At 45.0% G+C, this 144,179-nt stretch overlaps 1 protein-coding gene across 1 annotated transcript; it reads left to right on the top strand.

The window, feature by feature from the left end:
* Positions 1–27,234: 27,234 nt before the first annotated feature.
* Positions 27,235–96,293, top strand: CTSA (cathepsin A). Its single transcript, XM_086932571.1, has 15 exons — positions 27,235–27,353; positions 40,157–40,320; positions 44,769–44,880; positions 48,000–48,050; positions 48,537–48,623; positions 52,126–52,281; positions 52,541–52,632; positions 52,739–52,823; positions 52,977–53,068; positions 65,825–65,903; positions 69,081–69,232; positions 69,568–69,643; positions 69,729–69,818; positions 70,046–70,147; positions 95,019–96,293. The coding sequence occupies exons 2-15, from the start codon at positions 40,157–40,159 to the stop codon at positions 95,100–95,102; spliced, it is 1,422 nt and encodes a 473-aa protein (XP_086788697.1). The 5' UTR covers positions 27,235–27,353; the 3' UTR covers positions 95,103–96,293.
* The last annotated feature ends 47,886 nt before the right edge of the window (positions 96,294–144,179 follow it).

The following is a 144,179-nucleotide window of genomic DNA, read 5'->3' as shown; positions in this document are numbered from 1 at the left end:
TTAGCTTTGCAAATGTTATTAAGCTATGTTGTAGAGCATTATGGCTGCTGTACTGCATGTTGAAAAGTTATTATAAAGAAGTGTTATAAGCCTTTTTTTGTTACCTTATTTTGTTACTTTAAGAAGACATTTTGTACGACTGAACAACCTTATTAAAAAATTAATTAATATAAAAAATTTCTCCTAGTTTTTTTGTCCTTGCAATGCTGTTGCATGTGCAATGCAACAGGTCTCTTATTTGCACAAGTTTAATCTATTGGCATTGTAAATGACAATCAGCTAGATTCATGAAGCCAAATTGCGATCGCAATAGCTGCGAATAAGTAATTGTGATCGCAATTTGAATAAAAGGAATTCATGACAGTGTAATCTCTCAAAAAGCAAATTCGCTAAAGAAAAATTGCGATTTCGCAAATAAATTCGCAGAATCCTGGAAGAAACCCATTTGCGTTCTGAAATTGCGAGAAACCATGGAATCTGCGAATTAATTTGCGAAATCGCAAAACAATCGCAATCGCTATTCATGAAAAATCGCAAAAAGCGAAAATCCCGAAAATCGCTATTTGCGACGCGCAATTTAAAGAGAACCCAAACCAGGTGGTAACCAGTAAGGAAAAAATAAATATTTCAAAAAAACGTTTACCAACTACCAACAGGTGCAGGCCTGACCAAACACACTTAAGGATATGCAGCTGGAGCATGAGGACTCTCACAATGCCAGGACTCTACATGGTGGTCAGGTGGCGAAGGCTACAGCGAGCAGCACGGAACAGACGTAGGATCCAGGAGCGGATATTCCGCCAGCGGGTCACCCTTCTGGGCCAAACCAGGGAGCAAATTTACGCAAAGTACCGCCTGAATGAGGCAATATTCATCAAGCTGATCCGGGACCTAGACCCCCTGATGCAGCACCCAACAAGGAGGACCAATGCCGTGCCCACCCATGTCCAGGTATTGTGCAGCCTGCACCTTCTGGCCTCCGGAAGCTTCCAGGGGATAGTCGCTGTTGCAGGGGGGATATCCCAGCCCATCATGTCCCGCTGCCTAAGGAGTTTCCTGGAAGCTATGCTGACCCAGCTACACCACTACATCTCATTCCCGACCAGCCAACAGGACTTGAATGACACCAAGCTACAATTTTACAACGTAGCACAATCTCCACATGTAATAGGATGCATTGATGTACCCACATCCACATCTGCCCACCAGCACAAACGGAATACATGTATCGCAACCGCAAGTCCTACCACTCTCTCAATATTCAGATGGTGTGCAATGCTAAGACAATCATCACGGACATAGTGGCACAGTACCCGGGAAGCACACATGACTCCTTCATATTCCGGCACAGCGGCATTCACACACGACTGGCCAGGGGAGACTTTGGGGAAGGACACCTACTACGTAAGTACACATGCCCCACAATAGTACAATGTGATAATGTAGCTGCGCTGAACAGGCACTCACCCTCTGCTCCTATCATTTAGGTGACAGCGGCTACGCTCTCCGTGAGTACCTCCTCACCCCATACCTAAACCCTGCAACACCACAGCAACGGCGTTACAATGCTGCACACATACGCACGTGAAATTGCATTGAGAGGACACTTGACCTTTTGAAGAGCAGATTCCGCATACTGCACAAGACTGGTGGGGCCATCAAATACGAGCCAGAGGTCTGCTGCCGCATCGTGGCTGTGTGTGCAATCCTCCACAACATTGCTACCAAGCGCAGGATACCTGTAGATATCTCTGGCAGTGAGTCGGAAGGGGACAACCGACCACCTGCACATGTGCGTCATGCACGCGGGGAGAATCCTGCAGAAGGACACAGGCGCCGTAACCAAATCAGCATGAACTATTTCTAGTGCACCCACTCCCCACACCCATTACTTCACTCATGCATGACAATAGTAATAATGACATGAGTCAGATAAAGTTGAAAAGAATATTTGTTATTGTTATAGCTCAATAAAGTGGGGATTCCCAAAACTGTTACATGATTGCCATATTGCGTCATATGACCCATGTTCTTGAGGAGGGCATGCTTGTAGCAGCAGCATGGCCCCTCATGGTACTAGTCAAATGTTCAATGCCGCCTCCGGGCAGATGCTCCCAACCTTCTTTCCACATCCTCCTCCTGATTCGGCCGTGAGGCAGCAGAGGGCCTGCTGCTGCGGCGGGGTGCTACCACCAGTGGCACGGACCGGCTACTATGGCTGGAATTAGCCTCACTAGTGTCGCCCCCCCCCCGCCTGGCCATGGCCAGTTGCCTGCATGCCCTGTACTGCTGTTGCCACTTGCTCCAGAGCTCGTGCGACGTCCTGACAGCACTGGACCATTTATACCTGCATGGCCAAGGAGCGTTGTGAGAGCTGGGAGGTCGTGTTGCCAATAATATAATTGGACCGCGTGTATGCTGACAGGCGGGTCAGCAGCTGCCGGTGTCTGCGCGGGTTGATGTCCCGCTGGCTGTACATGGCCTGGGTGTTGGCCTCCATAGCAGCTGTCATCCTCTCCATGCGGTCTGACATTTGACCAACATTCCTGGCGGTCTTGTTCAGCTGGAGATGTATAGCCGCCAGATGACGGGCTTGTGTCTGGTGGACGTGGAGCATACAGCGCTCAATAGGGAGCCCACCTGGCCGCACGTTCAATCCCCTGCCAGCGTGGGAAGTGGTATTGCGCAGCTCCCTCACCAGTCCGCTTGACTGGCTCCTCACAGCCGCAGGGCGGCGGGTTTGTCGGCGTGCTGCTGCTGGTGTTGTCAGCCCCACTGGTGGTTGTGTCACTCGCTGTGGTGCTGCTGCACTTGTTGGCGCAGAGGTGGCACTGTCCACAGGGGCAGGTGGTGGTATGACCGCTGGTGCGGCAGCTTGCCCTGATGGTCCTGGCTGTGGGGATAGATTTAAGTCTCCCTCAGTGTCCTCTGTGATATCCTCAATTTGCAGGGCATCACTGTCCGTACTGGGGACTTCAGCTCCACCTGTGATGTAAAGTGGACGTTGATTAGTGACATGTTTCTAACACATTTAAGCTTCCTACGTGCATGCAGGCTACCATTCCCTGACTCGCTGCAGTATGGACTCTCACTAAACAGGTATGGGGCTAGATCAGGGGTCTCCAAACCGATCCTGGAGGGCCGGATCCATGCCACATTTTTTGGATATCCCCATTGAGATACATGTAGTAATTTTAAAAATCTGGCATGGATCCGGCCCTCCAGGACCGGTTTGGAGACCCCTGGGCTAGATGGTAATTGTGGTCAGACTACATGTCCCACGATGCAATAGCGCTTTTGTGGTGTGCTTTGGCTGCATGACTGGGGTTTGAAATGAGATGATCTGGAGTCATGGCCATTGTTAGGGGACAGGGGGTCGCAGTCGCATGGCACTTACCTTGTATATCTTGGGTGGGTCGGGAGGAGTCCAGCTGGATCACCCCCATGCATGCCTGCGGAATTAATGGTGTCCACTACTCGGTCCTCGAGTGGTGTGTTTGGTGGGACTGTGGGCTCCCCTCCACCTGTCGCAACCCGCTCCCCCAGCCTCTCTGCGATCTTCTCCTTTGCCCGTCCTCTGAGGTCGTACCATTGTTTTTTCAACTCATCCACAGAGCGCTGGGTCACCCCCACAGAATTCACTTTTGCGCGGATGCGCACCCAAATCCCCCTTTTATCGGCCTCAGGCACCCTTCTCGAGCCTTTCCCGAAGAGGCGGTTGTGGTCCTTGCAAACAACCTCTATCAGATATTCGAGCTCTTGCTCGGAAAATTTAATTTTCCCTTTTCTTCCTGTGGAAGTTTCACCTGCAGCTTCCTGTGACATGTTGTGCACTGGGGTGTCTCCTGGATTTCACCTGTAGGCACTCTGGAGGGGAGCTCTGGCAATGCTGCTTCCACTTCAGGCTCCCACTGCTGAATGAGGGTGGAACCTGCCTACTTCCTGGTTGTGATGTCATCACTGTGCTCAGAATGCGACTTTCCATTTTTGCGATCTCGCAATTTGCGATTTCGGTAATTGCAAGATCGCAATTTCAACACGGGTATCGGCCGAATCTGCAAATTTTTACCGATTTTAGAAAACTCGCAATCGGTGATTGCGGGCGATTGCGAATCGCTTTTTTTTCTCGCAAATTTTCATGAATGCCATTCTGCGATTTCTAAATTACGATTCGCTTTTTCTCGCAATTTAGGAATCGCAGAATTTGACATTGATGAATTTGGCTGAATGCCTTTTATTTATGTTTTAAAATAAAACACAAATAAAAGGCAGTGTCATTTACAATGCCAATAGCTCAAACTCTCGTAAATACGAGACCTATTGCATTCCAAATGTCACACACACAAGCAGTCACAGGCACACACACAGACACATAGGGGTGCAAACACTCACAGGCAGACACGCATACAGACTAATTAAAGAGTTAATAAACAAGTCCATGTTAAATGGAATGGCAAGAAACTTGGTTTCTAGTGGCACGCAGGAGAATTCGTTTGTAAACTTTGTGAGTTCCTTAAGTCTCAGTAACGAGCGGAGGTACTCCTGTCAGCCATAAAACCAAGTTATGGTGACCGTAGAGCCCACCAGCTGCGTATCGTTAAAACATGAAGCACACCTGGTACTGTGTTGAAAACCAACACAAAATAACAGCAGCACGGCCAGCCGGCATGTTAAAAGCGCGTCGGGCGCTGGGTTGGAAAATAATACATAAGGCCAGCGCGGCTGCATTGTTAAAACATGAAGCATGTCAGACACCTTGTTAGAAAACAATTGCTACAAAAGTAAATAATTTTAAAAAAGGCAGGTGGCCGTCGCATTTTTTTCTATTTGTTTACTTTTGTAGAAATCGTGTCACGCCTTGCTTTAGATGTTTAAAGCTAAAGTGCAGAGTGCCAAGATTGCTACAAAATAAATAAGTGGAAAAGAAATGTGGAGTCTGCCCGCTTTTTTTCTATTTATTTTTTATTTGTAGCAATTGCAGCACGCCACTCATTAGCTTTAAACCTCTGAAGATAAAGTGTGGCATTTTATTTATTTAAGGTTTTATATAGCGCTGGCTAGACCCAGAGGTATCAGAGCGCTTTACATGGGTATCTGACAATAAATTGCAGGTTACAGCTTTACAAAGGTTAGACAGTTATTAGAGCATGGCAATTTTAGTTACAAGTAAGGTTGAGACAAACAAAAAGGAACATATAGGTAGGGGAAAAGCTGGCAAGGGGAGATATTCGGGGGATTGGGGAGGTAAGAGCAGGGAAAGTAGACAGAGAGTGGAGGAGGGAAAGAGGAGGGGAGGGTCAGAGACACGGCATGGCAAGAGGAGAGGGAGGGTGACAGGGACACAAACCGGTAGACGAGTCAAAGCTGCGCCCAAAGTCCAGAAGCTGTGATCCCAGGGGAAGTGGTATCTTTGTTGCAAAAGGCTCCCTAAGCGCAGTGGACTCTCTTAGAGGGGTCTCTGAGACTCCAAGGCCTACTTTACTGGATCCTTCCCCAAAAAGGGGAGAGGGAGTGCTTTGGCAAGGGGTGCCATACCATACCTCATTTGTGAGTGGCTCCCTTAGCCCTGTGGACTCTCTCAGCGGGTTCGCTGAGACTCCAGCGTATATATCTTGGATCTTTCCCCAATAAAGGGGAGAAGGAGTGCTTAGTCAAAGGGCACAAAAGGACAGGGGGCTAGGAGGTGAAGCGGGCAAGGCGAAAGATTAAGGTGAGAAGGGATAGGAGCAAGGAAGTAGACAAAGAATGAAAGAATAGTGAATAGGAACAGATAGATAGGAGACAAGGAAAAATCAGAGTCACAGAAATACGATGGGGGGGGTGGGAAAGACAGGGAGATGGGGAGATGGGGAGAAAAACTGTGCCCAAAGTCCGGCTGGGTAGGTGACGGTCAGGGGATGAACCAAGACCTATCTCCTCAATAGCTGAACAGAGCAGCTCCACCCGGCGTCAGACATAGTGCTCGGACCGGGCTGTCAGGATGTGGATCAGGAGTATACTCAGAGATTGTCATTGTGTGTTGATTAGATGGTGGTCACTACCACCCCTCGCTTACCTTAGCTCCATTGCTGCTTCTTTGGTCATTTTACTCTGTCCCAAGGTCCCAACAGGTGCTCCGGCCCTAGGCACGTTCTCTACCTAGAGACGGTAGCAGGGAAGAGTTGCAAGACCATTGCTTCCCCATTTTGGTATTTCCGAGGGTGTTCTGTATATTGGGCGTGGATCAGGCGTTACAATTACCTCAATTTCTGGGGTGCGTCCCCCGCGATTCGGGCAGGCCTCCGAGGATGGTCACTGTCTGTAGAACTTCGCTGGAGGGTCCCGACTTGCAGCATGACACTATGGGGTCTGCTCCGGTGATTCCTCCAGTGACGCGTCATTCCCTCTATAGGTTATTTAGCGATTTCGTAAGGGGAAGTATTCCCCACCAGCCACGGCCGATGATGATGCAGCATCGGCTCTAAGTATTTTACTGACCATTATGAAACTCCGTCAATCGCCGACTGATGGGAGCCATTTCGAATGAGCGTCACGGCTCCCCAGCAGGGTGTCAAAGTGACCAATAGGATCAGATTTGTGGGGTGCCCCAGCATAGCTCCTCACCCTGCCATGCTGGTGTGCCTGTGATGGAGGCTCTGGGCTCAGGCTCACACTCGGGTCTTGGTGGCTTCAGCATCCAGTTACACTTCCTCGGACCAGGGCGCCCTTAGCCCTTTCAACTCCCGCGGCAAGCTGGACTAGGGTCTCACACCCATAGACTACGTTAAAGTTGTTAACCCAGGCTTCCTGGCTGATAATGGTAATTACAGCATTAGATTTTATACCATCTGTTTTCAGTGGCGGTTCTTCCATGGGGGCGTTTGGGCGCCGCCCCCCCTGCTTTCTCGCCGTGCGAGAAGAAGGCAGAAACAAATGGTAGTTATTTATAACTACCATTTGTTTCTGCCTGCCCTTCTCGCACGGCAAGAAAGCAGTCAGCAGAACTTCCTTGTTTTTTTTTCAAGTTACTCGAGCCTCAGGGCAGGGGGGAGTGGCTTGGGGGAGTGGCTTGCCCACTGTTGTTAATACCGACTGTTTGGACTGCCTGAGAGGCTGTCCAAACAGACAGTATTAGCAATAGTGGGCAAGCCGCTCCCCCCTGTCACCTCCCACTCTCCGTTCTGCAGCATGCAGACTAGGAGAAATGACGCAGTTGGGGCAGCCAGCCGAACCAATCAGCGCTGGCTGCGAAGGAGGGGAGGGAGGCTGCCTGCAGCCTTTCTAGTGACGAGGGCCCAGAGCACGTCAGACGCAGCGGCATTCAAAAATATCCAGGACGGGAGTCTGCAGTCTCGGGACTCGGGAGTCAGCGCGGGAAGCCAAGGTAAGTTTTATATTTATTTTATTATGTGAATTACTTAATAATTCAAGGAAAGTTATTTATTGTCGAGCCGGGATTATGGGCAATAACCTCCAGCCTGTGTACCGAACATCTCAGGGTCCCTCGTGCCAGAGGAGATAGACATGGCTAATTCAGGGGCAGGAACTATACCAGGGATGCAGGTAGACAATTGTCCCCTCCCTCCATCCAAGGGGTGATGCTCCTTAGTAGAGCTTGAAGGCCTCTGCCTGGTAATAGTGTCATTCACTCTTGTTACATCATGAGGCAACCTAGAATCCAATTCACTTGGTTTAGCCTCAATGCACGCCAGGCATTCATACAACCCTGATAACTTGAGTCAAGAAGGTCAACATTCTCCTTGCTAAACTTTGCAAATAATTATCCATAGCCTCTTTTTCCCTGGGGATATAGGCCTGGCTAAATTAGCTGTATGTTTGAGTGAGTAGGTCCGCTTTTCCATTTGGTGTGAGACAGCAGCGTTTGGTTAGCAGCCAGCATGTGGGGGAGGGAAGCACATTTATCAGGATGGTCTCTACCCAGACATTCCTGACCCGATAAGCTGGTAGAGACACCACAGTCAGTGGACAAAGCAGCTAATGATAACTGTTTTTCAGCAAGGAGGATTTCTTTGTCTATGGCCAGCCACGGCCCGTGGAGGGAGTATGCAGTGTTTACTTACCGTCAATTATCCATACTCCAGTTTATAGCACCCCCCACCCTGCCCCTCCCCCGCCTCTCCGCCCCACCGAAACTATCTCCACGGGCCGTGGCTGTCTATGGCCCCCACTGCCTTTTCGATGTACCCATCAAGGGTGCCTGCTTTTCTTAGCAGCTGCCCCCTCAGTGTTGGGGCCTAGCTTATGCTTGGCTATCCTGTGAGATTGTGATACCAACAACAATCAGCTGGAAGATCAAGTAAGCACAAAGGGAACAAACTGTCCTGTGCAGAAAAAATAAATGAATGCAAAGAAACACTTGAGGAGCAGTCACAATAGAAACGCTCAGTAACTTTTAAAAACCAAAGCCACGGTGGGTAGCCCAGCCTCCGACAGGCATGGACGGGCCTGCCCTTGGGGAGGGTGTTGTCAGCCTCCTTCCCCTGAATGCTGCAGTGTCTGCTGGGACCTGTAGTCCCTCAAAGCTCCATGCGGCCTCAACAAACAAACTGCTCTAGGAAAGCGTGGCTGCGTTGGCGCTTTATAGTGCTAGGTGAGGGTGTTGTCAGCCACCTCCCCCTGGATGCTGCAGTGCCTGCTGGGACCCATAGTTCCTCACACGTGCTCTTAAAGTGCCCGCGTGATATTAGTCTGGGTCTTCTCAGATCCTCTTTGGGCCTTTGTTTTTTTTAAAAACAGATTTTATTGAAAGGTTGCACATATTCCGCAGAGATATCTGCAGGACAAAATATCACTTCAATTGAGATGCAAGCAGCTTTACTTTTCTTTGATGAACAAACATAAACAACGCAATACTACGCCCCCCCCCCCCTCGAATCCCCCCTCCCGGATCCCGCCCACCCAGGTCGCACAAGGTCCGTCACGTGACTCCTACCTATAATACATCTAAATGATTACACACATGTACACTCTATCATGGCCCCTTCATATCACCTCCTGTTGATCTTCCCGGCGGCTCAAGCCACAGACCCCTAAAGTCAGCCCAGCGCTTCCAGATTCTATAGTGCTTTTGTGGTCATCCTCGGGCTATAACAATCGGCTGCTCCATTCCCATGTAAAAGTCTAACCCTCTCTTCCATACCACCACAGAAGGGGCTCACGGGTCCTACCACTCCCTAGCCACATCTCTTTTGGCCAATGTGAGACCCAGCAGCAATAAATGCCTCTTGGAGACATTAAAGCCCACCCCATCCATCACATGCAGCAAGCTTAGTAGCGGCACATGGGGGAGCTCCCACCCCAGGACCTCAGACATGCAATCCAGCACCCCCCTCCAGAACCGATCCAAAGAGCTACAACTCCACACTGTATGTATAAACGTCCCCACTTCCTGGCCACATCTGAGACAGTCCGGAGATGCAATCAGCCCTGCCCTCCATAACCGCTCCCTAGTGAAATAAACTCTATGAAGATACTTAAATTGGATGAGCCGTAGTCGCATCACTATGGCCGCACCCCTGGGGATTGCCAACGCCTGCCTCCCTCCAATCCTCCTCCTCCAATTCTCCCACATCCGCTTCCCAAGTCTTCCGGAGCTTCTGCAGTGTGGGGGATGTGTGTGTGACTAGTGACTGGTATATGCGTGATATCTTTTTCGTCTCCAGATCTCCCATAAACACCTTCGCTTCCAGAGGGCTAAACTCGTGGAGGGACTCCAGGCCCTCCAGGCCCGGAGCGAGGGCATGGCGGAACTGAAGATACCGAAAAAACTTAGAGCGAGGCATGCTAAATACCCTACACAGATCCTGAAAGGACTTAAGCGTCGTGCCAGACAGCACATCTCCCAGCGTCGAAATTCCAATGCTGTCCCATCCCCGGAAGCCCTGCAATATCGCTAGCCCAGGTAGCCGCCCATTGTGCCACAGGGGGTTTCACCAGTCAATGTATTTCACCATCCCATGCGTTCCACCATCCCATGCGACGTAGAGCCTGTCTCCATATCTGAAACACAACCTGCGTGACCGGTGGTAACGTCTTCCGCAATTGCACCGTATACAGAATAGTGTGTAGCGTGTGCGACCTCATAAGGCAGCGCTCCAGGGCATATGCGGGGTCTCCCCTGCCACCATACCACCACTCGTTCAGGACTAGAAGGTGTGAGGCCTGATAATAAGAAAGGATATCAGAAGTCGCCAAGCCCCCACAGTAAGTAGCTAAAAAACAGGTGCACAACGCTACCCGTACTGAGCCCCCCGCCCAGAGGAACTGCCCAATACGGAGTTGACTTGTCGGAACCATTGAGGCAGAATGGGGAAGGGGTGATTCTGTAATTGGTATAGCAGCCTGGGAAGGGCTACAATTTTAAAGATGGCCGACCTACCAAATATCGTCAGTGGCATGCGGGACCACATCTTGATATCCGCCCGGACCCATTCCCACACCGGCGCTATATTCCGCTCCCAGGTGACTGTGGGGACCTCAGATATAAACACCCCGGAGTACTTAATACCACCCACCTCTACCTGGAGTGTCGATACCCAGTCCCCTACTTCTACGCGCCCCCCAACGCCCATAAGGTTGACTTGCGAGGGTTCATATAGAGCTCTGATGTTTCCCCGAAGACTTACATGATTTGCAGTATACGCGTCCCTGACCTATTAAGATCTGTAAGGAAAAACAGGACATCGTCCGCATAAAGCGCAATCCTATCGGACAGTCCCCGCGCCCACTCGAATCCCCGCAGTTGCGCATCGATGCGCACCCATGCCGCCAGCGGCTCCATAGCTAGGGCAAATAGGTACCGTGAAAAGGGGCAGCCCTGCGGGTGCCACGCCCAATGGAGAACCTGGTGGATATGGCCCCCGCTACTCGAACCTAGGCTGTCAAATCCGTGTATAGAAGTCGCAGATACGAGAGGAAGCGGGGCCCCAGGTTGAGCCGAGGCAGGAGCGCAAACAGGTAGACCCAACTCAGTGAATCAAATGCCCTGTCCATGTCCGCTAATAAAAGTGCCGCCTGTTGCCCCATATTTTGAACCGCAGCCACCGCTACATGTGCTTGCCGAATATAATGTCTGGTCGCCCTCCGGGGCATAAAACCAGCCTGGTCTGGATGAACCAGCGCTGCGATATGAGGCAAAAGCCGGTTAGCTAATGCGTTGGCCAAAATTTTGGCCTCCACATTTAGCAAAGAGATGGGGCGGTAGCAAGCGTGATGCTCTGGGGGCCGGCCCGGCTTATGGAACACCACTACTTCAGCGTGTCTCCAATCTGGGGGGAGGCTACATCGTTCCCTGGCCTCCTCCTAGGCCGCCCTATAGTGTGTACCCAGTTGTAGGTGATATTTCTTGAAAAATTCACTAGGGAACCCGTTGGGTCCGGGAGCCTTTCCTGTGTTAAGCTCACCCAAGGCCGTACACAGCTCCTCCTCCGTCAGCGGAAGCTCAAGGCGCTCTCACACATCATCCGATACCGCACGAGGTGGCAAGTCAGCAATAAATGTATCCACCATATCCTCACTAAGGCATTCGTTCGGGGCATACAAGTCTGCATAATATGCTGCAAAGCTTTCTGCTAACTCTTTCGGGTCCGTAACCAAGGCACCCGCTCCGTCCAGTATCCCTGGCAGGGCCTGCACCTGAAAGTTGCCCTGACACAGCCGGTGTAACATCGTTCCCGATTTGTCCCCCCACTGGTATATCCTACTGCGTGTTGCGAGCCATATATGCTGCGCCTCGTCTAGCAGCAGAGAGACATAGGACTGTTGCGCTAGAAGTAATTGCCCCACCACTTGACCCTCGCCCTCGACACTGCCCCGACGCTCCAACGCCTCAATCTCAGCCTCGGCCTGTGCCAAATACGCCCTGCCCCGCTTCAGGGCAGCTGCACACCAAGCTATGTCCACCCCCATACCGTGGGTTTCAGGGCCTCCCACACCGTCCTGGCACTGACGACGGACCCTATGTTCTCAACTAAGTATTCAGCTATGGCCTCGCCAACATGCTTCTGATAGTCGGCGTGCTGCAGATGCCATACGGATAGGCGCCACCGAAATGGCTGCCGCCCTCTGTCTAAACAAATATCAACTGTAACGGGGGAGTGGTCCGAGAGTCCACGCGGTAATATGTCTGCCGATTCCACCCTCCCAACCACTGCTCTGGGAACAAAGATATAATCAAGTCTGGAAAAGGGCTTGTGCACAGTTGAAAGATATGTGTACTCCCGCCTAGTAACTTGCAGGTGCCGCCATGTGTCCACCCAATCCAAGCCCCCAACCATGCCTCTCAATTTGGTGGATTGGCCCACTACCTGGCCACCCCCCGGACCTATACCTATCTCGGAGTCCATCTATCACATCATTCCAATCCCCTCCTACCACCGCCAACGCATCAGGAATGTCGGCCCACACCGCTAACAACTTCTCAACCATCGACCATTGCAAAGGGGGCGGGGCATACACGCATCTCAACACCAGAGGCTCCTCCCCTATCATACCCATAACAAATAAGTATCGTCCCTGTGTATCAACCCATTGAGCAGAGTGAGCATATGGGATCCTCGGATATACTAATATGGCCACCCCCCTGGATCCTCTAGTAAAACCTGCATAATAAACCTGGTAGTAACCATACCTCTGAAGGCACAAGGTCTTAGTACCTATTAGGTGAGTTTCCTGCAGCATCAACACATCAGCTCTAGCCCGCTTTGCCTGCCGTAACACTGCCCCCCTCTTAATCTTGCCTAGAACTCCCAGTACATTCCAACTAAGGACACGAAGAGAGCCTCTGGGCCCCAAGGCACCACCTATAGGATTCGTCATCAGGGACTATTCAGAGCAGAAGCCCAGACATTGGGCCATGTAGGTGCACACATAACAACTGGTGAAACCCTAACGTGACTGTGCGACTCATACTCAACCAGAACAGATCCCCCCCTATGAACCAACAAACCCCGCCTCCCCCACCACCAACCCCCCACCCCATACCTCAAAAACATTGAAGTACCTGTCGCGGCATAAAAGAATCCCGGCCCCCAACGTAGGACCGGAGGCCGTCAACACCAATGGATGCCCACCCAACAACCCATGAACCTCAAGCCACCCCCAACAAGCCTCAAACTAAGGGGGAAGAACGTCCGCCCAAAATGTAGCTCATTCCTCAGTCCTCTTTTATAGTTGATTGCCAGTTAAAGAATGAATGTTGAAATTTGAACTGCACTTTTTGAGCTGGTGACGTTTCATGACACTCAGTAAATAACTCCTACTCTCATATGCTGGTTTTTGCAGGGGATCAATACACCCTAATAGATCAGGAGGTGGCGGATCTGATGCAAAAAGGAGCAATTGCCAGAAACTCCCTCCACTTACAGGTGGACAAGGCAGATGGGGGGAAGCGCCCAGTAATCAATTTAAAGGAGTTCAACAGGTGGGCGATCTACCAACATTTCAAGATGGATGGTATCTATCGGCTGCGCGATCTTCTTCGTCCCGATGACTAGGTGGTATATTTGGACTTAAAGGAATCTTATCTGGTGGTCTTGATTTTTCCTCCACATCGCTATTTCCTCTAGTTCAGGTGGAGAGAGCAGGTTCACTACACTCCCCTTCAGGCTATCCCCAACATCCAGGTGTTTCACCAAAGTCCTCTAGTTGGTGGTGGAATCCCTCAGGGCTCCAGGGACCACCTCATAATTTATCTCGATGACCTCCTATCTTGGATCAGTGTCCGTCATGGTTGACGGAGCAACTGCAGCTGGCAGTGGACTTGCCGCAGACTTTCCCTTTTGTTCCCACCCTGATTTAGGTAGATAATGGAGTCCTCCTTGGTAGCATGATTCCAGTAATTCATACGGCATAAGATTGGTTTATTTTTCTCTTTTATAGGAGACTATGTACTGTTTCACTGATGTATGTCGATATGGCATTGGGTTCATTATATCTGTATCAACTGTGATTTACCTTATATTTGGTTTTATATAGTTGTCGACTGCATTTTGATTAGGACGGGGAGGTTCAGATTTACCCTTCTTGTGTCTGGATTCTTTTAGGTTTGGAGTGGTCCAACGCAGATTAATGAAAAACAGTGAAATGGAGCCTGTCACACTCAAAAAAGAGGAAGTTATCCAGGGGACTCCTAGCTTTGTGGACATCCTGGACTGTTTATTTTGTTGATCCCTGTTAGTTAACCTTTTCCCTGTGCATCATGGGAAATATTTTTGGGGATTTGGTAGTTGAAGACTGCTGGAAAGGAAATAAAGAAAGTAGAGCATAATCCTCACCTCCTGTCCTGACATAAAATCAAGGTGTTTATCCATGAATTGCACGTTCTGGAGGGGATTATAATAATAATGTCAGTACAGTGCAGAGACACCTCAATGAATGTGTGCTTTATGAATAATAAATAACTGTTAGAAATGGGGGTCTCTGGTTGTCAGGTTGTTACCCTGTCCAAATAGGGACCCTTCTTCCTATTCAGGATAAGGGAGCTACCCTTCTAAAATAACCCCTAGTCACCCCCTTGGTAGCTTGGCATGAGCATGCAGGCTTATCTCAGAGGTAATGTATAAAGCATTTGCATATAACACACAGTAATAAAGTGAAAACACTACAAAAGGACACCACACCAGTTATAGAAAAAGAGCCAATATTTATCTGTGTGAAACAAGACCAAAACGATAATATTCTAATATACAGTTATCAAGTTATGAATTATGCAAAAATAGACTTTAAATACAGTTTCTTGAGGTTGATATCTCCGTCCGGGACTATCACAGCATCGTGAACAAATAAATCCAACGGTTCAGCCCGGCTGCGGCGTCATGGCTTCATGGACCAGCTACGGTGTTGGGAAGACCCACAAAACAGTACCTTTAGAAATGCAGGGCATCGGGGACCTTGCGTGAGGTCCAAAAGTCAGTGTTGGTTCAGGAGGTCAGTGAAGGAGTAATCGAGCCCTTGAAGCCACATGTGTGCAGTTCAAACTCTGTGAGGTTCAAGTCAGGAGCGCCGGTGTCGGCAGGCATAAAGGTTGTGGTGTGAAGTGGAGCAGTGCGGCGTGCGGTGCCCTCAGGTCGTGGGGCAAGCATTGGCTCGGTAACGGTCATCCAGCGGTGTCGGTGAGACCAGGATAGCGGTGTGAAGTAGGGCACTGCTCATTACGGTGCTGGCAGGTCGTGGAGAAGCAGTGACGTCGGTGCCGAAATGCTGCCATCTGTAGACCTAAGGTGGTGGTACGAGATGTAGCAATTCATTGTGCGGGCCCACATGTCGTGGTGCAAGTAGCGGCGTCGGTTCATGATCTGGAGTCGATGGTGCTGGGGGTCAGCAGGCCAAGACTGCTGTGTGGGATGGGGCGGTGCGTTGTGTAACTTAGAAGCGGTGCCCCCAAACCATGGTGCAGGCAGCGGCGTCAATGTCAACTTGCAGCGTCGTCGTCAGTGAGACTAGGGTGGTGGTTTGATGTGAGGCAGTGCCAAGGGTCGCAGTGCAAGCAGCTGCTTGGGGTCAGCGTCAGACGGCATCATTGGTGAGACCGGGGTTGCGCTCCAAAGTGCGGCATGCCCTCTGTTGTGCCTTAAGGTTACAGAGCCAGCAGCGGTATTGTTGATGGCGTTAGGTTGATTTTTCCCTTTGTGGCAGCTGAAACACACAGTTCCAGATGTAGGTACCCAGAGGAAGGTGAAGTCTTTGCTGTTCCTGAGAATTCTTGAAGACGGGGCAAGCTCTTACTCTAGCCCTTGGAGATACTCAGAAAAAAAGTTGTAGCAAGTTCTGTTGAGTCCATTCACTTCCCAAGACAGAAGCGGCCACTGCAGGCCAACAGAACAAAGCACACAACCAAGTGGTAGTTTCTCCTCACAGCTACCGCGGCTCTTCTTCTTGGCAGGTTCCTTAATCCCAAAGAGTTGTAAAGTCTGGGGTCGGGCCCCAATATTTATACCACATTTCCCTTTCAAGTTGGCACAAAGTTCCTCTTGCCTACATAAACCAGTTCTATCTTGCTCAGGCCAGGTTCACTCCAGGAGGGTGAGACTGCTTTGTGAGAGGCAGCCACAGTCCATTCAGGTGCAAGCTTCAACTCTTCGACATTCATCAAGATTTCGAAACGCGTAGACCATCTATGCATCAGCCATAAGATTGTACAACCAAACTTGATTTTGTATAGAAAGAATTTAATTTGATGACACTGTTTACTATGGCTTGCTTTTGAATTATGGACAAAAATGAAATTGTAATTTAGTAGGGGATAGTTGGAATGTGATGAATGAATGAAAGAGCGTTTGAAAAAGGCTGAATGAGTGATTGAATGGGAGAATTAGGAATGTGAATATGTAAATATGTCTTTATGTAAAACTTCTTTATGTGATATTTGTCTTCAGTTGAGTTTCAAAAAAATTGAAATGTGGTAAAAATGTACAAATTTTGTCAAGAAAAATAATTAAAAAGAAAAAGATTTATTCAAGACAGAATTAGAAGTCCATGACACATGTTGTTTTATTTTCAATAGGTTCACCTGAATGAGAGTTTAAATTAAGTGGCAGTATTGGCATTTGTTTAGGTAGATATTGGTCAGTGGCTTGGCCTTACTGTTGGGAGCCCAAACCCAGTGGTGTTATTAGTTACACTTTCTAAAAGTGGCATTTTCAAACACACAATATAAAAATCCTCTTTACTAAAAGATGTATTTTAAAATTCTGAGTTCAGGAAACTTATTGGATAGACAGCCTTTCAATAGTGAAAAACAAAATACACAGTATTTCACTATCAGGACGTGTAAACCATACCAGTACAGGTCCTACCTCTCATATACCTCACCCTTCCCATGGGGGTTCTTTTGGTGTACCTGATGGGTGCCTAATATGTAAGAAAATGGATGGTTAAGGCCTGGCAAATGGTTGCACTTGCCAAGTCGACCTGGCTGTAAAAACGGCATGCAGACACTGCAGTGGCAGGTCTGAGACACCTTTGAAGGGCTACTTGTGTGGGTGCCACAACCCGTGCTGCAAGCCCACTAGTAGTATTTGATTTACAGGCCCTGGGCAAAACAAATCATAACACAATTTACGGTACGAACACTTGCACTTTAGCACTGAATAGCAGTGAAAAAGTGCACAGAGACACTAAACCAGCAAAAATGAAGTCCAGCAAACCATCAAAAACAGGAGGTGAGAAGGCACAAAGACAGGGGAAACAAGCCAAAAGATGCCAGTTCTAACAATAACATAAGAGCTCGAGGTGCTCCAGGTTAAAAAAATATTTGCTCATGTAACTTGCCTTTCAAAGCACCATGCTCAGCTTGGAGAGAGTTTCCCCCAGTGCACCTGTAGCGTTTGACACGTTGCTTACCTGGTAACCTACCCAGGTGCTGTACTTAAGTTTGAAGAAAAAGCCTTCATTCGATGATCTGATTGTTTAATCATCAGCTTCTAAGAGCTATTCATTTTAACACCCTTCTCGCAATCTCTATTTTGAAATATAAATATTTTTCTTCTCTACAAAAACATTTTGAAAACAGACATTCAATAATCTTTCAACCAAGCACTTACCAACATTACAGCCTTACCACCTACCCTCAGAGAAACCAACCAGCCATTTGTATGTATTGTGACGTTCTGGATGGGCCATGAGATACAGACATATCAACTCACCCCCAGATTGTGAGTGTCCCCCACAGCCAGATGTCTACACCAACAAATTGTGTTTTTATCCCGAAATACAAACAACCAGACCAGAGTTAAAAGATTGGATCTCTTTGGCGGTGACAACAGCATGTGTGGAATTACATATTTGAAGCTCCAAAGGTTCATTGGAGGTAGCAAGGCTGTCAAGTCTCAGGATCTCTTGTAAAACAACAGGGCATTCAGACCTGGCCATGTTTTACTGAAAAAAGAAAAGTGGATGCTTATGTCTACCATCAAAATTTCAAGCTATCAGTTGTATTTGAGGAAGCGCAATGACTAATCACAAAGAAGAGTTCTTGTTAAACAGAGTTAATCTTTCTTTAGAACAATCTGTTCAGCTTTTGAACTAACTTAAAAGGCAGGTAAAAGACTAAACCTAGGGTGAAACTAAAGGAAACTCGCATGTAAAGTAGGCTGGCTGAGACTTTCTGTCACATCATAGCATTCATCTCCCATGTTCTAGGACATCCATTTAGACACCATTTACTGCTATGAGCTCATATGCCTGCCAACTACAGTGCACAAGTTTCATTCTTAGCACAGCCTACAAACATGTCACAGAAGCAGCAAAAGATAAGGACTCTCGCCACAATCATTCCATATGTTATCAGGAGAAACCATAACACTTGCTGCTGTGTACTTGGTGTTTACATTCTGCTTACTGAATATTATCCATGGAATAGCACATCACCTGATGCTGTGGTGCATTGGAGTCACTCTGTGCATCATTGTGTAGAAACATCACTGCTCCTGTTCCCACATTTGTTCTCTTCCCTTAAATATGCTTTCCACAACTTACACACAACATTATTTTGGGGGAAACAACCTATGAATCTCTGTTGTGATGTATTTTCATGTTATCTAGTTCTGCCCAATATCATTCGAGTATTTTACTTTAAATGCTGTATTTTCCCAGCCGCTTCACCCAAATTTCTTGGGGGTAGATACACAAGCTGCCATATAACGTATTCTTCTTGTACACGATCGACTTCTAACCACTGTGGTGGGCCCATTTTACTTCAAGTTGTGCAAATAAAGCAGAATTTTGGGGGGCAGTTCCCCAAACTTCCAGCCTCCTTAAAATAGTCTGTATATTGTATCTATATTTTACCTATGTAGCTGGCATAGTGTGCTTCAATCTGAGCCCTTTATCACAGCATTTGCTGGAAAAAATGGGTTGGAAACCACTGTCCTGTTGTAAGTGGGCTTTAAACCACAAGCTCTTGTGTCCAATGTTATGTTAATGACCCCAAGCTTTCTACAAAAAGAACAAGCATTTACAATGCAATGGTTTTGCCTTTGTTAAAGTTAGAGCTATTGGCATTGCTCTTGACATTATTTTTATTTATGTTTTTTTTAACATAAATAAATGGCATTGTCATTTACAATGCCACTAGCTTTATCTCTCGCAAATGACACCCACACAGAGCCCCCCACACACACAGCCACACAGAGCCCCCCACACACACAGCCACACAAAGCTTCCCACACACACAGAGCCCTCCACACACACCCACACAGCACAAGCAGGCAACAGGGGCACACGGAGGCACAAGCAGGCAACAGGGGCACACAGAGGCACAAGCAGGCAACAGGGGCACACAGAGGCACAAGCAGGCAACAGGGGCACACAGAGGCACAAGCAGGCAACAGGGGCACACAGAGGCACAAGCAGGCAACAGGGGCACACAGAGGCACAAGCAGGCAACAGGGGCACACAGAGGCACACGCAGGCAACAGGGGCACACAGAGGCACAAGCAGGCAACAGGGGCACACAGAGGCACAAGCAGGCAACAGGGGCACACAGAGGCACAAGCAGGCAACAGGGGCACACAGAGGCACAAGCAGGCAACAGGGGCACACAGAGGCACAAGCAGGCAACAGGGGCACACGGAGGCACAAGCAGGCAACAGGGGCACACGGAGGCACAAGCAGGCAATAGGGGCACACGGAGGTACAAACAGGCAACAGGGGCACACGGAGGTACAAACAGGCAACAGGGGCACACTGAGGCACAAGCAGGCAACAGGGGCACAAGCAGGCAACAGGGGAACGAAAACAGGCACAAGCAGGCAACAGGGGCACGCGGAGGCACAAGCAGGCAACAGGGGCACACGGAGGCACAAGCAGGCAACAGGGGCATACGGAGGCACAAGCAGGCAACAGGGGCACACGGAGGCACAAGCAGGCAACAGGGTCATGAAAACAAGCACAAGCAGGCAAAAGGGTCACAAGCATGAATTGTAATTTAGACGGGGCTGAAGTGGAGAACGGTCAGTAGGGAAGTAGTGCGGCTGGTGCAGTGGTACCAGGCCGAAAGGTGAGGGGGGCTGTCTGCAACCCAGTTTGGACAGTTTCCACTACCTAACAGGGATTGGTGGGAGGGGGGCGTAGTTCTTGCTTGCTTTAGGGCTGTTACTTCAGGGACGCACTGCACGCTGCTGCCTGGACACGACAACAGGCAGGGAGAGGACAGGCTAGGAGAGGGCAGGGAGGGGACAGGCTGGGAGAGGGCAGGTTGGGAGAGGGCAGGTTGGGAGAGGGCAGGTTGGGAGAGGGCAGGTTGGGAGAGGGCAGGCTGGAAGTGGAAAGGCTGGGAGAGGACAGGCTGGGAAAGGGCAGGCTGGGAGAGGGCAGGCTGGGAGAGGGCAGGCTGGGAGAGGGCAGGCTAGGCACCCGGGCAGAGTATACTAGCTGAAGGCCTTGGGTACCGCACACTCAAATGCAGGTATTCAAACCCGTAAATATACTGAGTATATCATCTCAACTCATATGCATGCACCCACGATATGCACCTGCTGAGAATAACATGCAATGTCTGCTAGCGTCACGCACACTGAAGCACTTCCAATCCAGGTGTACACACCCCGATGCAAAGTAATGAAATTGATACTCAGTAATGTGCTCTCACACCAAAGGGCAAAAGGCCGCGCTATATAAAAACTTTAGATAGAAGAGCACTGCTCCCGCCCCGCAGCATGATGGAAGCATTAACCCTGGCTCTACTATGCAACTCTCTGACACCTAGAGCAACGTTCGCGCCAGCTTGGTGCGATTGTGTAACAGGCACACGCCCCTCATTTCTAGAGACTGCCTGTAGTCTGTACACTTGAAAGTTTCTCCTCCTGTGTCATTACCGTTCGTGGGTTACGAGGATAGGAGTGGGCAGATCTGGGGAACAAATAACTGCAAAGGCTTGACAGCTAAGGGGGCACGGCCCTGCTAGGGAGGGATGAAAGCAAGAGGACACATGCAGCAGAGGTTTGGTGTCTGAAGAGAAGCCGCATGTGAACTGGCAGGAACACACCTGCTTCAGCAAAACTGACTGCACCTCATACGGGAGTCCAGTCCAGCCCAGGAGCAGCAGAAATATCCCATCATGTGCTAGCTTTTGCTTAAATCTGCACGCACCCCAGCATACGAAATGACGAAAGACATGTGCTGGGCAAATGATAGTCTGCTTGAGAAAAGGAACATACGAATTTGCATAAAACAGATCAGTTTGACTTTAACTCCTAAATATTCACTGCAACATGGTGGCCTGCAGGGCAAAGGGTATTCTGCAAAACTAAGGAAGTGTAATTTGACTTGCAGCAGTATGTATGGCTCACTATATAAGGATGGGGACGCTTACACCTATAGGTGCAAAGGTGCTCCTAGGCCACAACTAAAAACGAAGTGAAGTCTGAATATGTGCAACATACAGATGATGACGTTTGAAGAAAGCGTAGCCCTGGAGGTGGGGAGGTTAAACAGGACTCTGCTTAAATAATTCAGTTGTTGAGAAAAGGTACATCCATTTAAGTTTCTAAACCATCCGTCAATAATTTGCATTTATTATGGTCGGCACATGCCCTCCTGTAGCATTGAAATGTGGCAGGAGCCATCTTCATCAATTATCAGTCCAAACTACGTACTGGCTCTCCAGGCTGCCAAAGGGCCCCGTGCCAAGTATGAGCTCTTCAGACAGTCCTGGATTTTTGACCAACAGCACTTTGAATGCGGTTACATTTGCGGGATCGTAGGTATAGACTGAAACGGGAAACTACAAGTTTTGAAATTAAATGCAGGCTTCAAGTAGTCAGTCGCACACTACATGAAACTGTTTGACTGTTATATGGAGATTTTTTTTAATCATCGACAAAAAAAACTCAGAAGTAATTTGAGATGACCTTTTCCATTCTCAACTTCTTGAAGCTGTGTCACATAAATCCACATACAACTGGTACTGGGAAACTTCAGCTTGAGGTAGGTAGACACAACATTATGTAGAGGTCACACCTTGAAAATATACTAGGTTGGTCTTCAAGCAAACAGTGAATGGTGTTCGCTTCAGCGAATTATGCTACTGCAACAAATATATGGTTATTCACTAATATAATCCTACTGTAGATAGGAAAGATCTGCCACGTCCACATAGCAGGACTAAAAGACAGCACTTCACTGTAAGACAATAAAACATAGCTAAAAGGAGACAACCCAGTTTGACCCTGTAATCCCAGAAGCCATGTTAGGAACCATCTGTGGCAGCCGGGAATTTGCTGAATCCAAATTCATACAAAGATATTTGCATGTATATAACAAAGACCAGGGTATTAACAAGCCACTAGTTCATATGTCAATGCATAGATCATGCAGCCAAGAGGGCTAATGGGTAGTTATTATAGCTAAATTATGTAATTAAGAAATTGCCTCTTCTCGCTATGGTCTTCTGAAAAGAATTGACCTCTCCAGCCCAAGTGGAGCACGGACAGACATGTTGAAGAGCAGGTTTTTGTGTACACTCACTGCTTAGTCGGTCTCGTTTAATGGCCAGCCCCAATTCCGGGACTCGACCTGCCCTAATTCCGTGGCCCAACCCGGGACAGTTAGGCAATCAGGCTGCCTCGTTCTCTGCATAAGATAAGAAGCAACGAACTCACTCTACAGATCTATGCTACCAAATGTTATTATGGTTATACCTTTAGTTCTTCGAAGCACAACACACCAGATTCCCGAGTTTCCCGATAGTTGAGTGCTCCTGCGTGCACTGCACACTTAGAAAACCTCAGTGTTGCGAAACAGGTTAATGTTTGCTTTCATTGTTGACGTAATCTCACCAGCACAAAGTCCCCAGGGGTGCAAGGCAACAAGCAACGCTGCCGGCAGCTCTCGTTTCAGGAAAGTGGGTGCGGCCCCTGGCGCGGATAGCTGTAAATGGATGCGTGAGGCGGGCCACGAGGAAAAGTGTGAAGAAGCTATTGAGGGTAGTATGGGTCTTTTGAAAGGGAGGTAACGGGTTCGGTGACACGGAGAGCGGGAGAGGGGGTGGGAAAGGGCAAAAAAAAATGCACAAAAAAAAAGCAAGCAGACCGGCAACGTCCTCCACATCTCCCGGGGTTCCCTCCAGGCCACGGGAGCCCCGCGGGCGCCGCCATACTTCTTGCCGTCTTCCTTCTTCTGCGGGGGGCGGGCACTTCCGGCTGGCCGCGCTAGGATTGGCCGGCCGGCCAGTCACGGGGCGGGAAACGGGGGAGAAGAGACGCAGAAGTGCCGGCAATGCCGGACCAGACACGGGGGCGTTCCCGGCGTCGCGTGACATCGGCAAAAGCCAAAGAATGTCGGGAACGCCCCCGTGTCTGGTCCGGCATTGACGGACAGGCCCCTCGTCCAATGGCAAGGCTCCATTTACGGAGCCAGCCAATGAATGACGAGGGCCGAGCCAAAGCACACTACTGTTCTCATCAGGTTTTCGCCTGCGCGAAAAAGCTGCGCAGAAAGCGCAGCTTTCGCCAGGCAAAACCTAAAAAGGGGGGAGAAGGAGGATAAACAAAACTAGGTCAGCTTCCAGTCTATATCAAAAAGTCAGGAACCCACAGTAATGAGTCCAGAGACCTAGTTTGTATGTATGGTTACTGCGTAATTCTGTCAGTATCTGCCATAAAGAGAAAGAAAAATTTCTTTCTAGAATCCCCTCACTCACCGGGGTTTCCCCACGGTGACATGCTTCATCATTGGGGCCATCCCAGTTCTCTACGAAAAGGGGCGTGCTGCGACTAGCGGACTACGCAGGAGCACTATATTTGTGAAAGTCTATGTGTGGTGTAGAGTGTTGTGGTGGTGGAGTGGTTGTGTGATTAAAAATACCGTGTTAGTGGGCCTCAACAATATATTCTGCTCCTAGTTTGGTATATTAAAATGGGGTAACACTGTTATCTAACCTTGAATTGGGCTAGATCAGTGTTTTGTGGTCCACAAATAATTTGTAAAATTCTTTAAAATCCACTGAATTGTTTATAACAATTTAGGAATGGCTTGGATACCCCAGGATACTTTTAATGTGCTTGTCTATTATTGGTTTATTGAGAATTATATTTCAGAGGGGAAAATTACTGATTTAGACCATTTTTTCGACTTCTTTTTTAGATGTCTTGGAATTAAAATACTGGTCAGGTTGAAAATCTAAACGTTTATAAGCTTTTCATTTTTATGGTTGGATGAGATTTATTGTATAATTTATTGTGCCTGTAAAATGTATAATTTGTCCTGAATTTATGGCTGTAATGTTGATAGTTTGTCCGTAGTTTTTAAGTTCCTGTCCAGGGTCTGGTTTGGTGACTAGCACCGACTTCTGGCATACTTGTCAATGTAAAATAGCCTTGCAGTGCCAGTCCTGCAAGTTTCTGAGGACCGTGTGTGAAGAGCTGCTCCAGTCAAGGTTTTTTCTTTAAATTCTGGGACTTTTAGTCTTATTTTTTCCATTATCATCCATGACAACGTTTCAGAACAGGAAAGTGGGCGATTTTGAAGAAAAAAAAATGGGAAACTGTATTTACCCCATCAACTAATATGGAAGCAGAGTTAATTTAAGACAACTTGGTCTTGAAGGACCTTGTAGGCGTGTGTCAACATCTTGAATTGGAATCTTTTCTGGTTTACAGACTGCAGGGTAGGTTAGGAAATGGGTTGCTGTGCTCCTGTTTGTATTTTTCAAGAAACCATTAATTATGTTTGTATTTTTGTGTCACGGTGCTACCAGCCCTGTAGCACATAATGAATCTATGTCTCAGTAACTGTATTTGTATAGGCAAGGAAGACAAATAGTCATGTTTGTGTATGTGTAGTCGAAGAGTATATGAAAATATAATTTCTTTTTTCCCCTTTCTCGAAAAGGAGGCTAAAACTTCAAATGTAGATAATCGTGTAAAAGAAAATGAAGGTAAACGAAGAGGTGGTTGATGGGCTAACAGAAGGAAAATGATTGTGTTTTGTGCTTGTTTAAAAGTAACACAGTTGAAAAAAACGACAACTGTTGTAGAGATTAAAAGAGTATGTGACACTGAATATGTTTCTGGTGCCAATTTACTTGTTGCACCAATGGAAGTTGTGCCCTTAAAAATGTAGGCGCACACTGTATGGATATGTGATGAATATGTAAGTGGATGAATTACTGTAGTAGTGTGTATTTAATGGGTTTGCGTGTGGCACAGGCCCTATGCAGTGTGTGCACAGGCACTATGCAGTGTGTGCACAGAGACAAGCATTGGGCAAGTGAATATTGTTGCATTGGCCAACGGGCTGGAGAGGAATACTGAGATTAGTGTGGAGGTATTAGGCGGGCACCACAGGAGACAGGAAGGTGGTGGTGTTATAAGAGCATAGGCACCAAAGAGGATCTTTGTTATTTAACAATGGAGTGAGTTTCAAAATGCTTTGTTTTGTGCACTGCAGTAGACATTGTGTAAAATATTCTGTAGTGCATTGAAGGAATTATGCTCCTTATTGTCTTGTGTGTAGTCCAAAAGGAAGCATTATTTTTGAAATGGATCCTTAAGGCCAAGATGTGGTTGAGCGACTGCACCTGCTACACACAAATGTAAAGTAATGTGATGGAATTGCTGTAACAAAAAGTGTGCATTGGAGAGCGCTAATCCTAGTGATGGGCTATAGAATAGTACTGATGATGGTTTGTTGTTGATTCTGAAAGACACATTTCCCTATGTTTGAGTTGATAATGCAAGAAGATGAAGTATATTTTTAAGAGTGTGCAGTTGAAGTAACTAAATGTGCTGCTGGGGTCTAATGAAAATTAAAACATAAATCATTATTGCGTGTTGCTATTGGCTTTGGGCTAGGATGTTACTACACCTGCTGCACATATTGAAATCGCAATCTAGCAAGTGTATCTCGGAATGGCAGGTGAAGAGAGAGAGGTGTGTTGTTGATAGGTGCGCTCTGAAGATGAGTGTTAAGTTGTGGTGGTAGGGTCAAGCCTGATTTGCATATTGCTAGGTCTTAACTGGGGTGGAGAAGTGAGCTAAAGACCGATGATGGATTCAACCCAGATCTGTGACTGGGGCTGGAGGTGAGTGTCTGAAAAGTTTCAGTGCTCTGTCCATCATCTCCTTGTGTTTGCTTTGCGTGCCATAAGTTGCCATGGTATGCCCAGACTTCGGTCCCTTACTCACTTTGCCACGGAATTCAAGCTAGCCTGGCTGGTGAGGGCTATTACCCTGAAGCCGGTCCCATCATGCTTGTTTCTGGTCCAGGGAAGACCTGGCCTGGTAGTTCGGGCTGGACTGTTCCCATGAGGAATAGGGTCAAGACTGATTTGCATTATGGCTGGGTCTGAACTGGGGTGGCGGGGTGAGCTAAAGAATGATGATGCATTCAACCCAGATCTGTGACTGGGGGTGAGTATCTTGAAAGTTTCAACGCTCCGTCCATCATCTCCTTGTGTTTGCTCTGTATTTGTTCAGTACCACCACAGAATGTACGTGCATCTCCTCCTTGACAGCTGAGCAGCACTATAATGCATGATTAATGCATTTCAGTGCGATGATGCAGACCACCACACCGGAATGCGTTATTCTAATGCCTGGTGTATGGTACTTGGCAGGGCTGCTTTGTGTTTAGTTGCACAGCAAATGTGGCAAGATAAGAACAAGATTTAAAGCCTGTTTACAGAAAGTGCAATCTCGGAAGGATAGTGTAAACAAGCTTTGGGCAAGGGAAGGGACCGACTCAATCTAGAAAGCCTAAAACAAATAGAGCAAATAGAAATCAAGAGAATGTGAGTTACAAACCACAAAGCCAATGGTAAGCATTAGGCAGGTGGCATTCCCAGGGAAGCTTTCTGAATTTCCCCAAAATGTCTTCAGCAAACCAGACAGTTGCACTGTCTGGCAGGCTTCAACCTAACCAATACTACAAGTCCCAGAATTCAAAGAAAAAATCTGGACTCGAGCAGCTAGTCCCAAATGAACTTAATCTTGGCAGCTATGTTTCAGCCCTCTTGCAAAGGGCACATTTTTGTGTTTTTGGTTTAAGAAAGATACGAAAATACAACTAATTCAGAAAAAATAGTTTGTAAATAAAGTGAACAGAGACATGTTTTTAAAAATGCATTTTCTTTTTTCTTTTCCATTTAATACATTTTGCGTACTTGTTTATTGGCAGCTTTCTGCCAGTTACATTTCAAGCACTTATCTAATCTTTTTACACAAACTTTTCTCCCAGCAGCTCTTTCATCTTCGTTATGCGGGCTGAGCTTCATTCAGGCTTCTTTTCCTGGCTTTGCGCAAACTCGTCGGACCGGCCAGCTCGGTGGAGTGTGACCGGCACATCACATGATATTATTGAAGAGTCAGGTGAGAGGAAGCGGCTGAGCAGACCAGGAAGGAAAAGAGGGGAAAGAGGTAAGCAGTTTAAGAGCTGCGTTGGTCGGAGGAGTTTAATGGGGAATGGGAAAGAGGGTGCCATTGCTTTATCTGACTACTGTGCGGCAAAATGCGCGGGAGAAACTGTTATTGATGACGTGATTCAAGCATCGGACGTGGCTAAGTCGACAGCCGTCTGAGGCTTAAGGCTATCAGAGAAAAGGGCTGAGAAGTGGTGCATTCAAGAAGGCTGCCGAAGTGTATACTTTGTAAAAAGTACCAATACGGTGGATGGAAAATGGGGCATACAGATGCTAGGTTCGTTATTGGGACACACGACACAGATAATATATTCGTTTAATGGACACATCGATGCTGGGTTCAGTAATGGGACGCAGCGATGCTCGGGTTATTAGTATGTCTTACCGGTGTTTGATTCAATAATGATAGGCCCCGATGCTCTGTTCATTAATGGGTCGTACCAATGATCGATTCGGTAATGGGGCACGATAATGCTCGGTTCATTAATTGGTCGCACCCATGGCTTTAAGTGAGATACAAAAAAAAGTGGGGAAGTAGGGGTGTCTTTAAACGCATGTTGGCTAAATCTATTGTTTAAGAGCATGGCATATGTAATTAGGGGAGTGTCCTGAATCAAGTGACTTTAGAATCCTGTGACTCATGAATTCTAAACGTGAGGCTGCTGCCTGAGATGCATGAAGGCGCAAGGACACAGAAACTGAACATACTTCAGTTAAGGCAGAAAAAATGCCGCAGGGATGAGGATGGAAATGTGGCCTGTCCCATTTGGGAAAGAATCTGGTTCACATTTTCCTCTTTCCCTTCGAGACTCGGCCACAGTCCTCCTGCAGATTGTGGGAGGAGAAAACATTAAAACAAAAAATACTTCGAATTCGATTATCACATCTCTATTTATAAATAAATACATTAGTAGCAAGTGTGTCCTGTGCCCCAGTTCAAGGAAATAAACGGGCTCCTGGCTGCGCTTTAAATGATAAAATACAACAATATTCATGGTTCAGTGGACCCTGGTGACACTGCACCAATGGAAACTGTCCAGCTTTGCTGGTCTGACAGTTCTTTCTTTCACAAATGCATTAGTTCACTAACCATAACGGACACAGGACCACCTGTGTCCTGCAGCTGCAACCTAAAACAACAAGCATTTACAATGCAATGGTTTTGCCTTTGTTAGAGCTATTGGCATTGCTCTTGACATGATTTTTATTTGTTTTTTAATATAAATAAATGGCATTGTCATTTACAATGTCACTAGCTTTATCTCTCGCAAATAACACACACAGAGCCCCCCACACACACACACCCACACAGAGCCCCCCCACACACACACCCACATAGAGCCCCCCCACACACACAACCACACAGAGCCCCCCCACACACACACCCACACAGAGCCCCCCCCACACACACAGCCACACAGAGCCCCCCACACACACCCACACAGAGCCCCCCCCCCCACACACACCCACACAGAGCCCCCCACACACACAGCCACACAGAGCCCCCCACACACACAGCCACACAGAGCCCCCCACACACACAGCCACACAAAGCTTCCTACACACAGCCACACAAAGCTTCCCACACACACAGCCACACAGAGCCCTCCCCACACACCCACACAGCACAAGCAGGCAACAGGGGCACACGGAGGCACAAGCAGGCAACAGGGGCACAAGCAGGCAACCGGGGCACACGGAGGCACAAGCAGGCAACGGGGGCACACTTAAGGGTATGATAAAGCACCTTCAAGATATCCTTAGTGATACCAATATCATTCTGTATATTATAAATAGCCCAGAGAGGTGAACAAAATCAAAAAACATGTGACATTGTGATAAGCTCATCTAGACATCATCCCTGCATTATTATGCATATACTAATCCAATGTTTAGCAGTGTATCTAATACTAAGCCCTACAGCTCTGATGAAGCTGCAGTGCAACGGCAGCCAAAGATTTAATTAAACATGTTGGCTGACCAGCAAAGATAAAGGAGTCGCCATCCCAAAGTAACTACTACACAAAGATGATACAAGCTGTCAAAATGTTCTTTTTACAAAGGAAAGGAGTCCTTTACTAGTAAGCTTAAGGAATAGAAGCTTTGCATAAACGGATTATATATTTACCTTGTGTGAAGCTGTTAGCAGTCCCCTAATGTAAGAAAATTCACTATGGGTGCTCTAACTTCAATAGAGGAACCTTGGGACTCATTCTGGTATCCTTTGCTCCAATGTAACCCCATGGTATCACAATATGACCTCATGGCAATGGAGGCGGAACTCTGACTCATACTTCAATTTTTTAACATTTAAACCCAACAAATGAGAGAAATATCTGTGCAGCATTGCAAACACTATTGGCAGGGACAAGATGGCAGGGCTCATCAAGAATTAAAAATATATATATAAATTATGGGAAATGGTGCTAGTGCAACACCGCTTGAGATGCTGCCTAGCCTGTCAGTTCATCCGAGGTGTCATTTTGTCACGTCTCGTCCTCGTCCTTGTGCTCCGCTTCTGAGGGCGGTACTGCACAGTGCCGACAGTGAGCACGTTAGCCCCACTCACCTGGTCTGGCGGCTGCTGGAGAAGGAGAGCTCCCGCTCCTCGGGACTCTCCGGGGCCGCGGCTGGACTTGCTCTTTCCCCGGGGCTCCTCCTTCGCTCGGGACAGATGCAGGCTGCTTCCTGCTCTCCACTCCTCCTCCGGATGACGTGGCGGAGGCTCGGCCGGCTGGGCCAATCCCAGCGCGGCCCTGGCTGGAGGCACACGGCTGCTTCCTTCGGGCCGGCTTCTCGCTGCGGGCAGCATCTCCGGTCTCCCTCACAACACGAGAGACCGGCAAGGCAGGCAATGGCTTCCCCAAGGAAGGGGGAAGCGGAAACCACGTCCTCCCGGCCCCGCCCACAACCAGGCGGCGGGCCGGACATCTTCTTCCGGTGTTTCCAATGCCGGACCAGATTCGGGGGCGTTCCCGAGAACAGGCTTTCGGCTGACGTCGCCAAAAGCCAAAAATTCTCAGGAACGCCCCCGAATCTGGTCCTGCATTGACGGACAAATGTGTCTTCCAATGGCTAGCCTCCATTTATGGAGCTAGCCAATGGAAGACTGGGGCGGATTCCAAGCCCCGAGACTATACTCATTAGGTTTTTCCTAGCGCATGCGTACTTCGTACGCATTGGCTAGGCAAAACCTAAAAATAAGTATTGGCATAGCCAATAGGTCTCCCCTTTGAGACCTTATAAGTGTTTAGCAATGCAACAGTTGTTGTTACACCAAGGATATTGTGCTGCATAACTAAAAACTTATAAGGTCCGAAAAGCAAGACCTATTGGCAATGCCAATGCTTGTTTACTGTTAGTGCCCATTTTGTAACTATTAAGGTTTTCATAGAACGTTTTTGGATGGACTAGCGGGGGGGGGGGGTTGCAGGTCGTCCGCAATTTAAAAATAACATTGGCTGAAAGCAAAAGTATTGTTTCACATAGCACACATTACCATACCAGTCTCTGGCACTGATGGAAATACTTTGCATGTGAAAGTAAGAGAGCAAGCAGAAGGGTGACATGAAATAAAAGCAAACTATGTCTTCAAATAAAGAGCAAATGGGGCTCCATGAAATAGCACTTCAGACAAAAGACGCTGAGCATAGGACTGAATGAAAGCCCGCCAAAGTGATGAGGGAGATCGCTGTGGAAATAGGTGAAAGTGAAGGGAGAGGACATCTGCACCAGAGAAAATGGAGACTGAGAGAGCCGGGAAGGCATGATAAATTAGAGAAAAGGGGCCCAAGTTTGGAGGAAGAAAACACAAATTAAAAATATTTCTGAATGGACAATTTTTGTACGACGGTGGATACATAGGTCAATTATACTGCACTGTCATAAAAGGTTACTGGGGGAAGATCATCCCGAGGGGGAGATTAAAACGATGGACCAGGGGCCCTTTTGAAAGGGAGGGGGCATTTACAGCACAGTTTGTACGCTTTAAGGAAAAAAACTGGACGTTTAAAAGACCGGTAGCAGGATTTCACAGCTCAGGCAATGGGTGAAAGTAATTTCTAATCGGTAGTCGTTGTTGCCTGCTGCTCTTAGTAGACGAGTATTTGCTTTGAGGGGCAAATACACACCCGCGCTGAAAGAAAAAAAAGCACACGAGTAGTGCAGTATAGAGAGGCGGTGGGGCGGGAGGCCAGCAGAGGCACGCAAGTCTTAATGAGCCTTGACAGAAACCCACATGACGGCTGCGCATGCAAGCATGAGGCCAGGAAATGCCTCTGGTAGCACTCTGAGAATCCCCTTACTAAAAGTCGAGCAAGCAAGCAACGCATGTGGTGCTCTAGGCTCGACCTAAAAAGACATACTATCAGTTGGATTCCAGCAGGCTCCATGGCTCACCATTTACTTTCACAGTGTGAAACGATTAGTGCCCCCAGAGCGGTGCTGATGCAGCAGAAGAAGGCAGGGCCGCCTGGTAATTTGTGCTATGCAAAGACCCATGTGGTGAATCTCTTAGGAGAGCTCAGTCCTTGGTAACGAAAACCCTCATCTTCAACACGAACAGAAAAGAAAGCTTCTCCCTCCTGCTGTTAATTCTCTTTGGTGTAGGAGCGGGTAGTGCACAGTGAGCCAGATAACTGACTGCCGTTTGCTCAGGGAAAGGTTCTGTTTATTTGTTCCTCCTGCTGCAGTATGTGTTTTTCTGCTGCCTAAATTATGGGGCTAAAAATCGAGCTGGAAAAGAACCCGTTCAAGTTCCCCCTTTTAAATTAATTTCTGTGCTGAGACCTGGCAGGACCCAGCCCACTTAAAGCCCTTGTTGCACCGATGCTAGGTCCGAGAATGGCCACACCGATGCTGGTTTGGATAATTGTGCGCACAGATGCTAGGTTGGCTAATAGGGAGCACCAGTGTTAGATTCAATTATGGGCTACAGTGATGCTAGGTTTAATAATGAACACTCAAAAATTGATGGAAGGATTGCTTTCTAATGGACACGTCTAATCGCTGGTGCCAGGGCCGGTTCTAGGATTTCTGGGGCCCCGGGTGAAGGGAAATGTGCGAGGCCCCTCTAATTTTCAAAGTGACACCTTCAAGGCTCCGGAAACTGCTTTGTGGAGGCTTCTAGCTGGGCCACAGTTCCTCCTCTCAGCCACCTACAAGCACATCTTTTACAACTGATATTGTCCGAAGGTGTGAGAATTGCTTGGGGGCTGAAAGTTAAAACTGAGGGGCCGCTAAAGTGCTGGACAAAGGGCGTCCTGCAGTGTTTCTGAATGGCCTAATTGCGGGGAAAATCTGCAAAATGTGTCTCCTTGCAACTGGGACAAGAGTAAGGGTCCCCCACCCTAGGTCTACCCATACAATCTCTGAGAGGCCCAAGGGGCCCTCCCATAAGCCCAATTGCGAAGAGACACCTTTCTTTCAATTGGATTGGCAGGGGGTACATGAGAACTGGTGGTGTATTGCAGTTGTGCGGGCCCCATGCTGGTAGGCTGAGTGGGAGACCCTGGGCAACTGCTCATGCCTAGTGCCAGCCATGGCTGGCGCTCGCTATTGGCATCATTTCATCCATCACCATGTTTGTTGCAGCTGATGCCCTTAGTGCGACAGGTGGGATCCATGCTAACTGTGCTATTGAACTCCAGCTGCACCCTACTGATGAGGTTTCGGAAAAGTGGGTGGTAATGAACAGAGTGTCTGAATTAAGCAGACCACTCTTACCCAGTCCAAAACATCAGGGCTTGATCCATCACCGTTTTTTAGCTCACTGCACCATCCCAGCTCAGAACTTGGCTATATGCAAATCAGTCTGACCATGGCCCAGTGCATCGTGGGAACAGGGCAGACCAAACTACCAAGCCAATTCTTATACTGGGAAGGAAACAAGCTTCCGGGGACCGGTTTCTGGCACTTCAGCCGTCTTCGGCGCGGCCTGCTTGAATCCCGATGGTGCAATGAGCAAGGGACTCACATCTGAGTATACCCATCCACGCTTATGGTGGACAAAAACGATTCAGAAAAGGGGGTGGTGATGAACAGAGTGTCTGAATTAAGCAGACCACTCTTACCCAGTCCAAAGATCAGGGCTTGATCCATCACCTTTTTTTAGCTCACTGCACCATCCCAGCTCAGAACTTGGCTATATGCAAATTAGTCTGACCCTGGCCCAGTGCATCATGGGAACAGGGCAGACCAAACTACCAAGCCAATTCTTATACTGGGAAGGAAACAAGCTTCCGGAGACAGGTTTCTGGCACTTCAGCCGTCTTCGGCCCGGCCTGCTTGAATCCCGATGGTGCAATGAGCAAGGGACTCACATCTGAGTATACCCTTCCACGCTTATGGTGGACAAAAACGATTCAGAAAAGGGGGTGGTGATGAACAGAGTGTCTGAATTAAGCAGACCACTCTTATCCAGTCCAAAGATCAGGGCTTGATCCATCGCCTTTTTTTAGCTCACTGCAACATCCCAGCTCAGAACTTGGCTATATGCAAATTAGTCTGACCCTGGCCCAGTGCATCATGGGAACAGGGCAGACCAAACTACCAAGTCAATTCTTATACTGGGAAGGAAACAAGCTTCCGGGGACCGGTTTCTGGCACTTCAGCCGTCTTCGGCCCGGCCTGCTTGAATCCCGATGGTGCAATGAGCAAGGGACCCTTGCTCACTGCAGCACCAGGATTCAAGCAAGCCGGGCCGACGACGGCTGAAATGCCAGAAACCGGTCCCCGGAAGCTTGTCTCCTTTCCGGTGAAGAATTGGCTTGGTAGTTTGGTCTGCCCTGTTCCCATGAGGCACTGGGTCAGACTAATTTGCATATAGCCAGGTTCTGAACTGGGGTGATGCAGTGAGCTAAATAACGGTGATGGATTCAGCCCTGATCTCTTGACTGGTTAAGAGTGGTCTGCTTAATTCAGACACTCTGTTCATCACCACCCCCTTTTCTGAACCCTACTGATGAGGGCCAAGTAGGTAGAAACTGGTCAGGGTTTGCGTGTTTTCCCTTCTGAAATGGGCCTCGCCTGGTAGTTCAGAATGGATTTTTCCAGCATTGTTCGAGTTAGACACAGCTAGAAGTTGAGCTGACCTCTTAAAGTCAATAAGACATATGATATGTTCTCTTCTCGTTATCGGCAGCAGTACAGCAAAATGCTCTTGATGTTTGCTGTGTATTCCTTAGGATGTTGCAACTTCTAGTCCAGAGGAAGACCCCTAGAAAATGGCAGTTGTAAAGGGGTCAAAACATTGACAGGCTATAGTTTTTAGGATTACAAAGAACCTTTTTAGTCATAAGTCATTCACTATGTAGTGAATTTTCCTATTCACCCACTGATTCATATCGACTGAGATTGCAAAATACTTCATCTTTGCCATAAACAATTTACAAGTTGAGCACTATTTTTATTTGTCTTTTGCTCTGCGTCGTTTATACACGTAAAGCACCTTCTTAGGAATATGTCGATTTGGATTATCGTGGATGCAAACCATTACAAGTTTCATGTTGCTTGCTAAATTACTTTATGACTTTGTCCCTCTCAAGCACGAAAAGGTTGTGCATTCTTTGAACTCGTTCACCAGACGAGTTTATTGCATATCTATAAATTTGATATATGTATAGTAGTGTATCTTTAATGCCCTCTGTGAATTAGAAAGTGTCAGTGGTTTACCTCTAAGTAGCTATTGTTTTTGTAACGATTCCCTTGGTTTATCATGTTTGCTCCATAGTATTTTTTTACCCTGTGTGTTAATGAGGATCACCAATGCTAGGTTGGATAAATGGGTACAAAGATGCTAAGTTCGATAATGAGGTACAGTAATGCTAGGTTTGATAATGCTAGGTTCGATAATGCTAGGTTCGATAATGGTGAGCACCGATACTAGTTTCGACAATGGGATATACCTATTAGTGTAATCACCTAGCAAGAAGGTATATTATGGAAAGTGACAAATATTCACTACGAAGTCACAAAAATTAGAGACAAATTGCCATTTTTAAAGACACATCTGAGAATGTTGCACAATTATATATTAGCCTGCAGAAGTACAAGCTAAAATGTTTGTTCTTTAGTTTATACTATTCATTGGAGCATTGAGCAAACAATCCCACACAACTGGCCGTATTGAAAGATGAAACAACTAGCAAAGAAATACACTCCAAGCAGAATTTGACAGACTACTTAGGGGGAATTTTCTTTCTGCATCAGTGCCATGAATAATAGTGCCTGGAGTAACGTTGTGTTGCTGAATGTAGACTTTGAGTTCACAGGCAGTAGCACTATTAGAGAGAGCGTGAAAACTCGAGGGAAATGATGGCGAGAAAGGAGGAGAGAGGAATGTATACAGAGGGAGAGATAGAAGTTTGGAACAGTGAGAGTGAACCTTGAGAGAAGAGGAAAGAGAGCAAGGATCTGCCAGCTGAGAAATAAAAAGAAAGGATTTCAGAAAAAGACTGGGCAAAGAAAGGCCAAAAATAGATACAGAAAGATTCTGAGGGTGGCTAGAGGAGGCATATAAAAGGCAAGGTAGTGGGAACTGAGAGCAGGCATGTGGGGTAAAGGCAGAGACAAATGGCAAGGGAGGAGGGAACAGATAAAGAAGAGGGAACTGAGAGAGGAAGAGGTTAATTAGGGACTTAACAGAGAGGATGTGAGGATTTATTTATTTATTTATAACGTTTTGTATAGCGCAAACTTGATCCCGAAGGATGTCGGAGCGCTTTACAATTTGAGACAAAGGTAACAAATCAGAACATTAGTCTAACATGGGTAATCTAATGGGCATTGAATCAACTAGTACAAACATAACAGCTCAATATAACCTGAGTGCACGAGTAGGAATGGGCTATGCGATGGAGCATAGAAAGATTTATTTATTTATTTCATTATGGGACAAATACACGTCAAATGATAGGGATAATACCTGGCCAAAACATGGCTCCTTTGACCCTCAGAAAATAGAGACAGTAGAAGCTTAATCGCATGGGCGCCGATCTAGACAATCCATGTTTGATTCCTGGGAGTTATTGAAGGAGGAAATTATAAAAAGTGAGGAGAGCTAGGCCCGACCCCAGAAGACAGTATGGCGGAATCACAACAAGAGAAGGTGGCTTCAAATATTGCCTGTCCTATGCGATATACCCCCTTAGTACGATCAGACCCCCAGGAGGACGAATTAATCCTACACCCCCCACCTTCACTTGTTGAGGTTTCTCCAAATTCAGGGTCTCCAACCTCTTCTGTAATGAGAGCTATTTATTTTCAATGAAAAACGACCTGACCTACTCGTATTATGAAAATCGAAATAGTGACCACTTCAGCCAGGATTAAATTAATGACCACCATATGCATGATTACCAACAGGGTTCATATTATTACATCAGGCGGGGTTGCCACCAGCAATACTCCTGGCCCCAAGTTCGTAAAAGGAATATTAGGTTCACTTTGTAACTTGCATGTCTGAGCTTTCTTTCTCAATTCCTGTATCTTTGAACATATGTTGCTGTTCTGCTCTTTTCCTTTCATGCAGCACAACACAGCTGCTTTGTTTACTGCGCTGTGTTGCGTGAAATCTGCCCCTCAATGACTTACCACAGCTTTCCAGACCTAAACATTTTTACTTGGACCTTGTACAGCGCTCTGCTGCCTTTTGGCTAGCTTTGCGCTACCGAAATGACCTATACAGACAATCACTCGTTAAGAAAAGGCTATTTTTCAAAGAATGATGGAAAAATCCATTTAAGGTTCCAGTAAGGAGCATTTGTCTGGAGGGTTCCGGTGAGGCACAAGCAGATTTTGAGATTAGTGCACACTCGCAATGTTATTTTAGGTGTTTCTATTTGTACTCTTCGTTGTCCATTAACTGGAAAAGGTGAAGGAGTTAGTGAAATCCCACCGTTCACTGGCTATGCCTTCGTACCAGTTTTTCCCACAGTCTGCTCATGAAGTGCTTTTGCTTCACGGTCTGGTGCCTAGGGGTGGGTGAGCCGTGCAGATATCGAGCCCTGGAAATGTTTGCCATGTAAATCATACAACAAACATCACATGAAATATGACCGTCTCTTCATAGTTCAAAAATAAGTATTTCTTCAACTTGGAAGCTTACGCATCACATTATAGCACTGCTCTGGGAGGTGTTTATTAAAAGTGATAGTTTTTAGACATGAACTTAGAACCACTTCTGCCTCTGCCCCACTCTGGCGACAGTACCATTAGTGAGCTAAGAGGCAAGACACTTGTCATTTGAACCCGGTTTGTGGCCCAGATTGTTTTGAAAAGCAACATTATAGTTCATGTCGCTGGAATTATGCACTTGTGTGGCAACTGCATTTTTAAAATATATTTTTGCCGCATTTCCCACATAATTCATCATTTGCTGCATAATCTGCAGATCTAAACAAAAATGTTTCGAGCTCAGACAGTTCAGAAGTTACTAAAACCGCAGGACGCGTGTTGCCGCGCAGTGGAAGGCCCTTTGCAAAGGGTGACTGGTGGCCGTCTGTTGCCTATTTCTATATTTGGATATTAAACTGATGCAAATGAGGAGCAACCTATGCCCAGCGATTGCTAATAAGTGTAAAATCGCAAAGTAATGAAGTAATACTATCATAAAATGTGCCACATTAGGATGCATAATTTGACCCTTTTTGCCGCATAATATAGTGAACCCTGATGAATAATCTAGCCCTCCATGGCTGGATAATTCAAGTGCCCCTGATTATAGTCTATTAAACTGAATTCATTCGCTTTTTCTATGACTGGTATTCTGAACTCACGTATTTGAAGGTGTCTTCATATGCGAATGTGAAGAAAAAAGAGGCTTGGTAAAATATTTGCCGAAGACCATACAGTTTAGTTAAGGAGAAGCCATTATCATTGTTTTGCGTATCAATTTGTACAGATTAGCCACAAAATGGGTATCCATTTCTCTCTCCTTTTTCCCTCAAGTGTTAATGCTTTGTTTTTCCACTTTATGCATGAAGTCATGTGAAAACTTGGCTCGTATTGGCTTGAGGTTCCTATGGGACCTTGCGCTGAGCCAGAGTTGAGCTTCAGGCTGGCTCGAGCTATCATCTGCTAGCCACCTCTAGCTATACTCCTGACAGGGCTAGCTTTAGTGCTGGTGGCATCTGGCAGGACAATCCTTGTTGGCACCCCCCCTCAAAGACAAACTTCTCCACGGATTCTTTCAACACCATCCTACAATGGTTTGCTTAATTTCTTCATAGACCCTCTCATGCGTTTTTAATTTCTTTTGTAGTGCTACTCATCCCAAGAATATAGGACAGGGTGTTGCAGTCAGTTACATCACGCACATATTATACAGAGGCAATGACCTATAGGAGTGTGTAAGTGAATGTATAGGAAATGTTACTTGGGACAACGAGGGCTACAAATTGTAGGTGTCACGTCATCCATACTGGCTACTGATAGGCATTATATGATGAGTGCCCGGTCTGGAGAAATACAAACTCTGAATTTAAAACAAAATCTAGTGGTTGGGTTGTTTTTACTACTACTAATAAATAAGTATTCATTAATATGGTAAGGAACCATATTTCACAACCTTAAAATAATGAATGATTTGGGAAAAACAACTAAGTAACCCTTTGAGCTATCTAAATAAGAAAGCAATTACTTGATCTGCTTGTTACACCTTGTGCTTTGCAGGAGGCACATTATCCCACTGCACTAATTTATAAGTCAGAACTGGGACTAGGCAAAACTAGCTAATGGAGACATTAATTTAAGCACCAGAGTTAACTTTTATTTTTATTATTGCCTAAAACTTGTTGGCACACAAGGAACTCTAAAGTCTATAGAAGATATTGTAACGGGCAGTTACCCCTTCCCAGAGTTTGGCCCCTGGTTCAATGATAAAGGCCCTGGATAGAAACCGAATGCCCTTCCCTAGGCCAGTGCAGACTGGGTACCACAACATGCTGAGACTGCCCCATTGCAATTCGGTATGAGACAATCAATCAGCAGGCAAAATTATTATAGGCTGGTTGATCGTCGGTGTGAGGTCGGGAGAGGCTGCTCTTGTGCGAGAGAGGGGGGTGAGCTGGCACCAACAGGGGCTTCTACAGATCTCTAAGGTTTCTGTAGGGGCGCAGCACAGCTCGCTGCAAGCTACAAAATTATGGACAAAAGGCGTCTGTAAAAGGGATCATCATGGAAAATGGACGTAAGTTCCAAAAAATGGACAATGTCATGCATTCACCACAGTACAGAGATCTGGGCCTAAATCCATCGTTTTTTTGCGCACTATGCCATTCCAGTTTGGACCCAGCCATATGCAAATAAGTCTTGACCCTGCGCCCAATGGGAACAGTCCAGCCCGAACTGCCAGGCCAGGTCCTCCCCGGACTGGAAGCAAGCACCCTAGGACTGGTTCATGGGTTGGATAACGGGGCGCACTGTTGCTGGGTTGGATAACGGGGCGCACTATTGCTGGGTTGGATAACGGGGCGCACTGTTGCTGGGTTGGATAACGGGGCGCACTGTTGCTGGGTTGGATAACGGGGCGCACTGTTGCTGGGTTGGATAACGGGGCGCACTGTTGCTGGGTTGGATAACGGGGCGCTCTGTTGCTGGGTTGGATAACGGGGCGCACTGTTGCTGGGTTGGATAACGGGGCGCACTGTTGCTGGGTTGGATAACGGGGCGCACTGATGCTGGATTCTTTTAACGGGTCACTCTGACGCGAAGTTCGATATGAGATATATTTGAGTTGTTTTTGATGATCTGCTGGGCTCCTGTTAGTCCCTGTGTAATGCATCCTGTTCGTTCTCTTGCCAGATGTTTTTTCTGCAGGTCACCGTTGTTCTGCTGGCAGTGCTGCAGGTGCTCTCTGCCCCAGCTGGAGATGAAATCACTTACCTTCCTGGACTGCCGAAACAGCCTTTCTTTCGACAGTACTCTGGCTACCTGACTGTATCTGGCAACAAGCACCTTCACTACTGGTGAGTGTGGGGCACCTCCTTCTCTAAGCTATCTCCCATGCTCTCTTTCAGGGCTATCTGGGGTGGAGAATTGGAGGCCCTTAAAGTATGACTTCATCAGCTCTACCCTACAAGTTCTAATCTCATCATTGACAACTCTGAAGTTCGTTATTCCATGATAGATAAAACAAGTATTGTTGCATTTAGGTATTTATGATTTTAGTGCCAAGAGGAAAGCAACTTTTTTTTGATTTGTGCTTCATAAAACACAATTCAGGCATTTCATCAGTAAAGGTGTGAAAAACCTTCTTGCTCTGTCCAGCCCCTCCCATTTGCTTGCACCCATGTTCTTTCTCCACTTGGTGTAGTACGTGTCACCCGGGCTGTTGAGGTGCTACAATGGGCAACTCCTACCACTGCTTAATCTTTTTGGATCTTTTATATGTATCATTTGTTTTACTGTTTTGGCGTGACCTGCTACCTTTAATGGGATTTGATCCTGTAGTTGGTGTTGTATAAAATCATATTTCGGCTGTAACCAACCCTACTTGGAAGCAGAGTGTGTTTGAGGAAGAGCAGAGATGAAGGCAGGTTCTGGAAACTGGCAGTGGTGTCATGCACCTCACTAAGGATGTGTTGATCAGTGCGGACTGAAAGCCAACATCTCCCTTGCTCGCTATACGATTATTTACACTGGGCCAGATGTGGTGGGTGGCTTGCTTTGTCCGCTTATTTAAAAAATATATGTTCGAGACATATGAGCTGCAGATCTCACACTGTGCATTAGATCGCCACCTGTACTCCAATTCTGTTGCTTTTTTTACTTGCTCTTCCTCGTTTTGATGGACATTCAACTTTCCTAATAAGTGTATGTTCTGGAGTCATTCGGATTTTAGGAGATATTGTGTTTCCTCTGTGTTGGAGGTGGATGCTTCATGCCCTAAATTTGTGGTGTTCATATGGAGTGAGTAAAAAACCTGGTAAGCACTGATCGATTCTGGAAAAAAATCCTCTGTGTCCACCTTCTGGGCCATGAGACATGCCTTTACCCCACTCATGGATCTCCTGATGGTGGTGTGTTGACTGTTTTTTCAGGCTAGATCATCCTCCCTCTTGACAGACATCTGCTTATTCTGCTCTTGACTTGACCTCAGTGTTGGCATGGTCCTGATGAGGGATGTCGCGGATTACATCTCTTATGTAATGGCTTTTTTCTTTGTTGTGGTATTAAGGGCGTCTTAAGTTTTCACTGACCGTACTACTTTGTTTGTGAAAAGAGAGGCTCATTCTTACTCAACCTGAGTGAAATTATAATTACGCCAGTGAAATTCAAGTAATTTATGAATTTTGTGTTACATATAACATTTCTCGAAATTGTGCATTTCACAATCATGTGTTTTCTTTGTGTGTAGAAGGCTTGTTTGGCCAGAAATGTTTGTTGAGATGCATTTTCTGGTCCATTCAGACTTGCAAATTTTGTTTGTTGTTTTTTTTTTGCTCGCACTAATGAAAAAGTCATGCGAGGTACAAATAAACGACATCTTCCTCTAAAAGCATAATTTTGGAAACATTTTATGGAATTACCCAAAATCTGAGGGGAAAAAAATAACTTATTTCGCACACCCCTAAATTTACTTTTGAGCTCTCTGATTTGTGATAATTTATGCTCTCACTCTTCTAGTGTGGAGTTGTGTGATTTCTTCTTCGTCTTACTGTTCTAACATTCGATCTGTTTGCAGGATAATGAGCTATTTTACGTGCCCCTGTATGTGATGGCCACATTGTCACTGCATTGCGATTCACGGGGTGTTTAATATAATCACTGTTGTTCGGTTGCCTGGTATCAAACCATGGCGGGTCACAAGCTAGATCTTTGAGATTAACCTTCTATTAACAGCCACCTCTGCACCGTACTGCAGTTTTTTTTCAACATTGACCTGTGACTATGCATTTATAGATAGCCCATCATGCTAACCGTAACAGCCAATCAGCAAGGAGTGACCTCCTGCTCCACAGCCCTTGGGATTGGCCCGTGTCCATGGAATTCTGGGGCCCCTAGAATTCCATTGCAGCCTCTCTTAGGGAACCAGGAGTGTAACAACAGTTGAGATCTAGGCAGGGGCTGAGGTGTAAGCAAATAAAAACATCTGAAGCCTCCTCGCGTATGGATCTCTTTTATTGACCGTTTTATCTACATTTCACATTGGCGGCGAATGAAAATATAGCCATGCTACACTCTAATGTTGCTTAGAGAGAACAAGAAACCATCCCTGAAGCGCTGAGAGGTAGACGACGATGAAAAATTTTACTGCTGTCTGATACAGGTGTTTCTGTTTTAGTCCGAGAGCTTCTGAGATGTGGAATAGTGGCCAAATGTATGGAAAATAAAACAATCCCACCCTCAACTCCATGTCAAAATTGAGTGAACCTGGGCCAATAAAATATATATTTTTTTATGCCTCCCATTCCATGGCTGCCAAAAGTTTGAATTGTTAAAATTGCGTTTTAACCAAAATGTGTGCCAAGTAAAAACAACTTTCAAGTTTTTCACTAATGATGAAATCTTCATTGTGGGCCAATGTAGGAGTTCTGCTAAAATTGCACTGCTCAATGTCTTTTTTCTGTGGCGAGAGCGTGCCATGCAGCTTCCTGTGCTAAGCTGTTGAGTATGTCCAAGGAAAGCTTCCCTCTGCTTCTGTCTTATACACTGCTCTCCTGTAGGCTTCTACGTCTTCTGTAAGCATTCGGTGTGAGTAAAGATTGCGCTGCTGCCTGGAGGAGACTTGCACTTAGTGTCAGTGAGCAGCAGCATGTACTGCTATTTCTTTAAGTGTGCTAGTTCTACGTGTGCAGTGGAAGCTTGCCCCTTTCACAGCTCCTCCTTTGTGCCTTGTGCAGCACTCCACTTGCATCCTGCGCTCTTCCCATATACCTAATAGTCATTTCTTTTCGAATTTGTATAGTGAAAATGTTTTCTTGCTGCTTTGCTAACATACAACACTAGGACAAAATGTACACCATTGTACAAGCTCCACTGACACAATGACAGTGACAGGAGACATGGCAGCCCTCCTGCTTTCTTCCACAGACAGGCATCAAGGGAAACCGCTTTCCCGGTTACCTCTTCTGTGTGTTGCTCAAGTGTATGAACATCTTTTCATTGTAAAACAGTCAAAACCGTTGACCTTGTCAGTGCCTGTTCTAACGTTCGCACCTGCAGAATCAAGTTCAAACTGTTGCTTCTGAACAAGTCCATAAATTGTTTACTCGTGGGCGAATCACTTTCTCTTTGTTTAACTTAAATCGAAAATATTTGTAATGTGAAAAAACTGTTTGTGTAGCACTGTGCTAAGTACATTTAATTATCCACCCGTATCACATTCTTGTTTTTCCCCTTAATCTGGTTTCCACTAGACCCACCGTAAGCAATTGTGTGTGTGTATGTGTATATATATATATATATATATATATATATATATATATATATAATATATATATATATTAGTGTGTGTATGTATATATGTGTGTATATATATATGTATATATATATATATATATGTGTTTATTTATATAATATCATGTCCAGTTGATATGCTGCTGCTGGCATGTCATATATGCATGTATTCCTGAAATAGATTTGGGTCTGTTTTTGACAAATATGGGCACATGTGTTAAAAAGTGCCAACATGTAGGGAAATTAGTTACATGCAATCTGTGTCTAATGTAAGGCTTTTGTCCTGGTCAGTTTCTTTGGAGGGGGAGGGACAGTTTGTCCAAATAGTCAAGTGCACTGTCAGACCATAGGCTGACAGTCACTGCTTCTGCCATCCCTTAGCATTGCAGCTGAACCTCTCCAACAGGGAAATTTGAGGGTTAACAAAGTAAGTTTTTAATTTCCATCACTGCCTAACAAGGGTTAATATTAATAAGGGAGCGAGAAAGGTGAAGAAGTTTTGATAAAACAGGATCCTTGTTTTTCAACCATTACCGCTTTAGGACTGCAGTGATTGACTATTTCAGGAAGGAAAATGTGTTTGTTCTTTACTACAACAGTGAGGTAACCAGGAGACCTACAAGGAAGTTGAGGATAAATTCTGTCTTTGAGGTTTGTTTATTCCCTTAAGATGACAGTATGTCATAGTGGGTGTATGTTTCAGGTATCGATTTATTGGATTTCCGGGTTCTGAGAAGGGTTATTGTGTTCTTGAAAGTTGCTGATGTGAAGCTATTACGTCATTATTACTTAGGACAAAACTTGATTGGTGCTGTGCTGTATCCTGCGGTGCAGTAATGACCATGTCCTGAAATACATGCAATGAGTGTGACTCTTTGTGGAAATTTTATTATGAGTGTGGCGCAATCCAGTATGCAGCGTAGCCTGGCCCGGTCAGAGATGCATGTTCGAAAACCTTCGACCACTTTAATAATTCTGGGTTTTTAATGTGTATGTTGTATTACTTTGTCTGCAGGTTTATTGAGTCTCAGACTGACCCCAAAACATGCCCAGTAGTCCTTTGGCTTAACGGAGGACCTGGCTGCAGCTCGCTTGATGGACTCCTGAGTGAGCATGGCCCTTTCCTGGTCAGTAAACACACAACTCTGCACTGTGTTCTGTGATAGCAGCACTTGGCACTCTGTTGGCCTCTAAACTATTGCACTGTGCATTAGTTTAACACTCTCATGACGTTGACTACGCTGCATTGTAGTTTCAACAGAAAATGAATCTGAGGGGAAACCTCTAAAAGATCTGTCCTTTCCTCGGGTTTTCACCTCATAAGTGACTCCTCATTTTTCTCTCCTTTCTCTTTGCACTGAGTGTCCCATCAGCGTTACCTCCCTCCTTTTGTCACCCTCCGGATCTTTCTCCACTGTCTGTTCTTTTTGTCTCTTCTTTCTCCTATCTGTATCTATTTGCTTTTCTTTGCTGTCTTGCTTTTTCTGCCTCTCTGTTTTCTAACCTTCTCTTGCTCTCTCCTTCTTTTTCTCTTTTCTTGCCTCTTGAACCCATATAACTGAGTTTTGTTCCCATTAACCGAACTTTAAAAATAGGATAGCAGAGCTGGGTACCAGTTTCAGATCAATAATAATACTGTTGTTTATAAGTTGTAACACTTAAGGCCTTATACATCATTTTAGGCTACCCAGGCTTCCTACATTTCTTGACCCAGGACGAGTTGAGTTGTCTACATTCTTATCATTTTATGTACATTTCTGTCCTGAAGAATGTGATCAATGCTTTTTAGGCATACCGAAATGCTGACCTTTTATCATGGACCATCTGCTTTTGGAACCTCGAGTCTGACATGATTTGTATCGTAGCCTTTAGGGTTACAACGTCTTTACAACAACATTGTTACAGATGAGAGAAGGGTACCCTACACAGTTTCAGGTTTTTACAGCACGCTCCACCATCATGTAAGCCCACTTCGAGCACTCCATAACATTTGAGACTTTTGTTGACGTCGGAATAATGCCCTTGTGTGAAGTGAACTCTGAACTGTGCCTTGTTTCCACCCTCTCAACCCTGACTAGGAATTGAGTGACAGTGGTTTTAAGTGGATTCTGTTCCAGGGACAACAAGGTGCTTATATCCTTGTTTCCCATGAGGCAGTTACCAGACAACTAACTACCTTTTGTCCTGTTGTAGATTTCCTTTCAAGAGTGAAGATCACCTGTCTTCCATTGCCCCTGTTGTGCCCATGTCCCTTGGTAATGGGAATTTAGGCAAGCCTCGGTTTGAGGCCAACACACAAAAAAACCTTGACAAAACCATAAATTGTCTGACTGGACATAAAAGCCAACAAAATAAAGGCAGCAACAAGGGCAAGATGCTCCTCCTGGTCGAACGGCACACTAACCTCCTGAATGTTGCAGAATTCCTTGTTGGCTCTGAAATTTCCCCTTGACCACCAGACGGGTATAAGTGCACTGCGTGGTTTATCAGTGTTTTTTTCTAGGTATTTGAATGCCATTGAGTTGGGTAACAATGACCATCTGTTATTCAGTGCCAAGAGACCTCTGGGTGAACGTGCGCTTAACAAATAAACATTTTATGTTATGTTATTTAGGAAGGGGCCTGAATACCAGTGTAGAAGAGTTTAGCAGAGCCAGTACTGGAACCTTTTCATTCATAGTCTCAGTTGCCCCTTCACGCTAGGACTTGGAAATCATACAAAGTGCCATATCTGCTGTTATTTTGAACTGGGAATAGACGAAAGACCTGCATACCTGCACGGCATGGTGAAATCTGAACATGAACTGACTCATTTCTAGTGTGGATTGGAGCCACAGTGACTGCTATGGTTTCTGTCTGATTTGTTGGTACATGCGCCACCAGAAAACCTTTACTGGGAGAGGTAGATTCCAACATGCAGACACTCCTGAAAAAGGAAGCATTGGGACTCCATAGTGAGAGTTGGTCCACTATTTTCATCCATACCAATAAAAGAAAAGGAAGTAGTTGGGTTACTAACTCTTGACTGGACATTGTTTTGAACTGGACAAGTAGATCTCCAAAGACTATGGTCTGACCAAGAGCACCCACATCTACCCCCTGCCCACCTTTAAATACCCACATTAGGAGCATAGCTTCTGTTAAGGAGAGTCCTCACCGCTTCCAAGTTCCCCCTGTTGAAATGAATCAAGCCCTATAGAATAGCAGTCTTTACAGGGCTATTGGTGTCAGAAATTCCCCAATGAAGTCCTTGATTTTTATAAAGTAAAGCAGTAACTGGGTATTGGTGTTATTGATTCTTTTTGAATTGGAGTATCTAATCCGCTCCACCTCCTAAAGTAGGTCTTTGCTGCTCATCCTTGGTGCTCCAAGCAGTTAGTGAGTAGCGTTGCTGTCCAGTTCGAGTGGAGCAGTATTATGGCATTGGAACCCAAGTGGTAAACAAAGTAACCAAAAGAGGTTACAGAACTGTAGCTACCGATTGTTCCAGCAATACATGAAAAAGCCCTTGCGCTTGCCTCTCAGCCCACGTTGCACCTCTCACGCTACCCCCTACATATCTGGCCTTCCTCTCACCTCTGATTTCATTTGTCACTCGTCCCATCTCTTCTCTTTTGTTCGGTCCCCATCCTCTGCCCTCCGTCACCATCTTTTTACAACCTGTTCTCTCTTTCCTTTTATCCCTAACCAACTTGTATCTGCCATTCCCTCTCTTTCTCAGCTGTTGCCCCTCCCATATCTTTCACTCCTTCCCATTTCTCTTGCCTCCTCACTTTCTCTTTCGCATTCTTTCTCCCCCAGATTTTTGCTTTTCTCATCGCTGCCCACCTTGAACCCTTCCCTCTTTCTTGGCCCTTCTATTTCCTCGCTTCCTCCTTCCCCCTGTCTCTCTTGCCCCATTCTTCCTCCTGCCTTCTCCTACCTTCTACTCTCCCCCTTCTTCCTGCCTCTCTGTTGCCTCCTCTCATTATTCCTTCCAAGCCCAATTCTATCTCTTGGCCCACTACCCCCCTTTTGCTTCTCCTTCCCTCTTGTGGTTCCCTTCCACTGCTCTCTTGCTTTCCTCCCTTTGTCTCATGTCCTCTTTTTGCCTGTGTCTCATTCCCTCTCTTGCAAAATAACCCACAGTAGACTGGAGGGTCTCCTGCTTTGCATAGCAGCCCTTGCACATTACTCTTTTAAGTTTCCTCCTGCTCTGTGCAGCTCTGTTGACTGAGACATGCATTTGTTCTTTCCTCCTCGTTAGATCCAGCCGGATGGTGTTACCCTGCAATACAACCCGGAATCATGGAATCAGGTAAAAGTGTCCGTTTATCTGCTTTGAGGCAACTGAATGTGCCTTGTGTTTCACTCAGTATACCATTCCCTTTTACCTTCTCACAAATAGCAAGACAGCAGGGTCGGAACTAGGACCGAAAATAGAGTCAGACAGCAAAAAAAAAACTACCCCCCCTTAGTAAATTAGATAGCTAAGAAAGTGGTCCTCATTTGAAAATCAGTGTAGTTTTGAACTTATAAAGGCACACTGTATAGTTGTTTTGCAAGGCATGGGAGACTGTATACATTTGTGCTTGCTGCAGACCATGTTTGTGGTAATATCAGAGAAATTAAAAGTAAAAACGGGCCTACCAGTTGATAAAAAGGTCCACAAACAGTCCAAAATCAAGCCCGCCAGCCCTTCGGGCACTGCCAGATTGACCTACAGACAAGTACGGCCCTGCCTGACAGGTACTGATAGTTTGCCTTAAGTGTGTCTTTTTAAATGCCCCTGTGTCTCCTGCAGATCGTGCACATGCTGTACCTTGAATCTCCAGCTGGGGTCGGGTTTTCCTACTCTGATGATAAGAATTATGCAACCAATGACACAGAGGTGAGTGGTGCTACTGCCTGCTGAACATTTTCTGATTCCTCCGCATCATAGTGTATGACTTTAATGTGAATCTGAACAGAAGTGCAGTATGGTTGATGGGGTGCTGCAGATTAGTCTGAAGACTTTATTTTTTTTGCTGCATTATCAGTTCTTGAACACTATCCATCACAGTTCTTTTGTGTGCTGGGGAGTGGTACTCATTGCGGCTAGTTCTCCAGGAATCATCTCTCATAGATTCACCCGCCCAAATTGTTACTGGTTGTCAGGCTATGCATCCTGGTCACAGGGAGCACATGTCAGTTAAAAAAAACCCACAGTAATCCATCCACATTGGTCAGGTCCTTCCTTCTTCAGCCAATGAGATGATGGAACTTATGCATCACCCTCTGATCCAAGCAGTGCATTCAGCCATACGCATTTGCGGTGCATTTAAAGTGGAAAATTGAGTCTTCACAAAACATTACTGTGACATGCACTTTACATTACTGACACATTCAGATTGACCTGAGGCATTTCCCCCCAAAATGAGGTTTCCTTTTTACCCAGATTTAATTCTCCTTCCTTCACTTGGTAAAGTTTTTTTTTTTTAAATAAAACCTACCACCTGCTGCATTTTTGCACTTGCTTGTCACCGCCTTTCACTCTGCTATATGCTTTATTTCCGCTAACCACAAGACTCTGACTCAACTGGGGGCACTCTGTATTTTATTGTGATACTTAGTTGGCTCATCCAAAGGGAGCACCTAAACTGAGTGAGGCGGCTGCCATCTCACCTTAGGCTAGGAGGTGACCGTGGTGGTGGTGGCAGAGCAACTATAGTTCAGGTGCTCAGATCTTTTAATCTGTATTTGTAATGGGAAGAGCCAGTGGTAGGATCCCCATTAAGTTCCGCCCGGCCCACACACCTGGTTGTGTTGCCTTTATCATGTCGCAATTTGTATGCTGTGTGCATGTGCATTTTCTACTGTGTAAGACTTAATGAAAGGTGTCCTTTAAAAAAACTGTGTTGCATGATGTAGCCTCCCCACGTTTTGCTTGGTAAATGATGTAAAGTTGACTGAAAGAGCACTTGGTTCCTGTAAACCAGGTCCCCAGTGCCAGAGCTCTTTCCCAAAACTGTACAGTTGTTTCCCCCAATTGCCAAAACTTTTAGCACCCTCTGTAAGTCCCTAGTAATGAGTACGCCTGGTACTGAGGGCCCGAGGTATTAAAGATAAGTCCCTAGGGGCAGCAGTAAGAATTGTGCCACCCTAAAGGACTCCTCAGCAAGCACAAGCTGGGCAGCTATCTCAGGCTCTGTGTCTTTATGCAGACCAAAGTGAAAACACAGCACATCACACATCCCTGTGGGCTATGTCCCCTACCACTGCTTGTAATATTTGTAAGTCCACCCCTACAGTAGGCCTAACCGCTGTACGGCAAGGTGCTGAATAGTACATGTGAGGGCATACCTGCATGAGCAGATATGCCCCCGTGCTGGTCAGTCCTATTAGTGCAAGTGGACAGGGAAGCTATTTTAAAATGTGATGGACACTGGTGAAAACGAGTTCCCCAGCTACATGATGGCTTCACTGAAAATAGGGATTTTTGGTTTTATGAATAAGATGTTTGATACCACACTGTGCTGCTAGTGTTGGCTTTACCAATACATGCACCCAGAGGGCACCTTAGAGGTGCCCCCTAAAAACCTGCCAGCCTCTTGTGTCCTTGCGGACTCGTTTCTGTCAGCCTGCCATCAGAGACGCTGTCTGACCTCCTAGGGTGGGAGCCTTTTGCCTTCAGGAGACCGAGAACAAAAACCTGTCTGGGAATTGGGTGTAACACCCCCTCCCACAGAATGACCTGCTGATTATCCTTCCTTGAGTGCAAGCCTCAAAGGGCTGCTGCCTTTGAAATGTGAATCTGGCACCACTTCACAGGAGAGGAAGTTGATCCCTTTGTCCAGGAACCCCTTGGCACCTGGACAGGTGGGAACATTTGCTAGTCTGGTAGGCTTGCCAGCTCCAGGCTAGTACCACCCCTAAAGTGGGCTACTGTGAGGTGGACACGATTTTTTAGAGGTAGCCATCTTTGTGATAGCCTACTTAGAAATTCTGGGACAGGGTTATGCCCACTTCCCACAGGAAGTGGTCCTATAGGTGGTACAGGGACCCCAAGGGTCAGTAGCCCACTGACTACTACCCCACAGTCCCCTAACACCTCTAGGGGAGTCCCTGGTATCAGATAGGCAGATCCTGACGACCCTAGAAGAGAGCGGACACTAAAGAGCTGCACAAGCAGAGAAGAGAGAAGAAACCGCTAACCCTACCGGCCTGTCTGCATCCCTCTTCAAAAACTGTGCCAAAGTAGATTTGTCCTGCAGCTCCTGACTCCTTTCCTGTCTTTGAAAAAGACTCCAGACCTCCCGTGAACAGCGAACCTGTGGTGAAGAAACTCCAAAAGAGAAGATTCTGAGGCCTCGGGAATTGCCACAACCAGCCACCGCTGCACCCAAGTGGGCCACTGGTATCAACAGGGTCCCTCAGCCCTTCAGAGCTAGAGTCCATCATGGTTTCACCCCTCTTGGGCTCCCCATGTCACCTGCCGCCTCTGCACGCAGGCCCCCTCAACCGCTGCTGCTCCGGTAAGGAAAAAACAGACGTCCAAGGATACCCCTGCACTTGTCTCCCCTGGGCCTTGTAGTGCCCCCCACAGTCCGTCCCCGAGCATCACAAGGCCTGAGCCCACTTGCTAGTTCAGCTTGCTGGCCTCACGGCGAGAGCCTGCAGCCTCTTTCTGCAGTGACCAATCTCCACTGAAATATATTGCCTCCAGATGCAGTTTTGCACCGTGCACCTGGCCGCCCCCATGCCGCTGGTGGTATCCTGCTGGTGCTGTTCTGCTGGTGCTGCCTTGGACCTTGCCCACCCCTCACTTTAATTCCTGGAGATTGTTCTCGTAAGCTTCTGTACTATACTTTTGTGCAGAACGTATTCATTCTTCCATAAGATAACAATGCAGAACTCAGACATTGCACAGCGCCCACTTTTTAAAGTGAAAAGAGCTTATCTTTAAACATTTACTTAGCTGAACAATTTTTCTCTGATGCCTAAACATATATAAATATGCTTGTCTCCTGATTGTGAGGGAAGTTTGGAGAAGGAATTCGTTTTAAAAAAAAAAACTATTTTTGAATGTTTTAGTACTAGTGAAGCTGTAGACTGCTGTTATGCATTTGTTATGAATGGATGGGGGGAAAGGGGGGTTAGCAATGAGTTCTGTGTTGTCATGTTGCATATGGATTATGTTCTGACTTTTTGTAATGGGGATGTGAATATCATGTTTGCATTGTAGTGCTCTGTGTTCTTATGCTTCTTCTGCAGAGAGAGGTTGTATATGTAGTGTTTTAATGTAGGTTCTGTGCATATAGTGTGATTTCAGCATCCTGGTTTCATTCCGGTGCTGACTGGGGTTGCTGAGTGAAATACAGGGCTCATGTCTCATGTTTCCACTTTGTCTCAAGGTTGCAATGAACAACTACTTGGCGTTGAAAGAGTTTTTCCGCCTCTTCCCAGAGTACAGCAAGAACGAGTTCTATATCACCGGAGAGAGCTATGCAGGAGTCTACATACCAACTCTCAGCATGCTGGTGATGGAGGATTCCAGTATCAACCTGCAGGTGAAAGTTGGTAGGGCGGAGTAATGACCCCTGTTTGGGTGGAGTACATTACACCAGCACAGTCTTGAGTGGCGTATGGTAGTGCATAGCAAGGATGGGGGCTTACCGATAGGGGAGTGGGAGTGGGACCTGAACAATGGTGTTTGCATAGTGTGGGGTGATGCCCTAGGGTTAGCTGCAGGCACTAGTCGCATATACATTCCCCTGCATCCATCTTCGTGCCATCTCCTTTCATTAACATTAGTTCTGTGTCTCACAGGGAATTGCTGTTGGGAACGGGCTGTCAAGCTACGCAAGCAACCAGAACTCTCTGGTGGATTTTGCCTATTATCATGGACTTATTGGCGACAGGTAAAGAAGATATAAAGGGACTCTGGGGTTTCGGCACCACTATCTCTGGCAGCTTCCTTTGTTTACTTGGCTGTCTGTCAACAGTTAACACATCTTCCTCTTTCAGCTTGTGGGCAGATCTGCAGACCTACTGTTGTCCCAAAGGCCTCTGTAACTTCTATGACTCATCTGATCCTATCTGTACTCTCAAGGTCAGTGTGGTACACTATGCCCCACCCTATATAAAGCAGAAATGTGGGTCCTGTGGTATATTCTTGTGCTGTTTACAGTACTTCGTATGTGCATTACTGACTCCTCGCGGACGTACTTTCTGTGGTAACCTTTTCTTATTTGTGGCTCACTAGGTTCAGGAAGTCATGTACGTTGTATACAACATGGGCCTGAACATCTACAATCTGTATGCCCCCTGCGCTGGAGGAGCACCTGGAGAAATCCGGTATGTGGAGTATCACTTAAGATTTAATTTCCAGCTGAGTAGATGTATGTGGGATCCTGTGCATGAATCTCCTATCACGTTTGAGGCCTCCTAGGCCCCTAGGTGTGATCAAGCAGGAAAGGTGGTCACTGTCAATAACTTTCACAGGGTAGGGAGGCACATTGAATATGTGCCAGCCATAGCTTCATGCAGTAGTCTGGCTCGAGGAGAGAGGGACTAACTTCACAACCGATGACTGTGAGCAAATAGTTGCAGTAAAAAGAGGGACAGCCCAAGGCTGACAGGTCACAGGGCACAAGAACGTAGGCAGGGCCTCCCCATCAGTACCCCGTTCTTCCAGAGAAGCCTCCTCTTCAGAAGCGCAAGGGTCCGTTTGGGCAGCCGGTTCAAACTACAGGCCTCCAGAGGCCGGTCTAGACACTCATCCGCGCACCTGGATGACATCATCACTTCGAGAGCTTTCCACGTACCTTTCCTAAGATCCAGGCTCCAATCACATTTGAACTTCTTAAAATGAATGAGGGGAGTTACTGGATTTATAATACTAGAGGAGAAGGGTGGGTCGAACGCAGAGACTGATTCATTGAGAACCCTTTAATATGAACATCTGACAGGCTGTGTGAAGACCGGTACTGGTGATGGGCGTTGTGTTGAATAGATCACTTATTTTAAACAGAGAAAAAAGTCCGTTCTAGGCTACCTTTGAAGACGTCCGTGACTTCACCGCAGCAGCAAAAGCAGAACCCTACGGCTAGAACGCTTAGGATGTTTCAGGCCTGCAATGCGATGTCCCGGGGGGCCTGGTGGGCGCAGGGGGTGACCTCCACTCTAACAGACAGAAAAGAAAGCCACTGTCGGGTACGTTATAAAGGGTACCGCCGCATGTATGGGGTCGTAGTCGTCTTGTCCGATTCACGACTAGATCATTTTTTACCGACCGGGGCTGGATCTCGTCAAGAAATCAGGGCTTGTCCACGCCTTGCCCTGATCTCCCCCCTATGAACGTGAGAAACGTGGTATTGTCCACATTGGTGATGTAGGGCGAGGTGTGGAAAGCTCTCCATTGTGACGCGTCCTCGGTATAAAAGGCGGTTATCCAAGGAGCTGCGAGACTCTCTGAGGAAATATGCTGACAATTCTGCAAACTCTACTGACCGCTACCCATCACTGAGCTGACCATGTGATACAACCTCAACTGTGACAAAGCGTCATACACCAATAAGACAACCTAAACAGCGACTACAAAATTCTAAATGAATATGGAGTAATGAGGCTACTGCCTCGGTATCCAAAAGCTCACCACTGTCGGAAGGTATCTGACAGGAGAAGACCAGACTCAGGAGCTGCAGCATTGCACACGGCAGCAGCGGGCGGGGAGGACCACTGCTGGGGACCAGAGCTGGGGACACTGAGGCCCGAAGCTGCTGGGCCTGAGCGGGCTCTGAAAAGAACAGGGACGGGGGAGTAGGGGTAAGGGAATAGGGTGAGTAGACGAAGATAGGACTTTGTAATGGTTTACTGCATTTCTGGGTACGCGATGCAGTGTGGGGGGGCGTACATGAACCAGAGCAGACGTGTGCACGTCTAAACATAGTTTGTATTTTTTTTCGTCTGAAGATTTCAGTGGTTGTGCGCATTGACAACTGTTTTTATGTTTCTACTTGCCAGTATTCTTGTGCCCATGTTGTGCATATGCGTGTCTGTAATACTGATCTGTATTCTTGTTTTCAGTTCTTTAAAACACTTTAGTGAAACATACGATGCCCTTTACTAGCCATTTGGTAGGATGGACAAGATTAACTTTTGAAGTTAGGTAGACTCTGTATTAAAATGCAATGTACTGGGCTTCCATAAAGTGATTAACAGCGATAATAGACAAAGCATGGTAAATAGGAAGCAGGCGCGCAACGCCCATTGGGCTCAAAGGGCTAGTTTAATGTATCTAACATTTAATGTAGCTTTTCTATTGGGTAAGTAAAAGTAGTCCCTTGCAGGAATCCCATTTTCTAAATGGGCTGCCATATTGATGTCAGATAGTGGCCGTCTTACATTAAGGGATTCACGTTGTGCTGTGCCATTGCTGGTATGTCACAGGCGGCACCTTAGTGTACGCTTCAAGAGCCATGTCCGTCTCCCAGCGATGGCAGCTGGGGCGAAGGAGTGTGTGATGGGCAGATGACAATGATTGGGGACATGCAGCTGCCTCTGCCGCCTTCCACCCCGGAACCAGAAGGTGTCCAGGTGCTGCAGCTGGGCTAAGGCAGCGGTGACTGCAAGAGTAATCTGCGGTACAAGGCTTTGGCACAAGGTTAATGCATCATTGACAATGGCTGCAATCATTTCATGACAAGTTAATAGTCTTTGAAAAAGGTATTCTGTTTGCAGCACGCAAAATTGATTCTTAGCATAAGTCCCTCTTCTATAATGCCTGCCGCATCAACATCGTGACACCCCCCCTCCCTGCGGATAAGCAGATTCTTCTTCACTGGCCCCCTGCCCCCAGTGAAACAGTGTTAATTCAGCTTAGTACAGGCACATGGATTGCAGAGCAAGTGAAGGACTAAGGAGTGAGTCTGAGAGGTGGTGGTTCTGTTCCCAGCAACTGGATTGTGTAACCTCCACCAACCGGAATGTTCCTAGGTGCCACAGCGGAGCATTTCTGGTTGCTGGCCCAGCTAAGGTGCCTTTGAGAGACAGTACTTCTTGTTTCTGATGTAAGATGGCCATGCCTACTTCTGCAGCCTGCCTGCTCCCCTTTCTGTCGCTACCTCATATTACTGTTGGCAAGGAATTCCACACACTTCTGCGGCCCACTAATCCTAGTTGTGCATTCCTTCTGGTGAGTACAAATTTCTTCATGGCGTTTTTCATCTGTAATTCGTTTTCATGGACAATCTTTCACCCAGTGCAGATCTGTTGCGTGATTTATACTGCGGATTATGCCTTTACATCACCAGTGGATAGTTTGAGCCTCTGGTTGACTTGTTTCAAGGTTTGTGCATGCATCTGCTGCTATGTGTCATCCATTGTAAGGGCGGACATCCTGAGAACTCAGTGGTACACTCGCACAGCAATGTGAGCAAGTCTCATGCTTGCACTGCTGTGTACAATATGCACCTGTGCTTTATGAACCTGCTACCCCTTGCTATCTGTGGGCTGAATGGGGATGCTTTCATATACTTGGGGAAATGGGAGGCAATCTTATAGAGGGAACTAGAACACAGGCCTCCCATTATTACAATATCACTAGCATGGCCCCAGACTGGTTCAAGCTCATGTGATATCCAACTGGACGTATCTGGCTGACCTGACACATTGCTATCACACATATTGTCTTGTTTCATCATTGGCTCCACTCCAGTAAGACCAGTTCCATCAGCGATTGAGGATACTGGATTCCTACCAGTTTAGACAATGGGGTTCTATTATTGTGTTCCAACCCATTTTGTTGCTGGATGTTGCTGCCTATGCTTGGTAGGTGGGAAAACCCTAAAGTCGCCCCTCAAGAGTATGTTTTTAGAGCTGTCCGATCTACTGTGAAGTTAAAATGGAACAAAAGTGGGAAACAACTTTAGTCATTCCTCTCTAGCACAATACTGAAAGCTAAAGGGCAGATATCTGTGGCTGAATCAAGCATTGTGGCCCGATTGTGGCAGGATCTAGAAATTAAAGTTACAAATCCCTAATCAACGTTTTGTACCAAAGTTGCGTTTAATGTTGGAGCATTGCAACTCTGTGAACTAAGGAGTGGGGAGTATGGAGAATTGTCTAACAGCACTCGCTATTCTAGTTACTGCATGTTGGTCCTTAATGTGGCAAGCATGTTGAGGATCGGTAGGTGCTTACATGCAACAGTCGGAGCATTAGATCGGAAATCTGGGTGCAGGGTGTTCCATCTTAAGGGAAGACATTGGCATATCTACAAGGATTAACCATGGCCGTAGATTTGTGATATAGAGCAAAGTAAAGGGAGCACATTGGAAATACAGACAGGTAAAGGACAAGTAGGTGGTAAGCGGGAAACCAACGGTGTTGTCATTGGGCAGTGTCCAACATTGCCCTTAAGCTTTTAGTCAAACTCTTTCAGCTTTACTCAGCGAAGGATTAACGGGCGACATAATTATGACTGCTCTGCTTACTTCATCTCTTAGACAAGCAGTTCACAAAATAAGTCTGGGAATCCCAGCTCCCTCGTTGTTTATTTACAGTGCTCCATACTAAGTTCATACTTCTCTAGTGATCTGATGTACAAGACCCTGAAGAGAAGATGTACTATGTTACCTGGCATTGTTAGAGCCTGTAGGCCTGGCTTTGAAGAGCTAATGCATGCAAGCAATAAGTGTGCATGCTTCTATTTGCATAACTTAATACATTAAAGCCAGACTTATTGACATTGCCTATGCCTGCTCTAAACCTTTAGAGGTACCGAAGAGACTGTTTCACCACACTCGTTTGAGCTGAACTTGTAGGCCTTCTGGGGGCTATCCACTGCAGTCACCAATATCCAGACACCGCTGCACCTACCTGATGCGGTCTCTGGACAGGACACTCTCCTCCCAAGGTGGCCGGGCAGTTGTTTAACCTTTTTCATTTATATATTTTTAGAAATGGCAGTCGGCTGCCAGGTGCCAGAATTCATTGGCCTCTTTAAGTGACCTTTGCTTCCTCATATTATTCCTTCATGTTGCCTATCGCCACAATGCACCCGAGTCAATTGTGAAGCCTTGTTTGTCTTTAAAGGTGCATTTTTGCTGGTCTTTCGGCGGCTATCAGTGTCGTGAAGTAGGTGTCAAACCAGTTCCAGCTGCCGCTATCTGTTTTCAGCATGTGTCCTAGAAACAGTGTTTACCCCCCTGTATGTGCCTTGCTCTGTGCACCTGTTGAGTGTTTGTCCCTTAAGGATCGTGCATCTTCGTATCGTCTGCCAAACGTCTGGCCTACCCGCCATCATTACTTGTGCATCAGACCAGCTGTGTAAAACATCCCCATGAAACGTGATGAACATTTAGTGAATCCGAGGGGGTGCCTAAATAAACTTGGATCATTCGGTCAATAGTAAATTTGCCTTGATAACGGTGAACAGATACCCTTGGTTATCATCATGTTGCTGTGAAACCCACATCCCCCAGTCCTTATTCTCTCTCTAACAGAAGTATAAATTCCTATTATCTCCACTCAATGTATAACTTGCATCTATTGACAGTCTTCTTTTTTTAACTTTATACAATCCTCTTTTGTTGGTCACGTCTTGTGCTGTAAACTAATTATATATTATTTGCCAGCACCAGAGTGTTCTCTGTAGCTAAAAAGCAGTCTTTTGGCAGCCTAATCTATTGTAAATCTTCTTTAGCTGTAAAACAAGCGTTTATTGTTGTTCTTCTCTGTAACTATAAAGCAGGTGTTTTTTGTGTGTCTCTTCTTGAGCAGCTTTGCCACTCTCCTCGAATGGATATATAAACTTCTAATGGATGCCTACTCCCACAGGTTTCTTCTATGAACCTTTTTTCCCCAGTGACACTCGCACATGGTTAGTGGAGCCACAAATATCCGCAGGAAGTGACCTCATATTGTCCATGGATGTTGTCACTTTTATTCTACTCTAAAAACTCAGGATCCAGAGCATCCATGTTTACTTGGATATTTGATCAGGTTTCTTATAGAATTTTTAACACCTTTCTATCATGTTATAGGTAGATGGCTTTAGTGTATGATTAATTAAAATCGTTACAATTCTCAAATAAATCTGGAAGAACTAAATCACAAACATGCTTTAGACCAATTGATAAGAACATGAAAAACAAAGTGGGCATTGTCAATAACGTGGACTAATAAATACATATGTTAAAGCATTGACTTGGATCAGAGAGTAACGTTATCATGGCGATGTGTTTAAGGAAAGGCCGCCTTCGCCTTGCATTACCAAGGACATATTGATTTTTTTTTATATGCCACTGGCTGTGCCTTTAATAAGGCAGAGGCTTAAAGTGAAATTTGTCATTCATGCCGTAATAGGTTAGTCCTATCAATATAGGTTGCCATAATGGGTCCAGGAGTGTGATTTGGGAAAATCGCAGGAGGCAAAGGCAGCTAAGTTCCAGTTATGGTCCTATGGGGTCAGCCCTACAATCCTCCTATGCTGCCTGCTTCATACATTTTAAGTATTGAGCCGTTCGCTGACTACATTTGCTTCTTAAGCAACATTTCCTCTGCAGCCTTGCAAGAGCAGATATTCAGTACTCTGAAAAGTGGCTTTAAGCCAACATTTTCTCAACCCATGGAGTTTGGGTCAAATTCAGACACTGTGTAGCAGGGTCTTCGCAGAGGCGGGGCTCTGAAAGGAATCCAGTCCAACCATAATCTCATCAGCTGCCTCTTTTTCTCAATTGCTTTTGGTTCCGTTAAGTATGGTTGTCCAGCGGGAGGATTGTAAAGAGATATTGCCATGATAGTTTCTATCCAGCTCCTCTAGATCCAACCAGACCGATATAATTTGGCCTGCTCCTATAGTCATTTAGAGTTCGAGGCATGTGGGCTGCTGAATTCATATCTGTGCATAGATCGCCGCTTAGATTTTATTTTGCAAGGCAGCTCGGTAACACATATCCTATCTGCAGCTAATTCTCAAAGGCCCAGTCCAGATACGATTTCCAGGGTGAATTACCAGTTAAGGTTAGCCATAATAGATTTTTTATCGACTTCGAGGGAGGCCACCCTTTGGTATTCAACAATATGCCAGTAATCTGGAGTACAGCAGTGGCTTATCATTTGTTAAATTAAATATCAGTCAAAGCTGAGCTTGCAATGTGGCGACCGGCAATGAGAAGGCATGACAAAAGGTGCTGCACTGCAATTTGTCCAGCAAGCAGGCAAGCCTTCCTAAAGCAACCATGCTGTATAGTAGCATGGGAGCTTATTTACATTATATAACTTTACATATCCTAGCGACATCTGGTCTGGAGAGGTTCTTCAACAATAGGACGAATGCTGTGCTAAGTGATTGAGCTGCACTTTTAAGGGCTTGCTTATGAGCATCTGGTCGGTCCTGTTTCCTCAAATCACACTCCCAAGTACTTATACGTGGTGACTCTTTCTCTTTTTACACTGTCAATTTGTCAGATGCCCCTTTTCTTCACAGTCCAGACAAAGGAAATTATCTTAGTTTTGGTAGTATTTATCTTGATCCCATTTTCCTTACAGTAGACAGCAAGTTAATCTTTGAAGCCCCGCTGTCATCTGATCTGACTGTATTGTATCATCAGAATACTGTAGGATCTTTATGCTGCGACCTGTTGGTTTGTGGGGGCAGGCTGTTGTGGACACAAACGCCCTCTCCATATCAGCCAAATAACAATTGGTATATATAACGTAATCATTGACTGAAGGTTACTGGGTGTCCGCATACTCTTACATGGTGGCCATCTTGGAATGGTTTTTCTTTTACTTTAAAAAGATAATTCAGCGATGGCCACCGCTTCTGAAGGCTTACACATAATTACCATCTGGACAATAACAAAAACAAGCTTTGCAAAAGATAGTAGGTATTGTTGCTAAAATATATTTTTTTTGCCAGTGCTCGTTTTCAGAGAGACCTCTTCAAATTCTGATTGTTGGTTTCTGGGACCTAAGGTCTCCTCCCTGCCCTCTTCTTGTAATTGCAAGATGCAGATGCCTTTCATTTGGAATAGGTATACAGGTCTTTGTTTGCCTTCCCCTCTACATCAATGCTAAACATTTCAGTAAGAACAGAGGAACGGGACCCTATATCGTTCTTGGTGCCGGTAGGGCCGTTGGTCTCTGTAATTACAAAGAGCTCATAATGTGCCCAATTAAAGTTTAATGGCCCATTTCGGGTATTGTCACATTGAAAACTCCACGAAATCCATCAAAGAGACATGTTTTAACACAAGAATCATTGCATTAAAAGTCAATCCCAGACACCGCTGTAATTAGTACTGCTCACCTAATTATTTTATTTTACGTGAACAGCTATTTTTTTAGCACCAACAAACAGTCCATTTTGTGCTGAAAGCATCATCTTAAATGGTTAAAATTGTACTTACATTAATTATGTTATGCTGTTGCTGTGATCTCTGGATAAAGGTTTCATCCCATAAGTCGGATCACTTTCTGAAAGGTGTATTTTCTGCTATATTTATAATTGACGAGTCTCGATCTGTGTGGATTGAGCCTGTCTGCCTCCTAGGAGGTTCTGAATCGAGGAGCAGCTTCCTCACATTGGCCAGCAGCCTAAGTGTTCTGATTGGCTCCCTAGCTCCCAAGCAACCTGGAACCCTCCTCTCACACCTTCCCAGGCCCCTTAAGGGTTAGTTGGGTGAACCCCAAAACATTCACCTCAATTTGTGACCTGCAGTTTCCCTATGCCCAAGATTGCAATGAACCAAGGACCGGGAGGTGGTAAGAAGGCAGACTTGTGCTGTTACTTTCCTGAAGTTTAAAATGCAAATTTCCTCTACTTATGATTGTATAATTTTCACCGGTTTTGCTTGTGGTTGTTACAGCTTTAAAGTGTCAGTTTGAAACGCCCACCTTTGTGCCATTGTCATCTGGATTGCGTGTAGGATAGAAGGGGAAACTATTCAGTTGGAAGCCACTAATCTGAAAATAAATCTGACTAGATCACTGGGCGAGGGGGTGCTGCCGATATACGGGATAAGTTGTTGAGAATGATGCCTAAGGTATGGCCTCCCGAATGAGTAGGGCCAACATTGATCTTTACTTGGCCTAAGGAGGCCATATCAGCTAGGAAATGAACAGCGTCGATGTCCACACTGTCCTCACTATGAATGTTGAAATCCCCTAACAACAAAGTGTTTGGTGAAGATAATGTTGGGGGCAATTTTCTCCATCATTTTGAGATTAAAATCTTTAGGAGGGCCCTGAAAGGGGGGGGGGGGGGGGGGGTAAATGAGCGCGCCCTTTAGGCAGTTCTTGGGAGTGAATTCAATCTTAAACATACATAATTCCATATCTTTATCAGAGGTGGAGTCGATGATGGAGACATTTAAAGCGTCTTTATATATAATAGCTATGCCTCCACGCACTTTACTTTTCCTGTCCAGTCTGAGTATCCGATATTTATCAGGAAGGGCCAGGGTAATAGCTGGTAGTATTGTGGGTTTAAGCCAGGTCTCCGTGAGGAAGTCTAAGTCAGGGGAGTCAGAATTCAGTAGATCCTATAATTATGTTGCGGGCTTAGACAGGGATCTTACATTTGCTATAAAACCTCTCCAGTTGGGAGTCATGTTTATGGCTTTAGGACTCTCTAGATGTTGGTGGGAGTATCAACCCGTACCTGCTTGTTTTGACTTATGACAATCCCACAACTCTAGAAAGAACTGACTCTCCAGGCAGCTCTGAAAGTGGCAGCATTTATATGTGAATGGTCCTTCAAGATAGTAAAAGGGGATGGTAGTATGACATGTTATAAAATGCTGTCTAATTTGTTTAAGTTGAATGGCAGAGTATTGAAGCCTGGAGGCATTAGCTGGAACCCAACCGACAGGTCTCCTGGCGACAGCTGGGCGCAGACGGGCTTGCATTAGGCGCGCGCTGCAGCTGCACGAAGTCATACCTCTTAAGTAAGGGAGACTTTGTGATGACTAGCCCGTCAACCCAGCAGGTTTACCAGCAGGTTTACGCTGCATTCAGAAGCAGTTTAGACTTCCATTGATGCGCTCTCTCTCTCCACTAAAATGGGAAGAAAAACCCCTGGTGGACCGGAGAGCGAGCTGACAGTGAATACGGGAACGCCTGGACCAGGTGGGTTTGTGCAAATGTACAATTTACTAAAATACAGGTTGAAATAAAATCTGCTTTAACCCTAAAAATTTCTAACACCTTATCAGGGGTAGGAAGCTCTATATAAATGCAATTACAATACAATACATTGCGTTAGTGCTTTTATATGGTGCAGCTTTGTGGTAGTTGGAATTTTCAGCTCCCTAGTTTTAGTTGTGCGGGTTTGGAGGAAGACATTTAAGGTTACTTCTTAGATTTTAGAGGGCTTTGCTGCGAATCTCCCCGACATCCCAAATTATTCGACTATGTGGTTTTGCTCTTTCCCTAAAATAAGGTAACTGTTCAATTGTACTTCCATTTGGCAATACCTTTAGCACCTCAGTAATTACCTAATAAATGGTACCTAGGACCTGGGTACTAAATAGGGTCCCTAAAGGCTGCAGCATGTATTGTGCCACCTTAAGGGACCCACCACCAAACTTCTGCAGACTGCCATTGCAGGCTGCATGAAATGGTGCAAACAAGTATGAAAACACAATATGGCACACACCATGTGTGCCATACACATAGACACTGCATGCAGTATATGTAAGACACCCCTACAGCAGGCCTTATAGTGCTAAGGCAGGGAGCATTATATTACATGCAATGACATATCTGCATGAGCAGATATGTCACTGTACTGTCTAATTTGATTACTACATAGTACAAGTGAGCAGGAAAGCCATATTAAGTATTTTGAATTGGTCACTGGTCATTACGACTTGTCCCACGGTTGCTTTACTAAAGCCTATGGTGTTTGGTATCAAACACCCTGTCTTAATAAATTCACACTGATGTCAGTAGTAGATTTATTAAAACATGCACCCAAAGGGCACCTTAGAGGTGTCCCCTGAAAACCTACCAACCTCTTTGTGTGCTGGCTGACTGGTATCGTCCAGCCTGCCACTACAGATGTGTTTCTGACGCCCTGCAGGTGAAAGCCTGCGCTCTCTGAGGTCAAGAAACAAAGCCTGCTCCCACTTTAGGCTGATACAATTGAAACTAATCCATATGACGTTTTATACATGCACTACATTAGTTAAATTGAATGGACTTGACTCAGCACTATGTCCTAAGAACTTTGGCCAAGAAGATACGTTTTTACGTCTATGGTGGGACTGCCCCAGGATAAGATTGTTGCACGCATGCAGATGTAAAGTGGGAAGGAGGTGGAGGCATCCCCTCAAGGGTGTTTATTAAATATCCTGGGGGAAAACTGACCTAGCTGTGGGAGAAAAATGATGGGCAACACTGGGTTTTATGTTGGCCAAACGCAATATAGCAAGCAAGTGGGGAAGCTGGCTCCGGGCCTGTGTTTAATGGCTGGGAAACCGACATGGACTAGTGTATGCCAGTGAAACGGATGGTCTACGAGGGAAGAGGCTGTCTGCACAAACGGAAGAAGATCTGGTGAAGGTGGATGAGAGCAGAGGGATGCTCTGCCTACCGGTCAGCAGCAATTCCCTATCCGGAGATATATAAGGGCAAATTTTAACAGGAACATGGTGTGGCCATACAAAAGGGGAATGGATAAACAAAGTATATTTTAAAAAAGAGAAATGTCCTGACATGTAAGACTTGTTAATTGTAAACATATGCTGAATGAGATGATTATTACGGTCTCTTATTTCTGTACTTGTATTACAATAAAAAGATTTATATATAAAAAAAAAAACTAAGCCTGCTCTGGTAAGAGGTGTTATCACCTCCAGCAGGAAGGCTAGTGAATCTGCACACTAAGGCCATAGGTTTCAAAGCCCCTGCTGCCTTTGATATCCGACCCCAGCCTCCCGCAGACCTGGAATTTGCCACTCCCTGCCCTGAGGCCCATTTAGCACCAGGACTTGTGGGAAATTAGCTATGCAAGGAGGCGTTGTGCACTACCAGGCCAGTCACACCCCTAAGGTGGGCTGCCTGATATGCTCCACGAAAGAAGTTTTCCACCATCTTGATTTTAGTAGAACTTGGAACTCTGGGACCAGGTTATGCCCACTCCCCACTGGAAGTGGTCATATAGGGGGCCTAGTGAGCCCAGGCGTAAGTAGCCCATTGGATACTGCCCCGACTCCCCTTAATGCCCCCAAATTCAGTATTTAGGTGGCCCACTCACACCAGTAAAACAGATTTGACTGACTCCAGAAGGTGGAAAAAGAAGAGCAGAAGAATGCAAGAACAGAGGACTAGCTGTGGATAACATTACCGCATTTGAGGCTCATATCTCAAATCTGACTGGGGTCATTTTCTGCTGTTTTAACTGTCAGATTTGATAACGTTTAAAGTACTTACCCGATTATGATGTTCTTGGTGTCCAAAATTCTATAAAAAAGTTAATTTTCTAAATTGGTCTCAAGTTTCTTCTCAAGGGTGCCTCATTTTTTTGTCTGTGTGTGTACAACAAATGCTTAACACTACCCTCTGATAAGCCTAAACAGCTAGCCAATACTACCACCAAATAGAGCATTTGGGATTATTAATTTAAGACTATAACACACGCTACTTAGAAGAGGGTCCAAGGGCTATTTTAACGACTCTGAGCTGGATACATGCCCCTCACAACAACTTCTTTACCACAAAAAGTACCCAGGAGTCCGAAACAAACTCTAATCACAGACAACCGTTTGCATGACAGAAAGAAAGATCGTGAACTAGGTGTGGTTGGATTAAACGCGTGATACCATATATGCAAATGCACGTGCAGCACATACCCGAGGAGAGAATTTCTTTCTGTCATGCAAACGGTTGTCTGTGATTAGAGTGTGTTTCTGACTCCTGGGTACGTTTTGTGGTAAAGAAATTATTAATTTAAGCCCTGTAAGCCAAAAAGGGTTGTTTTACCTCATTTTGGTACACTACATAAAAAGCAAGCTTCCTACAGTATTGTGTTGGATTGGAGCCTTAGTATGTGCTCAGAAGGACCAATCCTCCTTAAGCTGATTAATTATTTTTCTGTTTCAGGGAGGACAAAGACAACATTGTTGTGCATCATTTTGGAGTACCATTTCAACGTTCACCAATACACCATCACTGGAATAAGGTGAGTACTTCATTCCATTTTAGACGGAGCAGACCAAATAAGACATGCATAGAAATGTAGTGTTGGTGAAAATCATAACATGTTTCCTTTACACCAAAATAAATTATGAGTGGCTGCTTCTGTCACTAAATATTGTGGTGTGGAATGTAGAGCAACAGACTAAAACCCCCTGCCCTTGAGTGTGAGGGATGTAGCAGCTGCTTTGTCTTTGGTATACGGCATTCTTTTATGCATGTGCAATACAATGAACATCTTTTTGCGAAGTGTGCGAGGTGAATGTGGTTGCTTTTTGTTGGGTCTTGTGGTGCCCTGGATTAGATTTGCATGAATGCGAGCTGCAATGGGTGTCTCTGGAACGCATTATGATAAATGATCGTCGTTCTTTGTTTGGAGTTGGCTCTTGGGTGTGAATACATTGTACCTCTGGCCATGAGTATTAACTATTGTGGTGCCTACGTTGATGAGTTCACCATTGTAAAGGACCGAGGCTGCGCTCATCAGTAGAATGAAAGAACATAATCAGCAGCTGGACCATTCCTGAAGAAAGCGTTTCTCTCTGTTTCTAAACTTTGCACCTGGTCTTCTGTTGAAAAATTATACCTATTAGAAAAAACTTCATCTGCATAGCTTTGTGAATCTGCACCGGTGTTCGCTTCTACTTTTTTTTTTACAAAAACCTTGTGCTTATGCCCCTGTCAACAAAGCAATCCGACTCACTGGAGGTTCTTCCTTTAACTGTATAATTTATAAAAATTTCTGGGCTCTAATGTCAGGGGTCAAGCAACGGGAAGTGGCATCGGCCTCCTGCACCATTTGAGACCGACGATGGATGTTGCATGTTTCCAGTTTTTACGGCTGTTATAGAAATCCACTGACTAGAAATCTTTTAAGAATTCATTTCTTTTGAAAGAAGCAAGATGAATATACTGAGATTAAAGTTCTAGAGACCAGACGTGATAAATTTCAAAGCACAGAACTGTCTGCGCAACAAATGTCTGGACTGGGCAAATTCCCAATACCATAAAAACAAATTATTAGGTAGGGTCAGAGGCGATTTTTAAAGGCCTAATGGGATAATGTGCCCCAGACAAATGAACTCTACAAACCAAAGATATCCCACAGTCTACAAGATAATAGAGAGCTTTTGAAATTTCCCTTGATCAGGACTGCCACAAAATGTAACCGAAAAAGAAAAATAATAAATAATTTTTCGGATTCCCATCACTCACCCAGCCAGGTGACATGCTTCATCATCTCGGTCTCCTCTGACAGTCAACCTAGTGACTTAAAGGGCTACAACTCCATCATAGTGGTGGAGGAGCCCGAGGATGTTTTTAATCTCTATTAAGGGCAGTTTGTCTGATTACCCAGATATGAGGTGATTGATTTGCTCTCCTCCTTTTCTTCTAGTTTGCTCAGTTTATCTCTCTCCTCTCTTGTTGTTTCTTCTCCTCTTGGCTCTTTACTCTTGCTGTCTCTCATCTCTAACACTGCTGCCGACTGTGACCCCTGTCGTCAGCCTGTACATGTCCCTGCTATTTTGAACTCTGCGTTTTCCTGTTGTCATTCCTAATGAAGCGAAAGATGACGTGTTTTACTTTCTTACCTACACTGAGTGCAAATACAAAATGAAAATGCTTTTTTGCATATATTAATCAGTGTGGTATGACTGGGTTTATTGCGGAACAGGCGGCTGCTTGAGCACAGCAGGTCATGTCACTGCTAGTGCTGCCTGTAATTAGCAGGTACAGGGATAGCGGTGGCATCGGCATTCACTGCTCAGCTTGCTGTGATCCGGTCTGCTACAGCACAGGCATTGTCTCCAGCAGTAATGCTGCCAATGCCGGTGAGTATGGCTGTGGTGCCTACTGGACTCACTCATGCTCAGCAGTTACCATGCTGGGGTGCAGCACACAGATTCTACTGGTGACACCATGGCGCACAAAGGTTTTGTTGGGCCACAGCTGCATCAAGCACATTGAGGATAGCAGCAATGTAGGGCTGCCAGATATGCTACTCTGGCTACGCAACAAGTAGAAAGTCCGCAATTACTTTAATTTATTCTTCCTCAAGAACCCTCGCTCCCAAGTTCCAAATGCGCTCTTGCAGCTTCCATGCCTCAACTCAGTCATGAGCCAGCCCCCAGCTACAATTATTCAATAGGAGGTTTAGGCTCAGGCAGTGGCAGGGTGCAGCAGACTAGGGGAATTGAATGCAAGCCATAGTTTGTCGATGACATCTTAGATTTGTGAACAGCGTGATGACATCATCACTAACGTGGTGATACACAATCATGCCTGCCTGAACAGGCGTATGCCGGCCTGCCTATGAACATTTACCAGCCAGTCACCATGCAATGTATGTTATTCTTTTTATTTTTAATTGAACAATTAATATTGAGACCACCACCTGCAGGTTCAGAAATTGTAGCCCCTGCCCTGTGAAAGAAGTGCAGGTGCTGAGCACCTGAAAGCACCTGCTCAAATTAAGCACTGCGTATATGGCAGCGCCCCTTTTCGCCAGTTAAAAGATGTGGTAGCCCATCTTGTACTCTGTAGAGGTTTCGACCATTCCCATTTAGTAGATGGAGGTGGTGGAAAGCTCTCCCAGCCCTGGCCCTCACACTGGGCAGCACAACTAGCAGCTCCCCATTGCGATGCGTAGAGGTAGTGGCACCTCTTGCATAGAATATAGGAATATGGCATCCCTGGAAATCTTGAACGTTTTATAGTTTCTATACGATAAAGATGTTGGTGATGCCCACTTTTAGCAGTTCGTGTTTGCAGCAGTGTCGTGTGCAGTGGTAGAATGTTGTTGTAGCTTACCCTTGCTCAAGCAAGACCACCATGGGAGGCAGATCCTTCTCATACCTAGCTGCTAAAACATGGAACTCACTCCCCGCTCACCTTCGCCTCACCCAAAACCACCTAGCGTTCAGAAAGCAGCTTAAAACGTGGATATTTGACAAATAATCTTCCTCCCCTTCCTAAGCGCCTTGAAACCCTCCGGGTATGTAGTGCGCTATACAAATTTTATGACTTGACTTGACTTGACTTGTAGCTAATACGTTTTTTAGTGATTCCTTGTGCATCCACCAAAGTTTGTTGCTGGTCATCCTACATCTCTTTGAGGTTTTAGTGTCTCTTTTCTATTGCATCTCTGCTCTTTTACCCACAGAAATTGCTTTATTTATCAAGATCTTCTTCAAAGCCTGTGAGGATGGATCCACCTTGTGTGAATACTACAGCCTCAAGAACTTATTTGAACGACCCGTTTGTGAAAAAAGCCCTCCACATTCCTCCTGAGGCCCCAGTCTGGGAAGTCTGCAGGTAAAGCTCTACAGCATCCGACAATCCATTAAGGGTATAGTTGGGGGTCTGTTAGCCTCATGTTTAAGTAGCCCTCTCCTGAATATAGCAGGGTCATATCTGTTTTGCATTATCTATTCCATCCACTATAACGTCCATGTCTGACTCTTAGCCTTTCTCACATCTAGTGAAGAAACTTTTTCCATTTGTGCCCTGCACCCTCCCCTGTACTTCCTCCAACCCACTCCTTCTGTCTCTGTAACTGCCTCTGTCTCTTCAATTGCATTGCTTCTCTCTGGTTGTTCAGTTTAGTGCTTCCTGATGCTGCTTTGATTTGACTATTTTTTTGTGCACAGTTCACAGGTTTATCAGGGATACACACGCGTGGTAGATAGCTTGGAGAAGCAGTACTTGAAGCTGCTGAGTGCTATGGTAAGCGGGAATGTCTTAAAGTTTAACTAGAATCAGATGAAATTGAAACTCTGCAAACTAAACCAATCCCTCTGTCTCATCTTAGAAATATAGGGTTCTGATTTATAATGGTGATGTGGACATGGCATGCAACTTCCTGGGAGATCAGTGGTTTGTGGAAGGGCTGCATCAAAAGGTAAGCTTTGCAGATACTAATTGCAGGCCACAGCATTCATGTGATGTCTAGTGTGTGGAAGTGGCTCTGGCTATGTTCCAGTGGCACTGATTATCAGAATGGACTATTGCGTCATGACTATTAGTGTGCTCCATTGGAGGTGATGTGGTAAGGTAGTGGGGTGAAGTGGGCTGAATCATGTAAAGTCACTGCCTTTTTGTTGAATATTCGTATCCAATGTTCTTCAGGTGCAGGTAAACCGCAGAGTGTGGAAGTACCAAGATGAAAACGGACTGCAAGTTGGAGGATTTATCAAAGAATTTCCCAACATAAGTTTTCTTACAGTCAAGGTAAGCTCTGCTAATTCATCCGTGCATTGGTCGTCTGTCTGCTTCCAGCTGAAACATTACAATGCCCAGAATATTTGTTGTCACTGACTTCACAATTGTGGGTCTGATGTATATGGATTTTGCCAAAGGTGCATATTGACCAACAGGCCACCAACCAGATCCATCTCTGTGCATATTACCTGTGCAATTAAGTTTAATGTGTGAACAAACTACAAGGAGATCCCCCGAGGCTCGTGCCCTACACACACTCAACTGTTCCTTCTTGTGATACTCATCGCTTCTTCCACTTTCTTATAGCCCTAAGATTCAACCTGCTCTGTGTTGCTGGGCCCATTTTAATTCTAATCCCATCTCCCATCCTAATCAGTTTATGCCTTTCGCTGACACATTTAATCACCAACCTGTTTTGTGATCTCTTTACTCCTATGAACCCTAAATCCTTAACCTCTCTCACACCTCCAGGAAGTCCAGCCTCTTCTCTGCTTTCAAAGTCCTAATATACTCTTCCACAATTCCCCGGTTTCTCTAACACCTACTACCTATTCCTAATACATTCCCAACCTCTCTGTTGCAAACCCCTTTATATTCTCCTTCGGAGCCTTGTACTCTTCATTTTACTGATATTCAATGAAACTATTCTTTTCTCTTCCAGCTTAATCTTCCACCATGATATTTCCAGTCTCCTTTTCCTCCTCTCACCCTGCAAGTTTTTTTTCTCCCACAACTTCATGAAGTTTTCTGTTAAGACTTTTGAGTTTCACAAAGTATAAAGATGTGGTACACCTCAGCTTAAAGTAAATTGGGTAGGAAAAAAACGTTGAAAAAGAAGGCTCTGACAAAAAAAGATTTTATAAAATTGGTTTCATGCATATTAAAATTTTTTTCTTAATGCTGGTCATCCTCTGGGACCGCTTAGTACAAAGGTTGCTACGCAGATCTATAGCTAAATCGACAGAGGCATCATGAAAGTTCTTGAGGCAAAAGACTAGTAGATACATTTTGATTAAAAAAAAAGCTATGACTTTGTAAATGAGTTCGTTTTCTGGGTCTCTGCTTAGGAAATATACGCAATGAGAGGTTGACATGCATTTCATTACACTCTTAATTAAAAAAAAATGTTAGGTGATTTTAAAAAAAACAAATGGAAAACTCTGTTGGCAGGTGAATTTGCGGGTTAAATTGGAGAAGCCTATAGACTTTTCAATGTAAAGCTCTAAATGTGTGTTATTAAATATTTTTAAGGTCAATATTTCCCTAGTGTCAGAGCAATGCTGAAAGACCTTGTACTGACATTCCAGTTATTTGTTATACATGACGCTGTCATTAGTTAAGCTTGTACATTGGAGATCAGTTTCATTGTAGGGTAACTAAAATGGTTGTAATTGGTCTGTTGTGGAGCTGTCATGTCGGAAACTGTGGTGGGAATCGTTTGTTTATATTTCTGATGTGGACATTTACTTCAGTCTCAATTGAATTCTCTACAGTTCCACCTGTTCCTGGTCTGTAGCTGTAGAACCTGTTGACATTTGTGAAGTCCCCAAAAACCTGGTGATTTAGCTGCTAACTGCGACATACTCCTCTAGGTTCTTTAGTAGTAGTAGTAGTAGTATCAATACCCGGTTGTAATTAGCCTGGTTGTTCTAAAATATACTTATTGCACAGATTAATATCTCCTACGTGCAATACTGGAGCTGGAAACTACTTTTGAAGCCACAGCTCTCCAGTGCCTCTCCAGTGCCTCCAGGTTGCTATGTGTGCCTTCAACCACTAGTGTTCTGACAGGAGTAGGAACTGGAAGGCAGTAACTCACATGCTGGCGTCCGCTCCTGTTTTTCTTGCCTTATTGATGCGTACCTACTCATGTAAAGCGCTTCGATACCTCTGGGTGTAGCCAGCGCTATATAAAACTTTTCAAATAAAAAAATACTAATAAAGTACCCGAAGGTCTTATTGGTGCTTCACTAATTTACATTTCTTTGCTTTTGAAAGCAACTGTTAAAATGTCTCGTTAAGTTTGTCACACACACTGTAAAAAGATGTCTATTCAGATACACATGACATCTGTATATGGAGTTTTGGATCTGACCATGATCTCTCAGCGTGTGACTCCTGTTCTATTCAGTACAGTGTGACTGATTTTCAACATGCAACTTCAATTTTGTCCCTACATACCTCCCGCTCCCTCACCAGATCTAATTGTGGATCAGTTGTACTGCTGAGGAGTGTGTTCCTGTCTTTTATCCTTTTCATAGTCAATGTCCTTGGTTTCAGTAGTTGACTATCTGCAAGGCCCTTATGGCTCTAGGACAAGTTAAAGGCTCTGTAGTCTCCAGTAATGTATTTCAATTCTGGGACACACATTTTCCCAAATTGCTTTTTTACTCCTTGCTGACAATGTGAAAATGTCTCCATAACAGGTATCCTCCCACTGATTCTTAGTTTGGATATTCTAGATACTAGCTGTGTATTGCCTGTTACTCTCCTTCATAATGTTTCGACTTTGGCTTAGAGGCATGTGATTTTGTCCCTTGTTGCCCTTTACATGACTCAGTGTCTGATCTGTGTGGGTCTGTATCTTTCTGCTTCTCCTAAATCACAGCACACATCAACTTGTTTAAATGTCTTTAATTGTGATGCAGCAGGCCTCTCACCATTGAATGCCTCCCTGTACAGTTACGGTCCCAAATCCGGGTTTCCGACCAGTGGGGTGTAGAGGGAGGTGTATTTTTAAGCCCTACATAATCTCCTATGGTGTTCCATACTTTTAGGGTCACCCTGGTTATTAGGGAATGCACTAAGCTTTGAGATCTGTGTTTAGGCGTACTTGTGGAACTTACCACAAGGGGCCTACCACTAAAAATTATTGATAAAGCACCAATGGCGCCCCATTTCTGCTTTTGATCATTCCAATAAGTAGGTCAGGTGGTTATTCCCCACAGGAGGGGCCAAGATTCATGGATGGTCGTTGCTGTTGTGTGAAAATCCGGTCGTCACTGGATGGATCGTCGTGAACTATTGCAGTTGGGGCAAAGTTCAGGTCTTGCGTTACTGGTCGTTGGCGGTGGTCACTGCCAGCGTGAAGAGAAGGTATCGCTGGAACTTTGAGTTGGTGGTTGTTGTGGATGGCAGAGTTTTTTGCCCAAACTGGCCCCTTTGTGGTCGTAAGAAGCCCAGACTGCAGGATTTTCACCATTTACTTCAGGAGAAGCTCTCACCGGTGGCAGTCAGGAGTCCAGGGCCTAGGGGGAACCGCTAGGTGATAAATCCAGCAGAGCCAAGCAGCAGGGACAGTTGGAGCTGGGCAGTTTCAGGGAAGCCTCTGGAAGCTTTTTGTGTCCCTAAAGCTCACACAGGAAGGCAGCCAATTGACCCCTGGAGTCCCCCTGGGTAGCCTAGGGTCAAGGCAGTCGGGACCAGGCTTCCTTCTCAGACAGCTGGGCACTCATTCCAGCAGCATGGCAGTCCTTCTAGCAGGAGGGACATTTGTCTTCTGAATCGTACACAGGTCCAGGGGTGTCCTGTAGGTCCTACTTTTATCCTGGTGCCCGCCTTTGTGTGAGGGGTAATTCCCTGACCTACCCCCACAACTGGTTCTGGTCAATTCTTTGCCCTTCCCTTGGACCTTGCTACATACTTACAAAGGCAAGAGCTGCCCTCTGGTGTTTGGTTCTATTTTTGTGCTGTAGGCAGAGCCCTTGAAATGTAATCAGGGCAGGGTACACCTTCTCCTCACCATCCTGTCAGGAAAATCCCCTCTGCTCGCAGCTAGGTTCCCTTTGTTTCACTGTCTGGATGCAATACGCAAACCCCCAGCAGCTAATTCATTTACAGCCATATGACCCAGGACACTAGCAGTAAGGCACAGTTGGATTAGACAAGAAAATGCCAACTTCCTGAAAGTAGCATTTTCAACATTGTAACATAAAATTCGACTTCACCATAAAAGAGGCTTATAAATTATGATTCATATGAGTGTAAACGGTAAGCATATCTTTATCTGCTCCCAATCTGAACTAAAAAGACACAACATTGATGGATGGAATGCAGCGCAAATCAAAACATTCACCCCCACTCAAGAGATCTGGGTTAAATCAATTGTTCTTTTGTTCACCATGCCACCCAGTTTAGACCTGGCCATATGCAAATCAGTCTTGACCCTCTGCCAATCTGAACTAAGCACTTAATGTAATAAGTTAACCCAATGTTACTCAATTGGAGAGACAGGCTTTACAACAGTGAAAAACAACGTTAGGAGATTTTGACTGCCAGGACAAGTAAAACTTAAACAGTTTTGTTCTACTTTTCACATGCATTCACCCTGCCCTATGAGCCTTTAGGGCCTACCTTAGGGGTGACTTGTATGTATTAAAAACGAATGTTTAAGCCTGACAAACTGCTTATTTTGTAAGGTGGAAATGACCGCTTAAACCTGCACTACAAGCTGCAGTGGCAGTCCTGAGACATGTTTTTAAAAGTTACTTTAGTGGGTGACATAATGACTGCTGCATCCCCTAGGTACAAGTAGTACCATTTACCAGGGAAATAAGTTAATTCAATTTGCCAATTAGGAGTAGGCCAATTTCACCATGTTTTAGGTAAAGAGCAAAAGCACTTTAGTGGTAAAGTGCACAGAGTCCTAAAATCAACAAGAAACAAATTTAGTAAACAGGAGGGCTGGCGGCAAAAATGTTTGGGGGATGGCCCTTCCGAGAGGGCCAGGTCCAAAATTACCCTTATGCGAACATGTACTGCCATTTACTAGGGACTGAAAAATAAATTAATCTGCCAGTGTTGGCCAATTTTACCATGTTTCAGGGAGAGAGCACAAGCTCTTTAGCAGTGGTTAGAAGTGGTAAAATGCAGAGTCCTAAAACCAACAAAAAACAAATTCAGAAAACGGAAGAGGTGAAAGCAAAATGTTTGGGGTGACCATGCCATGAGGTCCAGGTCCAGTAACAAGGTAGAATAGATCTGGTAACTAATTGATTAATGTAAAGAAATAATCAATTACTGTAGGAAAAATTAAAAAATGTTCTCGCATTTTATCCGGTCCGGCTGTTTTTAGAGCCTACTGGCCTGGTCTTGAGAGCGCTCAAACTGGTAAAGACCAGGTACTGTGCTCATTCAGAAAGTGAATGAGCAATAAAGATGCATTTGAATCTTGTTATCTTGTCATGTTTGCAGTGTGTTCAAAGACAGAGGTCAGATGTCTGCTTATGTCTTTCAAATTGCTGCTTCTTTTATCCTGTAGATAGGTGTTTACAAAAACCTTTAACTTTCCCATCAGAGAAAGAAAAGTAAAGTGAACTATCTTGACAGTCATGGTGTGGTATGACCGTGAAATGAAGGGCTGTAGGATGTCCGTTGTTCCTAAAGCATAGTGCTTATATAGCTTGTAAGTGAATTGAACACAATTCAAAACCTATTTCAGTAGATAGGAAAGCAGTTTTTTTGTAATTCAGAAGTGTAATGGAAACAAAGATTTTAATTGGAGCAAAACAAATAACACTTATTTTTTTTTTACTTGCTGATGTGCAAGTACATTTTTGCTGAAACCGATTTCCTCACATTGTTTGTACGCTATATAGTTTTATCAATAAAACTGCATGTCAGTGGGAAAGTTTGTGACCATTTCAATGGAATGCGCTGTCTGTAAATTGACAGTGCACTACCACAAGCTTTAGTAATATATTTATTAAGAGTGAGAGTTTTTAAACATTAACTGAGAAACATTCCTGCCCGGCCCTAATGACAGTGCTATTACTGTACTAAGAAGCACGTTTGGGGCCGGGTGTACCCTATATCTGGGCTTGATTTTTATTATAAATGGAGCAAAAGATTAGTCTATTAAATCAAACAAAATAGTTTATTTACAGCAGACATGCTGAACAAGCGTATTTCTTTTTTTTTATATAAATCTTTTTATTATTATAAAGCAAAAATAAACAGACATATCAGGTGCCATAAATACATCCGATGTTAACAGGGTGAGTTGGTACAAAAGACAGGATAGACTTGAAACAGCAAAATTCTTCGAGAGGTCCGCAATATTAAGCACAGAAGTAGAATTGACAGTAATATAGTCGCTAAACAGTTTAGAAGCGGATCCTCAAAACCTACTCACCCGCAAATCAAACAGCAGGAGAATCATGGCAACCTGACACTAGAAGTTAAGGATCAGAGTCCGGATATTACGACAATAGTACATGTATAGGAAAGACTAGGAAAAAAAAAAGGAAAATAATATGGACGATAACAAAAAGAAAACCATAAACCCATCCCCCCACCCTGCACCCCTGCAAATGTTTACCGCCTAACCCCCAGTAGCAGCGTGCCTGTCGCCGGAACTAACTATGTTCTAAAAGAAGAAATCTACCAGAGTAGAGAAGAGAAGTGGAGGAGGGCATATTTGTATGGGCCCCCGGTCGCCCCTCCCCCCACCAGAATCATGAATCCCCAAATTAAATCCAAGAAATCTACCGGATAACAAACATGTGTCTCTACAAGGGGAACATCAATCACCGCCCAGCCAATCCAAGTCATAAGTTTAACAGATCTCGTGTCCATCGTTCTTAAATAAAACCCAGTCTTTCAAACTCAACCTTGCCCCTTACGATCAGACGCAGGAGTCCCCTCTGGACAAACCACCTCTGCCACCGGACAGTTCGAGGACAAAGAAAATGTAAGAGAATTCAATGCAATACAAAGTAGAAGAACGAGAGTGCTGTGAGCACCGACCAGTCCAGAGACTCCCCTCCCCGTTATGAAGTCCCAACGTTGATCCTTCCGCCATCTTAGCGGCTCCGATGTATAGGGGAGTGACACAGTTCCATTCCGATAACCGTTCTCATCAAAAGTCTCTAAAATGGGAACAACAATTAGTTCTTCCATAGGCGGCAGAGGTCGTACGCTTAGTGGTCCATTGGTGGCATAGAGTTTGTTCTCATCGTCCATGAGACTGGGCAAAGGCACCAACACATCCCACAGTACGGGGTTTACTTTCTCCAACAGAGTGGCCATCGTGGGTGTCTCGGTCGTCACCGTTTCTTGTAGTGGAGCAGGGTCCGGTCCAATTTGTGCTGACTCAGACAAGCACATCGTCATCTTCTGAATACGCTCTTCGACGTATACATGAATAGACTCAATGGCTGCCAACACAGTTTGTAGCGATGGGTCACTCTCGGTCCGCTCCTCTGCTCTGCGATCGGAACCCAGTCATGATCGCTTCCCCTTTCGAACTCTATCTCTCAGAGAGGGAACGGGCGAGTCGGGAATAGTCGACTACGGAGGGAGAACTTTCAATGTTTCCGATGAAATCTCAGGTCCACAACCGCAGGCGGAGACCCTGACCCAGCGAACACCAGCGGGCCCTTTACCGGGTCACCGGGCAGGACCCCCGTCCACAGCCGCGACCGTTGAGCTGTCTCCCCTCCTCCGACTTTCACAATGGCAGCCAAACGTCATCCACGGCAATCCGAGAAAGCGAAAGAAATGTTCCCACTCCGGTGGACCGGACCCAAGCACACCACCGCAGCCGATGTTGTTTAACTGAAACCCGGATGGGCCAGTACTCGAGACCCCGGCTTCCGGACAGATCTAGGCCGCAAACTTCCACTCGACGTAACTTCGTCAGCCGAACAGATAAAAAGTTCGGAATAGCTCCATTAAGCTCACGGCAGGTTCATAAACACGGTGGCTGGGCGCAAGAACAGGATAAATGACAGGATATTCCGGCGAGAGTCAGAGGTCAGCGGAGCCGGGAGCCTACGTGGCCATCTTGGTTGCTAGGGTGGCTCCTCCCCCTGAACTAGTATATTTCAAGGTGCTCTTGTGAGGAGGAAGAAAAAAGACCTGCATTTCTGTTAAAATATTTATAATATTTTGAGGTCTGCAAGCTGCCCTAGATCTTGTCCATCTTTTTTGGAAAGCCCCAACCATGTATACTGTCTTCTCTGCCATGCACCAATTCATATCCCATCCTTAATCATCACTGGTACATTGCCTCCCCATTGCTGTGCTGTATTTAGTTGTGCTACAATAATACCCTTATTGATAAATACTTTTTGATATCGGATTACGTCAATTTCTAGCAACATGACTGCAGCTTCTAAATTTAATGACCATCACAATTTCGGCTCCAGTTCCTTACACACCTGCCTGCAATAGCTCTATAATTTGGCAGCCCAATGGAATAGAATATGTTGGTATGTGCAAGTCAGCCCACATCCCAGTAGACAGACCTTGCTGGTACATCGGCCAAATGTCTGCATCATGACCGCTTTAGAGTCAGTATGGTGGGGGATTTTAAATTGGATTCATAGAAATCCCAGCTTACACTTCACATGGAAATAGGAGTGTGGCCTCTCTTGGTCCATATTTAGAACAGCCGACTTCTCGTTCCCACTGTGCTTTGATGCTTGGCCGGTTCTGCTGTGATTTAATCATAAAGGTTAAATACACCTGTGATGCTGCTTTTTCTGCCATTTCAATGTCCATTGCTCTATACTTACTCCAGTATTGGAACTTTAAGAGATTAACTTGCTTTAATCATTCCCCGTCGTCAAGATGAGAGTCCCCGGTGTGTATATATAAAATACCAATGCATGAAATAGCAATGCAAAGCCATTACAAACCAGAAACCAGGCCTAGGCCCATTCCAGGTTTTTAACATATCCACCTCTTTTTGTAAAAGAGACTAGATAAAATCAACTACTAACCAGATCAACCTCACCCTCTAGAACCCTCCTGAGAAAACCTCAGACCCTCAGATTTTCTACTGCACGTTATGCTAAGGAGTCTCCACTGAGCTCTGCTCAGTTTTGTCCTTTTTCCATTACTCTTGAGAGATTTTTCAACTATTTTCTTCACAACTACTACAGCTTTGATTTCATTCTCTGTTCCTCATGGCAGACAAAGAGAAAAAAGGCCTTTTTTAGAGCTTGTGCCACCTGCTCTAAGAAGAGGCTTTATGTGGATGACCCGCACAGGGACTGCATCTATTGCCTGTATCCAGACCGCAGGGCCAAAGATTTCAAGGTATGTTGTGCCTTTTCCACCAAGACCATGAGGGACGTCTCCTCACCGAGGTGAAAAGGAGAGAAAAGGACTTGCAACAGGAGTGACTGCAGTGAGAAAGTCGAGCTCTGTACCTTCACCTTCTCCTCCTGAGGGAAGAAAAGCCTTCAAAAAACCCTCCTCTGTTCCTACTGAGGCGAAACGGGCAACAAAAAGTTCCACCGTCGACGACTTTGTCGACAACACCGTTGACGAAGAAATTGCCATAGTCCTAATTGACGCGGAGTGAAAAGGCATAGTCTCCTCAGCTCACTCTGGCTCCGACGACAGGATCGTCTCCGAGAGCTTCCTTGCTTTCAACGTCCACGGTTCAACCTTCATTGTCGACGGAGGCGAAGATTGATGCTGTGTCAGCAGTGCTGTCAAAGATTTTGTCGTCAAGAATGACGACTGCTGTGGTGACTGACGACCGCAGCAACGGCGACGACAGTACTGTCTATGGCAATATCTACATCATCGAAGATACCATTGGCTACCTCATTGCGAGAGAAAAATTCTGTGGAAATTTATCAGGAAGCATCATATAACTCCTGAGCTCACTTCCCCTAGCAAACTTACACCTCCACCACCTATTCACCTCCTGGAGGAAGAAGATTCAGATGAGGAAAGTTCATTTGGTTATGCACATAGCCCTTCAGAACTGCACGTTAAGTGCCAAGATCTGGATTCTGAAGATGGAGATGGATATGGAGAAGAACAGGACTATGATCCGTCCCAGACTACCATAGAGGTTATCAAGAGGATATGGTCTGTATGCCGTCCTCCTTGATTTCAGACTTGCAGTTTATGCTCTCTGACTATAAACTGAGATTTCCGACACCAACTTCAGCTCAGGAACAAGTCTCAGTTCCCACTGGTCCACCTGCAGGGCCTTCCACGCCCTGGCTGCTACCACCACCACTGCAATTGATGGAGGATCCACCATCAGCTGCTCCCTTATCCAGGATGATACCTCAGATGACGACCAAGGAGATACAGATCTCCCTGACCCACATAGGGAATGGGATGAATATATTATACCTACTCCTGCTTCCCCTTCACTGGTTTCTGTAGATTCTCCACCTGGCGACATAGGCGGTTCCTGCAATCTGCTGGAAAGGGCAGGCCAAAAGGTTTGATCGGCCTATGCCTTCTGTGCAGTCTGAGTGGTTCTTATATGGCTTTAAGGAACCCTTTAAGAAGTCTGTAAGAATCATTCCCATTGTCAATCATGTATGGGAAGAGAAGCTTAAAGTCGTGAAGACCCCATCCACGGTGGTCCTGGTGCTTCCTTGATTGGAAAAGAAATATAAAGCCCCAGAGTATAGATGGCTTGCCTTGTGAGTTAGCCAAAACCGGACTCAGTCATATCACAGGCAGCGCAGCGGAAGTAAAAAAAAATCCGGCAGCTCCTCTAACTACGCCTCCGGACAAATAAGGCAGACGCTTGGAAAATGTTGGCAAGAGGGTTTCCTCTTTCAAGCCTGTTTGTCAAAGCGGCTAACGCTTTAGCCATTTTGGGCTGCTACGACCACCAGATGTGGTGTGATCTATCTCCTTACCTCAACCAACTGCTTGAAGACAGCAGGGCCAAGCGGACGCTTCAGTACTGCAAGGTCCCTTTTCGGGGAGCAAGGGATAGAAGTCTTCCTTCATACAGAGGAGGGTACCAGCAATATCGGTACTCCTCGTATTCACCTGCCACGCAGTCTTACTGCCCATAGTACAACCAGCGGCAGGGTCAGTTCACAACATATTCAAAATCGGCACTCAGAGGAAGAGCAGGACGTCAGGGGAAGGATTCCTCTAGGCGTCGGTAGCGGCTTGGAGGCTCTGACTACTGTTCCTCCCCCTTATCAAACACCTGTGGGGGGCATGATCTTCCTCTACTTCCAAAATTGGCCACAGATAACTTCAGATCGTTGAGTGTTCAACATAGTCCAATTTGTCCACACGTTGGAATTTGTTCATCCTCCTCTAATCAACCCCCTCGCTCCAGCTTCACAAAACATTTCCGTCTCCTGTGCCTAGAAGTCCAACAAATGTTGCTGAAAGGGGCGATAGAACCGGTCCCTTTATCCCAAAGAGGCGAGGGTTTCTATTCCCGGTTCTTTCTAGTTCGAAAGACTGTCGAAAGTGGCGCCCTATTCTAGACCTGAGGGATCACAATATCTATTTCATCAAGCAGTCGTTCTGAATGATCTCCTTACAGAACATACTTCGACTTTTAAATTCAGGAGATTTCATGGCCACTTTGGACCTAGAGGACGCATTTTTTCACATTCCCATTCATCCATCGCACAGGAAGTTCCTTCGCTTTACAGTAGCCAAGAGCCGCTTTCAATTCAGGGTCCTCCCCTTCGGCCTTAGATCGACACCAATAATTTTTACAAAAATGTTAGCTCCAGTAGCGGCTTTCCTAAGAAAACAGCAGCACCAGGTGTTCCCCTACCTGGACGACTAGTTGCTAAAGGCTCCTTCCAAGGCTGCAACCTAGAATTCGGTGGCAGCTAGTACAATGCTGTTCAAGAGTCTGGTTTTTACCCTCAACAGAGAAAAGTCAAATTTGTGCCCGTCCAAAAACGCCAAATTCCTGGGAGCCATATTGGACACGTCCCTAAACAAGGTATTTCAGTCATTAGAAAGGCAAGCCAAACTGATGTCGATGGCCCATCTACTTCTAAAAAGAAGTCACTTTCAGTTTGCCTCTACAAGTCCCTTCTGGGATCCATTTCGTCCTACATTCCTCTTAATTCCTCACTGCAGACTACGTATGCGTCCTCTTTAGCAGCCACTAGACTTACAGTGGCGTAAGGTGGAAGGATCTTTCGAGAACATGATCACTATACCAATGAAAGAAGCCGCTTCATGGTGGTTTCACAAGGAGAATATTTGCCAGGGTCTCTCCTTCAAGGTCACCCCAGCTCCTCAGATAACTACAATGGATGCATCTCTGGAGGGCTGGGGAGCGGTCTTGCAGGACCTCCAGATAAGCGGTCGACGGCTACACCATCGTCTTTTGCATATCAATCTGTTGGAACTCAGAGTAATTTGCCTAGCCTTACAGGCTTTTCTCCCAAGAATAAAGAATTCATCGGTTCTACTAAGAACAGACAATACCACGGCCATGCATTATATCAACAAACAAGGCGGCACAAGATCCTGTCTGCTGTCTGCGGAAGCTCAAACTATCTGGGAATGGGTGATCCTACATGGGGTCTCACTGAAGGCGGAGCAACTACTAGGGAGTCTCCACGAGACGGCAGACACAATATGCAGACTAAAGTCAGTCTGCCATGAGTGGGAGCTGGACCAGAGGACACTGGAGGACATTTTCCGACTATGGGGAGACCGTCCATAGATCTCTTTGCTACACCAGAGAGCAAAAAATGCTGGTTCTGCACAAGCTTGCATCACCATCCGGGATCCTCGGGGAATGAGTTTTCCATGGCATGGTCAGGCGCCTTGGTTTACGCTTTCCCCCCCATTCCTCTGATCCCGAGACTTCTCAGGAAGTTGAAAATGAAACCCTGCAAAATGATCCTAATAGCACCGTCCTGGCCTCGCCAGTACTGGTACACAGAGCTTCTTCTCCTATCCTTGGAGCAACTGGTTCCCTTGGATCCTATTCCATCATTGCTGACTATGTCCTAGGGCCACGCACTGCATCTGGATCCTGTTCCCTGCAATTATCAGCGTGGCTCCTGAGCACAGAGAGTTTCTCAACCTAAAGCTCTCCACAGAATGTAGACATCCTTTCCCAAGCTCGTGCTCAAAGTACAAACAAAACCTACCGGATGAAGTGGAAGAGGATCTGTCACTAGTACCTAGAATCGGGAGTTCACCCTTTCTCCTTCGGCTCATGAAATTCTTCCTTACATCCTTTCCTTGGCAAAAGCTGGTCTGGCTCATTCATCTATTAGGGTTCACATTGCGGCCATCTCTCGCTTCAGAAGAACATCTTCAGGCACTTCTGTTTGGTCCGCAAGGATACTTAAAATATTTATGAAAGGGCTTTTTTGAGTCTTCCCTCCGGTGAAGCCTCCACCACCACTGTGTTATAGATAATTGGGTTGGACCCATGTAGTCAGTGGGACCTGGGTAAATAGTAGATATATATGTAAGGGGTCCCAGACCAAACACAACATGAATTATAAATGATCACAATATTTTAGTTAAATTGATCCAAAACAAATGTGGATGCACAGTGTTTCTATTTTCACCGCACCGTTTTAACCATTCAATGATCCAGAAATCAATAAAAATATACACAAGTTCAATGCGCCCACAGGGAAAGGGGAGAAAGTGCAGGGGAAAGGAAACAAAATTTGTTGATAGCTATACATCACTAGTCAAAGTTTCTCATGTGCATAAGTCCACAGATCAAAATCATAAAAGTTATAGATCCCCATATGAGGGGTCAAATACAGTGTACAAACATCAAAAACATTTTAGACAGAAGCTCCTAATCAGCTGTATACATCAAGCTATTGTCAGGAGTTCAAGTTTGTAGATGAAAGTCTACGTTTCGACCCAGAAAATGTAGGACAGTAGATCCTTACTACGCGTGTCTTCGTCAGGACGTGAGGGGAGGGTGGAGGGTAAGGTGGAGGGTAAGGTGGGGCTGTTCCTGGTGGGAAGTCAAATGGCCGCCTGAAAAAGCCTGGTCCGTGACTTTGGCTTTCATTGTGATGATTGCTGTCCGTATCTCTGCATTAAAGCATGGTCGGATTTGAAGAGTCGATCTTTTTGTAGCTCCTCCGTCGTAACGGGGTTTTTTTGATTCATAAAGTGAGAATATCACTTTAACACATCCGAAGGGATTATGTTGGTCGAGGAGCTTGCGAGCCAGCGTCTCTCCCCGTCAGCTGAAACCAGGAAGTGCTGCCCGGGACATTTTCTGGGTCGAAACATAGACTTTCATCTACAAACTTGAACTCCTGACAATAGCTTGATGTATACAGCTGATTAGGAGCTTCTGTCTAAAATGTTTTTGATGTTTGTACACTGTATTTGACCCCTCATATGGGGATCTATAACTTTTATGATTTTGATCTGTGGACTTATGCACATGAGAAACTTTGACTAGTGATGTATAACTATCAAAAAATGTGTTTCCTTTCCCCTGCACTTTCTCCCCTTTCCCTGTGGGCGCATTGAACTTGTGTATATTTTTATTGATTTCTGGATCATTGAATGGTTAAAATGGTGCGGTGAAAATAAAAACACTGTGCATCCACATTTGTTTTGGATCAATTTAACTAAAATATTGTGATCATTTATAATTCATTTTGTGTTTGGTCTGGGACCCCTTACATATATATCCACCAGCACTGTGGCACCTTAACGTGGTCTTGGCTCAGCTCATGAAACATCCCTTCGAGCCTATCCATAAAGTGAACTTAAAATTCCTGTCATGGAAGGTGACTCTTCTTCTTGCTCTGACATCAGCTTTAAAGGTTAGTGAGTTACAGGCGTTCCCTATCCAGGAGCATATTCTTCAGTTTAAGAATGACATGGTAGTAGTCCGTACTAACCCTAAAGTCATCCCGAAGGTGCTTTCGGATTTTCACTTAAATGAACCTGTGGTCCTAAAGACTTTTTCCCCTCAACCTACGACTCTGGCTGAGAGATCACTTAATTCACTTGACATTGTGTTGCCTGAAATTCTATTTCAGAAGAACTAAGGATTTCAGGAAGTGACCTCAGCTCTTGGTGGCTTACAAAGCTCCTCTTAAAGGATTTCCCCTTTCTAAACGAGGGATTGCACGTTGGATTTCCAGCTCTATCCAATATTCTCATCAATTAGCTGGGAAGCCCCTCGAGGGGAAGGTCCGTGCTCATTCCACGAGGGCAATCTCTTCCTCTACTGCCATTTTTGCTGGGGTACCTATCCGGGACATCTGCAGAGCAGCGACCTGGAAGAGTATCCATACCTTTACCAGACATTACTGCTTGGATGCTTCGACACGCAGCAACACTGCAGCGGGCCCAGCAGTCCTGAGGAACCTGTTTCAGTAAGCGGTGAGCTTTCCCCTCTTATCCCTCTTATCCCTCCTTCCTTCTTTTCATAAGATCCTCGCACTTTCTTTGAGTGTATTGCTTCTTACTATTTTTGTGTGTGTGTGTGTATATATGTATATATATGTATATATATGTGTATATATATGTATGTATATGTATATATATGTATATATATATATATATAAACGATTGGTTAAATACGAACTCAAGATAAGACTAAGAAAGCAAGAAAAATGTTAGCGCGACGAGCGGGATTACGCTCTTGGTAGGATACTGACCTTCGCGAAGAAATTTGATGCCCCCAGAGCAGCGATGAAGAAGAAGAATGCGACACCAATTGCTGAACCAGTTACATCGGAATCAAGTGTAACAGATAAAGAGCAATCAGGGGATGAGAGGCCTACCACAACCAATGAGTCGGAAGAATCCTTTTCATCAGGAATTCGATCTCATCCGCAAAACATGGCTCAGAAGTGGCAAGGTCAAGCCACTAGAGGGCGATGAAGAACCCGGAGAGGGGGCTGGAAGGGGAAGAGGAAAGGTCAAGACATCAAATTACAACACCCGCAAGAAACAGGGCAACAGGTGGTAGATACAAGTGAAAATCTAACCATCATTAACTTGACTGAAGATACTCTTACCAAGACAGAAGAAGAAACTCTGCAATTAGGACTAACTTTTTGCCCAAACAACAAAATTGAGTATACTCAAACCCGAATCGACCTCTTCAAATTAACAAGGAAGATAAAATTGCATAAATTCCATAAATTAAAACAGACGATTGGAGAATCAAAGAAAACGAAAAAAAAGACAGGAGTACACCCTACGGATGTACTTACCATCGGAGATCTAAATGTGGCTAACACGTTGGATAATTTAAGAGATGAGCAGACGCAGTCATCATCTGCCGTTGGTGAATTATCTGCCGTTGGTGAATTTAGAAGAATAGAGCAACAATCCCCCATTACAAGCTTCCGGGCGCCTTCTCAATTTAATCCACAAATGCCATATGACCCCATTGATTTACAAAAGGGGGTGGTGATGAACAGAGTGTCTGAATTGAGCAGACCACTCTTACCCAGTCCAAAGATCAGGGCTTGATCCATCACCGTTATTTATCTCACTGCCCCATCCTGATTTGCATATAGCCAGGTTCTGAGCTGGGATGGTGCAGTGAGATAAATAACGGTGATGGATCAAGCCCTGATCTTTGGACTGGGTAAGAGTGGTCTGCTTAATTCAGACACTCTGTTCATGACCACCCCCTTTTCTGAATCGTTTTTGGCCACTATAGGTGTGGCAGGGTATACTCAGACATGAGTCCCTTTCTCACTGCACCATCAGGATTCAAGCAAGCCGGGCCGAAGACGGCTGAAATGCCAGAAACTGGTCCCCGGTAGCTTGTCTCCTTTCTGGTGAAGAATTGGCTTGGTAGTTTAGTCTGCCCTGTTCCCATGATGCACTGGGCCAGGGACAGACTGATTTGCATATAGCCAGGTTCTGAGCTGGGATGGTGCAGTGAGATAAATAACGGTGATGGATCAAGCCCTGATCTTTGGACTGGGTACGAGTGGTCTGCTTAATTCAGACACTCTGTTCATCACCACCCCCTTTTCTGAATCGTTTTTGGTCACTATAGGTGTGGCAGGGTATACTCAGACATGAGTCCCTTTCTCATTGCACCATCAGGATTCAAGCAAACCGGGCCGAAGACGGCTGTAATGCCAGAAACCGGTCCCCGGGAGCTTGTTTCCTTCCCAGTGTAAGAATTGGCTTCTGTAGTTTGGTTTGTCCTGTTCCCATCATGCACTGGGACAGGAACAGACTAATTTGCATACAGTCAGGTTCTGAAACTGGGATGGTGCAGTGAGCTAAAAAACGGTGTTGGATCTAGCCCTGATCTTTTGACTGGGTGAGAGCTTTCTGTTTAATTCAGAGACTCTGTCCCTCACCACCCCTTTTTGTAAATATTTTTGTCCACCCTAAGCGTGGAAGGGTATTCTCAGATGTGAGACCCTTGCTCATTGCACCATCAGGATTCAAGCAAACCGGGCCGAAGACGGCTGTAATGCCAGAAACCGGTCCCCGGGAGCTTGTTTCCTTCCCAGTGTAAGAATTGGCTTCTGTAGTTTGGTTTGTCCTGTTCCCATCATGCACTGGGACAGGAACAGACTAATTTGCATACAGTCAGGTTCTGAAACTGGGATGGTGCAGTGAGCTAAAAAACGGTGTTGGATCTAGCCCTGATCTTTTGACTGGGTGAGAGCTTTCTGTTTAATTCAGAGACTCTGTCCCTCACCACCCCTTTTTGTAAATATTTTTGTCCACCCTAAGCGTGGAAGGGTATTCTCAGATGTGAGACCCTTGCTCATTGCACCATCAGGATTCAAGCAAACCGGGCCGAAGACGGCTGTAATGCCAGAAACCGGTCCCCGGGAGCTTGTTTCCTTCCCAGTGTAAGAATTGGCTTCTGTAGTTTGGTTTGTCCTGTTCCCATCATGCACTGGGACAGGAACAGACTAATTTGCATACAGTCAGGTTCTGAAACTGGGATGGTGCAGTGAGCTAAAAAACGGTGTTGGATCTAGCCCTGATCTTTTGACTGGGTGAGAGCTTTCTGTTTAATTCAGAGACTCTGTCCCTCACCACCCCTTTTTGTAAATATTTTTGTCCACCCTAAGCGTGGAAGGGTATTCTCAGATGTGAGACCCTTGCTCATTGCACCATCAGGATTCAAGCAAACCGGGCCGAAGACGGCTGTAATGCCAGAAACCGGTCCCCGGGAGCTTGTTTCCTTCCCAGTGTAAGAATTGGCTTCTGTAGTTTGGTTTGTCCTGTTCCCATCATGCACTGGGACAGGAACAGACTAATTTGCATACAGTCAGGTTCTGAAACTGGGATGGTGCAGTGAGCTAAAAAACGGTGTTGGATCTAGCCCTGATCTTTTGACTGGGTGAGAGCTTTCTGTTTAATTCAGAGACTCTGTCCCTCACCACCCCTTTTTGTAAATATATGACCCCATTGACACTTTTTCAGATGCTATTATTCAAGACCTCATGAAATTAAAGACTACACCAGTAACAAAAAACAAGAAATCAAAGATGAAAAATAATTTGAGTAAGGGACAATCTATTGCACTTTCCAAGATATCAGAAAAAGAAGGAACTATTGTAAAACCCTCCGATAAAGGGGGTAACATTGTGCTTCTGACAAGGGAACAATACTGCCATGAGTCTCTACGGCAATTGGAAGATGTGGAGAATTACTTGAAAAGTCACAAAACAGAATATCAGTCTAGCATTCAAGCCTACCATGATCTGCTAACTAAATGCCGTAATAAACTCATGCTGGACACTAATGAATTTTTGTTTCTAAGAAATCCTGAACCTGTCATCCCGACATTTTATCACCTCCCCAAGGTTCATAAAGATCTTGATTGTCCCCCAGGGAGACCTGTTGTATCCTCAAAGGGAGGATTTACTGAGAACTTATCTATATTGATTCCTTTTTATCCAATTTTGTTGTTGATTTGAAGTCCTATGTAAGAGATACCAAGCACTTTGTAGAACAGCTTCAATTGATTACTTGGGATACCACGTATGTACTCATAACATTAGACATTACAAGTCTCTATACTTGCATCCAGCACACACAAGGGATAGAGGCAGTCAGGTATTTCCTGAACAAAAGACCCGCTAAGTACATGGAACATAGTACCATGTTGATTGAGCTTTTAGAGTTCTGTCTTAGGAACAATATATTTTTGTTCGAGAACGAGCTATTTAGGCAAATCTCAGGGACTGCAATGGGAACCTGCTTCGCCACCAGCTATGCGAACCTTTTCGTTGGCTGGTGGGAGGAGCAGGTGGCCCTAGCAGGACCGAACATCAAGTGGGCAGAACACATCGTGGTATGGCGTTGATATATCGACGATCTCTTCTTAGTGTGGAGGGGCTCCCCCGCACAGGCTGAAGTATTTATCAGGGACTTGAAAAGCAATAGTCTTAACTTGAAATTTACTGATGACATCAGCACTTCGGAGGTGCACTACCTAGACTTAAGGGTCTTCATGAACAGGGAGAGGTTGGAGACGGCCTTGTATAGGAAACAGACGGCCGGGAATAGTATAGTCCATGCCAAAAGCAGCCACCCCCAAGTCTGATCCGAAGTATACCCTATGGCGAACTTCTCAGGTTGAGGCGCAACTGTTCACAACACTCTGATTTTGTAAAAGCAGCAGAAGAGTGCGTCATGAGATTTCGCATAAGGGGATACAATCAGACAGAATTGGAGAAGACCTACAGGAAGGTAGCTAGAATACCCAGAAAACAACTACTGGAGAGTAAGAATAAGAGAGCAATCCTCTGAGATTAAAAACAAGTTTCGCATGATTACGACTTTTTCGGATCAGGCTAATACTTTAAGAAATCTACTCTCAAAAAACTGGCATATTTTCCGCACTGATCCCATAATTGGGAATGATGTTCCTCTGAAACCTTTAATAACTTTTAGAAAACTGAGATCCATTAAGGACAAAATTGTTCATAGACATCTTACACCAGTAAAATCGAAAGTGAGTGGGACACTCAAGGACATGAAGGGATTCTTCCCATGTGGGCAATGCCTTGCCTGTGATAACAGTAAACGGGTATTTTCATATAAGATCCCAGGGATGTCCCAAGTGAAGCCCATTAAGGAGTTTCATTACATGCACAACCCCCTATGTTTATTACCTTATCTGCCCTTGCGGACTCAAATACATTGGGAGTACTAGCAAAAATGTGAAAATGCGTATCTTAGAACATCAGAGAGCAATTATGAATAAAGATATTGCATACCCTGTAGCTCGACATTTCGCCAAGGTACATCAAAGTAACAGGGAGCTGTTAAAATACTTTGGCTTGGATCACATACCCCAAAATCCTAGAGGGGGAGATAGACTACTTAGTCTCCATAGACTCGAGTCTCGCTATATTATTGACATGCAGACAAAACACCCGCTAGGTCTTAACCCTTTCGATGCTGATGACGAGCTGGGCTCGTCATGGTGCACAGTGGTCGTGTGCTGATGACGAGCCCAGCTCGTCATAAAACAATGAAATAGAACAATCTCCAGCACAGGAGGGGAATTGCCTTAGCAGCGAAGGTGTTAATAGTGGGGAAGAACTTACTGTTCATTTAGGTAGATAAAAAACCTATCTACAAAATGGGGAATGTATAAAACTGTAGTGATGGTGAATTTAATTCATTTCCTGAAGATGGTTCTTGTCAATTTAATTTTATTTGATATGATGTTTAAGGTTATGAATTGGATCTCAAATCTGTAATGAACTGTGAGATGTCAGAATTCTATGAAATCATTGACTTTAACCCTTTCGATGCTGATGACGAGCTCAGCTCGTCATCACCCAAAGGTGTCGTGTGCTGATGACGAGCTGAGCTCGTCATGGTGCCACTAAAATGGCATTTTCCAGCACAGGGGGGGAAAACGCCCAGCAGCCATGTGGTTAATCCCCTCTCTCTAGCCCTGTAGGGAGTGGTGACAATAATTTTTTATAAACCCTAATGTTTTGTAATTAGGATCAAGATAATGGCACGTTGACATTTTCTCTTAAATAGCCGATATACGGCATTATTTTTTCATATTTTATTTATTTTTTTATTTGTCAGGTTATTAGTTCACAGTGCATTATGCACAGTAGAATGTACTTTGACCATGATTTGTAATATCTGAAGCCACTGATGTGGCTATTGCATATATATGCTGAATACCTCGTGTGTGCTCTTTTGTTGACTGTATCACACAACGGGGAGATCGATGACGTATGTGTAAAATGCCGGTGACCTGCCGATACACAGCAATATTTACAAACACGCACCGGCAATAGCGGCTCTTATGACTTATATGAGATGATATGGGAGGTATTGTGAAATATGTATTACTAAACCTCCTTCAAAATGGCCGCTATATTCCCATGCGTTCTCGTATTTGTCCGTTGTCAGCTACAATTGGATGACGTATATATAATGCTGTCAGGCGGTTAAGAATGTAAACATTAACGAAGGACTCTTGTCCGAAACTCGTCTGTTACACTTGTTTGTGGGCTAAATAAATCTTTGCCGCTTACCCCTGGAGTGCGTGTAACGTTTTCTTAACGGAAGCGATTTGGAGCCACGATTGTTTACCGCGAGTATCGGCGCGGGAATCTGCACCCGCTTGCGAGTGCCTCGGGATTACCGATGCGACTTTGGAGCCTTGATATATATATATATATATATATATATATATATATATATATATATATATATATATATATATATATATATATATAATTTCCAACTTGTTGCCACGGACTGCAATTAATCACCCAAGCCAGACTTCTTTTTTTCAAAAAGATTTATTTCATTTTCGTGGTGTTGCTAGTCCTCAGACGCGTTTTCGGACTGGCGTCCTTGCTCACTGATGGGAGGGATTTGGAGAAACCATATTTTTAAGGGGAACGAAAACATTACAATTTCGTGCCTTTCCAACAGGTAATTGAAATAGACAGAGGACTTCGAGACTCAAGTCTCTTTCATTCTGTGTTTTTACAGTCTCCATGTTGCTCTGGGAAAAAGCGGTCGTAATGTTATCATTAATGCATATCAATTCCTGTCACATATATCACTTATGTGTTGTATCATAAATCATAGGCCGTTTTCATTATATGATTACACATTTGTTGTAGAAGTTGAATACACATGATCAAAAACGTGCAATGTTGCGATCATAAATGACTCCATTTTGGTATCACTAGTGGTGCTCTAATATGACTGAACAAATACAGGATTATTCATATGCACATTTTGTGGAGTACATTGAGCTATACAGCCTACATAAATCACATTTCTTTAGATTTTTTGCGTATACATTGTGACTATGCGTTACATGTCATCATGCCACGATTGGGTCATATTTCAATTTATCTGTACAAATACATGATGATTTAATGTATCATACGGACATCCTATGATATATATCCCCTGAGTTTCCACTAGACTACCTTTCTACTGTACCTACAGGTACTGGTTAGTGGAGAATTCAAAATGGTTTGTGTGCACGGCATAAAATATATATATAATCCCTCATTATATTGGAGTCGGACCTCTATATAAGCCTAACACAAATTCATTATCTGGGGAAATGTCTCCAAGACCCAAACATGCATAGATCTCATAACTGTAATTGATTATGACCCCTATATAAGCGATATTCTCCAAAAATACGTGAAGGCTAAAAAAGGACTACTCACCTAACTATCGTGAGAGCCTTGAAAAATGGTGCTAATTTGTGACGATATGTGAATAAATACAAAATATCATATAACAGACCGAAAGAATCTGTATATAAATAAGTCTGTTGTCAATTGATTAATCAATATTTGAACTGCCCATATCATGTTCATATTCAGGTTGGATTTTCATATATGTAACCATGATAGTACAATTATCAAAATTACGGAATTGATATAAGTCAAGGACAGTAAAAAAACTGCTTCATTACTGATTACGTGCCATTTGGGCCCAATGCGCTGTATTGCTATTTCCTTATATTACTATACAGTTCATTATGAAAGTTCTTATTGCAGTAGGACATTTTTTATAAAAAGTTGCGCAAGTCCTCCCCAGTGTTTAATCCCCCAGGATGTTTACTGTTAAGCAGCACTATATATTCAGACTCGAGTTGTCTGAGGCGTTTTTCATTATCGCCTCCCTTTTTGTTATATATATGCTTTGATTATATCTTTTGTTTCCCTACTACTTGTTTGAATTTTTGGTTGGGTTAGACTTTTTATTCTTCAATTAAAAAAAAGTCTAAATTGACAAGATGTTTTTCCTTCTCTAATTTTATCAGTGCATTGTTCATGATTGTTCAAGATAAGAAGAACAAAAAATGTGCTCATGACTGCTAGCTACTCTGATTCAAGCATGTGAATCTATGAAAGTTCCAAAACTGGAGTGAGAAAACAAGTTACTTACCTGTAACTTTAGTTCTCCAGTATTTGAAACTTTCATAGATTCACATGAAATCCGCCCTCCTCCCCTGGGAAAGCTCGACCTTCTGCATCTTTATGGTTATCCTGTGGCACTACTGCTTTGAAAATCTGAGGGTCTGAGGTTCTATCAGGAGGGTTCTAGAGGGTGAGGCTGATCTGATTAGTTGTTGATTTTATATGGTCTCTTTTACAAAAAGAGGAGGATATGTTACAAAACTGGAATGGGCCTAGGCCTGCTTTCTGGTTTGGAATGGCTTCGCATTGGTATTTTATATACACCCGGGACCCCCATCTCGACGACTGGGAATGATTCAAGCATGTGAATCTATGAAAGTTTCCAATACTGGAGACTAAAGTTACAGGTAAGTAACTTGTTTTCTTCCACACTTTTGTTTTCCTTTCCTTGAGTCTAGGAGTCCAGAGCAATCCTAAGTTGGAGGTATTTTAAAGTTTGAGAGCCTTGTAACATATAATTAGTTTGCATTTGTAAAAATGAGATGACACCCAGTGAGCTCCACATATCCTATAGGGCATTAATGTAGATTTTATCCTAGTCCCTCACCTACTTCGGATGATTAGCTTTTGTAATCTGGCTCCCAACGACAACAGCATTTTCATAGTAAATATCCCTTTCCAATCTAACTCGGTGATAAGTTTAGTCAAGGGTTTGATCACACGCTGTATCCAGTGGCAGGCTGCATAGTGTCTCTATAACACAGAAGCGTAAGAATTTTAATACAGCTTATGTAAATTCTGAAGTGTGCTCCTTCCTGGGGGCTAACATTCCTTAACTTATTATTATCAATTGTGCCGCTTTGTAAAATGTCCTGATGATGGGAAGAGCTTCCCAACCTCAAATGTACGTCTTTGAAAACTTGCCATTGCAATCCTAAGTGAATCACCTTTTCACAGTAACAATTTCATCACGTATTTCCTTAACAATAGCTGTCTGGCAGGATAGGTGGTGTATTTTGGAACATGTACATTTATTTTTGGAGCGCTGTTATTTTAAATGAAGCAAACCCAAGGAGATGATAGACGGAGCGCTGGAACAGACACTCGCCCCCAGGCATAGATCTGGGTTGAATCCATCCTCATTCTGTAGCTCACTTTGCCACCCCAGTTCAGACCCATCTATATACAAATCGGTCTTGACCCTGTGCCTCATGGGAACAGTCCAGCCCGAACTGCCAAGCCAGGTCTTCCCTGAACTGGAAACAAGCATCCTGGGACCGGTTTCTGGGTAATTCCCTTCATCGGCCAGGCTAGCTTGAATCCAGTGGCAAAGAGCAAGGGACCCACGTCTGGGCATACCCTGCCAACTTAGGGCGAACTTGGAAGTTGAAGTTGCAAAAAGATTATTTTTTGTAATAGGCTGTTGAATCTGTGGTGTTGAGGTGGGATATGGTTGTGAAAAATGGGTACTCGGTGCTAGGCTATGTTCACAGTAGTGGTCTGGGCTGTGGAGTGCAGCAGGTGAAAGGAGAAGAGGCTAACCAAGATAGTGGTGGGGTGTGAAGGGCTATATTCATGTGTGGACTAATGCATTGCCTCCACTCTGCTACATTTATCATCCCACTCATTTTATTTTTATGTATGTAATCAAAAATACATGTATATTGTCTGTGTATATTATGTGTGTGTGTGTATGTATGTTATATATACGCTTGTATATGTATAAACACACCTTGCATTTAAGATCTATATATATATGCTGATTATAAACTTTTTAAAACTTTGGATTCCTTTGTTCCCAGGGAGCTGGTCATATGGTGCCAACAGATAAACCAAAAGCTGCATTTACAGTTTTCAGTCGCTTCATAAAGAAGTTGCCATTCTAAAGAGGAGAAGATATTGGATGACGAGAACAGCTTTGTGGCTCTTGAGGGACCTCTGATCGGCCTTTCACTCCCACCTATTGACTTTGCTTTGCTGCTACGTGCTATGCCATAAACACAGGGATTTACTGGGTGCAGAGGGATATTGTTTCAACCACTTAATGTGCCCCTTTCCCACTATGCACAGAACTGTTCTCATTGCAGTGGCTCACAGTGTAACACTTGCACGGTGTTGTAAGGCAAGTAAGATGCATATTGTTGGTCCAGCTACATTGAGTAGCAGTTTTCAAATAAGGCTATGAACGACCTGATGTGTATCCTTGATTGTACACTTCTACAGTAGGGTTGGATTACTGTTGTACGCCCTTGTCATTCTTGCACTGAGTGTTAACATCTAACTGGAAAAGACCCTTCATTTAAGGCTCCTCTTTACAAGCAGTAGCTCACCAGATGTCCTTAGTGTTGCTTTGAGGTCTACCTCATTTGAAGCATTTCCCTCTCTTTGTTTTGCTTTTATAGTGCAGGGTTTGCTGGGAGCTGTGGAAGACTGGACTAGTCCGCAACCATGGTCTTATATGGCACGTCATCAAAGGGTGAAATGTACTTTGACCTGCTAGGCTTCTCCTTTACCCTTTGTATGGCCAGGCTTTTGTTGTGGTCTGGAATTAAGGTGCATTCAGGAAGAGTTATGGGTAGAAATGAGGCACAAAGCTATTGTAGCACATGTTGTCAAACTCTTCCTGTGCAGGTCAATAGCCCCTAATTTTCTCTTTATTTCTGCAATGTATCATCTCTAGTCTCCATCCTTCATTGCCCCTTTCCGGCCACAAATATTCCTCATGCTCTTAGGAAGGGGTGGTCACTTGAATCAAGGGGATTTTTGAACGTTGATTTCTTCATTGCTGATGATCTGTCAGTTTGTGTGTATTCTTGCTGAAAAAGAGAAGTTTGCTTAAAGTTTGGGATCAATGCTTGGGCTAAATGTGATTTTATGGGTGAAGTATTGTGAAAAGAAAGGAAAACCAAGCTTGGTCTCAAATAATAGGACTGTATTTTACTGAGATTTGTACATCCTCTAATCGTGTTTCAATGTATATTTTGAATATTCTGAGTAAATAATTTCCAATTGTGAAAACTGTGCAGGTGGATTAAATGGAGACCGCATTTGGATGTGCTGAGGGGTCTCTGCATGAATAGCTGTGCAGACTGGTTTGTTTTTTCCCCACATTTAATGATCCAGGCATTTTAATATCCTAGAAGCTAATAGTTGTTCTCATCCCATGATGACAAGTATGGGGGGGTAACATTTCCCCACTTAGGCATTTCAAAGTTTCACTTTCCCGGATTGTCTGTTATAGTCAGCCGGTACACTGGATACCATTAATATGTCAATTTCCAATACCATTGCTTTATCAGCTTAATTAAACTTGAACTGTCTGTGCCTCGGATCTCAAAACACCATTTACCCAATCCTCTTTTAAATATATTCTCTCACATCTTGCACAGTGCCTGGAACCAAGCAGTCAACCCGCTTGATCACTATTTGTAAATCTCCTCTGTATGTGTTGGCATTATGAACATGAAATCTACAATGATATCCACATGCCATGCATTTATTTCACTGTACAATTAAATTAGTAGAGCCATGCAGACAGTTTAGCTATCTGTATGGGGGCCTTAGCTATGTCCACACAATTGAGTGACTTGTAATCATTCAGGACGTAATGTTTACAATAAGAATCTGTTACATATCCACATGTTGTGGATATTCCTGCCATCTTGTGTTTGTTCTGGAAGGTGCAACTTTATTTTCTCAGAAGTTTTTATTGTGAGCGGCGACAGTAGTAAATACTCCCACACCACCCAGTGCGATGTTCTCCAGTTTTGGGATGTTTCTCATAGATTCACTTGCTTGAATATTCCCCGTCGTCTAAGTGGGAGTCCCACGGTACATAACATAGCAATGTAGCCATAATACAAGCATATATACATAAAGAAATCAAAATAACATCGTTTTCCCTAGATAGACAACATATCACTTCTGTGATATATCAGTCATTATGTTGTGGTCCAAATTCCGGCCAATCAGGCGTCAGCACCCTCTTAGAATGTTCTCCTCAGAGGGCTCAGGTCCTCAGATTTTCTACTGCACGTCGTGTGAAGGGAGTCTCCCTGAGCTCTGCTCAGTTTTCTTCTCATTTGTTCTCAGAAATCCAATTTTATGATGTCTACTACCAAGGAGTCCCTCTTCAGACCTTGTGGAACCTGTGGAAAACAGACTTCATTCTGAAGATCCTCATAAAAAGTGCATATATTGCCTATATCATGAACACCTAGTTAAGGATTCTAAGCTATGTAGAACCTGCTCTCAGAAGACCCTGAACAACAGAGATGAGAGTCTCCTTCTGTGGCTACAGAAGTTGAAGACTTAAGAGAACCCCCCTCTGATGTGGAGAGTGTGTCTTCCATCAAGACTTCTTCATCTTTGAAGAGAACCAGTGACCATCAAAAGGTGTCTGCAAAACCTAGAGTGGTGAAGAAACGTCATATGGATTAACCTTCAACTTCAAGAGGGGTGAGTTCTCCCCATCAGAGTCTTGCTGCACCTGTTACGCCCTCGAGATCTGACTCTCGGGCGTCAAAGACTCCATCTACGCAGTTTTTGCCTCAACCTGCTCATCTTGTCGACGAGCTCGTCGTCGCTTCCCCCATCGACGAGAGCTGCCGTCGTCACGTCTGTCGACGACTTCAACATCTTTATCTATGAAGCCGGCTATGATCCTGTCGTCGACATCTTCACCGTCGACGTTAGTATCTGTTAAGGTGAGGCCTATTTCGTCTACGGTGCCTTTGACCTCTTTGATGGTGTCAAGCAAGCTGTAAAAGAAGATTTCGTAGTCGACGGTGGCTTAGTCGACGGTGACTTTGTCGCCGGTGGCCTCGTCGACGGTGGCTTCGACGACGTCTGTAACAACTGCTTCCAAGGATTTAGTACCATTGAAATCTTCAAGCTCTCTACTTCAGCGGCAACACTCTTCTTTGGATAAACTAATGCCAATTCAAACTCCTTCTCAACCTCCATCTGAGTTATTTTCTTCAGATGATGAAGATTCTGAAGATGATGATAGTTTCCGGGCTGCTCACAGTCCCTCTGAACTGCTCACAAAATGTCAGGCCTCTGATGAGGATGAAGACCTAGAGGAGAAAGAAAAAGAAGAGTATTCTACTTGTGGCACGCAACCTGAGCCAGAAACTCTCATGGCACAGATGCCTTTAACACTCATTTCAAATCTACAATTCATGCTAGATGATTACTACCGCTGTTTTCCGTGTTCAGTACAGGCCTCTACATCACCTCAAACACCTATTCAGCCTCTTCCTACTAAAGACCCATTAATCACACCTCCTGCGTCAACGGCCAAGACTGTTAATGATGATGACGATGACCGAGAAGAGGGTGAGCTGGACGACATATCTATTCTTTCTGAATGGGACCACTACCAAATTCAAACGCCATCTCCTACTCCAGCTCCTCCGGATTCTCCACCAGCAGACGTAGGGGTTTTCATTTACTCATGGAAAGATCGGCAAAAAGATTCCAACTTCCTATGTTGTTTCTTATATGATTTTAAAGAACAGCCTCAAAAACAAGTGCGTCATATCCCAATCATGCCGAGGCTGGATAAAAAATACAAGGCACCTACAAATACACCTGCTTTTCTAATTTCTCAAACAAAGCCTGATTCCATTATTACTCAGGCAGCACAACGTCGGTCTAGATCTCCTTCATCTCTGAAATCTGCACCACCTGACCGAGAAGGTAGATGCCTTGATACTATAGGCAAAAAGTTTTCTACTATGGCGGCAACTACAGTTCGTGCGGCCAATTCAATGGCTATCCTTGCTCGTTACGGCCGGCAAATGTGGTCGGACATTTCCTCTCTAGTAGAATTAATACCAGAATCTTCTAAAGCAGAGGCATTGAAAATTCTTCATGAAGGAGAGAAGATTTCTTCTGAAATGTTTGATTCTATAGATGTGTCTTCCACTGGTTTCCGCCCTTTGGCTGGTTCTGCAGTTCTCAGCAGACTGGGCTGGCTAAAGGCCACGTCTTTTGGTCAAGAGGTGCAGACGAAAATATTAGACATGCCTTACAATTGCGAATCTTTGTTTGGCCAACATATTGACGATGCACTTCAAACAATAAAGAACGACACAGACAAGGCCTGTGCTCTCGTAACTCTCCAATTTAAAAGACAAACTTTTCGAGGTGCAAGAGGTCGTGGATCCTCATCTTCCTTTCGAGGAAATTCCAGTCCGTATAAACAAGGGCAACAACGTTACTCCTCCCAGGGTCAGCAATCGTACAGGCAACAGCACTCTTCGTCAAATAGAGAATACAGAGGTAAATCCTCTTACAGAGGAAAAGACTCTTCCAAGAAACAATGACTTTCACCACTCACCATCCCTAACTCCGCCCGATTGTTCAAGGGTTGGAGGTCGAAACTCCCACTTTTACTCAAAATGGTCACTGATTACTACAGATCAATGGGTTCTGGATATTGTACGCAGGGGACATGCATTGGAGTTTCTAAAGATTCCTCCCAATTCTCCACCAAAAGGTCCACCTCCTGGCCACCGAAAAGAACTTTTAAACCAACTCACAATTCTACTAAGAAAAAGCTACAAAGGGGCAAAGGTTTTTATTCGACGTTCTTCCTCGTACAGAAAAAGTCGGGAGAATGGTGCCCTATCCTGGACCTACATACCTTGAACAAATTCATCAACAAGCAAACGGTTCGCATTCTGTCCCTTCAGAAGGTACTTCCTTTGCTATCTCAAGGAGAGTATATGACAACTTTGGATCTCCAAGATGCTTATTTTCATCTTCCAATTCTGCGGAGACACAGAAGATTTCTCAGATTCAGAGTAGCCGGGAAGGACTTCCAATTCAAAGTTCTTCCATTCAACCTTTTTTCCGCCCCCTGTGTGTTCACCAAAGTCCTTGCACCGGTGGCAGCTTACCTTCGTCTGCAAGGAGTGCACATCTTCCTATACCTAGACGACTGCCTGCTGAAAGCACGGTCATTCGAACAGGATTCCAAACACACTCAAATCTGCAGCTCCCTCTTTCAGTCCCTGGGCCTTCAATTCAACATGGAAAAGTCTCATTTTCTCCCTGCTCAAAACAGACTGTTCTTGGGAGCTATTCTAGACACCAAGCTAGCAAAAGCTTTTGTGTCGTACGAAAGAAGTCTGCGTCTTCGCAACTTAGCAGCCTCCCTCCTATTAAGAGTCCGCTTCTGTCCGACAGTTGGAAATCTTTCCTAGGGATGTTGTCCTCTTGCATCCCTCTTGTCCCTCTTCCGGCTAAAGATGAGACCTATTCAGGAGGAGTTGGACAAACAATGGGCTCAAGTTTCAGGAACCCTCAACGATATAGTCAGTCACATCTCGAATTAAAAAAAGTCTCTTGTGGTCTATTTCTAATGGACGCTCTAAGTTTTACTCTCACGACAGATGCATCCCTAGAAGGCTGGGGTGCACATCTTCAGGGGCTAACAGTAAAGGGAAAGTGGAACATTCAGCAAAGGACCTGGCACATCAATCTACTAGAGTTACTGGCCATTTTTCTAGCACTAACAGCTTTCCGTTCCATCATACAGGGAGCCTCAGTGTTGGTTCGAATTGACAACACAATGTGCATGCACTACATGAACAAACAAGGAGGCACAGGATCCATCCTACTGTCCCATCTTGCTCAGAAGATTTGGGATTGAGCGTTTCAACATCAGGTCGTTCTTTCAGCAGTGCACGTTCCGGGAGCTTCAAACAATCTTGCGGATTCACTGAGCAGGTCTTCCTCCACCAACCACGATTGGGAATTAAATTAACCCACACTGGATCACATTTTTCAAGTATGGGGTCGTCCGATTCTAGATCTGTTCGCAACACATCTGAACCGCAAATGCCTGTTCTATGCAAGTTGGCTTCCCCAACCAGAGTCATGCGTAAATGCCTTTTTGATGAATTGGTCGAAAATATATGCCTACGCTTGTCCGCCAATACCTCTAGTTCCCGGAGTTCTTCGAAAAATGAGGAAGGAACCCTGTCTCATTATTCTAGTAGCTCCCATATGGCCTCGACCAGTCTGGTTCACAGAACTCCTGCTTCTGTAACAGTGCGACCCGATCATTCTTCGCCCTCTTCCGAATCTTCTAACCATGGATCAGGGCCAAGTTTGTCATCCCGACCCAGCATCTCTACGCTTAGCGGCTTGGAACCTGAGCACTATGAATTTCTGAATTTGGACATTCCTTCAGATTGTAGAGAGGTCCTGAGAAACGCGAGAGCAGCTTCAGCTGTGAAGACATACAAACTCAAATGGAAAAGCTTCTGTCTATGGTGCAATGATGCCCAAGTACGTCCTATACATTCCATGCCGGAGCAACTTTTGCCTTTCTTTTTATTTTGGCAAAGTCGGGCCTCTCGTTTGCTACCTTGAGTCTTTCTAGCAGCAATCTCACGGTTCCGTCAAGATGGCTCTAACTCTCTTTACTCTTCCAGAGTCATTCAACAATTTTTAGAGGTCTTTTTCGGATGTTTCCTCCAATTCGTCGACCACCTCCTCCTTGGCATTTGAACATTGTATTGGCACAGCTAATGAAACACCCGTTTGAGCCAATTCATAAGGTCGATCTTAAATACATTACTTGGAAGACTTCTCTACTTCTGGCTCTCACTTCCTCTCGTCGAGTCAGTGACATATAGGCGTTTACTACTAAACCGCCTTTTTTCAGTTTACCAAGGACTTGGTCTTGCTCCGCACCAATCCAGCCTTTATCACCAAAGTGCCGTCAGACTTCCACCTCAATGAACCAGTTTTTTTAAGGTCATTTTTTCCTAATCCTCAAACACCAGCAGTAAGCGCACTTCATTCTTTAGACATTAAGAAGTGTCTAAAATTCTACCTTTAAAGGACGGCTACTATCCGTAAGTCTGACCAGCTTTTTGTGGCCTACGGGCGGATGCGAAAAGGACATCCAATCACCAAACAATCAATTGCACGCTGGATATCCACTGCGATTGCTTTTTGCCATCAGCATGCGGGAAAACTACTTACTGCAGCTATTCGAGCGCGTTCTGCTAGAAAGGTTTCCTCTTCTAGAGCACTGTTTGCTGGTGTGCCTCTTCATCACATCTGCAGAGCTGCAACATGGTCCAGCAGGCACACCTTTACGAGACATTACTGTCTGGATGCTGCGGACAATGCTGAGTCAGCCGTGGGACAGGCAATCCTAATAAATCTTTTTAAATAAGGTAAGCCTTTGTTGCTTCCCTCCTCCTGTATACAAGGTACTTGTTTTCTTTGATATATACTTCAGTCTTTTAGTACTGTGTATTATTATTAGTATTATGTTGAATGATAAGTACCTTGTATATTCTAACTCCACTGCTCAGTATTCTTATTGAAGCATGTGAATCTATGAAAGACACCCCAATACTGGAGAAGAACAAAAGTTACTTACCTGTAAACTGTGGTTCTCCAGTATTGGTGTATTTCATAGATTAACATGCGACCCACCCTCCTCCCCTCAGTGGCTCTCTCTTTATAACTTGGCTCCATATTACTCTTGTGCTATGAAAATCTGAGAGCCTGAGCCTCTGAGAACATTCGAAGAGGGTACTGACGCCTGATTGGCCGGAATTTGGACCAAAATATAATGACTATGATATATTATAGAAGTGATATGTTGTCTATCTAGGGAAAACTCTATAGTTTTTGCTTTCTTTATGTATATATGCTTGTGTTATAGCTACATTGCTATGTTATGTACCGTGGGACTCCCATTACGACAACGGGGGATATTCAAGCATGTGAATCTATGAAAGACACCAATACTGGAGAACCACAGTTTACAGGTAAGTAACTTTTATTCTCCAGTATTGGGGTGTCTTTCATAGATTCACATTCTTGAATATTCCCCGTCGCCGAAGTGGGAGCCCCATGGTAAATAAAATAGCAATAAAACCAATAATATATGTATATAAAAACATAATTCCATACATTCCAAAACCATAAGTATCAAGGTTAGCATGAACACATAGGAATACATTAGAAGAAAAAGATCACTTTTATAGCATATCCATGTCATTGTGTTAGTCCAAACTACAGCCAATCAGGCGTAAGCACCCCTCTAGAACCTTCTTAGAGGCTCAGGCACTCAAGATTTGTACTGCACGTCGTGTGAAGGGAGTCTCCCTGAGCTCTGCTCCGTTTTCAACTTCTTTCTGGATTTCTACAGTCAGTCAGTCAAAGTACACTTTATTCGATTTTTAAAATCATAAAAGGCGGATAACAATACAAACAGAATTAAAAATCAACAGTTCATTTATGTACAAAATCAGTGCTGAGACATAGTTAGCCTGTTATACATCATATATACATAGTTTAAATTCAATTAAAACAATTCCATGATTAAAATACAACGTTCAGTGGGACTCGTTTGTTCCTGATTCTAAATGCTTCCGCTAAGAAACTTGCAACACAGAAGATAATGTAAGTATTGCCCAACATCTGGAGGTAAATTAATGCAGGCCTGACTTGAATAAAGCCAGCCTCCCTCAAGACAGGTATCAAATATTTTTTCCTTGGGGTAGTATAAAACCCCCAGAACATCATAAAATGCATGGTATCTTGATTAAAAAATTTATCACACACACAGGGGGGGCATCTTCTGGTTTTGCCCAAGATTGGTAACAACCTAATGAGTAATGGATCATGTTAAACCTGAATTTTGTTAATAAAAACCTATGAAGAGGTTTAGTGACAATTTTTAGATACGGTTCCAGGGAGGGAGTGGTGGTTAACACTAGGTATGATCTTACTGATGGTTTCACTAGTTCCTTCTCCTCTCTGTCTAAGCGTACCCTCTCCAAAAAATGGTACTTGATCCATTTGGCATCTTCTCTCCTAATGTTGGATGGTGACAAAAAAAGTTCAGGTCTACCCAGGGATGCAAAGGTTTTTTTTTTAGATAGGTCAGCCAGGGTATTTTCATAGCATGATCCAAGGAAATGACATCCGACAGAATTACATGGTTCATGGTTAGTTCTAAATTGAGCCATGTTTTAGCCCAGAAAAGTAGGGGTGCCAATTTCAGCTTGTCCGTAATATAGGGCAGACCCACTTCCTCATGGATGGAAAAGGTAGGGGTGGATTTAGGGACAGATAAAAATTGCCTAATAAGCCCATTCTCTACCCTTTGAATTTTGTCACGAGTAGCTTAGCCCCACAAAACGGACCCATAAGTCGCGATGGGAATGCACTTACTATTCTAAACTTTCAAAAGTGCCTCCATCGGCCTGGCCCCCAACCTTTTTTGAAAAGCCCAACAAGGCAGATGTGGAATGGGCCAAGGATAAACTCTTCGCCTTTATCTGGGGAACCCACGACCCCCTCTCATCAAAAAGGACCCCCAGATAAGGAAAGACTGGGACCCTTGAAACCACCTCGCCCTTACAGGTGAAAATTTTGGATCTAGGCTTACTTCTGTCTGCCTACTATCATGGAGTGCAATTTTTTTTTTTGTGTTGACTCTTAAGTCAAGGTTCTCCATGAAGGAACCAAAGAGGTCCAATAAGGCCTGTAGGCTATTACCAGTGCGCGCTATTAAGACTGCATCGTCCGCGTATAGGAGGGCCGGAACCTGCACTCTTCCTACACGCGGGACGTCTGCCACCCCTGCCTCTAGATGTTTTCCCAGCCCATTAATGTAAATGGTAAAAAGGAGGGGGGCCAGAATGCACCCTTGGCGCACCCTCCGACCTAAATCTGTCCGTACACCTACCTTCCTTTTTGACCCGTACTTTGGCAAATAACTCCTGGTGCAAAGAGGCCATGAATGTAACCAGAGAAACGTCTAGCCCCATCTCTAGTAGAATGGACCACAGCTTGGACCTATTCACCAAATCGAAAGCCGAGGAGAGGTCCATGAAGGCCAAATAAAGTGACCCCTCCCCGGCTACCGTATATTTGGACATTAAGAGGTGCAAGTTGGAACATTGGTCCAGGGTGCCTCGTTTCTCTCTGAACCCATATTGTATGTTCGAGAGCCCCCCACAGACCTCCAGATTTACCCTTAGTTTGGACAGTAGGACTCTGCCTAAGATCTTGATGGCAGAGTCGAGGAGGGAAATGGGTCTGTAACACGCTGGGTCCTCACGTTGCCCCTTTTTAAAAATAGGCACTATAATGGAGGTCACCCAGGTAATGGGGCATACGTTGTCATTAGCTGCCCGAAAGACTTTAGTTAGCACCTGGGACCAAATTATCGGGAAATGTCTATATAGGTCCGCGGGTACGCCGTCAGGTCCCGGAGCCTTATATTTCAAGGTCTCTACAATAGCCTTCAATACCTCATCCTCGTTAAACTCAACCGGGGGGGAAGCCCGATCTGCCATTGTACCACAAGGGACTGGACTATTCTTGTCACCATAAACATCTTTGAAATGGAGAACCCACTTCTCATCAGGAATAACGCAGTCAGTGACTGCGTTATCTACCCCAGCAAAGAACGGCTGGTTTATAATGTCCCAGAATTTCTTGCTATCTCGCAAGACGGATCACTGACAGAATTTCGACCTCATAAATATCGACCTACAAGAATATCGAGTCAACAATATCGAGGGCAAAAATATCGACATCCTATCTACAACATGGTTAGTACAAAAATATCGAAAAAATAATATAGATGTAAAAAATATCGATGTTAAAAATATCGATTTTTTTTTTTCTTTTATTATATAAATGTTAAATTAAGTATATAACACTAATACATAAAATATACATATTTAAAAGTATCTAATAATGTTTAAAATTAATAAATAATACATATATCTTAATAATTAATTAAATATATACAGTAAATATATAATATATATGTACTGAACAATAAGTATTAATAATTATTTTACTAATTTATAAATTAATGAAATATATTCTAATTTACTAATACATTTACAAACATAAAACAATAACATAAATAAAATGTAAGTAATATAAAAAATAAAATAAAATTTTTATTTTTTTTACAATTAATTATATAAAACGTTGGATAGCGTAAGGGTAAAAATTACTATTCCTACTCCAGAGAGTGCAACAGTAGGGAAAGCGTTGGATAGCATAGGGGTAAAAATTACTATTCCCACTCCAGAGAGTGCAACAGTAGGGAAAGCGTTGGATAGCGTAGGGGTAAAAATTACTATTCCCACTCCAGAGAGTGCAACAGTAGGGAAAGCGTTGGATTGCGTAGGGGTACAAATTACTATTCCCACTCCAGAGAGTGCAACAGTAGGGAAAGCGTTGGATAGCATAGGGGTAACAATTACTATTCCCACTCCAGAGTGCAACAGTAGGGAAAGCATTGGATAGCGTAGGGGTAAAAATTACTATTCCCACTCCAGAGAGTGCAACAGTAGGGAAAGCGTTGGATAGCGTAGGGGTAAAAATTACTATTCCCACTCCAGAGAATGCAACAGTAGAGAAAACATTAGATAGCGTAGGGGTAAAAATTACTATTCCCACTCCAGAGAGTGCAACAGTAGGGAAAGCATTGGATAGCGTAGGGGTAAAAATTACTATTCCCACTCCAGAGAGTGCAACAGTAGGGAAAGCGTTGGATAGCGTAGGGGTAAAAATTACTATTCCCACTCCAGAGAGTGCAACAGTAGGGAAGGCGTTGGATAGCGTAGGGGTAAAAATTACTATTCCCACTCCAGAGAGTGCAACAGTAGGGAAAGCGTTGGATAGCGTAGGGGTAAAAATTACTATTCCTACTCCAGAGAGTGCAACACTAGGGAAAGCGTTGGATAGCGTAGGGGTAAAAAATACTATTCCAACTCCAGAGAGTGCAACAGTAGGGAAAGTGTTGGATAGTATAGGGGTTAAAATAACATACTTATAAATAAACTATTTTTGTAATTATAAAAAAATAAACTATTAAATAAATATAAACAATATACAATACCTATACTTAATTATAAAACACATGCTTAGCAAAATATATTTTACCTAAAATTATTTTAAAATAATACCATTTAATAATATTTAATTACCAATTAATTATTAATTAAGAATTATATTATTAACTATACAATTAGTTCTAATACATTATTAATTAAATTTACTTTACTTCCCACCATATTTCCCTATAAAACCACTACCCACAACATAACACATTTATCCATTTATGAATTAATGATAAATAATTAGCAAATAATTAAAATTAATTAACTATTAATTAAAATTAATTACCAATTAATTTACTTTATTTTATAATTCCTACTTATTATTAAATAATTAACCATAATTAAATTACTCCCCACCCTATTCCCCTATAAACCCACATCCCGCTACAGAAAATATATATCAATTAATCAATTAATTTTTTTCTCCAATTAATTAATATTAATTAGCAATTAATTATAATTAATTTATCTGACTAATTATTAATCAACTTACCATAATTAAATTACTTCCCACCCTATTCCCCTATAAACCCACAACCCGCTACAGAACATATATATATCAATTAATAAATTAATTAAAATTATTTTCCTATTATTTTCAAATAATTACCAGTTAATTATAATTTATTAATAAATCCTACTAATTGATAATCAATTTACCATAATTAAATTACTTCCCACCCTATTCCCCTATAAACCCACAACCCGCTCCGGTACTAAAACATACAATTTTCTTATAAATTAATTTATTATTATATAAAATTAATACACATATAATAGTAATTATTTTAAATACTTAAATTAAACATATAACACATACATAATAAACTATAAAATAATACAAATATCGATATTCGGGTCATCGAAATTAGTAACATCGATATATATGCTATCGATATTACTAACTTCGATATTACTTACATCGATATTAAGAATTTCGATATTACTTACCTTGGGTCGATATTCTGTCCTTCGATATTATGCTCCTTCGCTATTTCAGACTCGATATTATGGTAGGTCAATATTTCCTACTCGATATTTTGACTGTGTACCTCGCAAGACGTCTATAGTGAGAAGTTTATTCCATGCATCGCTTTTAATGGCACTTTTTCTCCCCTTTAAAATAATTTATGTTCCCTCCTCAGGTTGGCGATGAGGGCCTTGTCCCTCGGGATGGATTTTAATGCTCGCTTTAGGCGTGTATGGATTCGTGAACAGTTGGCGTCAAACCACTTAAAGGGCCTAGGCGTTCTCTTTGTAGGGTTAGCCGTCAAGTCCCTCGAAATTTGTGTACAGATAGATTCAAAGGCCTGTATGATTACTTGGTTGGGGGCCTTTTGGTCCAAGCAGGTCACTATGTGGTCCTCAATTTTAAGCAATCATGTTGCCAAAAAATCATCTGGGACCACCTTGCCCCACTTAAGCCGTCTACCCTGATCGGTAGGCACTACTGCCAGCCAAGCCTGGGAGCGGCCTACTCGTTTGCACTGGGAATCTCCCCAAAGCATCTCTAATAGTAAAGGGTTGTGATCGCTATAAGATGAGGCAATAACCTTATAATTCTTCACCTTAGAGATCAACCCAGGTGAAGTAAAAATGTAATCAATAACCGACCCACGGGCCGTGCCCTTATAGGTGGGTACTCTCTCCCCCCCTCCTGTGTTAAAGGGTTCGTATAAATTAAAACTAGCTAACAATACTTCAAGCACTTCTCCTGATTTTGTATGTTCAAAATGAGGGGTAATTGCGCCAGCAAAACCCTCATACTCTCCTGAGTAACAGGGTGAGTCACATAAATGAATGTTAAAATCACCCAACAAGATGAGCTCAAAAGTAGTGTGCTTATTTAGACTGAAATTACATAAAAATTTCTCCTGGGATGCAATATGATCCGTATCCCCTGCCCTCTCCCAGGAATTATAAAAATTGATTAATAAAAGAGTGCAAACCGGTGAAACAATCCATTCCACAATTAAAAGGTTGGGGGATCCTGAGTCTAATTGATTAAATGACCCAGCAAGTTGTAGGGAAAAAAGGAAAAGGAGACCCCCCTTAGCTCTCCCCGCAATACTAGGTGTTGCTGGTACGGAGAAGCTGGCAAAGCCATCCAATCAAGAATTTGCTGAGGTGTCCCAGGATTCTTGAATGGCTATCGCATCATAACTAGAGATGAAATTAACCCATAAAGGGTCTGCCCTTTTAGCTCTCATACCTGCCACATTCCAGCTAATGAGTTTGCATAGTGTTTAGTCCTCCTCCCGCAAAGGCCCAGATGCGGAGGACAGCAGTGGAGCTGGTTGTCAATCAATATCCTCCAAGTCAGCAAGTGGAGCGAATCTGTTAGACAGTCCTAAATCGGGGCCTGCCCTGCTGGGAATGGTTCTGCCCTGTGAGATCATGTTGGGTACTGCTCTCCATTCGTTACCAGATATGACCGGCTGGAATGGCCTATTGTATTGTTCTGTGACAGGATGTTTTCTAAATGGGGGTGGGTAAAAAAAGCCCAAAGGGACCGATCTCATGTTCCCACTTTCGTGTATCTCTGAGCCCTCCCAAAACAACCTGCCTGCCAGGTGAGCACTATCAAAATTAACTACAACGCAGTCACCCTTCACAGGTTTAGGGCGATGACCAATCCATCCCACCCTTCTAGCCATAATAATCCTGGTGGAAATGACGGTTCACCCACTACTAATATCAGCGCACCATTGTCTTGCCTTATGTATTAGTGCCGCTGTGGATTCAATCTCGCCGTGTGCTAGCAGGGGTACCCCTATGAAAGCAGCAACAAAAGGCGTGGCTGCCGGGGGGAGATCTAAATGTAATTGACACTCCTTGGGCCTTGAGCCCGCTGCTAGGGTATTGGCCTCCTGGGGAATGTCAAGAACCCCTGCGGATAGCTGGGTACTGGACAAGCTGCTTTGGGATTTACCATGGACCCCTTCTCTACTAATGTTTACGGCCTTACCCTTACATGACAATGAAGGTAACAAGGGTATAGCAGGTTTCGATGTAGGCACTTCTGCGCCTGACATGACCACCTTCTTAGGGACCTGGGCAGAATCAAGTTTTTTTACTAGGTCATCTATCAGGGCACATTTTTTTAACAAGGCACATATTCATAGTGTCTACGATGTCTTTAGCTATGCCTACTAACAAGGGTTCAATCTGGGCAACAAATGGAGCTTCCAAGTGCTCGCCAAAGATGTCCATATACAGTTGCTTAACAACGGTGTCACCCTCTGTCATTTTCCTTTTTTTGGTGGCTGGTTTAATTTGAGGTCCTGACCCATGAGGCTGGCTGGAGGGCAATGGTGTTGGAGAACAGACTTGGGCTTGACTGGAAACATTCGTCGATTTGAGCACTATCACTTCAGACTCTAATGGGATGCCAGTATTGGGAATTGATTGTAGTGTGTGAGGCTCTGCATTTGATGAGGTAGATACCAAACCCAGCTCATGTTGCACGTTGCTATTTCTTTTCAAAGGGCCCCTACAGCAGAGGTCAAGTATGAGATTATTGACTCAGAGTGTCTCGCAACTTTCGCCTTTTTGCCCCCATCCTCGGTGTTAGTAATGTATTTACGCTTACCCATGGTAATAGGAGATGACGGGGGGAGCCCCAGCCCTGCCTCCTCCTGCCCCGGACGGCCACAGACGGCCCGCCCTTTGCCCGGGCTTAGCCCGGCGCTGCCCTGCGAGGCGGGAGATACACAGTGGTCTTATGGCGTCAGCGGCGCTGCTGGAGCGTCACGGCGAGAGCCGGGGCAGCTGGGGGATGTAGTCCCTGGGCCCCTGTGCCTTGTAATGTGATGGCGATGGCCGTTTCCCTCACGGCGGGACGCTGTCAGCTGGGGCAAAGTGAAGCTGGTAATAGCCGTTTCCCTCACGGCGGACCACACACGCACTGTCCGGTGATTTCTACAGTTTTCTGGGATGTCTTCAAGTAATAAGTCTTTGTTTCGACCATGTGCTTCTTGTGGGAAATTGCTCTTCTTCTCAGAGGACCCTCACAAGAAGTGTATTTACTGCCTCTATCCAGAGCATGAGGTAGGAAAATGTAAAATTTGCAGGACTTTCTCAACCAAGACCCTTAAGGACAGGGAAGGGTGTCTCCTCCTGTGGTTGCAGAGGTTGAAGGATAAGGATTCACTTCTTTCTGATGCAGAAAGCCTTGCGTCAGGTGTGTCTAGAGCCACTTCTAAACATAGCAGTGTGCAGGATTTGCCATCTCCTTTCCTAAAGAAGCGGAAACTTCAACTCCAGAAGACTCCTGCTGTGTCTTCACTTCCTCCTGCTACGCCTATGCCCCCGAGATCTGACTCTCAGGCATCCACGGCTCCTTCTACGCATGTTTTCACTAAAAAACATGCTAAATCATCGACCGGAGCGTCGACAGTCGTTCCGATGACAAAATCTGCCGTCTCCAGCTCTCTGATGACTACTTGTCCCAGCGGGTAGTCGTCGTCGACGGCGGCTGCGTCAACGTCGTCAGTGTTGACGATGGTGTGTGTGAGCTTCAAATCTGTCTCGTCGACGATTCCAATCTCCATGTCGACGTCTCAAAAGGGAGTCTCGTCGACATCGAAATCTTTGTTGACGCTTGCTGTGAAGATAGCCTCTTTGTCGGCGGATGCTCCTTTGACGACGGCTCCGTCGATGGCTGTTTCGGCGGCTCCGTCGACGGCGGCTTCGTCGACAGCTGTGGTCTGGCCGTCGACTGCTTTGTGGTCTGGCCGTCGACGGTGGTTGTTCAGTCTACGGTGTTACTGTCGTCGACGTCTACCTTCGCATCATTGCCTCTGGTGCCAATTTCTTCATCCGGTTCTGGGGCTCCTGCTGTTGACCCTCTGCACCAACATCGACATCTACCTTTGGATCAGCTTCCAATTCCACGTCACTCTCAGCCTCCATCACCTCTTTTTGCCACGGGTTCGGAGCAGGACTCTGGTTCTGATGAGGAGGAAGATGATGGATTCCGGGCAGCTCGAAGCCCTTAGGAGCTAGTCATTAAATGTCAGGACTATGAGGATGATCAGGAAGATCCTTACTTCCATGAGGAGGAACCTTCTGCTCAGGTTCCCACAGCACAAATACCGCTCTCCCTCATTTCAAATCTCCAATACATGTTAGAGGATTATAACAGGCGATTTCCACCGTCTCACCAGGGGTCTCCTCAACCTAGAGTGCCTGCAACTACAGCAGCTCCTCCCTCTACTACACTGCCAGAGCCAGCTGTTCCTTCTGCACCATCTACAACCTCTATTCAGGTCCATGCAACGGTTTATGAGGATGATGACGTTCGCCCAGATTGGGAAGACGGCAAAATTGATGATGATGATGGGAACATGGCGGATTGGGACGATTATCAGATCCAGACACAGTCTCTGCCGCCTTCGGGTCCAGGGTATTCCCCTCCAGTGGATATATCTGGTTTTCACCAACTTATGGAACGAGCAGCGCTGCGCTTTAAGCTTCCTATGGTTCTAAAGGATGAAGACTGTTTTCTTTGATTTCAAGAGTCAACCTTTTAAACAGTTCCGGACAGTGCCCATAATTGACTTCCTTTGGAACGAGGGTGTTAAACTGATGCAGATGCCAAATTCTATTCCGGCGCTTCTTCCTCGTTTGGAGAAGAAATATAGGGCGCCCCAGGGTTCTCCAGCTTGCCTGGTAGCGCAGCCTAAACCCGATTCCGTGATCACCCAGGCCTCGCAGCGCCGTTCCAGGAATCCGTCTTCTCCTAATACCGCTCCTCCTGACCGTGAGGGACGTCGTCTTCATGCCATTGGACGAAATTTTCCTCGATGGCTTCTACCACCGTGAGGGCTGCAAATTCTCTGGCCATTCTGGGGCGCTACGACCGCCAGATGTGGTCGAATATGTATTCTTTTATCAACCTCATTCCTGAGCCCTCCAGAGCAGAGGCTCTCAAGATTCTTCAGGAGGGAGATAGAGCGTCATCTGAGATTATCGACTGCTGTGGACATTGTGTGCACTTGTTTTCGTCAACTTGTGGGGGCAGCCGTTTTACGTCGTCAGGGCTGGCTTCGTTCCACCTCTTTTCGTCAGGAGGTTCAGGCCAAAATCCTTGACATGCCCTATGACGGGGAATCGCTCTTTGGCCAGCATATGGACTACGCACTTCAAACCATCAAAAAGGACACAGACGGCTCGTGCCCTAGGCACTTTGCAGTTTCGCAAGCAGCCTTTTCGTGGTGCGCGCGGACGCGGCACCTCCTTATTTTCGCGGCGGTTCCAACCAGTACCGCTCCTACGGCCAAGGAAATCCGAGATATTCCTCCCAGTCACAGCAGTCCTATCGGCAACAGTCTACCAAGTCTTACAGAGGAAAGTCTCCTACAGAGGCTCCGCTTCTAAGAAGCAATGACTTGCCTTCCCCGCTCAAAGTTGGAGGTCCAATCTCCCTTTTCTTTTCCAATTGGTCTTCAATCACCTCGGACCGTTGGGTGCTGGACATTGTATCAAAAGGCCATGCTTTGGAGTTTGTCAAGTTCCCTCCAAACACTCCTCCAACTGGTCCACCTCCAGCTCACCTTAAAGAGCTCTTTCAACAAATTCGACTCATGATTCAGAAAGGTGCCATCGAAGTGGTTCCCAAGTCTCAGGAGGGGATGGTATTCTATTTCTGTTTTTTCCTCGTCCTCAAGAAGTCCAGCGAATGGCGTCCGATTCTCGATTTAAAAGCCCTGAACAAGTACCTGAAGTGCCAATCCTTCCGCATGCTCACGCTCCCGGAAAATCTCCGCCTTCTCTCGAAGAACGACTTCATGACCACCATCGATCTCCAAGACTTTATTTCCACGTTCCAATACTTTCAAAACACCGGAAGTACTTGCGCTTCCGTGTAGGGCGCAGAGACTTTCAATTCCAGGTTCTGCCTTTTGGCCTTCGCTCCACCCCTCGCGTCTTCACAAAAGTCCTGGCCCTGGTGGTGGCATATCTACGTTTGCAGGGTGTTCAAATCTTTCCCTACCTGGACGACTGTCTCATCAAGTCGCAATCTCGCCATCAGGCGTCTCAGGACACTCGATTCTGTCAGACTCTATTCCACTCCCTCGGTCTCTCCATCAACACCGAGAAGTCTCGGGTCGATCCAGGTCCCTGCAGGACCTTCCTAGGCGCCACTCTGAATACTTCGCTGGCAAAGGCATTCGTGCCTCACGAGCATCAGCTGCGGATTCTACGCCTAGTGGCTCTCATCCGTTCAAAAGGGTCCGTTTCAGTTTGTGTATTGAAGTCCTTTCTTGGGATGGCGTCCTCCTGCATCTCCCTGATCCCAAATTGCAGGCTCAAGAGTGGCCAAATTCAGGAGGAACTGGACAAACAGTGGCGTCAGGTCACCGGCTCTTTCAACGATCTGGTCCTGGTGACCGCTCGGATGAGGTCCGCTCTCCAATGGTGGGCTCAACCGTCAAACATCGCTGCCGGTACTTCTTTCCTAACCATCGCTCCAGAGCTCGTCCTTACCACGGATGCCTCCCTGGAAGGCTGGGGCGCACATCTTCAGGGGCTCTCCATAAAGGGCAAGTGGACCCTGTCTCAACGTTCCTGGCACATCAACAGACTGGAGCGAATGGCATTTTCCTGGCGCTCAAGTCTTTCCATCTTTTACTCCAGGGAGAATCAGTGCTCATTCAAACTGACAATACCACCAGTATGCACTATGTAAACAAACAGGGCGGCACCAAGTCACCACTCCTTTCTCAGCTGGCACAGAGCATCTGGGACTGGGCCCTCCATCGCCAAATTACCCTGACAGCGGTTCACCTACCAGGCATCTCCAACATCCTAGCGGATTCCCTCAGCAGGTCTGCGTCCTCAACCCACAAGTGGGAGTTGCCTCAGCCGACTCTGGACTTCATCTTTCGGCTGTAGGGTCCCCTGGACATGGATCTTTTTGCAAGCCCTGTGAACCGGAAATGCAAGTCTTATGCAAGCTGGCTTACCCATCAAGGGTCATGCGGGAATGCCCTTTTGATGGACTGGTGCAATCTCTTTACCTATGCTTTTCTGCCGATTCCGCGGGGTCCTCGAGTGTTGTGGAAAATGCGGAGGCATCCGTGCCACATTCTCCTGATCGCTCCCAGATGGCCTCGACAAGCGACCTGCTGCTTCTCTCCCAGTGCAAACCCATCCTCCTTCATCCTCGAGCGGATCTCCTCACAATGGACAAGGTTCAGATCTGTCACCCGGATCCCTCCTCTCTCAAATTATCGGCCTGGAACCTGAGCACCTTGACTTTGCCCTCTTGAATATTTCGCCAGCGTGTAGAGACGTTCTTGCCAATGCGAGAGCTCCAATCACAGTAAAGACTTGCAAGCTAAAGTGGAAAAGGTTCTGTCACTGGTGTGCATCACTATGTTGTACACGTGCAGTGTGGGCTTGGCACGAATCAGTGAGCACGCCATTCACAAAAATAATGGTTGAAAAAGTTACAACAAATATGGTTTAAAAAAAAAAACGGTGTGCAACCCGTTTCCCTATGTGACTGGTGTGCATCTGCCAACATCCATCCTGTGCGCTCCTCTCCTGCTCAGCTTCTGCCTTTCTTTCTGCAGTTGGCTCAATCAGGACTTTACCACTCTACTTTGAAGGTTATCCTAGCGGCAATATCTCGTTTTCGGCAGGATGGGTCTTCCTCTCTCTACTCTTCCAGAGTCATTCGGCGGTTTTTCAAGGGGCTGTTCAGGATGTTCCTGCCCATTCGGCGTCCTCCTCTTACCTGGCATCTCAGTGTTGTTTTGGCGCAATTGAAGAAGGTGCCTTTTGAGCCCATCCACAAAGCGAATTTGAAATTTTTGACCTGGAAGGTGGCCCTTCTTGTTGCTTTGACCTCCTCACGTCGCTTGAGTGATATCCACGCCTTTACCATTCAGCCTTTTTTCCTTCAATTCAAATCGGACTGTGTTGTACTTCGCACCAACCCGGCATTCATGCCTAAGGTGCCAACTGATTTTCACCTCCATGAGCCAGTGTTCTTAAAGACTTTCTTCGCTAATTCATAATCTCTGGCGGAGCAACGTTTGCATTCATTGGACGTTAAAAGATGCCTTAAATTCTACATCGACAGGACAGCGCCCTTTCGTAGATCTGATCAACTGTTCGTTGCATGTGCAAGGGGCGTTCTGTTACCAAGCCAACTATTGCACGTTGGATTTCCTCAACAATTTCATTCTGTCATCAGAAGGCCGGCAAGCCTCTTCAATCTACAGTGAGAGCTCATTGCACCAGGGCGATGTCATCCTCTACTGCCCTGTTTGCTGGTGTGCCGATTCACCAAATATGTCGAGCAGCCACGTGGTCCAGAAGACACACTTTCACAAAGCACTACTGCCTTGAGATGATCAACGAAGTTGATACAGCAGTGGGCCAAGTGGTGCTTCGCAATCTTTATAAATAAGGTGAGCCTCTTTCCTTCCCTCTGCCTGTATGGTTTCTACTACTATCTGTCTGGCAGCTTTATGTCATTTCATTGCATTTTCATGCTCATGCACTGCTATTTTGTCTTGCGGCCAGCTATTACTGCTCACTATTCTATTCAAGCATGTGAATCCTCTCTCAGACGTGCACCCTGTGTGCAACAGATGTCTGTCTCCAGACCACGACGAGGAGAGTTGCTTGGCCTGTTCGAAATTCAGGTCGGAAGAGGTGCTCTCTCTTCGACGTGAGGCGAGACTACCGGCGCGGAGGGCGTCGGATGTGGAGGATATCTTCGGGGCTGGGGACTACGAGGGCGTCCAAGAGGAGGAACCGGAGCACTTCTCCGACCCGGTCTCCTGTCAAGATTCTTCCTACGGAGTAGAGGTAGACGAAGAACACATCGAAGACGATGAAGCCGTCGAGGTAAGAGACGACGGTATGGCTATTGGAGCCGCAGAGGCCGGCTCCAGCGATGACCAAGACCCACCCGAACATTAGAGGGTCGAAAGTGACACTGTCTTGTCAACGGCTCAGGTCGAAGCATCGCCGGAAGGCCTTAGCCAAGATATTTCTACTCATTCTACAGCCCCGCAACCTTGCCCGGCTAAGAATACTTCAGAGCCTTCGGTGGGTACGCCTTCGAAACCGAAACTGACTAAAGACAAATCGAAACTGAAACTGGTCGAACCAGTATTCGTTTCGCGAAGCCTCGTTCCATCGGATCCTAAGAAGGCTCAGAGTGTCATTGCCCCTTCGGGGTTACGGAAGGGTACCACCCTGAAGATCGGTACATCCAAGAAGGTGCCAAAGGCCCGAAGAGACGGTGCGACGTCGTCTAAGGCTGCCCTCGGGGCGTGGACACCGAAGACGGACTTGAGTCGCAGCCGCCCCTCAGTCCGAATGCATACCAGTTGATGCTGGTGAAGGCTCTCGAAGACCAGCACAAAATGGCCGCGTTGGAACGTGACTCATCAACCAGCGGCCATTTTGGGGATCCCAGCGCAACACCTGGCTCGAAGTCGGCGATGGCCATGAAAAAAGTCAAACGGCCATCGGGCCCCCACCTATAGTGTTTGGACTGCCTCCTACTGCAAGACCTAAAACTTCTAAGCCGGCACAGGGCACCGGCCCTGGTAAAATGATGTCAAAACTTAAGGGAACGATCGCCACTCTTGAAGGTGTCGGTTCCACTCCACCTTCTTCTGAAAGCTCAAAGAAGTTGTACATTGACTCTGCAACCGGAAGACTCACCCTTTTCAAACGGAAGCTCTTGCCGGAGAAGCCGCTGGAATCCTATCAAATTCCACTCAAAAGGAAAAGAGACTCTGCTTCCTCGCCTGTCCTTTTCGAGTCCGTAAGGCCTAATGGACAAGCCTTTACTCATTCCCCCACACGCACTGAGGATGGTGGGGGGGATGACCAGAATGACAAGCAATTCAACTATCCAGATGAATCTAATCAGGATGACTCGCAGGATGTGCTCGAAGATCAAGGCGCGGCGGACACCCAGTCTTACCAAGTGAAGACGGCCCCCGCAGAGGATTCTGCGGCGTTCAACGCTCTAATTGAAAGGGCAGCGCTGAACCACGATGTGGTCATGCATGCGGACCCGGTTGAGGAGGACTTCCTGTTTGATACCTTTTCTACGTCGGACATGTCAGTGAAGACGCTGCCGATGCTGAAGGGTGTCCTTAAGCACGCCAATGACATTTTCAAGGACACAACCAGAGCAAGGGTGGTGAACCCACGTTTTGAAAAGAAATACAGGCCTGCTCCTGTGGACCCTACGTATATAAGGGGTCAATTGCCATTGGACTCTTTGGTGGTCTCCAATGCCCGGAAGAGAGCGAACTCACAAACAAGTGGTGATGCTCCTCCCCCAGACAAAGAATCTAAAGTGTTAGAAGCCTCTGGGAAGCGGGTTGCTGTGCAGGCAGCGAATATTTGGAGAATAGCCAATACACAAGCTCTACTGGCTAGATACGATAGGGCTCACTATGACACCCTAGAGCAATTGTTGCAACACTTGCCTGATGCATATAGAGAGGGGGCGGAAATGTTGATTCAGGAAGGGAAACTGATATCAAACGCTTCTATCCAGTGTGCCCTAGATTCAGCAAACACTGCAGCCAGGGCCATTAACACCAGTGTAATGCTAAGGAGGCAGGCATGGTTACGAATTTCAGGGTTTAAGCCAGAAATACAAACAAGTTTGCTCAATCCCCCCGTTAACCCAGATTTCTTGTTTGGGCCTGACGTTGACACGATTCTTGAGAAGATCAAGAAGGACACCGAGACGGCTAAGACTATGGGGGCCTTGCAGTCTCAACAGTTCAGAGGGGGTTCTTTTCGTCGCTCAGGAGGTAGAGGGCCGTCAAGGGGGCAAACATCTCAGCAAACACAATACAATAAAGGTGGTGCACAGGCCACCTTTAACAAGAACAATAGAGGTGGATACTGTGGTAACAGGGCCAAATGCAGAGGACGTGGAAATAATAACAGTGGTTCTTTCGGGTATATAAACAATTGCTTTAAACCATATGCATGCCTTCAACAGTAATCAAAACATAGCTTCAATTAATATGCTACATTAATTATCTTTAGAGTGCAAAACCAAACACAAGAAAAAGGGTCAGAGTGATTTTTAATTAAACAGTTATTTTTTCTTTTCTTTTTAGTTTCCAACTGACACCTTCCGTAAGAGCATAAAAGGGAATTTTTACTTTTTTCACTGTCTTATTTTTGACCTAAAACATTTCTGAACAGTTTAGTTTGAAAGTATTACACTGTTTTCGCTAGCACAAAGGAAAAAGAAATATAACGATGTATGTTTTTCACATATAATGTACATGGATCACGTAGACTGATTGTTTATATTAATTGTGGCGAAACGAAAGGCTATGTATGTGTTTTGATTTTTTCATCGAGATGTGTTCAGTATCTTTTTCACTAAATTCCTCTGTGTCTCGACTCCAAGATTGAAATACTTGGTCTTCTAATCATCATCGATATTCACTTTCCTTAAAAATGTCGTAAATTCCTCAATCTGTCTCCCGAGTACCTAACAATGAGTAATGCATTAGTCACGCGACCCCCAGCTCATCCCAATACCTCGATCTAACATTCCCTAAAGTCTTTTAAATAAAGATTGCTTAGCAACGAGAGGCGTCCTGAAACTGACTCGGGCAGAGGTGTTTCCAAAACAGGCGGGCTGACGTCATTCTGACGCGTGCCTCGTCTCGCGTTGCGTTGCTTGGCAACGCTGACGTCCTCGAGGCGAACGCGGAAGTTGATAACTATCGCGTTCTGGGACCCGCGTTGAACTAATCGGCACTGCTCAGCCGAGCGGACCACTTTAGAATCCCAGCTTGACGAAGGAAACGGCACCTTAATGGTAAGCACAACAATCTACGGACCTACACAGATTATAATTCTGCTTGTGTGGTCAAGTGATTTGACGGACTTTTCCGTTTTTAATATTGCAGAAATCCCACTTTAAGTGCGAGATGGCATAACGATGGCAGACAGCAACCTTGCCTTATTTGAATATAGAAACACGCACATGCGACTGGTGAGTGCTGCTAAGAGAACATAGTGGGGTGATTAACCATTTTAATACTTTCCCAATGACTCGTTAATAACACTCTACTAATGCCTTGTAAATAATATTAATTTGCAGATTGTTGAAAGTAATGCACAACGATCGTGGTAATTAGAGAGAAAAGCCATCCTACAAATAGAAATATCCCTGATTAATACCACAGGATATCCATAATAGGTGAGTGTAATGCGCTCGTGAGGCTTGATCCAATTCCTCATATGATTAATGTGGAGTAATTAGTCCAATAATATTAATTGTTTGATTATTTAGATTCAAGATTGCTGAGGACACCCGCACAAAGTAGAATATAAGGATGTCTGCTCGGCGAAGACCTGGTAACAAATTGTAACAACGTCTTCCAATAATAATTCCTTGTGCAAAACCCAAACCTGATGGTTTTATTCCTTTTAAACCAGCAGGCGCAATAATCCTTTCCCAGTCTCCGTCCTGAAGAAGACCCGCTAGCGACCCATAAATAAGGTGTCCACAGGGTCGAAACGTCGACAGAACCACCAAAGGACCAACTTACCGTGTCCAACACACCATAGCTAATTGAAATAGCGTGTTGGTCTCGAGTATTAACAAGATAGGAATTGGCCTTTTATAACCTTTCCCCTCTTCTTCATAATCACTCATTCACTTGTATATAGACCATCACTCATATGTCACAATGTCACAATATTTCACGCTAAGTCACTTCTTACACTGATTTGAATTGTTGCGCCGTACTTTGTATTTTGTGAAAAAAGTAAAAATTCCTTTTTATGCTCTTACGGAAGGTGTCAGTTGGAAACTAAAAAGAAAAGAAAAAATAACTGTTTAATTAAAAATCACTCTGACCCTTTTTCTTGTGTTTGGTTTTGCACTCTAAAGATAATTAATGTAGCATATTAATTGAAGCTATGTTTTGATTACTGTTGAAGGCATGCATATGGTTTAAAGCAATTGTTTATATACCCGAAAGAACCACTGTTGAAACTACTACTGTATTGCCCAGGTTCTCAGGGATACTGGGTTACCCCGTAAGAATTATTCTTGTCAGAGTGCAGGTTTCTTACCTGCGAGGGTTCTTTTACTCTCATTGAATGTTGTATTGTAGTGTACGTTATTAATGTAAAAATTCTTTCTAATCAATATCCTATATACTCTAATATGTCTGATAAGGAAATTCTTTCATATACTGAAGATTATATAGCAAAATTGATTCGGGATCAAGGTACTTCTAGTTTCCTGTTAGGGAGCGAGAGGTTATCGGTAGATGCTGGATTGAATGAGAAACTTGCCAAACTTGAGCGATTGGAGAAAAAGTTGATTAGGTCACGACTGCATGGTCATGTTTTGACCAAATACCTGGAAGCCAATATAATTCCACTGGGCCTACAGGTTCGGAATGAGCCAGGTATATTTATAGACGTTCCCAAGTTTCGGGAAGGTTTTAGCCACGTGGCCAATAACTGCTCCAGGCACTGGATGGTGCTTGGAGTTGAGACGGCCATTGAGTACGTGAGGAAGCTAATACAGGAAATAGCTGACCTAAAAACCGAGATCTTGGGTGACTCAGCCCTCACCAACGCGAAGGAGGCGTTGGAGCGTGCTGAGAAAACATTGGCCGAATTCAACACAATCACACTAGGTAGAAAGCTTGACAAATTAGCAAAGGACGTCAAAAACTACGATAAAAAGGTTACATACCCATACTTAGCCGATAACTATTATCAGCAGGACACCCAAGGTTTCTTTACAAACAGGGGAAGACAGGGACCACGTAGGTTCTACACATTCTCTAATTCATCCGCAGGGAGTGGCTCTGATTCAGACATCAACCAACCCTCTACTAGTAATTCAGATTATCAGGCACAGAATCCTTTTTTAGGGGAAGGTCCCTCCAGAGGAAACAGAGGCGGGGGGAGACAACAGAATTGGGATCGCCCAAGGAGATGGGGGCGGGGGAGGTCAGCGCAGGGCACATCCCGGGTCAGGTTCTATCAACCGGATTCACATGGGGAGATATCGACAAGGAGGCAGACCTATCGCTGGTGAGGCCCCACGATAATGAGATTCCAAGTACATCGGGGGTTTCAAACTATCTAAATTCATTTGTTTCAGAGAGACTGGCCGACAATGGAGGTCAACATATATCCAAAGTTAGCGCAGCACCATCGCACCAAATCCCCACACACATGTCTCTATTATCAATTGAAGCTACACTGGGCCTGAATTCCGGAGTACAAGTTGAAACCACTCTGGACCCTAACTGCCCGCTGTTGACAATAGCACTCCAAAATCAGGATACCAATGCCCCCACACAAAATCTTGATCCAGTGATTAATCTATCTGACTATACCCTAACGGACGCAGAAAGAAATGTTCTATCCAGAGGACTTTCATTTGTGCCAACAACTATCCCAGACTCATTCCAAGTGAGGTTAGAACTGCAGAGATTTTTCAGAAAAATCAGACTGAAATACTTCTTTACAAAAAATGACTCATCACCTACAAGAACAGCAACGATGTTTAGACCGATCTCCACGTTTACACCAGCCTCATTCACAATGAGTGAAAGAATATTGGCCTTTGAAAAAGTGGTTTTAGAAGAAGTCATGCAATCACTAGAAGAACAAAGATATATACAATACAACACAAGTAAAGAAGAAAAGGATGCACTCTATGAACTGTCACGTAATGAAGCCATAGTAATAAAAGCAGCGGATAAAGGGGGTGCAATTGTGGTACAAAATACACAAGACTACATTGATGAGATTAATGGGCAACTCCAAGTGCAGGACAGTTATAGTAAGATCAGAGGAGATCCGACCCTTGAAATAAAGACACTGATCGAGACAGTAACTAGACATGGAATCGATATGGGCTTTCTAAGCCAAAATGAGTACGATTTCCTCAACCAACGGGAACCAAGAATTCCAACAATATATGCACTCCCCAAGGTGCATAAGGGACTTGAGAAGCCTCCCGGTAGACCCATAGTATCGGGTTGTGGCTCGATTCTGGAGCCTCAACAGATTCATAGACCACTTTCTGCAACCGTGGGTCACACATACCAAATCCTATGTACGTGACAGCATGCACATTATACAGCTCCTGGAGGGTCAACCATTTGATAACAAGAAACAGATGATGGTGACACTGGATGTGTCATCTCTGTACACCTCTATTCCCCAGACCACTGCGATAGAAGTCATTACGAAAACACTTGACAGAAGAGAGAGACCTCACTGGATACCGACTGAATTTTTGGTAGACCTCCTTGAGATAGCGATGAAGAAAAATTTCTTTCTTTTTAGGAATCAATTCTACTATCAATGTAAAGGAGTAGCCATGGGGGCTACATATGCTCCTAGTCTGGCTAACATCTTTATGGACCATTATGAGGAGGAGCATCTGTATGACCTTGCCAATCCCTACCTGCACAACATTGATGTATGGAAACGGTACATTGATGATGTGCTTATGATTTGGTCAGGAACCGAAATGGAACTGAAAGACTTCTATTCCTGGATAAATACCTGGAATAATGATATCCAATTCACGATGACTAGTAACTCAGAATCCATTGATTTCTTGGATCTTACTTTTAAGGTTGAAAATGGTCAACTGTATACTGATTTGTTCCGCAAACCAATGGGAAGAAACACACTCCTGATGTACGGATCACATCATCCCAGGAACCTAAGGGACAATTTACCCTACGGACAGTACCTGAGGGTAAGAAGGAACTGTTATAGACGACAGGACTTCTTCCAGGCTGCGGAAGACCTGACATTGCGACTGAGGAAACGTGGATATCCATCGAGTTTGCTTAAAAAAGCAAGAAAACGCGCATGGTACCAACCACGTGAACAATTGCTGGAACCAAAGGAGAAGACGGATGGCACGAAGAACTTAGTATGTGTAACCACATATAACACTAAGAGTGCGGATATCAAAAAAACTATAAAGAAGTACTGGAACCTTGTGGCGAGTGACCTACAGATGGAGGAGCAACCACTATTTGCATTCAAACGAGGACGGAACATCAAGGATGTAGTGGTCAGCGCTTTTCTCAATCCGCCTAAGCAACAAGACCTAAGAAGTATGTTGAATCTGCCTCCGTTGGTTGGCAACCACAAATGTGGCAGTTGCAAGGTGTGTGATCTCTGCCAGGAAGGATCAAGTTTCACACATAACTCCAGAACATATAAATTGGCACAGTTTACGAACTGCAACAGTACCCATGTGATATATACCATCAGTTGTCCATGTGGGTTGCTTTACGTAGGACAAACTACACAAAGAGTCAAAATAAGAATTTTGCAACATATGAGCCGAATTAGATGCAACACTATTGGGGCCCCACTAGTTGAGCATTATAACACCTATAAACATAAGCCTGATGAGATTGAGTGGAGAGTTGTGGAAAAGGTAACTGTAGGCCCAAGGGGTGGATCCTTGGCGAGGGCAATGAACTATAAGGAGTGTAGATGGATACATTCTTTGAACAGTGTCTCACAGGGGCTTAATGAGAGAGAAGAAACAGCGAGACAAATGGGACAGCTGTGAATGTTTGGCTATGTGTATATCTGCTGTCTTATTTTTGACCTAAAACATTTCTGAACAGTTTAGTTTGAAAGTATTACACTGTTTTCGCTAGCACAAAGGAAAAAGAAATATAACGATGTATGTTTTTCACATATAATGTACATGGATCACGTAGACTGATTGTTTATATTAATTGTGGCGAAACGAAAGGCTATGTATGTGTTTTGATTTTTTCATCGAGATGTGTTCAGTATCTTTTTCACTAAATTCCTCTGTGTCTCGACTCCAAGATTGAAATACTTGGTCTTCTAATCATCATCGATATTCACTTTCCTTAAAAATGTCGTAAATTCCTCAATCTGTCTCCCGAGTACCTAACAATGAGTAATGCATTAGTCACGCGACCCCCAGCTCATCCCAATACCTCGATCTAACATTCCCTAAAGTCTTTTAAATAAAGATTGCTTAGCAACGAGAGGCGTCCTGAAACTGACTCGGGCAGAGGTGTTTCCAAAACAGGCGGGCTGACGTCATTCTGACGCGTGCCTCGTCTCGCGTTGCGTTGCTTGGCAACGCTGACGTCCTCGAGGCGAACGCGGAAGTTGATAACTATCGCGTTCTGGGACCCGCGTTGAACTAATCGGCACTGCTCAGCCGAGCGGACCACTTTAGAATCCCAGCTTGACGAAGGAAACGGCACCTTAATGGTAAGCACAACAATCTACGGACCTACACAGATTATAATTCTGCTTGTGTGGTCAAGTGATTTGACAGACTTTTCCGTTTTTAATATTGCAGAAATCCCACTTTAAGTGCGAGATGGCATAACGATGGCAGACAGCAACCTTGCCTTATTTGAATATAGAAACACGCACATGCGACTGGTGAGTGCTGCTAAGAGAACATAGTGGGGTGATTAACCATTTTAATACTTTCCCAATGACTCGTTAATAACACTCTACTAATGCCTTGTAAATAATATTAATTTGCAGATTGTTGAAAGTAATGCACAACGATCGTGGTAATTAGAGAGAAAAGCCATCCTACAAATAGAAATATCCCTGATTAATACCACAGGATATCCATAATAGGTGAGTGTAATGCGCTCGTGAGGCTTGATCCAATTCCCCATATGATTAATGTGGAGTAATTAGTCCAATAATATTAATTGTTTGATTATTTAGATTCAAGATTGCTGAGGACACCCGCACAAAGTAGAATATAAGGATGTCTGCTCGGCGAAGACCTGGTAACAAATTGTAACAACGTCTTCCAATAATAATTCCTTGTGCAAAACCCAAACCTGATGGTTTTATTCCTTTTAAACCAACAGGCGCAATAATCCTTTCCCAGTCCCCGTCCTGAAGAAGACCCGCTAGCGACCCATAAATAAGGTGTCCACAGGGTCGAAACGTCGACAGAACCACCAAAGGACCAACTTACCGTGTCCAACACACCATAGCTAATTGAAATAGCGTGTTGGTCTCGAGTATTAACAAGATAGGAATTGGCCTTTTATAACCTTTCCCCTCTTCTTCATAATCACTCATTCACTTGTATATAGACCATCACTCATATGTCACAATGTCACAATATTTCACGCTAAGTCACTTCTTACACTGATTTGAATTGTTGCGCCGTACTTTGTATTTTGTGAAAAAAGTAAAAATTCCTTTTTATGCTCTTACGGAAGGTGTCAGTTGGAAACTAAAAAGAAAAGAAAAAATAACTGTTTAATTAAAAATCACTCTGACCCTTTTTCTTGTGTTTGGTTTTGCACTCTAAAGATAATTAATGTAGCATATTAATTGAAGCTATGTTTTGATTACTGTTGAAGGCATGCATATGGTTTAAAGCAATTGTTTATATACCCGAAAGAACCACTGTTGAAACTACTACTGTATTGCCCAGGTTCTCAGGGATACTGGGTTACCGAATTATTCTTGTGGAAATAATAACACCAGGTCCTCAGCAAATACCAAACAGCGGCGTCTTGTCACTGCCCCGGACCATATAACACCGGTCGGGGGACGACTCCAGCAGTTCCTTCCAGTCTGGGAAGGCATTACCACAGACAGGTGGGTGAGGCAACTTATCCAGTACGGGTCTCTCAGGCCCATTCTGGATCTGAGACCTTTGAACCTATACATCCTTTCAGAACATTTCCATATGCTGACTCTGCAGCAGGTCCTGCCATTGCTCAGTCAGGGGGATTTCCTGGCAACTCTGGATCTGAAGGATGCATATTTCCATATACCCATACATCAGGCACACAGGAAATATCTCAGGTTCACTATACAGAACAAGCATTATCAGTTCAAGGTGCTACCCTTTGGAGTGACCACTGCTCCCAGAGTGTTCACCAAGTGCTTGGCGACGGTGGCGGCACACCTTCGGAGACAGCAAATTCATGTCTACCCTTACCTGGACGACTGGCTTGTGCAAGCGAAGTCGGCCCAGCAGTGCGCCAGCCACGTGTCCCGCACGATTCATCTTCTGCTCAGTTTGTGATTTTCTCGGAACTATCCCAAGCCGCATCTTCAACCCGCTCAAGTACAGCAATACTTGGGAGCGACGTTGGACACTGTGACGGCTACGGCCTAGCCGAACTCAGTGCGAATCGACAGCATGCAACTGCTGATTCGCAAATTCAGGCCACAACACTCACTACAGGCGCGAGTGTTTCTGCAGTTGATAGGCATGATGGCCTCCTGCATCTTCATAGTCCCGCACGCGAGACTGCACATGCGTCCGCTCCAAGAGTGTTTAGCACGACAGTGGAATCTGGCTCAAGGACAATTGAAAGACCTAGTGTTGGTGACCGGTCGTGCGTACAACTCTCTGCATTGGTGGAATCCACGCAACCTTTGCAAGGGACGACCGTTCCAAGAGCCTGTACCACAAATAGTGCTCACGAAGGACGCATCCCTCCTGGGGTGGGGGGCGCATCTCCTTCATTATACAGTGCAGGGACTATGGTCGGATCAACAGAAGAAGATGCACATCAATCTGCTGGAATTGATGGCACTCTTCCTGGCACTGAAGGCCTTCAAGATACATCTGTGCGGCAAGGTCCTGTTGATCTGGACGGACAACATGACGGCCATGTATTACGTTCAGAAGCCGGGAGGTACTCACTCTCCACAGTTGTCACACTTGGCTCAGAGCATGTGGAAGTGGGCCATTTAGAGGAACATTTTCCTCATGGCGGAGCACCTCCCGGGCCAGGACAACCAGATGGCGGATCTGCTCAGCAGACACAGCCATCAGGTGCACGAGTGGGAGATTCATCCCTCGGTGCTGCAACCGTACTTCCAGCAGTGGGGGCATCCAGATATCGACCTGTTCGCCACAAACGAGAACGCAAAATGCCCAAACTTCGCCGCCAGGTTCCCACACCCGCGGTCTCAGGGCAATGCGATATGGATGAACTGGTCAGGCAGATTTGCGTACGCTTTTCCGCCAGCCCCGCTCATACCTCTGGTGGCACGGAAACACAGACAGCACTCAATGACTCTCATCCTGGTTGCTCCAACGTGGGCGAGGCAAGCATGGTACACCACCTTCCTAGAGCTTTCCGTGGTGCCTCATCAAAGACTGCGTCTTACACCCAGTCTTCTCACCCAGAGCCATGGCGAAGTTCAGCACCCAGATCCGCAACAGTGAAACCTTGCGATATGGCTCCTGAAGTCATAGAATTTGGGTGTCTGAATTTGCCTCATGATTGTATGGATATCATCAAGGAGGCGAGACGGCCTACCACTAGGACCTGCTATGCTGCCAAATGGAAACGCTTTGCCATTTACTGTTCCAACCATGACATAAACCCGCTGGATGCATCAACACAAAACATTATTTGTTACCTGTTACATTTATACAGATGCAATCTGGCATACAGCTCTATAGATATTCATTTGGCGGCAATAGCGACTTACTTACAGAACAGGCAACACCTTTCACTGTTCCGAGTGCCAGCCATAAAGGCTTTTATGGAGGGACTCAAACGAGTCATTCCACCCAGAAGACCACCTTCACCGGTCTGGAATCTTGATATTGTTTTTACCAGACTGATGGGACCTCCCTTCGAACCTCTCCACTCTTGTGAGATACAGTTCCTCACTTGGAAGGTTGCCTTCTTAGTAGCGATCACGTCACTGAGACGGGTTAGCGAGCTGCAAGCCCTAACCATTCAAGAACCTTTTATACAGGTTCACGCGAATAGGGTGGTGCTACGCACTAACCCTAAATTCATTCCCAAGGTAGTCTCTCAGTTCCACATTAATCAAACTATTGAACTGCCAGTTTTCTTCCCTAATCCAGACTCAGTTGCAGAAAGATCACTGCACACATTAGACGTCAAACGAGCTCTCCTGTACTATATAGACAGGACGAGGGATTTCAGGAAGACTAAACAACTCTTTGTTGCTTTTTCACCACAGCACAAGGGCAAACCCATTTCCAAATCGGGTATAGCCAGATGGATTGTTAAGTGTATTCAGATTTGTTATCAGAAGGCTAAACGCACACTAACAGTCCCCCCAAGAGCGCATTCCACACGCAAGCTAGGGGCATCCATGGCTTTCCTGGGTAACATTCCATTAGAGGACATTTGTAGAGCAGCCACATGGAATAACATACATACGTTCACCAAGCACTACTGTGTTGATGTACATTCCAAGCAGACATCTGCTGTAGGACAGGCTGTTCTTAAGTCCCTTTTTCAGGCTGCTGCAGCTGGCTCGGGCAACCACCGCTAGGGGAGAAACTGCTATTTATTCTATGCACTAGATATGAATTTAGCGGCCCACATGCCTCGAACGGAATATGCTACTTACCAGTATGCATCTGTTCTTGGCATGTAGAGCCGCTAACATTCATATCGCCCACCCATCCTCCCCGGTGCCTGTCGCAGCTGTAGTAGTCAGAATTATTTGTAAGCATGGTCATCTTGTATTGTATTGGACTCCATCTCTGCCACGATGGCGAAAAACAATCTGAGGATGGAGAGGATGCCCATGCGCACTGTAGTCCAGGGGAGGAGCCACCTATCTCGTGATACTTCAAAAGACTCTTCCAGGACAACAAGGTGCAATCATCCGGACCCAACACTAGGCGGTGATCTATGCACAAGATATGAATGTTAGCGGCCCTACTTCCCAAGAACAGATGCATACTGGTAAGTAGCATATTCTTTCCTATTTGTCACATTTCAATAGGTTAATTGCAGAAACCTCGTGGCCTGAAGAAAAGAGGGCAGCACTCTTTTATCAAGGGTTAAAAGATGATCTGAAAGACGTTCTTGCGCAAATCGATCCTCAACCAACTACTTGTTCAGAGTTAGTCAATCTAACTTTACGTCTGGATCATAGACTGTCCGAAAGAAGAACTGACAGGAAAAAATATGATAAATCAAGTTGGAAGTTCGACAGTAAACCCAGAAATCAACTTAGTAGTTCAGAAACAACTACAGAACCAATGGAAATCGGGACTCTTAGGCAACCATTGTCTAAAGATGAAAAAGATAATAGACGTAAAAATGGCCAATGACTTTATTGTGGTGGAAAGGGACATTTCGTGAAAGATTGCACAATAAAACCTAAAGGTAAGACTGTGAGTGCTAACAAGTCTGTGGCTGTGACTACAATTGAGCAAACGTCGGGAAACTTGTGCCCAAGATGTTTAGAAGTGGATCTCTTGGGAACCATCGCCTTCCCTTCAATAAATTCCTGTGTATCCAACTACAAATCTCACTTCCGTTTGGCAGTACAAATTCAGTTGACTTCAAAAATATACCAAATGGAAGTCCTAATAGACTCAGGTGCAACAGGGAATTTCGTAGATTTTGAAACAACTCAACGGTTACAAATTGCTTGTGAGAAAAAGGTCACTCCAGAAATTGTGGAAGCAGTAGATGGCAAAATGTTGTCTGGAGGCCCTGTTGCCATGCAAACCTCTAAAATTCAGATGTTCTGCATAGATACAAATAGCCAACAGCATAAAGAGGAAGTTCATTTCGATGTAATCCAAGCCCCACAATATGGATTTATTTTAGGAATGCCCTGGCTTTGCTTGCATAACCCTTTAATAGATTGGCAAAAAAGGGAACTTGTTTTCTTTCTCAATATTGTCCCTCCACATGTTTAAAGACCAAAGAATCTACAACGGGACAAATTGCAACCGCGGAAGAGAAAGAAACCGTGCTACCAACTCCCTATGAGGAATTTAAAGAAGTCTTCAGTGAAGTAAAAGCAGCGACCCTCCCTCCTCATTGGTCATACGACTGTCAAGTTGATCTTGTGCCTGGTTCATGTGTGCCTAACTGTCGGATATATGCATTATCAGAAAAAGAAAACCAACATTTGAGACAATATCTTGATCAGTACTTGGAAAACAGATTTATACACCCATCTAAGTCACCTGCGGCCTCTCAGTTGTTTTTTTATTCCTAAGGCAAATGGGGAATTAAGAACTTGTATTGATTTATAGAGCATTGAATAAGATCACAATAAAGAACAAGTACCCCCTTCCATTGAGCCCAGTTCTTTTGGACCAGGTGAAGACCGCTGTGATCTACACCAAATTAGATCTTCGAGGTGCGTATCATTTGGTGCGCATTCGTAATGGTGACGAATGGAAAACGGCGTCTAAAACCAGATATGGCCTGTTTGAGTATTTGGTCATGCCTTTCAGGCTTTGTAACGCTCCAGCTGCGTTCCAGTTTTTTTTAAACAACGTATTACGGGAATATCTGGACCTTTTTGTCATCGTTTATATAGATGACATTTTGATCTATTCCGATTCCATAGCTAGTCATGAAGGTCACGTTAAGAAGGTGTTGGGTACATTACAAACATATAACCTTTATGCAAATCGTCTAAATGCGATTTTCATGTTTTTGAAGTCGAATTTTTGGGAGTTCTTCTTACACCTACTGGCATGAAAATGACTGACAGAAAGATACAAGCAGTTGCAGAATGGCCTATTCCAAACTCAGTTTGTGATGTACAATGTTTTTTAGGATTTGCACAATTTTATCGTCGCTTCATAGACCATTTCTCTGCTGTAGTGGCACCAATCACTCGGTTGCTACGAAAGAAGGTAAAATTTGAGTGGACTCCTGAAGCCAATAACGCATTTCGCACTTTGAAGCAAGCCTATACAGCAGCTCCGATTTTGATGCATCCAGATGTTCGTGAACCCTTTATTATTGAAGCCGATGCCTCGGATGTAGCTATTGATGCCATCCTCTCTCAAAGAAAACAAAACACTGGTCAAATGCATCCTGTGGCGTACATGTCAAGAAAGCTAAATCCAGCTGAACAGAACTGTACTATAGCTGAAAAGGAACTGCTTGCCATACATGACGCTTTCAAAGAATGGAGGCATTATCTTTTGGGGGCACGATTCACAGTGACTGTTTACACAGACCACATAAACTTACAATTTATGAGTTCTGCAAGAATATTAACTCCACGTCAATTACGGTGGATGATGTTCTTTGCCGAATATGACTTTATTGTGACCTATCGTCCAGGACAAGATAACAAAAAAGCTGATGTGCTTACCAGAAAATATTCCTCATTACACAAATGTGAAGGGGTTCCTCAAGCCATAATCAATCCCGACAAAGTAATCTGTGTTTTGACAGCAGATCAGTTCCTTGATGATCTCCATGAAAGTTTTCCTCCTTCGTTATGGGCACAATGGTTAAAACAAGATACAACCCAATCCATCAAGGAAGGAATAACATTTCATGGAAAACAAGTGTATCTACCCACTAAGACATTACAAGAAACAGCGTTCAGTTGGTTACACTCCCTCCCGTTGGCAGGACATCCTGGACCTAAAAAGACTATAGAAAAACGTCAAAAATTATTTTGGTGGCCAACAATTAAACAAGACGTCTACGATATGGCTCGAGACTGTGAAACCTGTGCTTGGTTTAAAACCAATCATAGGAAACCAAAAGGTTTGTTACAAGTTCTACCTATGCCCACTAAACCATGGGATCATATTTCGCTGGATTTTATTGTTGGACTGTCACAAGTAAATCAACTTTCAGTTATTTTGGTAGTCATAGACAGTTTAACAAAATATGCTCATTTTATCGCATGCAAACAATTGCCAACTGCAGGACACTTAGCACATATATTCTTACAAAACATTGTCCGTTTGCATGGGTTACCATCTGTACTGCTGTCTGATCGTGGATCTCCGTTTTCATCTAAGTTCTGGCAACAATGGTGTCGCAGTTTACAAATTTCATCAAACATGTCCACTAGTTACCATCCACAAACGGACGGTCAAACTGAACGTTTAAATCAAACTTTGAAACAATATCTAAGATGTTATGTCTCTGACACCAAGAGGTCTTAGTTGGATTTGTTATGGATGGCAGAAGTGGCTTACAACACATCACCTCATTCGTCTACTGGGTCCACTCCTTTTGAAGGGTTGTATGGTTACGTGCCTAACACCATTCCTTTAACTCTAACCCAATATACAGTGTAATACACCAGCTGTTCAGGACACTGTTCAATTCATGCAGAACGTTCATCAACAGATCCACAAACGACTTTTGCAAAGTAAAGAAAAATACAAAGAACAATTTGATAAGCACCATCGATCTGGTCCCCAATATGTTCCTGGAGACAAAGTGTAGCTAACCACAAAAAACGTTGTCTTTAAACAAAGAAACATGTTCCATCCAAAGTTCATAGGTCCGTATTCGCTGATTCGTCAGGTTAATCCAGTAACGTATAAATTACTTTTACCCACGACTTTGCGAATTCACCCTGTATTTAATACCTCTCTTTTAAAACCTGCTGGACAAACTACGTCTAAAAGACCAGCACCTCTTCTGGTTCATGGGAACTGGGAGTATGAAGTACAAAGAATTTTGGATTCCAAACGCAGAGGTGCTAAATTATCGTATCTCATTTCCTGGAAGGGATATGGGCCTGAAAATGATTCTTTGGAACCAGCTGAAAATGTGCATGCTTCTCGTTTGATATGACACTTCCACCTTCAAAATCCTTTGAAGCCGGGCCTTAGACCGCTTCGGAGAGTGGGAAGTACTGTCAGGACTAGGGCGGGTTGCGGTCTAGGGCCCGCCGCATCCTGTAGGCACATACGCCTGTTCCTGTGCGATCAACCCTTAAGTGGTAAAAGTCATAGAGTAGCCCCTGGAGGATTGTTTTTTTTTTAAACTTTATTTTTGGTGCAGAAACATACAAAAGGCATCAAATTGTTCAGGGCACCTCGCCAGTGACATAAACCAATGCTTCAACATCATTATAATTTTGGTATAACACAGCCATTCAGCCCACATCCCGGAGGTCGGGCGGCAACAGCAAATCAGTGTCACAATTAGCGATTCCTACGGCGGCCCCCAAACTCCGCTCCACGGATCAACTAGTTTCTGCTTTTCTTATTATCCCAGACGTACAACCCCATCACTTACCGGACTAATGACCTAAATGGTGTGCACCGTGCGTGCCAGAAGTATGCCGCCCCAGCCTGATGACAACCCCCTAATTCTATACTCATCCTCAGTGTGGGCCCGTACCCTTCGGTCGCTCCACTGGGAGTCGCCAGTCTAGCTACACCCTCCCAGGAACTCACTATTCATTGCTAATAGGGCCGTCTGCCTTGCACCAAGAGTAAATATCTTCCCTGTCCCAACAAAACCCACCCCCAATAAAACCGTTGTAGCTGGTGTGGGCCTACTTCCAAGTTCTTAGCATCTGAAGGGAGGAAATCTATAGGGTCGCATGCAATCATCCGTATCTCATAAGGAACATCACACAGAACACTCAACCACTATTCATCTGCTGGTAGGAGGCTGTCACTGAGCGCATTCACTAGTTCTGCCCATGCACGTGCTGCCTCTAGACTCCTCTCATTAGCGGTGCGGGCTGCCTGGCGTAATCTGATCACGCTCTCACTATGGGCCCATTTCTGGAATTCGTTCGCCCATCGCCTGCTAGAGGGGCCCTCCCTCGACTTCCAGTGCCATGTGATTTCCCTCTGGGCCAATATGAGGCCCAAGTCAATGAATTTACTAGTGATCTTAGTTGTCCTAGTGTGAGGCAACCAAAGCAACAAACAGGTCGCCATGTCGTATTCCACTTGCCGCTCCGTCACTTCATTAAGAAGTTCCCCTACCTCGGACCAAAATGTACCCAATTTCGGACAGTCCCACATCATGTGATCGAGCTCCACCTCAGGTGCCAGGCACCTAGGGCACGCTGCATCCTGCACTTGAAAATATTTTCGGATCTTCTCCGGAGTTAGGTAGGCTCTATGTAGTATAAAAGTGTACTTGTTGAAACGGCGCATTCCTACACCATTTCCAAGTTCTCGTCAAAATATGACCCTAGACCGTCTCCGGGATGGGTTTCCCTATACTTGCCTCCCATTTTTGTCTGAGAGTCACTAGGGGCTCCAGTCCTTCACACAGCATTCGTGAGTGTAGGCAGGTGACCGCTTTAATAGTACCTGCCGCCATTACCACATATTGGCACGCCATTGTGGTGTGTGGTGGAGTACCGGGTTTTTAAGAACCCGGCGGTGCCAGGGAACACACCTGAAAACTCCGAGTCCTTCCTGTTTCAGACTACAGAAACACAGAGTCTTCTAGGTGAAGTCAAAGATCGGATTTATTGGCTGCAGCCAGTAACAGGTATCCTAGAAGTACAATAGCATGTATGTTCTCAGGAGACTGCTCCTCTACAAAACCAGACTTCTCCTTATATACAAAATAAAATGCTTTAGGCAAACATTCCTTATTTTACAGTTGACCATTCACATATTTTTACTACAAAGAAAAAGCAGAGTCATGATGACAGGTCCACATTTCAATTCATCCAGCCCGTAATTGATTACCCGGCAAGGCCCAGCATTTTCATCAGATATCGACGGACCCCCAATAAAATCGGGCACCTCCTCCTCGTAAAGCAAGTCATAAAGCAAGAAACAGGGACAGGTGTGTGTGTAAGATTAGGCATGGTTTGTGTGCCATGAAAGGTTTATGATATGTTGTGCCCTGATGCTAATCTCGTTCGGCCACTGGGAAAGGACCTGGCCGAACAGGTTTGGCTTCGGGCGGTGGAGTCAGCTTGCCCAGGTCACAGAAGAGTCAGCAAAGGTGTATGTGTCCTTCGGACTCGGTTTTGGCTTTCAGTCATTTGGCTATGTGAGGGCAATCACAAAATGGATGCCGTTCACAAAATGGAACCTGAGGGTCCGGAACGGAAATGCTGATTTCAGGGTGATTCCGTCACTCGATCGTGACGAAAATGCTTGTGCATAATACTCAAATCATTACCGGTCCGCTGATACCAAAATAGTCATGATGCGACGATATTTATAACACGGGTCCAGAATTCTCAGTACTACAGACCCTCCATTTGCCCTTACATAGGCAAAACAACCAATACTCATGCTAATCTGAGTCCAGGTCTATATTCATAAAGTCATTGAACTGTTGCTGTAGTATCATCCTATTACTTAGTTCGTTTCCTGATACAGGTTTCCTTACACACGATGTAGCACAGAGGCCACATATTGCAAAAGCACACTGTACACACAGACAGAACAGGAAAAGAATGGCTAAGATCATCCCAATGAACATAAGAATCTTCCATCCCCAGGCGGATACCAGTTCCCAGAACCACCCCATCAGTGACCAGTCCCCGTTATCCACGTGAATAGATTCAGAGATTTTATGCAGTTTGGAGATGGCCTGGTATACTGTCGGAGCGTTATCTGGGATGAAGATGCAGCAACTTGATTGGATCACTTTACATACCCCACCTCGGTCTGCAAGTATGACGTCTAAGGCGACCCTGTTCTGAAGAGTCATAAGGCGGTCCGACTGGAGCTCAGCGGTCAAGTTACTAAAGGCACCGGCAGTTTCAACTATGGTAGATTCAACTACCCTCGTCAATTGGTGAATGTTCCTGCTGTTCACCATAGGCCCCCAAAATGGCAGAAAACCTTTTACGAAGTCTCCAAGTTCTTGTCCCGCAGTGTCGTCTTTACTCACGACACCTCTAACTGTCCTTGTCCTATGGTAATCTGCCGCGGCCGTGTAGGTGGGAGGCAACAGGAACGAAATGAAACATGTGCCCGAGAAGTCAGGGGGCAGCCATGTATACGCCCTATCATGGCAGATGAAGTAGGTACCCTTAGCTGCTAGGAATGAAGGGGAAGTCTGAGACGAAAAGACATACGTTTCAGTACAGACACTCTTCCCTAACTGAGCTCTGGAGTTCTTGCCATTTCCCTGCAGACATAGGTGACCTTGATGGGGTACAATCCAAATTGGGGAGGATCTCTTTGCTCGCTTGTTTTCACTCAAGGTAACTCCATACTCTGTTACGTTCCAGCTACTGTAAGCCTGCAACTCATCTCGGGGAATCGTTCTATACGAGTCAATATCTCTGCTCATATTTGTGATTCCCACCACTAATGCCTTGTTGCTCGAGTTACTTCTCGTGGAACGTGGGGGATATGGTTCGATGGCAAATAGGAACATCGTCTGAAACGCCCACAAAGAACCATAGTAGCTGAATGGCAAGACAAAATATGGGATACCTTTATCTCTCTTATGTGGCATAAGATCACACACCCAACAATTAGTCGTGTTCATTACTAGTTGGTGTTGGTGCAAAAGCTGAACGAATGAATTATTGACAAACTCCAATCTCCTAGCAGACTCGTGTTCAGGCAGAGGGTGAAAAGAATGCGAGGAAACAGGAGAAGGAGGTGTTGGCTGTGTAGTGGGTGCAAATGTCACTTGAAAAGTGAATAAAACATATCCTGTTAAAAACGTCATTACACTAAGTAACATAAAAATACATAATATCAAAAATGATGTTCTTGTCATTAACGTGCACATTCTGACTTTAAAGTTCATCGATTTGGCATGTCTCTCCATCTTGAAAAACTCCATCCTCTATAATTGCTGCCCGCGGCGGTAGGGTGTTCTATGCTAAGGAATGCTTCTGTCAGTCCAGGGCAACTCCCTTAGACCAACCAGAACCGTCGACCTAACATCTTCGGCTGCACCCCAAAGACTTGGGCAACCGCGACCCTAGCAGCAGAACCTGGATGGTGGTTCGAAAAACAAAAATAAGCAAGTTTCTCAGAGGAGAGAGAGAGCTGGACTTTCAAAAATAGAAGAAAAAGGTTTTTATTTGTCCATAGTCATGGTTCTCGGCCTCAAATTATAACGGGTTTTTCCGGGTATTGTCTGGGTTTGAAACAAGAGTTCAGGTTCTGTAGTGTTCAATCGAATTGACGGTGGCACAGCTTCTTGCAAAATATTATCGCTTTAACTTTCAGAGTTTGTTCCTTTTACACGTGCATCGCTAAAGGGCAGGAAACGAGGCACAGTCTCAGTCTCAGAATCAGCGATCCCCTCCTGGACCCATCGATCGTGCGGCAGAGGTAAAGGGACCCTCTTACAATGAATCCCGTGGACCCAGTGTTTCTTTCCTTCCACTTGGACAGCTGATCTTGTTGATAGAAGCACTAGATGGGGGCCGGTCCAGCGGGGCTCATCGTTCTTTGTCCGCTGAAAATTCTTTAACACCACGTAAGATCCAGGATCAATAGGATGTCCTGGAGCTTCAGTAGCTGGAGTAAAGCGTCGTGAACCTGTTGGTGTAAAACACGCAATTTAGCCGTTAATTCGTACAGGTAATCAAGCAGTACAGGGTGTTCTATCTCGCTAAATTTTGTTGGCCTTGGCACTCCCCATATGTTGGCCGGACGGCCGAACACTATTGCGTAGGGACTAAGTCCCACTCTCGAGTGTACAGTCATTCTTGTTGATAGGAGTGCCAAGGGCAGAGCGTCAGGCCATTTAAGACCAGTGCTCGCTTGGATTTTGGCCAATTTAAGCTTCAGGGTGCCATTATAGCACTCTACCAGTCCAGCTGATTGGGGGTGATTTGCAGCGTGGAACTTTTGCTGTATGCCTAGCCCTTCACATACTTTCTTCATCACTCGACCCACAAATTCACTCCCGTTATCACTCCAGACCACTCTCGGCATTCGAAACCTAGGGAAGAATTCTTTGACAAGGGCTATAGCTGTCGATAAGGCAGTATTGGCTTTCAGGGGATATGCTTCTATCCATCTTGAAAAAGCGCAAACAACAACGAGCACGTATTTCAAATTGTTGCACCTTTCCATGTGGATGAAATCTAGCTGCAAAACCTCGAACGGATACGTAGGAGGAGCAAAATGACCAGCTGGAGTTGGGGTTCCCCTACCAGGATTGTATTTCAGACACACCATACAGTTCTTGACTAACGTCACCAATCCATCTTGCAGGGCCCGCAACATACATTCGGCTCATCACATCTTTTGCTGTTTCTTTTGCGACCTCGTCAGCAAATGCATTTCCCTGACCAACATCATCAGTCACCTTTTTATGGGCACTGCATTTCACAATTGCTACTTGTAGTGGCAAAGTAAGTGCCTCGAGGAGTTCGTTCACCAACTGACCATGCTGTATCTTTGCTCCATGCGAAGTCGGGAACCCACGTTCACGCCACAGATGCCCAAAACTATGAGCCACACCAAAGGCATACATGCTGTCAGTATATATGTTCACTTTTATTCCTTTCGATAAAACACACGCTCTCGTAAGTGCAATCAACTCTGCTGCTTGCGCTGAGTTATGTGGGATGCGTGCAGCTTCGACAATCGTATGCAAAGTCGTAACAGCATATGCTGCAGTCGTGTCACCATTCGGAAGTTTGAAACACGAACCATCACCCACAAAGTACCCTCACATTCAGTAAGAGGAGTGTCCCTAAGATCTACTCTCCCTTTCGTTTCTTCTTCTGTCCTAAAGAAACAGTCGTGCTGCTTTTCAGCATTCTCTGTCTCCACTGGAATCGGCAACAACGTAGCTGGGTTTAATGCGTTGCATCTTTTAATGTGGACATGGCTCGCTAACAAGGTTAACTCATAACCTGACAATCGAGCACTGGTTAAGTGCTGTGTCTTGGTTCTATTTAACAAAGTGTCTACCGCATGTGGAACCATTACGATCAACATGTTATTCATCACTAACCCAGCAGACTGTCGGATAGAAACAGCTACTGCTGCCGTGGCTCTTAAACAACTCGGCAACGCCCTAGCTACTGGATCCAAAGTCGACGATAAGTACGCGCATGTGCGTTGCTTCTCCCCAAAAGACTGTGTCAACACTGACAACGCACATCCTTCTTTCTCATGGACATATAGTGTAAAGGGCTTACTGTAGTCGGGGGTACCCAACACAGGAGCCAAACACAATGCATCACGCAATTCTGAAAAACTTTGCTTACAATCTTCAGACCATGGGATGGGATTCGGTGTATCCTTACAGGTTAATGCCACCAAAGGTTTGGCCAACAATGAGAAATTCGGTATCCATTGCCTACAATATGATGTGATGCCCAAGAAAGCACGCACTTCTCTCTGTGTCCTTGGCACACTCAATCTTGCAATTGCCTGAATTCTTTCTGGGGTCAGTTTCCTTCCCTCCTTCGGTAAGAGGTGACCTAGGTAGGTCACTTCTTGTCGACAATATTGCAACTTCGAGAGAGACACTTTGTGATGCAAATCAGTCAAACGACGCAACAATGACAAGGTGGCTTCTTTACAAATCTCCTCAGTATCTGCGGCAACTAACAAATCATCGACGTACTGAATAAGGGTAGCGCCATCACGTAGAACAATCGTATCAAGCTGTGTTTTCAAAGCCTGGCTATATATTGATGGACTTTCGCAGTAGCCTTGAGGAGCGCGTTTGAAGCGGAAGCTTCGGCCTCCTAAACTGAAGCCAAAAATATCCCTGCTCTCCTCGGCAATTGGGATGCTGAAGAAAGCATTCTTCAAGTCAATCACTGAGAACCAGGCCGCTGAAGCTGGAATCATTGTCAATAGGCCAGTGATATCAGGGACAACTGGAAACTGTGGCACAACGATCTTATTCACCTCTCTAAGATCAATCACAAACCTCTAAACAGGTGGCTGGGAAGGATCAGTGCGCTTCAACACAGGCAGAGCAGGACTATTACAAACGTTGCCTTTTGTCTCTTCAATTACATCTTTATCGATCAGGTCATAGATGATCGCTAGCAATGCCTTTTCACCTTCGCTAGATATTTTGTACTGGGGAATGCGTGGCATTCTAACATTGGCTTTCAATGTCACAACATATGGTGGTATTTCCAAAAGACCCACATCATTAGGACCAGTAGCCCAAAGAATATCCGGAAGAGAAGACAATTCTGTCGGGAAGTTATCCTTCGATAGATACATTGGAGAAACCACTCTCTTACCTAGTGTAAGCTGTACTCCCGAAGGGGAGCAGTACAAAGTCGCATATAGTCTTTTCAACAGATCCAATCCCAACAAATATTCACCACAACCTGTTGTAAGAATAAGGGGTGCTTCCAATTCACAAGGTCCAACAGAAAGAGACATAGGACTAGAGATCGGGTTCTTAACCGGGGCGGCAGAAAAACCTACTGAAACATTCATTTCGCCAGACAAAGGTGCGCCAGGGAGTTTTGAGTGCATAATAGAACTCTTTGTAGCACCAGTATCCAACAGAAAAGGTTCTGACACACCTGATGTAACAACCTCGACATAAGGTCCATTCTGGTCTACTGGAACTGAAACAACTCCCTCTCTTTGTCCATGGCTGTCCTAGCAATCATTACCTTCCATATTCTCATTTTCTGCATAGTAGTGGTCAGCATAGTACTGAGTCGTCCTACCAGATGCGTTATTCTGCTGATCGAAACTATTCATTGAATTCTGAGGCGGGAAAGATCGTGCGTTTTGCGGGGCCGCACCGCGTCCCCTACCTCTAGGCGTTTGTTGAGCACCACGGCCTCTCGAACCAAGTCCATTTGTGCGCTGCAACAAAACCAGACAACTATTCTTAAAATGACCCTCTTCTTTGCAATACGCACACTGATTAGGACCATACGGTAAACGTTGTTGAGAACTTGTTTCTTTGCGAGTTTCCCGAATACTGCTGAGGCTGCTGATAATCACGCTGACTATTAGTACGGGATGGATAAGCTTGTTACAGAAGAACTTTAGTTTTCAGTTCCTTAGTCTTTTTATCCGCTTTCTGTAACTCATCTTTGCGTCTATTTTCATAGTACTGGGCTGTAGCTAAAATCTGTGCTGACGTTGAAACAGCCCAAGCACTCTTAGAATCCTTCAACTTAGCATACAACTCGGGAAGTAAATTATGCACAAATTTGTCGACGAACAATCTCTGGCCACCTTCAGTAGCCATATCCTGACCGCTATGATCTACAAAAGTCTCTTCAAACCGCGTGAAAAAGTCAGACACCGCTTCGTCTTTCTTCTGTTTACATGCAGACAATTTGTCCCAATTGACGCGCAATTCAGGCATTAGAGTCTTCATATAAGTAATGATCCTACCAGGGAGTTCCGCAATTAAAGGCTCGGGTTTAGCACCACCAACTTGTCTGTTATCTACAGCAGCAATATTAACCCATGTATCACCTAACTCTTGATCGTGATCGGTGTGGCGAATCTTTCACCATAAAGGCTGTGGAACCACGTTCCCGAACAACATGTCTATATTGGCTAAGTTCATAATGCACAAGCTTAAAGTCTGTGATAATTCCTTATATTACCCTGCAGGATTTTTACGGGGGTCAGGTAACGTCTGTTTGAGAGCCAAAACCTCTGTTCGTTTCCATGGAACGTGTACCCAAACACGCTGAAAGTGAGCCGGTACACCTGGTGGATTATTACCCGGACCAGCGGCCACTTCTTCCTTCCATACCGGCGGAACCTCTCTCATAGGATACTGTCGCGCCTTTTTCCTACCGTCACGCCTAAGTAGTGACCGAGAAGTACCCTCCTCACTCCGATACGATAACAATGTCGCAACCACCCTCTCAACATCGGGACCTTCGATCATGCCTTCTGAAAACTCGAATCGCACACAGCACAACTTAGACAGATCATATTCCAGATCATTTTCCTTCAAATCCTCACAGAGAAAAACACACATTTGTTCAAAAACATATCTCTGCTTCGATGCTTCCCATTGACGGAAGGCTTCCACGATAGACTGTACATCATATCTTAGAGGATCGGCAACCCATTTATGCGCTAAACAATTCAGTAATTCTCTCTCTTGATAGTCAGGCAGTTGACTCCGCAACTGTCTTCGTTCTGCGTTAGGGGTCGTATTAGGCGACCCAAAGAAAGGTGAGAAAAGACCAGTAACAGTGTTGGCCATTCTCTGTCAAACAGAAGGAGAAACTGACGGAAGGACAGGAGGAAAGACAGGGTGAGGTAAGGCAGAGGCAGAGGCAGTAGCAGAGGGAGTATTAGGAGAAATAGTCGGAACAATAGGCAAAGTCACAGAGAGCACAGGTGGAGCAGGTGAGCTCAGTGGCCCTTGAGGAGGCTGCACCAGAAGATTAGGAGCCACCGCAAGGGGAGCTGGTGGCTGTGGCAGAACTAGGGGCTCTACGGCTGGGTGTTGTATAACAAAAGGTTGCAGAGGTGCTGTAGCGTTCCGTGCATAGGGGGGTGGCGAATTTAATACGTGTGACATCAAAGGATCCCTCTGAGATTCTCGTGAGTCTGGGTGGAGGGGTGGCAAGACTGGATAACATTTATCGATCGCCATTTTACGTTGCCTGTGCAACTGCTCGTTTTCCTGTTCTTCTTCGTTATCTCTAAACTGCGTAGCGGCTTGTATTATCGAGATACCCCTTTCTCTCTTATTTATCTTGGCTAATTTAATTTCTTTCTGTTTGGCTTCCTTTCGCCATAGGCGGAAAGAGTCAAACATTGCCGGCCGGGCTTTCTTCTTAAAAAGTTTTACCTCTAGATTATCTAGAATCTCTGTGTCAAATCTACCATATTGGGGCCATTTTAAAACACCATCCTTTCTGGTGTATCGGATCCATACTTCATTATATGTGATGGGGCCTACGCCGTGTTTCACATAGAGCTCATATGTTGGAGTTCCAATCGGAGGAACCGGACACGAGTCCTCCAACCGGGAATCCTTATTAAGACCAGGCATCTTCGCTCTCTAGTCTAGCTTCAAACTTCGAAGGCTTATCGAATACGATAGTCTCGTGAATACACGAGTCCTTCGGTTTTGGCACTTGCAAGTTCCAAACAAAGTAATCCCGAAGGATACCAAAAACTAAGAATCAAACTAAGGACTGGGAGACGCTCCACTTATACTTAACTGAGGTATCGATGACGTCACCAGAAGACTCGTCTATCGTTTCGCTCTACCAAACATCGAGGGTCCAAAACAGGGCGATAGTCAGGGCAGCAGTCCTTCGTAGCCGTCGGGACGCGGGGAACCTCGCAGCAAAGCAAAGACTTTCGGACCACGTCGACATACAGGGGTCGATGAAGTGGCGGCCTTCCTCCAGAAT

This window comes from Lissotriton vulgaris, chromosome 7, assembly GCF_964263255.1.
Source record: "Lissotriton vulgaris chromosome 7, aLisVul1.2, whole genome shotgun sequence".
Classification (NCBI taxonomy): domain Eukaryota; kingdom Metazoa; phylum Chordata; class Amphibia; order Caudata; family Salamandridae; genus Lissotriton; species Lissotriton vulgaris.
This window is presented reverse-complemented; position numbering and strand designations above follow the sequence as displayed.

Coding starts and splice junctions, on each gene's coding strand:
- CTSA (XM_086932571.1), top strand. CDS start 40,157: ATGTTTTTTCTGCAGGTCACCGTTGTTCTGCTGGCAGTGCTGCAGGTG. Junction 48,051..48,536: donor ACCCGGAATCATGGAATCAG/GTAAAAGTGTCC, acceptor TGTCTCCTGCAG/ATCGTGCACATGCTGTACCT. Junction 48,624..52,125: donor ATGCAACCAATGACACAGAG/GTGAGTGGTGCT, acceptor CTTTGTCTCAAG/GTTGCAATGAACAACTACTT.